At 49.0% G+C, this 144,179-nt stretch overlaps 1 long non-coding RNA gene and 1 pseudogene across 1 annotated transcript; both read right to left on the bottom strand.

The window, feature by feature from the left end:
- Positions 1-28,372: 28,372 nt before the first annotated feature.
- LOC141976835 (butyrophilin subfamily 3 member A3-like) lies at positions 28,373-102,612 on the bottom strand (annotated as a pseudogene).
- Positions 102,613-116,199: 13,587 nt separating this feature from the next.
- Positions 116,200-126,016, bottom strand: LOC141976184 (uncharacterized). The gene is made up of 5 exons (XR_012636083.1): positions 125,996-126,016; positions 120,969-121,025; positions 117,534-117,554; positions 117,364-117,390; positions 116,200-116,714 (listed from the first exon to the last, which is right to left on the bottom strand). It is a non-coding gene; the product is annotated as an uncharacterized LOC141976184 (long non-coding RNA).
- Between the last annotated feature and the right edge of the window lie 18,163 nt (positions 126,017-144,179).

Here is a 144,179-nt window from a genome sequence, read left to right as displayed (position 1 = left end):
GGTGTGGATTAATCACACCCCTGAGTGACGTAAGTGATACTGAAGTAGGCTGTAGTGTAGACCAAGCCTCTCTAAGGACAGAATTTGGACTGATTCTGATAGTGAGAGCGAAGACAAACAACATGGTACCCATGGCGTGGTGACTCTGCATTCAGAGGCAGAAACATTCCTTCCACGGCTGGGAAATGGGGGTGTTGTTGATCTTGTAAACTTGAAGACAGATGACTAGTCTGATGTGACATCCACATCAGCCAATGAAAGACATGAATGGCAAAATGTGACCATGGACCCGGAAACCATCGGTGCACAAGAGGACAGATCTCGAGAACAACCCATTGTCACATGAGGTCCTCTGACTAGAGAGGGAAGAGCCCCCCAGACACTGACCTATGAACCTACTCATCAGTGTCTAATTCCAGCTACTGGTGAATGCACCATGGCTTTATCCTTGTGTTTACATGCTGTACCTCGTACCTATTCCTGTATCTTCTCCTGCATTCTCTCCAAGGTTATTGTAAATGAAGAGACATTGGCTTCTGGTTTGGATATTGCTCTACAAAAGGGGTCGATAGCGCTACATAGTTAGTTTTATGTTTCTTGAGTAGATGTTTTTTATGTCTAATGACTTTGTGTTACATGGTTATACCACTTACCATGTGGGAGCTGGTATCTCATAAGATCTGAGGATCTCTGGGGATTTAAACTGTTCAGAACTGGCGATTTGGTTGGGCAATGGAACAAGCCTTGACACAGACATTTCCTGCTTAATGTGAATTAAACCAAAGAGAGATGCAAAAGTTTCCAGATCTGATGAAAAAGGAGCAAGACAAAAGCTCATCTGAGACCGAAAGCACGAGCTTGTGGAAGTCGTAGGTGTCTGCTAATAAGCCAAATGGCTGGACGGAATGTTTTATATTTTGTTAATGGGAATATTTGGGGGATATTATATCTCCACAGGAGGAGTGTAGCACTGATACGGGAATGTCAGGGTTCTACATACCTGCATCCTGTATCTCTAAGGCTGTGCCCTGTCCCTTTAAGGGTTTGGAGATCTGCTAGCGAGGCTAAAGAGGAACAGTGGGGATGCAAGCTGCACCCCCAGGAGGGTTTCTGTCGTTCTCCGGGGGACCCAGCGGGAGAGTTGTTTGTTTGTTTGGGGAGTTGGACATTAAGTTTAATAAAATTCCATTTTTAAAACCATCCCTGGTCTGCAGTGTAACACATGCTCTGACCACCAGACCCCTACAGTCCCAGAGCCAGCAGAGTGGGGGGTAACAGCTTGCACCCAGATTCTGGTCTGGTCAGATTGGTGGAATTAACACAGCTCATCCCCCCAGTTCCCCTGGGTGTCCCCTGTGCAGCACAGAGACGTGGGCAGCAGTTTATGGGGATGTGGTTTGTTGGGAGTGGCAGGGACCTTGGTTTGCTCTCACTGAGCACCACAGGCTAGTAGTATAAGGGCCCTACCATCAATCAAACCCTGACCCCGCCCCTTGACCCCTTAGCCCTTGACCCCCTCAGCCCCGCCCCTTGACCTCTTAGCCCCACCCACCGGAAGTCCCGCCCCATGGGTTATTACTTCCGGGGTCAAGGCTGCCACATGACCGGAAGCAAGGTGCCTTTCTAGAGGACCCGGAGACTCTGGACAGCGTTGCACCAAGCAGCGAAGATGAACCGGGCCCACCTTGTTTTTGCTCAACGCCAATACAAAATGTTGAAGAGGACTCCGAGGATGACGGCTATGAGGAGTTTAGGAGGAGGCTTGGCATGGAACTGACTGAGCCAGTGCCACGTCGTGAGCGTAACAAAGTCATGCGGACTATTGTACGCGTTGCTGTTTATTCTGTTCTTAATCACTGTCTTAGGGAAAAGCTTTTTGAAGATTGTGAGGGCTGTGTCATAGATGCACCAGGCCAGCGGCACCATGACTGTGTGACTTGGACTTCAGTGGATATAAACTGCAAGCTCCGGGGCCTGTGTGCTGAGCTGTGTTTGGAAAGCTTATTAAACACTGTGATTGCCATAGGTTATGCTATGCAATGTCTATGCCTAACCCAAGAACATTTAGCACAAGGGGTGACCTTGATAAATGCTGTGCAATTCAGTGGAGACCCTGACCATGTTTTAAAGAAAATGACCAAACCGGAAGATGCCTGCTTAGAGCGTTATATTGACCGTCTGGTCCGCACAAAAAGTTACAGAACCCTGCTTAAGAAAAAGGCTATTTGTAAGAAATCTAAAAGGATTAAGTTAGAAAATGGTGAGGTGCCAAACATGCGATATAAAACTTGGTTGCTGTAAATTTAAAAAAAAAATCTATTGAAAAGGGCTTTGTGACTATTTGTATTTCTGTTAAAAGGTCTCTGGCCCTTAAGGGAGCTTAAAGTCTTTTTTTCTTTCTTTCTTTTTTTAATGGAGCATCTTGGTTTGTTTTCAAGGAGCTGTATGTCTTTTAAATAAAAAAAAATTGTTTGTGAGAACCTAGCTCTTGTGTCTTTTGTGTAAGAGAGACCCATTTACAGCAAAAAAAAAAAAAAATGCTGAAATGTATGTTGTGGGAGGGGGGAAAATACCCTAAAAATGTGTTTACAATAAAACAAACGGGGATGGTTCAGACATGTGGTTGAGTACAATAGAGTTGACTTATTCTGTTGAACTGAACGGGTTTAACCACCCCCCCCGCCCCCCCCTCACTGAATAGCCAGGGTGACTGTGATTACTCACCCTTGTTGCCATAGGGTTAATTTTGATGGGGGTGCACCCATAGTAAGGGAGGTGGGTGGGTGAGGATGGTGAGTTCTGATTAATATGAAATGAAATAAAACCTCAGGAGTTTGCAGATGCTATTGGGCAGTTTAAATATAACCCCTGGAGTTGGTGGAACGCTATAGGCCAGTCTAAATATGGCCCAGGAGTTGGTTGAAGGCCACGGGGCACTTTTTCTAGAAATCACCCCCCGTCCCACCAAACTTTAAGCATGAAAGAACATGTTTTTAAAAACAAAAACAAGCCCCAAGACATTCATTGATATCTGCAAAGGGCCCCGCACTTGAAATGGTTACTGTAAGAAGGCCCTACAGGTTGGGGGGAACAAAAAGTATTTGAACTTAAAAAAGAAAAAAAAAAAGAAAAGCAGCCCAATTGTGCAGAAAAACTTATTCCCCACCCCCGATCACAAAAGGGAATGCTAGGGAGGGGTGATCCAATCAACCTGCTAACTATTTTGAAACAAAAGAGTTAGGATGGTGTAAAAAAAAAAACAAAACCTCAGGTAGCTTGGAGACTGTCTCTTTCAACAGAAACTCTCTTGAATTGCTGCTGGGCTGCAAGTGGAGGTATGTTCCCTGGTTTTTTTTTTTTTAACTCTGAAAATATATATATATTATATAATGCCATTTTTTGGCCATGCTATCTTAGTAAATAATGGTGCATATCTGTATTGCAGTGTGATCTGTTTAGCATGGAGCCAGTAACTTTAAGTTGCAGTTCATCACCAGGCCAAGGTAAAAACCATTTTTAACTGTAGTTGTGCTTAATAACTTCAGGTATTACATAGGTTGAATAGGAATTTGGGAGCTAATACTAACTAACATTTTGGCTTGTTTTTCTTACCCCAAAGACCCCAAGCACACATGGCTGGGGCAGGGCGGGGGCCAGAACAACCAGGGATCTTTTTAAAAGCATGTGGGTTTATTGAAAAGTATTTTGTTGCAAACAGTGTTTTAAACTCTGTGTGTGTGTGTGTGTGTGTGTGTGTGTGTAAAACATAGGCGGTTTTTAAAAAGTATATGTCTACAAACTGATGGTGATGGTGTGTTTCCAATTAACAGGGTTTTTACTTTGCAAAATCAGATGTATTTTAAAAAAAAAAAATATTTGTGGGGGTTGTTTTCAAAGTGGTAGAAATAAACTCAAAACCTGTGTTTGTTGTACAGCCTGAAATGGATTATTTTGTTTTAAAGCTATGATTTTTTTAAATAGAAAAAACACTCTAATGGATATTATTTTATTTTATTTTAAAGTTTACTAGACAGTTTCATGTGTTTTATTAGAATGTTGTTTGCTTTACAGCACGGTCAAAACCTGAGGGGGTAAAAATGCTCAAAAGAAAAAGGAAAGAGACAACTGAAAAGAAAAATTCACCAGTATCTGTGACAGATGGATGGATGAAGCTGGGTAAATATATTTTGCTTATTAGTCTGGTTAATTTATGAGGTTTTGTATTTTAAGTACATACATAGGTGTGGGTGAGAAAGCTGGCAAAGTTACATTTTTGTAAAATGCTTTTTTTCCCCCCCTCCTGCCCCAAGCAGGCATATGCAGCCCTTCTGACAAGGCTGTAGTGGGAGCTACAAGGACCCCTCCCCGAGAACCACCAAAGAACCAGGAATCTGCTTTGAGACCTTTAACAACGCAAAACAGCACAAGAGTGCAGATGAAGCATCAGCCCAGTCCAAACCTCATTTACGTCAAACCCAAGGACAAAACAAAACACTCTGGTAAAAAACATCCATGCAAAGACAACTCCAGTTCCTCAGCGGCCACCGCCACGCCAAGCCCTGAGAAAACTGTGAGCGAAAACGCCCACATTCACAAACCCGGAACAGGCGCTCTAGGGATTGTGAATAAAAAACCAAGGATTGAAAACACCTGCGATGCCAAGGTATTGCAACCATGCAAACACAACTCCAGTTCCTCAGTGGCCACCGCCGCACCAAGCCCTGAGAAAACTGTGAGCGAAAACGTCCACATTCACAAACCCGGAGTAGGCACTCTAGGGGCTCTGAATGTGTGCAGAAACACACACATTCACAAACCCAGAGCAGGCACTCTAGGGGTTGTGAATAAAAAACTAAGGACTGACAAAGATCCCCCATATTCTAGTATTTGGGAAGAGTTTGATGCTTCATTCAGAAAACTGATGGACGCTGTATCTTCGGGGAGTCTAAAACTACGGCATTCTAAAAAGATTTGGAAAAAATACGACGCTTTGTTCAGAAAACTGATGGACGCTGAATCCTCAGGGGGCCTAAAAGAAAGGGGGGCTGGAAAGGGTGGCTCTGATCAGGCATGACTAGGTGTGGAAAGGGGTACCCTCAAGGGTGCACATCAGCTCGTGTGTAAACAAAAGGGCGGACGGCGCTTGGGGGATAAACAGATGGCTGCCAAAAAATTCCAGGCCAGGGTCGCTGTAAAAATTTTAAAAAGGGCTAAAGAGGTAATGAGGGAAAAAAAACAAAAAGAGATGCCCCCTACCAGAGGCTCTCAAACTGGCATGTCTGAAAATGGGGAGGCGAAATCAGACTCTGGTTTAGAAAATTCCCCAGAGTGCTCTCTAGACGGAGTCCCATCAACTCCCAATGCCCCTCACGGAGGCGTCTCAGAGTCTGACTCTCAATTAGTATCGGATGTAGAAGATGCCACTGATGGTTCCGTAGAGGAACCCCCAAGTAACCCTGAAAATGCAGAGGTGTATATGGAGAGAGTGAGAAGTTGGCAACGTGAATTACCTAGATTTGGGGGGTCGGTGTATTGTGAGGAGTTTCGTTTTGTCCATCTTGAGCAAATAAATTCAGCTCAACAGGCTGTTGAAGCCATACACAGAGGGATACAGCTAGTTCTTGATGATGTTAATGGTAGGGTAGGCCCTGATGATTACGTACAGTTACGTTTAGAGAGCCGTCGTTTAACTAACCCTTTGTTTTCAGTCAGAAGAACTAGGGATGAGCTGTCCGCTGAGGATTTCTTGAACCAGACCTCAAAGCTGCTTCAGAGCAATAGAGAATTGCATTTCGATGGGACGTTGCGCCTTGTTGTGACAGTTGTAAAAAATAGGGGTGGGGGCGCTCGAAGAGTTTTAAATTCTATCCTTAGTAGTCAGATTATTCATAAAAAGAGACAATGTTTAGTAGACCTGACTTACACCGGTACCAATCTATGTTTTGCGGGAGGGCTCTTGGCTGTCATGGCCGGTCATAAACCTACAGATGCAGAATTGTTAGCAGAGGCGAGAAAGTTGCACGAGAAACTGGGGTGGTCAGATCAAAAAAAGGTTATGCTCACTGATGTAGCAAAGTTTGAACAGCATTTAGGAGTTAACATACAGGTGGTGCTGTATGCGGTGAAAGGTGGCTGGGATTTTTTTAAAACGGGGGGCCCCGTGTACCCTAAGACTTATTTCATCCTGTTGCACAATGAACATTACTATGGGGTTCTGGATGTGAAAAAGTTGTTCGGAGCAAAAAATTACTGTGAGTTTTGCCACACGGTGTACAGTCACGACCATTCTTGCAGGTATCGTTGCCGTCTCTGCTTGAGCGCAACATGCTCTGACAACATGGGTGTGCAGCTGAGGTGTCCTAGCTGTAAACTGTATTGTCGGTCCAAAGAGTGTTTAGGCAGACATGTCAACTGTGCGTCAAAAAACCAAGTTGAATGCCTGTCTAAAACTTTGTGCGGTAAGTGTCAGGTGTACGTGGACAAGCAGCACAGGTGTAAAGGGAGGTGCTGTAAGCAGTGTCAGGGTTTGATCGTTGGAGATGTAGACATTCACCTCTGTTTTATGGACAGCCTTAGAAAGCCCGAATCATCAGAAAAGTATATTTTTTATGATTTTGAATGCATGCAGGAGACTGGGTTGCACACTCCCAATTATATTTTTGCAATGTCCCTAAAGCCGGAAAAATCCTGGGAATTTAAGGGTGACGAATGTCTTTCTATGTTTGTTAAGACCTTTATTGGCAAAGAGTTCCGGGACTACACGTTCCTAGCACACAATTCCAAAGGTTATGATGCGTATTTCTGTGTTAGACAGTTACTGAAGGAAAAGATGTGCATAGAACTGATCACTCAGGGCAGTAAACTAATGTGTGTGGAAGTTAAGGCCCTTGGCATTCGTTTTATAGACTCTTTAAACTTCTTGCCCATGAAGCTTAGCAAGCTCCCACAGGCGATGGGGTTTGAAGGTTGCAAGGGGTATTTTCCACATTTTTTTAACACTTTAGAAAATCAAAATTATGTGGGGCCTATGCCCGGTGTGGAGCACTACGGTGTAGAAAGCATGATGCCCAGGGAAAAAGCAGAGTTTCTCGACTGGTATCAAGACCACAGCTCTGAGACTTTTGACCTGCAGAAAGAGCTTGCGTATTACTGCCAGCAGGATGTAAAAATTTTTAGACAGGCTTGTATCCTATACAGAAAAGAAATTATGAATATGACGGAGAAGGTCGATCTAGTAGAGAGAGAACCCGGTAAATTCACTGAGATAAAACTGTGTATAGATTCGTTCCGGTACATAACGCTGGCATCCGTCTGCATGGCTATGTACAGGTTTATGTTTTTGGAGCCTAACACGGTAGCTCTTCTCCCTCCAGACAACTATCACAGACAGAAAAAGAGATATTCGACCCCATCTATCCAGTGGCTGTTGTATATCTCTCAAAAAGAACATATACAAATACGGCACGCTTTACAGGGTGGGGAACTACAGGTAGGCCCCTACCTTTTAGACGGTTATGCCAATATTGACGGGGTACACACAGCCTTTGAGTTTAATGGGTGTTTTTTTCACGGCTGTGTCGCCTGTCATTGTGAAAAAGCACAAAACCCTATGATGGGTACAACTTTTGGGTTTCTTTATTACAAGACGCAGCTCAAGACCGACTATCTAAAACGGCTTGGTTTTGTAGTGAGGACTCTTTGGGAGCACGAGTGGGTGGTGATGAAAGAAACAGACAGGGAGCTTGCGAGCTTTTTAAACCGAGCCCAGTTACCCCAGCCTCTCATGCCTAGGGATGCTCTTTTTGGGGGGAGGACGAACGCCATCCGTCTATATTATAAACCTAAGCCCGGGGAAGAAATCCACTATTATGATTTTACCAACTTGTACCCTTTTGTAAACAAAACGAAAGACTACCCTATCGGGCACCCCGATACAGTTTATGACAAATTTGGACCCCTTGCAAATTATTTTGGAATTGCAAAAGTTAAAGTGTACCCCCCACGAGGCCTCTTTTTCCCATTGTTACCTGTCAGAGTGGGCGGCAAGCTTATGTTCCCGCTATGCCGAACCTGCGCGGAAACCATGCAGCGGGAGACGTGCACCCACACTGACGAGGAGAGGGCCATCCTGGGGACTTGGTGCACTGTGGAATTGAACGCAGCCATAGCGAAGGGGTACGTGGTGGCTAAAATCTATGAAATCTGGCATTTTAATGAAAAATCTGATAAACTCTTTTCGGAGTACATAAAATTACACCTCCGCCAGAAACAAGAGGCTTCAGGGTATCCCAGCTGGTGCACAGACGAAGACAAACAAAATAAGTACGTTAACGATTTCTACCAGAAAGAAGGCGTGCTTTTACGCCGACACGAGATCAGGCTAAACCCCGCTAAACGCCAAATTGCTAAACTGTTTTTAAATTCTCTGTGGGGTAAATTCGGCCAAAGAACCAACCTACCCAATACCAGCATTGTGAGAGACCCCGACGAACTCTTTCAGTACCTATTTTCCCCCAACTACGAGGTTTCATCCTGTGAGTTTATCGACGATGAAACAGCGTGCGTATCTTGGAAGCACGCAAAAGACCGTTATTCTGTCTCTGGCAATACCAATGTTTTCATAGCCTGTTTCACCACCGCTTATGCCCGCTTAGAACTATACAACCTCCTAGACGGATTGCAAGAGCGGTGCCTGTACCACGACACTGACTCTGTGATATTTGTGAAAAGGGAGGGGGCCTGGAATCCCCCTCTGGGGGATTATTTAGGGGACCTCACGAGCGAGATCCCACCAGATCAACACATCACCGAGTTTGTGTCGGCAGGCCCAAAAACATACGGGTACAAACTGTCAGGAGGAAAGGCTTGTATGAAGGTCAAAGGTATTACCCTGAACGTAGCAAACTGTGAAAAGATCAACTTTGACAGTTTGAAAGATCTAGTCCTGGACTATTGCACGGGTCTGCGAGAGAACCCCTCAAAAAAGATAAAGGTGCAGCAACCCTCTATTGTAAGAAACAAAAATCAGTGGCAAATAGAGACAAAAACCCTTAAAAAAACACAGAAAGTCGTTTACAACAAGAGGGTCCTAGGAGAAGGGTTTAAAACCCTGCCCTACGGTTTTTGAAAAATGGATACGAGGTGGAGACACCCCTTTTCTGCAATTCTCGCGGGGCCTAGCAACTGCGGGAAAAGTTACTTTATAAAAAATGTATTGGATAATGCCAAACAAACATTGTCTGTTACGCCTGAGAATATTGTGTGGTGTTACAGTTGTTGGCAACCCTTGTATAAAGAACTGCTCTGTAAATACCCCTTTATCAATTTTGTGGAGGGTCTGCCTGATGCTTTTGACGATGACCGTTTGTTTCCTACCAATAAAGTGAACATGATTATCATAGACGATCTGATGAACTCCGCTTGTGAAAGCGATGAAATCGAGAAAGCCTTTACCAAGTACGTGCATCACAGGAACCTGAGCATTATGTATATAGTTCAGAACGTATTTTGCCAGGGAAAAAAGAGTCGCACTATTAACCTAAACACAAAATACATGGTTCTGTTCAAAAACCCCAGGGACAGATTACAAATTGCTACACTCGCTCGGCAAATGTACCCCGGCAAAGCTCAGTTCTTTCTTGAAGCTTTTGAGGATGCTACCAAAAGGCCTTATGGCTACCTGGTGGTGGATTTAAATGCTTCCACACCAGAAGCTTATAGGCTAAGAACTGGTCTTTTCCCTCCAGACTGGCCGGCAGTTTATACTTTAAAAAGAACAACAGCCCGGTATAAAAAGAGATGAATTATTGGCAGGTCCCTTTTTAGCAGCCGGGGTTGCTGCCTGAAAACATGTCTAGCTGCGTGAAAAGAAACCTGGGCCTTTTAAAATTACTTAGCAAATCGTCCCCAGAGCAAAGGAGGGCTATACTGTGCTCGGCCTCTGACGATCTAGTAGCAGCCATCTCAGAAATAGCGCTCAACACCTTAAAAGGAAACATACCTTTAACACCGAAGCAAGTGCGTGTGCTGAAAAAGAAACACACGCTTATAAAAACTTTGTGTAATAAAAGGGTTTCACTTAAAAGAAAGAAGCGTCTGGTGAAGCAGTCTGGGGGGTTTATAGGACCCCTGTTAAGTTTTGCTATCCCTCTGATAACGGGGCTTTTAACTAATCGATAATGGAGTATGCAGAAAAAATGTACCTGGTGCCCAGCCGGCAGTTGGAGCAATTAAGTGCTCCCCCTCCGGCAGAGGAAAATATCAGAACGACTGCAACTCGCTTACTGGATGCTGAAATGAAATCTGTTCTTCAAAGAACTGACTTAGGTGAATATGAAAAGGCTAAACTTTACAGCACCGTGCTTCAAAGGTACCTAACGTATGTGAAGCAGAGCGATGTGGACAAAGGAAAACTAAGTCTGTTTCTACCAGAACAGGAACAGAGTGTGACTGCCAAACCCTCCGAAACACCAAAGACCTCAGACTCTGTTGCTCAGGAGGTGTTGGATAACGTGAATAAGCGTTATAAGAAAAATGCATCAGTATTGCTAAATAAGCTGGGCCAAGATAAAAACATTTCTTCATGGACCGATAAAGGGTCTTTTGTGTACAAAGGCTCTGTGGTTAATGGTTCTAACATGCTCGACTTAGTCAGGGCCGTCACCCAGACGCGCTCTGTTCCTAGCAGACATGTACCTAAAAGATGGGATGTGTTTATGAATGCCATGGCGGAACTGAACATGCCATCTTCCATCATGGGCAACGCGACCAACAGAGATCTTTTGGAACGCCTCAAGGCCTCAATCGCCGACACCGGTGTTGACCAAGAAACAGTGACCCCTTTTTTGCCATCTAAAAAACGAAAATTGGCTAAAAGAGCCGAATGGCTCAGTTTGTGATCTTTTTCACATTCTATTTTTTTTTAAAACTGGTAATGTTTTGCTTTAAATAAAACATTTCTGAATTGGGTCATTGTGTTTTGTTTTTTTTTTAAAAAAACCACGCCAAACATCGATTGTCTTTAAACTCCCCACCTGGGGTGCTTTATTGGGTAACATGACTATGAAAATCGTTGCAAGATACGCATGTCTGGGCTTGTTGAAACATGCTTTGAGCAAGGCTAGGCATGGCCAAGTATTTAAATTTATTTTTTACAAAATTCATCACCATCCGGTCGTTTTGCACTAAGTCATTAGAATACAATTTTAAAATCCGGTCAAAAGATAAACCCTTGCTACGATGGTGTAAGAAAAACACGCAGTGATAGCCGCAGGCAACGGAGCTGGGGTCTTGTAATTGTCTGTTGTGAAACACAATGTCTGTGGCATTTTTGTTTAAAAATTTCATAATGCTTTTAGGAAAGAACACACTGTTCGGGGGATGCCCGTATGAGTCAAAAAACTCTCCAAGGTTACGCTCCACCAGATACACGGCAAGCCAGTGTTCACCCGGTCGGCTGTGTGGATGTGTGTAGACCACCAAACCTAGAGGTCTCTGAGACAGCTTGCCGCCAGGGAGCCAATCGCAGGGAAACACGTCTAAGAAATTCTTTTTCGTGTAAGGGTCTGTTGATAAGACACGTGAGAGCTGCACGGTGTCCATGTTCACATGTAGTCAAACAGAACATTTCTCCTCTGATTTATCTCTATGACGTTGTCAAAAACCCCATACACGATCATATTGACGGTAATGGTTAAAGCCTTCCCAAAACGAATTTCTGCTCTCAGGTTCCCGGTTTTAATCAGGGAATAGTGATCGGCGCATTCCTGGTCGGGGGACAGGTCAAAGGCAAACATGGTGTAACCCTGTGCAAACTCCTCACGGTCGATTAACAGAGAACGATCTTTCATGTGTTTACCGGCCGTCTGTACCAGATTCATGTATTCTCTCACGCAGCGTCCTGCCTCGAAGTCTGGTTGCAGAGGCTTGGTCGGTATCTGCTCACCATCCACATACAAGGCCACAAAATTAATATCGTAATGCTTAAAATGAAAGGGATTTTTAGCGTAACTTCCGCTAAAGGCATCGTTATCCACGAACCCCAGGACAAGCATTTTGGGCAACTGTCCCAAGAACAGGTTCTTCTGGTTACTGACCCTGCTGCCCGCAGGGATGCTAAACACTTTCATTCCCACACGGTCCACGGGGTATTTGGCATTAGCGGTAAGCAGGGCCTCGGCGTGCCCGAGACGAACGCTCGGGGCCACACGTACTTTCTTCACAAAAGGGATGCTGATAGAATGCGCAGTTTAAAGCCTTCGGTTCCGCTGCCCATTAAACAGAAAGGATCTTTACTGCGCGTCAGTTTAATTTTCACATCCACTCCGTTCAACAATAGTTTTTCTTGAAAAAACAGGTCGCTGTGTAGATGACCCAGAAGCTCTACTGTTCTGCTTTGAGCGGTCAGCTTTGCACGCCTCACAAACCCTAGATTCTCGCCATCCAAGTCTATGTCTTCCTGTTGTCCGGCAGTGTCTTTGTAAAAGAGGCCAGCGGAAAATTGCGTGGCGAGGGTGTCGTTGCTGTAATTGAGCACCGATTCTATAAAGGCCCTGTAAGGGTAACAGTCGTTGCTTTGGCTTACAAGGCGGTCTCCCAGCGTGACATCCAGCTGACTAAAAATAGAGGCCACTGGGTAATTCACCAGGCCCATCTCGGCGTCCGCGGCGAATTCAGTTCCGTCTCCTTTTACAATCTTGCAACACAGGTACAGCAGTGTGTTGTTTAAATCCATATAATCTACGCCATTCCCTGCTATAAAGAAGTCAATGGGGGCAGACTCCGTAACGGCCGACAGAGGTGGCACCTCGATGTAGATGCTTTTCTCAATGCTGGTCTGCGTAGGGGCTATTTGGAACAAGTCTAGTTCGGATTTGGTGCATTCTTCAGACCCGCAGTGAACGAAAGCCATGTTGATTAAAATATATCTCTCGTATCAGCCGGCGAGTGTTTCCTCTTTCACCCAGGCTTCCTCTTGGACTTTCGCTTATGGCCGACCCTGCGGGTCAAAGCCCTTCTTTTAAAGGGTTTCGGGGGACCTGCGCGTCGCGGGTATGACGCATTTCTCTTTCTCTTCTTCCTCCTTTTAATGTACATCAGCCCCGATCCTTCCTGTGAAGCTGTGTTCCCCACCTTCTCCAGAACAGCGCGGGAGACGTGACCTACCACGTCTTTAGCTATGTTTTGAGCGGCGGTTTTTACGTGGGGTTTAATAATCTCTAGCCCCCTCCTCAAAAGCGGTACGGCTTTTCGAAAGAGGCTACGGAATATTCCACCCACGCCTGCCCCATACATCACGGGGGCCCCATGGTATCCGGGAAGGGCGTATCCCGCCTGGGCTTTGTAATAGTTTCTGTAGACGTTGGGGTCGCCGTAATTTTTTAGGATCGCCATAATACTGTTTTGCTTTTTTAGAAAACTCGCTCTCTCCGGGGGCGCAGGTGTAGCTTGATGATCACCTTGCCAAAGCGAAATGAGACGCTTTTGTTCTGATCTGTCTTTATTTCAATGGTAATTGTGTCGATGTGGTGTTTACTGATAGGGACGTAATGAGGTTTATCGTAGGTGATGGTGACAAACTCGTTGTTCCTTCCTTGGACGGGGACACAACGTAACAGGGGAACAGAAAAATCCCCCACAAACTGATGTTCTACGATATCCGTGTACAGATACAAGGAATTAAAACCCCCTGTAATGTCTGCCGAGAAAGGGAATTTTTGGACGCTGTGTTTGGGGCCCAAGCCCAGAATGTTAGCTAGCTCCCCGCTGGTAGAAAACATATAAGTAAAAGCGGCGGATTTAAGTCTAATTTTTCTACCCACAGGGTCATAGTTCATGACCATCTCAGGCGGTCCGGGGTGACGAGCTATGATACTGTTCATATGATCCAGTAATTCGGGTATGGACACGTAATAACCTCGTCGTAGGATGAAACTCCATGCCATATCTCCAAAGGTGACTTCAAAAGGGGTGTCTTCATTGATAGTGTTCCAGCTGTGCGGGTGTTGTATTTCCACTAACCCCACCTCCCAGGCACCCGGGAGATCCAAGGGCTTAATTAGCCGTATTGTAAAGTTCGAGCTGGTGTTTTGGGGAAAAACTGCAGAGCTGGCGTTGCTGGGCAAAGTAATGTAAAACCCACCGTCGCTCATCTTCTCTGACTTTGCGGGGAGGAATAACTTTTGTTTGTTTGTGACTTTGTTACGCTCACGACGTGGCACTGGCTCAGTCAGTTCCATGCCTAGCCTCCTCCTAAACTCCTCATAGCCGTCATCCTCGGAGTCCTCTTCAACATTTTGTATTGGCGTTGAGCAAAAACAAGGTGGGCCCGGTTCATCTTCGCTGCTTGGTGCAACGCTGTCCAGAGTCTCCGGGTCCTCTAGAAAGGCATCATCGAGCTGTTGAGAGATTTTTTTTTTCAAAAAAGAAACAGCGTAAGCACACCACTGCTTGGTTTGTGATTTACACAATCCCTGGTTCCTAGCCCTCCCCCCCACCCCCACCCCCATTACACACCCCCACCCCGACCGTCACTTCTTAAACATTCATTTACCTGAGCCACGTCTTTTTCATTCACCTTGTCCGCCCGTAACTCCCCCAAGCCGTGATCACCTTCCACCTCTCGGGGGGTGGACAACAAGAGGCCATCACGCTCATCGTGGTGCCTCACAAGCAGCCGGGTTTCGGGGTCGGTTTCCGGTGTGTCCATCAACGGCTGGGCCAAAGGGTCCTCCTCAGAACTCTCGCTGATGTAGCGCTTTCTCCATACAAGTCCAAAGGCCCTCGGGGCTAAAACAAAGTCCGAAGTTCTCACGGGGGTGGTGAAGGAGTCCATGTCTCCACAATTTCTAAAACACGCGCTCTTGGTAAAAGACAGCCTCTTCTGCCCGACGCTGGGCCTTATGGGGTGATGGTGCTGCGCTCTGATTGGCAGAGGGGTCATACGCCCCTCTTCTGGGTGGTTCACCCCATCCAAGAACCTGCCCTATTTTGGTCAAATCTGCTCTCGGGCCGGCCTGATTGGTAGAGGTTGGTGGGAGGAGTTGTTAGAGGGGTCACACGAATCATTTCCGGACGGGTCACCCCGCCCCCGGAACTCACCCTAATTGGTCAAATCTCCTCTTGGTCCTATCGGAACAAAACCCCTCCTGATTGGTAGCGGGGTGGGGGGAGGAGTTGTTAGAGGGGTCACAAGACCCACTTCCAGAGAGGACACCCCCACCCCGGAACTCGCCCTGATTGGTCAAAGCTCCTCTCTGGGAGGTCCTACGGGGCAAAACCCATCCTGATTGGTAGAGGGTGGGGGGGGGAGGAGTTGTTAGAGGGGTCACAAGACCCACTTCCGGAGAGGACACCCCGCTCCGGAACTCACCCTGATTGGTCAAAGCTCCTCTTGGGGGGGAAGTCCTACGGGGCGAAACCCATCCTGATTGGTAGAGGGCAGTGGGAGGAGTTGTTAGAGGGTTCACATGACATACCTTGCTTCCGGTCACGTGGCAGCCTTGACCCTGGAAGTAATACCCCATGGGGCAGGACTTCCGGGGGGGGGGGGCAGAGGTCAAGGGGTGGGGTTAAAGGGGTCAAGGGGTGGGGTGGGTGTCACATGACACACCTTGCTTCCGGTCATGTGGCAGCCTTGACCCCGGAAGTAATAACCCATGGGGCGGGACTTCCGGTGGGTGGGGCTAAGGGGTCAAGGGGCGGGGTCAGGGTTTGATTGATGATAGGGCCCTTATACTACTATCATAGAATATCAGGGTTGGAAGGGACCTCAGGAGGCCATCTAGTCCAACCCCCTGCTCAAAGCAGGGCCAATCCCCACTTTTTGCCACAGATCCCTAAATGGCTCCCTCAAGCATTGAACTCACAATCCTGGGTTTAGCAGACCAATGCTCAAACTACTGAGCTATCCCTCCCCCCCAGCTGAGTGAATGCAGCTCCCCAGAAGGGAAACAAGCCCCATCACTTCGTGTCTTTAGTGCACTCTCTGAGAGGAACCATACGTTTGAATCGGCTCAATTCAGCTGCAGTGTAGCACTCCCAAGGGAACCAGAAAAGGCTTGAAGCTCTTGTTTGTTCTGTGGATACTAAGTTTAACAAGACTCCACTATTCAAACTGCCCCTGCTCCGGGAGTGTAAGATTTGGTGAGCCCAGACAGGAGAGGCTGAATTGCAATGATCTGACCTCTCCAAGAGATGAACCCACCAAACTGCTGCAGACTGCTCCAGAGAAAGCTGCCAGGGAAGATTTCATTGGTTGCAAGCGCTATGGCTGGGAGAGAGTTAAAAGACCAGTAGTGGAGGTAGGAGGACTCTGATACCAGCTAAAGGATGAGCATTTAAGAGAAGTCTGTGACTCCCTGGGCATTTCTGGGACACATCACAGTGAAACTGCAGCCAAAAGCTCTTTGACCTTACCCAAATATATAAGAATTCATTTCAATAGTGAAGAGCCAAACCCGCTGGAAAATCAGGGATTGTCTTACATTGCTGGCATTAGGAGAGAAGATTTTACAAGCCATTGCTACAGCAAAAGAGGAGCAAAAGATCTGTCAATCCCATCCCAGGAAAGAAAACCAGTGTTAAAGAAAGACTTTAAAATAACAGGACAGTTTAGGAACTCCCTGCAAAAGGACAGGCTAAACCAAAGCAGTTTGGCTTATCAAATTGCAAATGGTGTTCCCAAGGGGACCACTGAGACAGAGATAATGGAAACTGTAATCAGGGCAATTTGCCCAGGATTGAGCTTCAGGAGCTAGCTGGAGTGAAAAACTAAGCTGAGCCTGCCAAAATTGTGTACCCCCTTTCCCAGATCATTGATGAATATGTTGAACAGCACCGGTCCCAGTACAGATCCCTGGGGACCTTGCTATTTACCTCTCTCCACTCCGAAAACTGACCATTTATTTATTTAGTAGACTAAATCTGCGATGCACAATCCTTCACAGTTAACAGAGATAATAATGTGCTAATCTACATCTCCACCACTGCCAGGCTGAACCCCATAGTCCACCGGTGGGTTGCAGAATCATCTGACTTTAACTTCATACAGTAGAAAACCTGAGTTATGAACATCAGAGTTATGACCTGACCAGCCAACCATGCACCTTATTTGGAACCTGAAGTACACAATCAGGCAGCAGCAACAGAGAGAGAAAAAACAAATACAGTACAGTAGAGTATTAAACATAAACTGCTAAAAAAAATAAAGGGAAAGCAGGATTTTTCTTCTTCATAGTAAAGTTTCAAAGCTCTATTAAGTCAATGCTCAGTTGTAAACTTTTGAAAGAACAACCATAACATTTTGTTCAGCATTACGAACATTTCAGAGTTACGAACAACCTCCTTTCCCAAGGTGTTCGTAACTCTGAGGTTCTACTGTAGTTAAATATCATCTAGGGAAATCTAATGCTTTATCAGGAATTCCCCTTGATAGTGACAGGATGCACAGAAGAGACGAACACAGGTGTTGTTAAAGCAGTCAAACTCCTTGGATATACAAACTGATGGCAAGGTGTCCAGGTTAGTAGTTATTACTACCAATCCTTTGGCAGTAGAAGTCTCCTTCATGGGCATTACATCCACCATAAAACTTATTCCAGGAGAAGACATTTTGGCAACTCAGAAGAAAGATCCAGCTATTGCTAAAATGCTTCAGTATAAGTTTTTGGGGCACAAACCAATTAACCAAGAGAACACAGGAGGATGTTGAACATCGAACATTGTGTCACTAGAGTTTGTGTGTGCACCAAGCAAAAGAAACCTCACCAGCGTACCAGATTTCATCTAACTACCATAGTTACAACAAGTACCGGGGGGTAGCCGTGTTAGTCTGTATCCACAAAAACAACAAGGAGTCTGGCGGCACCTTATTTACTTAGTTACAACAGAAGCATTTGTACTTGTAGCCATAGGCTTCTTCCATCTAGGAAGAAGCAAAGAAAGATAGGAATACATCTGAGCCTCGGTGGATCACTTTACTTGGTTTGTCAAAGTCTACCCTACCACCAAAAACTCAGGAAAGACAGTGACAGACAAGATCTTCAATTAGTTTGTTTTAAGATTTGATTTCCCCAAAAGAATCCATCATCAATAAGGAGCAGAGTTTGAAAATAGGTTTTTTTTCCAAAGCATAGAGTACTACAGTAAGATTTAAACTTCTCCCATAACCCCATACCACCCACAGGGCAATGGGCAAGTAGAAAGGCTGAATCAAATTCTGCTGGCTACATTGATAACCTTGCCAGAAGAACAAAAATCAGACTGGAAGGACTCCCTTAATAAGACCATAAGACCATCTATGCCTATAACTGTACACAAAATGATGCTACGAGTTCCCACCCTTCTATTTATTATCTTGAAGATAATCACATTTGTCTATTGTCATTGCATTTGCTCTACCTATGAACTCTGAATCTGCACCTAGGAAGCATAAAGAATATGCTGAGACACAGAAACAGCAATTGAAAGACGTTTATGAACTGGCCTCAATATGTTCTCAAAACTCTGCTATTCGTGGTACGAATCATTATGGTCAGAAAGCGTATGGTGCTGCCCTCTGGCCAGGGGACAGGAGTACTTGTCAGGAAGGGGACCAGGCAAACTAACATCCTATTGGGAAGATAAAATTCATGTTAGAAGATGAAAGGAAAGGGGAGAGTTCACAGAGTAAAGGCAGAAGGTGGAGAAGGAGGTGGTAGAGTTTGTCACCACAAGTTTTTGCTTCTCTGGGTTTTCTTGCCCTTGGAGATGACACTGTGCTGCACAGCGCCACGGCAGAAGATGCAGAGATCAAGGGAAATAAGCAAAACTGGAATCTAAGGGCGAGTCTCTGCTAGAAGCGCTACAGCGGCACAGAGGCACCGATGCAGCTGCTCCACTGTGGCGCGTCTGGTGAAGATGCTCTATGCTGATGGGAGAGCGCTCTCCTGTCAGCGTAATAAGTCCACCCCTGCGAGAGGCAGTAGCTATGTCGGCGGGAGAGCACTGTCTACACAGGGGGTTAAGGTCGGTATAACTATGTCACTCAGAGGGTGTGGATTAATCACACCCCTGGGCGACGTAAGTGATACTGAAGTAGGCTGTAGTGTAGACCAAGCCTCTCTAAGGACAGAATTTGGACTCCAGTGATTGTGATCGTGAGAGCGAAGACAAACAACATGGTACCCATGGCGTGGTGACTCTGAATTCAGAGGCAGAAACATTCCTTCCACGGCTGGGAAATGGGGATGTTGTTGATCTTGTAAACTTGAAGACAGATGACTAGTCTGATGTGACATCCACATCAGCCAATGAAAGACATGAATGGCAAAATGTGACCATGGACCCGGAAACCATCGGTGCACAAGAGGACAGATCTCGAGAACAACCCATTGTCACATGAGGTCCTCTGACTAGAGAGGGAAGAGCCCCCCAGACACTGACCTATGAACCTACTCATCAGTGTCTAATTCCAGCTACTGGTGAATGCACCATGGCTTTATCCTTGTGTTTACATGCTGTACCTCGTACCTATTCCTGTATCTTCTCCTGCATTTTCTCCAAGATTAATGTAAATGAAGAGACATTGGCTTCTGGTTTGGATATTGCTCTACAAAAGGGGTCGATAGCGCTACATAGTTAGTTTTATGTTTCTTGAGTAGATGTTTTTTATGTCTAATGACTTTGTGTTGCATGGTTATACTGCTTACCATGTGGGAGCTGGTATCTCATAAGATCTGAGGATCTCTGGGGATTTAAACTGTTTAGAACTGGCGATTTGGTTGGGCAATGGAACAAGCCTTGACACAGACATTGCCTGCTTAATGTGAATTAAACCAAAGAGAGATGCAAAAGTTTCCAGATCTGATGAAAAAGGAGCAAGACAAAAGCTCATCTGAGACCGAAAGCACGAGCTTGTGGAAGTCGTAGGTGTCTGCTAATAAGCCAAATGGCTGGACGGAATGTTTTATATTTTGTTAATGGGAATATTTGGGGGATATTATATCTCCACAGGAGGAGTGTAGCACTGATACGGGAATGTCAGGGTTCTACATACCTGCATCCTTTATCTCTAAGGCTGTGCCCTGTCCCTTTAAGGGTTTGGAGATCTGCTAGCGAGGCTAAAGAGGAACAGTGGGGATGCAAGCTGCACCCCCAGGAGGGTTTCTGTCGTTCTCCGGGGGACCCAGCGGGTTGCAGCCTGCGTTTGTTTGGGGAGTTGGACATTAAGTTTAATAAAATTCCATTTTTAAAACCATCCCTGGTCTGCAGTGTAACACATGCTCTGACCACCAGACCCCTACAGTCCCAGATCCAGCAGAGTTGGGGGTAAGAGCTTGCACCCAGATTCTGGTCTGGTCAGATTGGTGGAATTAACACAGCTCATCCCCCCAGTTCCCCTGGGTGTCCCCTGTGCAGCACAGAGATGTGGGCAGCAGTTTATGGGGATGTGGTTTGTTGGGAGTGGCAGGGACCTTGGTTTGCTCTCACTGAGCATCACAGGCTCCCTGTGCCTGCAGCCCCCTGCTCAGTTCCTCATTTGAGCTCCTGGGGCATCAGGCTCCATGGAGCTGGGGACTGGGGTATTTGGAGCAGCACTGAGGGGTCCCTCACTGTCCCATCATGTGGTGTGAGCTCACTGCCCTTTTTCTCCATGAGTGCCAGCTTGGGCGAGGGTCTGAGGCCAGCACTTGTGTCAGTGGGGCAGGATCGGAGACAAGGGTGAGTTGGCTGTTCAGGCAGCTTGAGAGGCTGGACGCTGAGTACCAAAGGGGCCAGAGGGCTGGGGGAACGTTTGTATTAATAATGGGGAGCTGAGTCAGGGAAAAGAGGAGCTGAGACCTGAACCTTCACTCCAAAATGGAAACAATATCCTGCACCCTGATCAGGTTGCCCGGGGTCAAGCCAGAGTCACCCATCGCCTGCAAAGGCAACAGGGCTAGATTCTGATCTCAGCTCCCCTCAGGTCATTCTGGAGTCCCTGACGGCTGCAGTTAGATCAGGGGCTACATTCGCATCTTTCATCCCAGAGTAAATAAAAATAAATATTGCAACCTAGTCAGGGTAATTGGATATTAGACCTTGTTTTGACCGATTAAAATGTGACTAGGGTTGCCAGGTACCCAATTTTCAACCAGAAAGTCCAGTCAAAAAGGGGACTTGGCAATGTCCAGTCAGATGTACTGACCAGACACCAATAGTCTGGTTACTGCGGGCGGGAAGGGAGAGGTGCCGGGTCATCAACCCGAGCCAGACCCCGCTCAGCTGGGGCCGCCTCCTACCTGCATCTGGGCAGGCAGGAGACTTCATGTCAGGCTGCAGCTCTGTGACAGAGGGATCCCAGTGGGAGTGGAGAAGGGAAGTGGAGAGGAGAGGAGCCAGCTACAAGGAAGGGGGAGGAGAGAGAACAGCGGGGGGGTGGGGTGGGGAGGAGAGGAGCGAACGGGGTAGGGGCTTGAGGGAAAGGATGGGGCAGGGGCGGGGTCTTGTGAAAAGCGGCGGGAAAGGGGCAGGGACTTTGGGAAAGAGGCAGGGAAGGAAGGTCCGGTTGTCTGCAAATAGAAAGTTGGCAACCCTAAATGTGACCCATGCTGGGACGTGGTTTAAGATGTATCAGATGCCCCCAAAACACAAAATTCAGCAAATTGTGAAAGTGGCTTCTTCAGCTAAACCCCCATCCTGGTTATCAGTGGAAGTGAAAGCAGAAATAACAAATGATAATATTAAACAACTAGGAAATGGGGAACTTCATCTCAATAGGTGCAACTGAGGAGTTAGGAATTGTAGACACTTGATAAGAAAAATCTAACAATATCAATGAAAAATCGATGGCATTTTAGGATAAGGACAATAAGGAGTTCTTGAAACATATGGAAAACAAAATATCCTAGCAATCAGTTTTAGTGCAGTTGGAGATGAGGATGGTACAACTGTAAATCATGATGCAGAAAAAGGAGAAGTGTTACAAATATTTCTGTTCTGTATTTGGGAAGCAGTGAAATGACGTATCCATATCCTACAGTAATAGTGAAATACTTTCTATTCCAGCTGCACCTAGCGAGGATGTTAAACATCAACTATTAGAATGCAACACTTTTGAAAGGTATAACAAGATGCATTGCCTGGAAGTTGAAGCCAAACAAATTCAGACTGAAAATAAAGCAACAATTTGTTAAGAGAGAGAGTATTTAACACTGGAACAATGGACCAAAGGACATACTGGATTCTCCATCCGAAGACAGCCGACCTGACAAACTTTGGATTGGATACCACACAGTCATTTTACAAGGATGAACATGGGGGTGTAGGATGTTCCCCCGAGGTACAGAGCATCACCCCCCCCACACACCAGCTCGTGCTGCCATGGCTCAGTAGGGTTGGGAAGAACAATTCTGCCCCCGATGGCCTGAGGGGCAGCTCCATAGGTAGGGGCAGGAGCCACCCAGGGGATATATAGGGCAGAGAATGCTCTGGAAATTCTGGGAGGATTCTGGGGGCTCTTCAGAGACTGGGGTGCTGGGAGACACTCCCTCCCACCCAGGCTGAGGAGAGGTGATGGAGGGGGGGTGGAGAAAAATCCTCCTGGTGACCCAGCAGGGGCCAGGAGAGCTGGGGAGAAGGTCCAAGGGGGCAGATGGGATCCAGGACAGTAGGGTCCATCCCTACAGAGATGGGATCAGCTACTGGGGAGGGGGTGAGAGCTGGGGGAGGGAGCCGGGTGATGTATACAGTGGGGGACCCTACTGCAGGGACTGAGGCAACAGAGAACTGAAGCTCCAGAGAGAGACCAGGACAGACACCCCGGGGTTGGGGGAGCAGTAAATGACTTTATTTCAGTGCCAGGGGCCAGACCTCATGTCTCCATGCACAGGGGGCCGGTCACTCTATCTCAGGAGCTGGGATTCTGCAGGATGGGGTGCTGGGGAGCCTTGCCCTGCTGGGAGATAACATCTCTGAGCCACCCCTTCTGGCTGGGACCCTGCTCTGCTTTGGGGGAGACAATTCCCCTGTACACAGAGGCTCCTGGCTCTTTTCTCTCCTGGGGGTTGGGGTCCTGGCTCCCAGCCCAGCCTGGCAATGTGGAGGGAGGGATTACAGGGTTCTGGGGTGCTCTGTGTGCGGGACAGGTTGTGTGCTGGAATCCCTGCACTGCAATGGCAGTGTCGGTGCCCATCCAGGAAGGGCTGTCTCCGGCTCTTCTTTGCCCCATCCCATTCCCAAGTGGGTGCTGGGTCGTGCTCACACATTGGCCGAGGTGGCTGTTTTCCCTGGAGGTGACAGATTGGCTGCATGTGCACGGAGAGCCACATGTTGGGCTGGACGGTGCCGGGCTCAGGCCAGCAGATCCCTTCTGGTATCAGATTTCAGAGTAGCAGCGTGTCAGTCGGTAGCTGCAAAAAGAAAAGGAGGACTTGTGGCACCTTAGAGACTAACCAATTTATTTGAGCATAAGCTTTCGTGAGCTACAGCTCACTTCATCGGATGCTTATGCTTAAAGAAATTGGTTAGTCTCTAAGGTGCCACAAGTACTCCTTTTCTTTTTTCTGGTATCAGAGCGATTCCTGAGTCTGGGGAGAAATGGCCCCGGCATTAACATGTCCCCGAGGTGTCTCCTGTCCCCATCTCCCTGCACCCAGATCCCCTGCCCCACGCTCCCCCCAGCAGACAGGACACTGGGCTGAACAGACCCAGTATGGCCATTCTTATGATCAGGGAATCTCGCTCTGCTCCACCCCCCTAGTCTGACATTGGCTCCGGGGCATACTCAGGGATCCGGCTCATCCCCTGAGGTCGGGAAGCAAATGCTCTGGCTAAGGAAGCACTAACGGCCTTCCCTCATCTTCTCAGGTCATATCCCCAGCAGGGAGCAGGAGGAGCAGGGAATCTGGCAGGGAAGGGGTTATTTATTGAGGGGGCCCTATACAGCGCCCAGCCCCCCACACCCCACCCTGGGCTTCCCACAGACATAGGCAGCACCTTCCCTGCACGGGGCTCTGCTACGGCCCTGCTTCCCCACCCCCCGGGGCCCTGGCAGGTGCTCCCTTAGCTGGTGACACAGGGGCTGGTGTGCTCGGTGCCGGGGGTCGAGAGTTTGCTCCCAAGGGTCCAGCTGTTGAATTGGGAGCACCATGGAATAAATGTGAGATTCCCTGAAGCAGGGATTTCCTGGGGGAAGGGAGAGTGGCTTTTCTGCCCTGTGGAGACCTCCAAGCAGATAGGGCTCTTCCCCTAAGGAGATCTTCGTCTCTGCATGGCTGGATCCAGGCTCCCCTGTAAGCACAGAGAGACGGCGGGTTAGAGGGGCCAGTGTCACCCCACAGGCCCAAGCCCCCTGACTGGGATGGGATTGAGGGGAGGGGAGGACAAGACAGCTGCCCAGGGTGGGTAGGTTTCCAGGGGTTGGAGAGGTGGGAGCTGCTGGCCAGAAAGAGACCTAGTGTCTGTGTGCACTGCCCCTCACTCCCCCCCCCCACCCGCCACCACAGACCTACCCACCTGGGGCACTCAGAGTGGGGTAGGGCCAGGCATTGGGGTGGCTCCAGTTCACAGTGGGAAGGGGCATCTCTGGACATCACACACCCTTCATAGCAGCCTCAGTGTGTGCACGGGACACCCTGGTCTGACTCCTCCCCCCACTGACAGGTGGTACAGGAGCTGGGCCAGCTGCCCAAGGGTTATGTGCAGATGAGGTACCCCCATGTTCAGAGGGGCTTGGCAGACTTGGGGGGCCTTGTCCTGGGATGGGGGAAGGGATAAGAGAGGGGGGTCATGTCACCTGGAGTCTCCTTCCAGCAGTAACCAGCCTCGGCCATGATCAGCACCAGGGCCAGCAGAACCCTGGAGACCAGACCCAGACGGAGGATGTTGCCCCAGGTGAAATCCAGGCGCCTCGTGAGGGCTGTGAAAGGACAGCACAGGTCTGTGGAGTTCTTGGAAGTATCAGGGCTGGATTCTGAACTCAGCTCCTCCAGGGTTAATCCAGAGTCACCCTCTGACAGCAATGGGTTGAGGGCCGGATTCTGATCCATTACCCCTGGATCTAGCTACCCATCTAGCTATTTAATGAAGGATAGATGGAAGAGGCCAGCTGGGCAGCCTCTGAGCCCCAACTCCTCTGTGCGCCCCCAGAACAGGTACAGACCTGAAAGACCTCTCTGCTCTGCAGCTAACCCTGGGGTCAGGGATCCTGCCTCCGCCTCCCTCAGATCTAGAGTTGCCCCTTTCATCTGTGATTCCACAGAGTCCCCATCCCATAAGAACATAAGAGTGGCCATACTATGTAAGACCAAAGGTCCATCTAGCTCAGTAACCTGTCTTCGGACAGTGGCCAATGCCAGGTGCCCCAGAGGGAATGAACAGAACAGGTAATCAACAAGTGACCCATCCCATGTCACCCATTCCCAGCTTCTGGCAAACAGAGGCTAGGGACACCATTCCTGCCCATCTTGGCTAAGAGCCATGGATGGGCCTATCCTCCATCAATTTATCTGGGCATTTTTTTGGAACCCTGTTATAGTCTTGGCCTTCACAACATCGTCTGGCAAAGAGTTCCACAGGTTGGCTGTGTGTTGTGTGAAGAAGTACCTTCCTTTCGTTTGCTTTAAACCCGCTGCCTACTAATTTCATTTGGTGACCCCTGGTTCTTGTGTTATGAGAAGGAGTAAATAACACTGCCTTATTTACTTTCTCCACACCAGTCATGATTTTACAGACCTCTACCACCACCCTCCCCCCCGTTAGTTGTCTCTTTTCCAAGCTGAAAAGTCCCTGTCTTATTAATCTTCCCTCATATGGAACTGTTCCATGCCCTCCAATCATTTTTGTTGCCCTTTTCTGTACCTTTTCCAGTTCCAGCATATCTTTTTTGATATGGGGCAACGACATCTGCACACAGTATTCAAGATGTGGGCATACCATGGATTTATAGAGGGGCAATATGATATTTTCTGTCTTATTATCTATCCCTTTCTTAATGATTCCCTAAATTCTGTTCACATTTTTGACTGCCGCTGCACACTGAGTGGATATTTTCAAAGAACTATCCACAGTGACTCTACGATCTCTTTCCTGAATGATAACAGTTAATTTAGACCCCACCATTTTATATGTATAGTTTGGATTATGTTTTCCAATGAGCATTACTTTGCATTTCTCAACATGGAATTTCATCTGCCATTTTGTTGCCCAGACACCCAGTTTTGTGAGATCCCTTTGTAACTCTTAATGGTCCGCTTGGGACTTAACTATCTTGAGTCGTTTTGTGTCATCTTCAAATTTTGCCACCTCACTGTTTACCCCTTTTCCCAAATCATTGATGAATATGTTGAATAATATTGGTCCCAGTACACATCCCTGGGAGACACCACTATTTACTCTCTCCATTCTGATAATTGACCATTTATTCCTACCCTTTGTTTCCTACCTCTTAACCAGTTACTGATCCAGGAGAGGACCTTCCCTCTTATCTCATGAGAATTTACTTTGCTTAAAAGCCTTTGGTGAGGGAACTTGTGAAAGGCTTTCTCAAAATCTAATTACACTATACCCACTGGATCACCCTTGTCCACATGCTTGTGGACCCCTTCAAAGCATTGTAGTAGATTCCTGAGGCATGATTTCCCCACTCAGGTACCTGTCCGTGTGGTCCCCGGGCTGATTGGATATGGTGATGTTTCAAGCCCAGTGAGGTTGTTTCCACCTGTAGTTTAGAATGAGAGCCTGTCAGGGCAGGGGATGAAATGGGCAATCAGGGGGAGCTAAGAGGTAGAAAAAGCGACTCAGCAATTGGGTCCCTCCCCCCTCGACTCAGCCTTTATGGTCACTCTAACCTCCAGGGGGTTAGTGGATTTTATCAGCTGGGGAAGGGACTGGTTCTGCAGCTGCTGGCCCTGACTTCTCTGGGCATACTCTGATAGGGAGCATCCCCCTGGGAAAAGCCTCACTGTTCTGCAGCTTGCCCTGGGGGCAGGGTTCCCCCTTCCTTCTGCCTTACATCAACAGCTGCTGCTGCAGCTTCCCCCGGCTGCATGAGAAATCCACTGATTTCCTGATCCCACACTGGGCATCCCCTCTGTAAGGCCCCAGGCAGATCCTGGCTGTGAGCATCTCCTTGGGGCATAGACTCTGTGAAGGCTGGGCTGGGTACAGGGCTGAGAGCGGGGACTCCAAACCAGGCCCCTCATCTCTCACCACCAGCTCCACAGGGTCACTAGGATCTGACCAGATGAAGGCTTGTGATGTGCTGCCATAACGTCAGGTGTAGCTCCTGCTGTCTTCCTGTATAACACTGCGGATGGGAAACGCAGTCATGTCTGCAGGACTTTCCATGTGATGCAGCGTGGCGTGGTCTCCTCCTTTGTACAGAACAACCCTCAGCCCTGGTACCTACACTCACGCTGGATGGTCACGGTGCACCCCATGGCCATTACCTCCCTGGGGCTCACAGAGATGGAGGGTTTGGGATAGAACTCTGCATGCACAAAGACACAGGACTTCTATGGGGGAGACATATACCCTTGCTCCTCAGTCTGTCTGTCTGTCATTTGATCTCTCTGTGCCCAGCCCTAGGGCATTCAGCTGCCTCCCCTTGTCTAATGTTCCCTGCATTATAAACCCAGCAACAGCACAGGTCTGTGGAGTTCTTGGAAGTATCTGGGCTGGATTCTGATCTCAGTTCTGCCAGTATAAATCTGGAGTTACCTCGTGACTGCAGTGGGGTCAGAGATGGGTTCTGATCCATTGCCCCATATCTATCTATCTCTCTACCTACCTACCTACCTACCTATTGATCTATTAATGAATGCAACTCTGACAAGGTAGGAGCTGGCTGGGCAGCCCCTAAGTCCTGACTCCTCTATGCATCCCCAGATCAGGAGCAGCCAAGGAAAGCATCCCCCTATGAAAGGCCTCCCTGCTCTGCGGCACTCCCAGGGGCAGGGATCCTCCCTCTCCCCCCCCAAATCTATAAGGTACCCCATTAGTCTGTGATTCCACAAAGTCCCCATTGAGGCCCCACGTTACCTGTGTGTGGGGTCCCCGGGCTGGCTGGAGTCGAGGATGTTTCAGCCCACTGGAGTAGTTTCTACCTGTGTGAGTACAATGAGAGTCTGTTGGGGTAGGAGGTGAAATGGGCACCCAGGGGGAGTGACAAGATGGAAACAATGACTCAGCAATTGGGACTCTCCCCCCCACAGCTCAGGATTTATGGTCCCTGTAATCTGCAGGGAGGGTGCCGTGCCGGTGCTGCAGTTGCTGGCCCTGACTTCTATGTGTGTCCCCAGAGAAGAAGCATCCCCCTGGGAAGCTCTGCAGCTCTCCATGGGGGCAGGGATCCCCCTTCTCTCCCCCAGATCTATAAGGTACCCCATTAATCTGTGATTCCAGAGAGTCCCCATCAAGGCCCCACTTTACCTGTGTGTGTGGTCCCCAGGCTGGCTGGAGTCGGTGATGTTTCAAGCCCACTGGAGTTGTTTCTTCCTGTGGGGTTAGAATGAGAGTCTGTTGGGGCAGGGGGTGAAATGGGCACCCAGGGGGAGTGACAAGGTGGAAACAATGACTCAGCAATTGGGACTCTCCCCCCACAGCTCAAGATTTATGGTCACTGTAATCTGCAGGGAGGGTGCAGTGCCGATGCTGTAGTCACGGGGGCCTGACTTCTGTGTGTGTCCGCAGAGAAGGAGCAACCTCCTGGGAAGCTCCGCAGCTCCCCCTGGGGGAAGGGTTCCCCCCTGCCTCTGCCAAATCAACAGCTATTGCTCCCCCTTCATTGGACAAGTCACCCATCATATTATCTCATGCCTAGCTAGGCATCCCCTTGGATCCAGGGATAAGGAAATGTTGTTAGCCTCATTGGATGTGTGATGCATTTGAACGCATTGCTCAGAGTGTTCAATCTGTTTATGTGAAATTGCAGTTATAGGTTCTTATGTAAGCAGGCTCTGAATGAGCTTTCCCAACACCTAGTGATGAGCTGGGGAGAAGACATCAGGAACTGACCATGTTTGAATAGACACACCCACTCTGCCTAGGTGAGCAACATGATGGGGCTGCTTTGCCCAAATGATCACTTTTGTCTGGCGTTGGATTGCAAATCACTTTGTTATTGAGGAGGCCAAGGTAATAAAGTGTGGTTATCCTTTTGTGAATCAAAGGGAGCAGAACTGGCCTTGGTATGCCATGAATGAGGGGGTCACTCTCAAATTAACTGCATTCAATAAGCAGGAGGTAGGGGTGCCAAAGGCCAGTGGAGATGTGAGAGGGTATTTGTGCCCATCTGGCTTTACGTGCCATTTGACTCTGCACTGTTTAATAACAGAGCTTCTTAAGGCCCAGTTGAGAGTCTCTTGGTTTGCATCACTCGAGCTGACATCACTGATAGCCCAGTCTAAATATGAAGCCTTAGGTCCGTTGTGGGACAGTGTCTCTGGTGAACGAGGTTGCCTCGCTAACTGCTGGGATCACTGAGCATTGGAATTGCTGAGAGCTGAGTTAAGTGGTGGAACTTCAAAACATCCCAGAGGTTGCAGTGGAGAGGGCCGTGGCAGGGTGACTGGTGGCAGAGCGCCGGAGAGTGGCAGAGGGAACACTGGGGGGTGGCTGGCGGTGCAGTCAATGATGGTGGAGTGGCCGGCTATGGAGTGAACAAAGGCAGACAGCGATGCAGAGTGAACAGCGGCACAGCGACGGCTGCTGAATCACTGCTCAGTGCTGCCCCCCCCCGCTCCCCCCAGGGTGGGAGGTTAACTCACGCAAACACACCTCCAAACACTGGGTTTTCACTGACCAAGGACAACTGTGAGTGGGGTGCGGTGGAGGGAGAGAGGACTGGCGTGTTAAAGGGACATTTGTTTGTCGGACTGTCACACTGCAAGGTGAGAGACTGAGGAAACGGATGCTGCCAATGTACTCTGGGGTGGGTGTTTTATTCATGGTCAGATGTTTTCAAATCATGCTTGTGGTGTTTTCCCAAGTAATGCCAGGTTCCTTTCCCCTTTTATTCAAAGTTTTCTCTTCTATACATGTACTTAGTGCTTGTGAGAGGAGAAGTACTGGCTCTTAGAGGTACCAAGTGGGGGGTGTAATTTTTTTCAGATTACTGGGTGGGGACTCGAGCTGGTTCTGTGTTGTGTTGTCAAAAGGAACCCAGCCCTGGTTGTTGGTGACTCCCCCCGGCAGAAGGGTTACACCTAAGCAGTTGCTTATGTTGAATTTGCAGTTATATAGGGGTTACGTTTTTTCTCTATGCAGTGCAGAATCAGCCACTGTGCGCACATGTCTGTGTTTCTAATCCATGACTATGCTAGGCCCTAAGGGATGCATGCTACACTAATGAACAACAGACAAGGTCCCTGTGATGCAGCAGGGAGGGGGGAGTGTTGACCTGGGAATGTGGCAGGGGAGTTTCATTGGGGATGGGATACCTGAGAGCCTGTAACCTGAGCCGGGAGGGGAGGGGGAGGGGGAGGGGGAGGGGGAGGTAACACCTCTGCCCCGGAAACTGGACAAAGGCTGCAGGAGAGAGCCTGCTGGAGGGATTTTGTTTTCAGTTTTGGGCTGGGTGTGGAATGCAGGGAACCCCAAGGCTGGGGTCTAAGCTCCCTGCCCCCCAGAAGGACTTGACTGAGGGGTCCTGGTTGTACCCACAAGCTCTGTTTTAGACTGTGTTCCTATTGTCCAATAAACCTTCTGTTTTGCTGGCTGGCTGAGAGTCACAGTGATTCCCAGGAAGAGGGGTGCAGGGCCTGGACTCCCCCACACTCCGTGACAGTCCCAGATCAGCCTTTAAACAAATTGCCCCTGGGGGCAGCACCGCCAGCTGATGTAATTGTCGGGAATGAGGGGATGGAGTGTCATACCCGAACATGTGTCATGGAGAGAGGCCTGCCCTCCTGTAGTCTGTCACCCAGCCTCAGACCTCCTATTTCTGTGCCAGACAATCCTTCTGTGGTGCTGTTTTGCAAAAGTGGGTAACTCTAGAGTTAGTGGTTTGCAGGAGCTTAGCTGGGGAAGGGTCCATGGGGCTGTATGGCCCTGGATTTACTGTCCATCCCTAGAGCCGAGGAGTCAGGTCCTGTCTCGGCTCCTAGTGGAACAATGTGAATGGTGAGGCCCATCAGAAAGTACCTCACAGAGCCCAGATAGAGCATAGTAGTTTTTGGAGACTGTTCATTCCAGGGGCAAGACTGCGGCGTTAAGGGCTGGGATAGCAGGGAAGCGGTGGGTGGGGACTGAGAGATGCCAACAGAGCTGGGGCTGGGGGAGGAAGCCTAGGGCGGGGATGGCCGGGGGCTGCAGGCAGGGGTGGCGTTGGTCCATGGGGACCTTCTACACAGCTCAGTTCCAGGGCCCCTACCAGTGACCTGGCAAGTGTGATGTGTGCAAGGTCACGCTGTGCAGAGGACACCATTCAGAGCCCTGGGTAGCACTGAGCAAAATGGAGCAGCTGACGCCTGGTGGACCAGCTGTGGCTTTCAGGGGGCCCCTCGCTGCCTCGGGGTTCCCTGGGACTGTACGGCTTGCAGGAACCTAACACCACCACTAGCTGCACACTGGGATTGAGGGTCATTGCAGAGCTGTGGGACTGGAGAGGCCAGGGCTGAGACAGTAGGGGATTGCAGGTCAAGATTGAGTGGCACCAGCAGAGCTTTGTGTATGGGAGTCCACGGCTGGATAGCAGGGGGCGGCAGGTCCAGATTGAGGGACCCTGGCAGAGTGGTGGCAGGGAGCTGTGGGTGGGCACGGGGGACCAGCAGAGCAAGTCAGAATTGAGAGAGATGCATAGAATTTCAGGGAGGAAGTTTTCCCAGCCCCTGCTTAAGTCCTGCTATTCCATGTGCACTAAATTAATGCTCTGTCATTAAGAATGATACTGAAATATGAGCTGCAAACACTGCAGTGTTAGAATATTTCCATGACAGGGGGAGATAATCATGAAGGTAATCTATGATTCTAAGGTGACTGAAGTCCGTACAGTGTGTGTGGTGATTTTCCTGTCACGTTAGAACGTGAAAGCACAGACATGTTTACTAGGGACTATCCAAGTACCTGATTCCAGTTCCTTGTTCTTCTTCTCCTTAGATGCTAAAATGGGGAAGAGAAAAGAGTTAGACACAAAAATGCTGTGTGATGCTGTGTGCCCCATAATGACTGGGGTTAGTGTCAGCCACATTCCCAGCCCCAGTGCAGGAGCCAGCAGCTTTGATAGGAGCAGGGCTGGCAGTTAGTGATACGCACCAACGTGCAGGAGGCCTGGGATCCGCAAAGCGTCTAACTATGATGGAAGACGTGGGTCTGGATCCCAATACAGCTCTGACATTCTCAACCCTTCTGTCTAAGGAGAATTCCTTTTCTGTGTTACAAGTAGTCCTCTGGAGCATCAAAGCTACGTACTCCAGGTGTAACTAGGGGATGGACGTGCAGATGATTGGGGCTCACATCTGGGATCTGGCCTTGCCAACAAAGCATGGAAACATGAGCCATGTTCTGGAAAATGGCCCAGAAGAGCCTGCACTCCAGCACTCATCTACAGAGAGTGGCTGGCCCCCTTCTCTCGCATCAGAACAATGTGATTGGCATTGGATTGTCAAAGGCCAGGTGACACCTGTCTGTCTAACCAGACATGAGAGCAGGTGACCCTGTGTCTGCAGCAGAGAGCTCACAGTGCTGCCGTGGGACTGGGGTGACTCTGATTTTGGCCCAAACTCTTCCCTGAGCCCTGCTCTGCGGTGTTGGTGCCTCTGGATCTGCTCAGCACCGTGTGTGGCTGGGAGCCTCTGCCCAGGGGCTCTCTAAAGGAAGGTGGATAAACTTACCAAGCGTCTCACGCAGCTCCTGGCGTTCTGGGGAGAGAAGAAAAGGAGACCATCGTGGGTTCAGTGTGGGTTGTTCCAAGAACAGTGACATGAGACTGATCCAAACTTTGGGTACGTCTACACTGCAGCTGGGAGTGAGCTTCCCTGCTTGGGCAGCAGACACGTGTTCGCTCTGCTTGAGAGAATGAGCTAAAAGCAGGGGGGTAGCTGGGGGTAGCATGTGCAGCCACTTGGGCCAGCTGCTCAAATACAAACTCACTTGGACCCCCAGGTACGTACTTGGACGGCCACCCTGAGCCACTGCCCCTGCGACCCCACCCACACTGCTGTTGTCAGTGCACTAGTTCAAGCAGAGCTAGCGTTTGTCGGCTACCCGAGCTGGGAAGCTCCCTGCCAGCTGCAGTGTAGACGTACCCAATGAGCCAAGGGTCTCCGAACTGACAGCACATGTCAGACAAAACTGTTGGTAATGAAGGAAAAAAAAGGTCTCAGATCAGCCCCTAAACGGAGCCCACAAATTGCCCTGGGTGGACAGCACCCCCAGCTGATGGCACAGCCGGGAATGAGGGAAGGGAGCATCACACCAGAACATGTATCAGGTGGAGAGAGGCCTGCACTGCTGCAGCCTGTCACCCGGCCTCAGACCCCCTATTTCTGTGCCAGGCAATCCCTTTGGGGTGCTGATTTGCAGAAGTGTGTAACTCTAGGGTCAGTGGTTGGCAGGCGCTTAGCTGGGGAAGGGTCCGTGGGGCTGTGTGGCTCTGGATTAATGTCCACCCCTCGAGCCGCGGGGTCAGGTCCTGTCTCGGCTCTCATGAGAACACTGTGGGTCGTGGCTCAGAATGTGCCTCACTGAGCACGTACAGAGTGTAGTAGGGCTCGGAGTCTGTGTTCATTTGAGGCCCAGGCCTAGAGTAGGAGCCGGGGGGTGCGGTGGGAGAGAACAGGACTGGACAGGACTGGGGAGTTCAGGGCTGGCATAGCAGGGAGGTAGTGGGGGGGGGGAAATGAGGGACACCAGCGATGCTGTGGGGAGCACAGGGGGACTGCGGCTGGGGAGTGAGGGGCACCAGCAGAGCTGCATGCAGGGAGCTCAGATATTTTGCAGGTCAGAACTGAGATCTATCCACAGACCTGCATGGCGGAAGTTTGCCCAGCCCCTGACTCAGGGCTTGTCTAACCAGCCCTGTAGTTCAGCGTACGGGGCTGTGATTTGCAGAATGCACCAAAGTGCTGCACTGTAACTGCCCACTAAGCGGTACCTAGTTCGGCCTGAGGGGGTGTAGCGGCCCCACGTGGATGCTGCTGGTGCACACTAAATGGTACCTAGATCACACTGACATAGTCCTCTTCACATATGACAATATAAATATAAACTAGGAAGCTTTCAGTTCCACGCACAGCATCCACACGGGCTTGTTACAGCTCAGCACTTTGGTGTGTCCTGCTATTCACACCCCTGTAATCTGAACCACTGGGCAGTGTAGACCTAGCCTGAGTCCTGCCATTCCATATGCATTAAATTCACTCTCTGTTGTTAAGGACAATAGTGAAATGTGAGCTGCAAACACTGTCATGTTTGCTTATTTCCAGGGCAGGGGGAGATGATCATGAAGGTGACTGAAGTCCGTACAAGCACGTGGGGTGATTTTTCTATCCCATTATAGTGTGAAAAGAGAGACACACGTTTACTAGGGTTTAGCCAAGTACCTGCATCCAAGGTCGTCTTCTCAATATCTGAAATGGGGAAAAGAAAAGAGTCAGACCCAGAGACACACACTGTGTGGTGCTGTACCCTCCCTTATCACTGGGGTTAGTCACAGACATCCCACAACCACACTCCCAGCCCCAGTGCAGGAGCCAGGTAGTTTGACAGGAGCAGGGCTGGTGGTTAGTGATATGCACCCAGATGCAGGACACCTGGGGAGTTTTTCACTCTTGAGCCCTTGTCTACATACACGCATGAACCAGTTTAACTAATTAAGTTACAAAACACTCCTTGAGTTAAACTGGTGCAGGGCTGTGTGTAGAGCAGGCCTTGGGCTGGTGGAGCAGGGCCAGTAGAACCATGGGGCAGGGTCAGTTACTCCACAGCGACCCCTCTGGCTAATTACAGAACAGCACTGATTGCTAGGGGAGTCCCAGCCAGCCCTCCCCAGCTGGTGGAATGGTGGCTGCAAGGGTGCATGGCAGAGGGCAAAGGAGATGAAAGAGGGGGATCCTCAGGAATCTTCTGGGTTGTGATTGATGGGAGAATAGCAGTCACCGTGCTGGCATGTCGTACCCATTCTCTGCACCTTTCATCTGTATTTCCCTGCAAGTGAGTGCAGTGCCCAGCAGAATGGGTCAGCACCACTCAGCACCATCACAATGCAAACCAATATTGTTCTTAAATATTGAAAAGTTCACAGTGGAATAAATTAGACGTGTGCAGTTACGTACCAGTACTGTTGTGTCTATTAGCACAGCTCAAGAGAGTGAATGTCACAGATTCACAGAGTTTCAGGCCAGAAGGGACCTTTAGATCATCTACTCTGACCTGCTGTGTAACACAGGCCAGAGAATCTTACCCATTTCCCCCTGCACTGAGTCCAATAAGTTGGGTTTTGATACAGCATCTTCCAGAAAGGTGCCCAGTCTGGAGCTGAAGCCATCAAGAGATGACGAATTCACGACTGCCCTGGGGAGCTTGTGCCAGTTGTTAAACACCCTCCCTGTGTTCTGTGCATTCAACAATCACAGGGATGGAATCATCTCACATAGTGTCATTGACCTTGCTTTGTTTTTTCCTTTTAGGAGAAAGAGCCACCGAGCAATTGCCCAGGATTGCAGAATCTGACCCATAATTGTCACTGCAAGCCCATCTCACTGCTGAAGCCACATGCAGGGAATCTCACAAGCACTGACCCTTGGGTTTCTGCTAGCCTGTTATCATCTGAGTGTGTGAGAACATGGGGGAGGTGAGGAATCACTAGGCAGAGACCTCCTGGCTCCATCCCTTTCATTGCACCGAGCCCACAGATAACACCAAGCATCATAGAGCTCAGACATCTCAACAGACAGAGCAAGAGATACAGCAGGAGACCTACCAAGATTTAACAGAGCCTCTTCTTTAGAGGGTTTCTTCTGAGAGGCCTTTCGCTTTGCTGTGAGACAGAGAATCAGACATTGCAGTGAGACACGGAAGGAAGGGGAAACACTGAGCAAAACGCTAATACAGGTGGGACTTGGGACCCCAGTGTGTTTGTTAGTTTGGTTTATTTCCTCAAACCAACACAAGGTAAATATCTGAACAATAAGACACTCCCATGCCCCAGCCCAGTGCCATCTAGTGCCATTTCTAAAATATGCAAATAACACATTCCCATTACCTGTGTATCCAAGATATGCACAAGCTCCAGCAGCAATGAGAACCAGAGTGAACAATACCCAGAATGCAGCCAGCCAGGGAGAAACCTGGGGGAAGATGTCACCTGGCAAACAGAGAGCACAGTGTGTGAGGAGTATGGTCCCATCCTGGAGCTGGAGAACGGGGTTAGCCACTTGGTTTGACAGCTGAGTCCTGGCCCAGGGACCCTAGAAAATCATGGGAATGAAGGGAACGTCCCCTCTATACTCAAATCACATCCACATATGAAGCCATTGAAACCAGAGAAGCCAACACAGCATCAGTTCCAAGAACCAGGACTCTGTTCTGCCCAAGTCCCTCCCGCTGCTACAAGCCAACAGCCAGAGACTCCGTGCCCAGCCCTGCCTGCACCAGCTGGCTGTTTGGATGGTCACTGTCACACAGCTGCCAGTTCTCAGTCACCACGTTCAGTCCAGATAAGTTCAGCAGAGAACAATTGTTTTCATAGCTGGCCCCTGGGTGTTATTAGTTCATGGATTCATAGATGTCAAGGCCAGAAGGGGCCACTATGACCATCTAGTCAGACCTCCTGTATAGCCTGGGCCAGAGACCCTCCCTCCGTGATTCCTGCATGCAGCCCAGAACTTCTGTTCCAGCCAGAGCGGATCTTATAGAAAGAGACGCCCAGTTTGGGTTGAGAGATACCAAGTGATGGAGAATCCATCAAGTCCCTAGGTCAGTTGTTTCAATGGTTAATTCCCCTCACTGTTAAAAACTGCACCTTATTTCTAGTCTGAATTTATCTAGCTTCAACTTCCAGCCATCAGATCTTGTTCTGCCTTTGTTTGTGTGATTAGAGACCTACCTACTGTCAGATATCTCCTCCCTGTGTAGGTACTTACAGACTGTGATCAAGTCACCTTTTATCCTTCCTTTGGATAAGCTACATAACTTGAGCTCCCTACGTTTCATAGAATCATAGAATATCAGGGTTGGAAGGGACCTCAGGAGGTCATCTAGTCCAACCCCCTGCTCAAAGCAGGACCAATCCCCAACTAAATCATCCTAGCCAGGGCTTTGTCAAGCCTGACCTTAAAAACGTCTAAGGAAGGAGATTCCACCACCTCCCTAGGTAACGCATTCCAATGCTTCACCACCCTCCTAGTGAAAAAGTTTTTCCTAATATCCAACCTAAACCTCCCCCACTGCAACTTGAGACCATTACTCCTTGTTCTGTCATCAGCTACCACTGAGAACAGTCTAGATCCATCCTCTTTGGAACCTCCTTTCAGGTAGTTGAAAGCAGCTATCAAATCCCCCCTCATTCTTCTCTTCCGCAGACTAAATAATCCCAGTTCCCTCAGCCTCTCCTCATAAGTCATGTGTTCCAGTCCCCTAATCATTTTTGTTGCCCTCTGCTGGACTCTTTCCAATTTTTCCACATCTTCTTGTAGTGTGGGGCCCAAAACTGGACACAGTACTCCAGATGAGGCCTCACCAATGTCGAATAGAGGGGAACGATCACATCCCTCGATCTGCTGGCAATGCCCCTACATATACATCCCAAAATGCCATTGGCCTTCTTGGCAACAAGGGCACACTGTTGACTCATATCCAGCTTCTCGTCCACTGTAACCCCTAGGTTTCTGACTGTAAGGCAGGTTTCCAGACCTCTAATTGTTCCTGTAGCTATTTTATGAGCACTTTCCAATATGTCAACATCCCGTTTGAATGTGTGGACACGGGAACTGGACACAGAATACTGTAGTGGTCTAACACCTTATACAGCAGAAATGTCATCTCCTTTCTGCTGCTAGATAGCCTCATTTACACATTCAAGCAGAGATGCCGACTTTCTAAGTTCCCGGTGGGTGGGGTGCTCGACCCCACTCTGCCCTAGGCCCCGCCTCCACTCCATTCCTTCCCCTAAGCCCCCACCCCTGCCCTGCCCCATCCCACCTCTTCCTGCCCCGCTCTGCCCCCTCCCCCTGCCTCTTCCTGCCACTGCTCTTCCTCCTCCACCCCAAGTGCCTCCTGCATGCCGCTGAACAGCTGATCACTGGTGGGCAGGAGGCGCTGGGGGGTAGGGGAGGGATCTGTTCCATGGGGATGCCGATGGGTGCTGAGCACCCCCTATTTTTTTCCCTGGGTGCTTCAGCCCCAGAGCACCCACAGAGTCAGCGCCTATTCATTAAAGGGTTGCATCTTATCTGCAGCATTGCTCTGGGAGCTCGTGTTCAAGTCCTTTCCAGAGTCACTGCTTTCCAGGATATAGTCTTCCATCCTGTAACTGTGACCTACACTCTTTGTTTGTAGAGGTGTGATCTTGCAGTTGGCCATGTTGAAATTCATGTGTGACAAAGTGGGAATATTTATAATATTTTTATGAAGGCTATGTGTGCCTTGGTTTTCCCTACATGCTGTATTGTTACTTACTGGGGGGAAATGTCTGCTCTCTGGGCCAGCTGAAACACAGGTGTGAATGGTGTGTAGCTGTCTGGGGCCCTAGGTCTGATATCAGTGGAGCATCTGAGAAGACAATGTCAAATCCAGTCATCAGGACTTTGATACCGAGTAATCAATGACCATGGATGACCCACATCTTGTCAGGAAGCCAAGCAGTGTTTGCCCTGCTGAGGAACAAAGGACTGGGTTGTGTGAGGTGGAAGCTAAGTGTGGGCTGCAGGAAGCAGCCGGGGCACACCTGAACTGAGACAGAGAGGTCAGAGGTCCAGCTCATTGATGAAGCTATTGAATAGCATTGGCCCAGAACAGATCCCAGTGGGACCCCACTAGAAACATCCCCACTGGAGGATGATTCCCCATTACAATTACTTTCAGAGTTATCAGTTAGCCAGTTTTTAATCCATATAGTGTGGACTACATTGATTTTGTACAGTGTTAATTTTTCATCAGAGTTTCATGCAGGAGAAAATCAAACCCTTTCAGAGTCTGAGACCCAGTCTACAATACAGAGTTAGGTTGGTTTAATTGATTCACTCAGAGCTGTGAAAAATTTCATCTCCTCTGCAATGTATTTAAGCCAACCTAACCCCAGTGTAGACACCACTAGGTCAATGGAAGTATTCTTCCATCATTCTAGCTACCGCCTCCCAGAGAGGTGAATTTACTATCTCACAGGAGAACCCCTTCTGTCCTTACAGTAAGTGTTTAAACCACAGCATTACAGCTGTAGCGTTTCTAGTGTAGACACACCCCTGAGTCTATTACGTCAGCCCAGTTACCTTCATCAACCAATTGCGTCATCTCCTCCAAGAACGAAATCAAGTTCATTTCACAAGACTCAGCCCAGCTCCTGACAGGCAATTTGTCCAGATCACAGAAACCTCCATCACTAATGGCCCCACAAATCACGTGAGAAGGATATTTCTTGTCTCAGTACCAGAAACAGGTCCTAGCTGAGTGAAACTCCCAAGTGACCCAGCTGCCCTCCGCTCCTGTGGTGACCCATTCTGCATGGGGGACTCACCTGAGAGGTGAATGGCCGATTGTCGCTCAGTCTGCAGCAGGCCATTCCGCACTATGCAGCTGATGTCTCCATTGTCTTCCCCTTCCGTGACAGTGACGTGACTCACAACACTATACAGGTTCTCCCTGTCCTGAGTCATGTTGGTCACAATCTCCATCGCCAGGTTCTGCTAGTTCTTTCCAACCCATTGGAGTTCAGGTTTGGGGAACCAGCCTGTGGATCTACAGGCCAGCCCGATCCCCTGACTCCGGGGGCCCAGCACGTCAATGAACACTGGAGCCACAGCTGCAGGGAGAGACAGAGAGTATGTGTATCAGGAAATCGTGTCTTTGGTGGCACCATTCTGGTGATTCCCCAGCTACCTCTGGATATACGGGGCTGTGACTGGAAAGCTCCATTCCCATATGTGCAACGCCTCCCTGGGATCCCTCATCCTGACAGTTGAGGAAATTAAATAATACCGTCTTGTATTTCCATAGAGCACTGTGCACTGCAGGCTCACTGAGGAATGTGCAGGGTGAAACTGCTACACAGAGATCACTGAACTTGCTGCTGAAATGCAGCCACTTCTGGGGTGAAGTCAAACATCTGTCAAGATCTTCAGCACAGAGCAGGAGGTGACAGTTGGTGACCCTGCCTACATCACTGCTCCCACACCTCCTGTGCCACCCTCCTCAATACTGTCCCCACAGGAGTCGTTCTTCCACACTGGTAACAGTGCCCCAGACCATACCACCACCCATGCTTGGATTTCTCTCTCCCAGTGCTGCACACAACCACCCTCCCCTCATTGAAATCTCTCCCTAAAAGCACATATCTCCTGCGGAGCCTTTGGACTAGGAGCTACCGAAGATGGGAGATGATTTAAAACAACCTCAATGATCTGCATTATCACAGGTGGGCCCCTCAGCTGGGGCTTGATGTTTCTGAACTGTATTGTCTGGGTCTATGTTACTCAGTGAGCTAAATGGGCAGAGACCATCCCTTCCACTGCCCTTGTGCACCACTGAATGCAGGATCAGTGCCCAGAGAATAACAAACAATATCCCAGCCCTTGGACACTGCAGGGGGAGTTTCAGGGAGGCCAAATATAATTATCACCTGAGCTGGGATTTGGGCAGAACATGGGGTTAAAGGTCCCACTCCCTCAAACAGCATGGCCATGAGCATGAGAGCTGAGGGCTGTAGCTTTACCTCTCATTGAAAAGAGGTTGTTTAATGCAGCACTGACCCTGCAAGCACCCCAGTGGGGTCAGCGCTGAGTGCAAGGGGAGAGCGCCCCCTACTGAGTCCTGCAGACCACTCTCTGCAGCACAGGACCCTATGACCGGGCTGGGCTCAGTGTCGGGGTTTCCCCAGGGGTACAGGAGGCTCTGGCTGCCCAGGCACAGCACTTCCTAGTGCTGCATCTCACCTGCGATCCTGAGCTCAGTGGTGGCTTCCTGGCTCCATTCTGGGTTCTTCACAAAGCAATGATGAGTCCCAGCATCTGCCTCTTGGAGTCGTTTCAGCTTCAGGGAGACGTTCCCGCGGCTGAACTCCTGCAGGAACAGCTCCGTCCGGTTCTGGTAACCCTCCCCTGGCAGGTCCTGGGAACCCTCATCCACATACTCATGAACTGGGATAAATCCTGTTCCAATTTTCCTCCACAGCACGTCCATGCTGGGCAGCCGGGCTGGGGGTGAGAGCTGGCAGGGTAACACCACATCCTGGCCGATTACCCCCACCACAGGGCTTGGGGAGCCAGCCAGGGAGAACTTCTCTGGAACAGACAAACCCAGGAGCAGATTCAGTGTGAGCAAAGAGGAGAGGGCATCTGTCATGGGGTATACCTGCCCCGCAATGGGCAGGAAGAGGTTAATGACATACTGCTGGGCATGCTCCAACTTGAACCACAGTATAAAAGGCAGCAGCACAGCTCAGTCTGCCATGACTGAGGAGGAGAGAGGATGTGTGTTGCAAGCTCCCACCCAGGAGCTGTTGGAGTCCCGGGGCACAGAGGCCACCGAGACCCAGGCTAACACCTGGCTGACTGTAGATGCCCATGAGAGGAAGGAGTCATTGGGAACTTCACCTGACGACTACCCCAGAGGACCCATGGATTACAGAGCAAGAAGACCAGATAGGAAGTAGCCCAAGGAAACCAGACATTGATCTGGTTGTGGAGCTAGGAACAGAGTCAGCATGTTTCGGAGAGATTCCCGCTGATTCAGTGGCGGATACACTTGGTGTTGCTAGGGCCCTGACTAGGACCTGGTGGAGTAGGGGTCCGGGTCCCCCTACTTTGGCCCCTAGGCCATGCTGCCCTGCACTTTTCACAGCACACTTAGCACCCCAAAGCCACCCTGCCTTCAGAGCTAGGCGCCTGCCATCAGCCGCCACTCTCCAGCTGCCCAGCTTGAGCCCTGACACCTCTTTCATTACAAATTAAGCACTGCCCCCATTGACCCTAGTTCCCTCTGCTTCCCCGGGCTCCCCACCAACTGCCCCATCACCCATGGGCACTGCTGCCTCCCTCTCATTGTCCTGAAGTCCCTTCTGCAGCCTCATACCCCAGGCCTGCCCTGCTCCTTGCCTCTTGATCATGGCGCTTGTCAAGGTTCCTTCCCCACTCAGAACTCTAGGGTACAGATGTGGGGACCTGCATGAAAACCTCCTAAGCTTACTTTTACCAGCTTAGGTTAAAACTTCCCCAAGGTACAAACTATTTTACCCTTTGCCCTTGGACTTCCACTGCCACCACCAAATGTTTATCTGGGTTACTGGGAAAGCGTTGTTTGGCAACGTCTTTCCCCCCCAAATCCTCCCAACCCTTGCACCCCACTTCCTGGGGAAGGTTTGGTAAAAATCCTCACCAATTTGCATAGGTGACCACAGACCCAAACCCTTGGATCTTAGAAGAATGAAAAAGCATTCAGTTCTTGAAAAGAAACATTTTAATAGAAGAAACAGTAAAAAGAAAAGGACCACCTCTGTAAGATCAGGATGGTAAATACCTTACAGGGTAATTAGATTCAAAACATAGAGAATCCCTCTAGGCAAAACCTTAGGTTACAAAAAGACACACAGACAGGAATATTCATTCTATTCAGCACAACTTATTTTCTCAGCCATTTAAAGAAATCATAATCTAACACATACCTAGCTAGATTACTTACTAAGTTCTAAGACTCCATTCCTGTTCTGTCCCCGGCAAAAACATCACACAGACAGACACAGACCCTTTGTTTTTCTCCCTCCTCCCAGCTTTTGAAAGTATCTTGTCTCCTCATTGGTCATTTTGGTCAGGTGCCAGCAAGGTTATCCTAGCTTCTTAACCCTTTACAGGTGAACGGATTTTTTCCTCTGGCCAGGAGGGATTTTAAAGGTGTTTACCCTTCCCTTTATATTTATGACAGCGCTCCTCCCACCACAGCACTGTGGGTGGTTGCCCACATCGCCCACCATAAGGCCCTGGTTAAATCCACAATATAGAAGTCAAATACTCCTATGCACCAGAGCACCCCAACAATCACTGAGATGTAAAGTTTTAATGTTGCCTTGTAAACACCATACACCATATTTCACTCTCATTCCCTTCTAAATATTACTACAGTGCAGGCAGAGCTGAATTAAGTAGATGTGGTTTCCTTTCAAATCACAAAACATATTCACACTGTGTTAACATCTCCCACTACTGTAGCTCTGTAAGCAGCTATTGGTCAATGTCATCGTTGGCAAGATCACTGTGTGGTGTTTGAGTAGGCTGAGATTGTTTGTGGCAGAAGGCAAAAGAGTTAAAGACACAAAGGGATATCAGGAAGTTTTACAAAAAATCAGTGCAAGAAAGTGCCCCTGAATGTGATACAAAGATGTTTGCAGCCAAAAAATCTGAACCCGAATTGTTGAATGGGTCAGTCACAAACTAATTGCCTTGCAAGACTGATTAGCTTCCTTTGACTCTTTCAATTTAAGCAACATCTCAAGTGTCTCATGCTGAAAATGTGCAATGATTCAAGAATGAAAACATACTTCAGTCAGTCCAGTGTTACCGTACAGGAGTTCTGGAGTAATGTGTATCTGTTTGAGGACACCTACAAGCCCCTCGCTAAAGTGGCTTTGCTTTTCTTGTCCCTGTTTTCTACTACTGTGCTGTGTGAGAGGGCACTCAGTGTACTGCATTGTCTGAAGAACAAGTACCAAAGCTGCCTCACTGATGCTAAGCTGGAAGCTTCCTTCTAATTTCACAGGAGACCCAAGATCCTGCAGACTGGGAATGAGGGGCGATCAACAGGTTATCTCAAGTGCTTATATACAAATGCACAAAGCCTTGGAAACAAGCAGGGAGAACTGGAGGTCCTGGTGATGTCAAGGAACTATGACGTGATTGGAATAACAGAGACTTGGTGGGATAACTCACATGACTGGAGTACAGTCATGGATGGTTATAAACTGTTCAGGAAGGACAGGCAGGGCAGAAAAGGTGGGGGAGTAGCACTGTATGTAAGGGAGCAGTATGACTGCTCAGAGCTCTGGTACGAAACTGTGGAAAAACCTGAGTGTCTCTGGATTAAGTTTAGAAGTGTGTGCAACAAGAGTGATGTAGTGGTGGGAGTCTGCTATAGACCACCGGACCAGGGGGATGAGGTGGATGAGGCTTTCTTCCGGCAACTCACGGAAGCTACTAGATCGCATGCCCTGATTCTCATGGGTGACTTTAATTTTCCTGATATCTGCTGGGAGAGCAATACAGCGGTGCATAGACAATCCAGGAAGTTTTTGGAAAGCGTAGGGGACAATTTCCTGGTGCAAGTGCTAGGGGAGCCAACTAGGGGGGGCGCTTTTCTTGACCTGCTGCTCACAAACCGGGTAGAATTAGTGGGGGAAGCAAAAGTGGATGGGAATCTGGGAGGCAGTGACCATGAGTTGGTTGAGTTCAGGATCCTGACGCAGGGAAGAAAGGTAAGCAGCAGGATACGGACCCTGGACTTCAGGAAAGCAGACTTCGACTCCCTCAGGGAACGGATGGGTAGGATCCCCTGGGGGACTATCATGAAGGGGAAGGGAGTCCAGGAGAGCTGGCTGTATTTCAAGGAATCCCTGTTGAGGTTACAGGGACAAACCATCCCGATGAGTCGAAAGAATAGTAAACATGGCAAGCGACCAGCTTGGCTTAATGGTGAAATCCTAGCGGATCTTAAACATAAAAAAGAAGCTTACAAGAAGTGGAAGGTTGGACATATGACCAGGGAAGAGTATAAAAATATTGCTCGGGCATGTAGGAAAGATATAAGGAGGGCCAAATCGCACCTGGAGCTGCAGCTAGCAAGAGATGTCAAGAGTAACAAGAAGGGTTTCTTCAGGTATGTTGGCAACAAGAAGAAAGCCAAGGAAAGTGTGGGCCCCTTACTGAATGAGGGAGGCAACCTAGTGACAGAGGATGTGGAAAAGATAATGTACTCAATGCTTTTTTTGCCTCTGTTTTCACTAACAAGGTCAGCTCCCAGACTGCTGCGCTGGGCATCACAGAATGGGGAAGAGATGGCCAGCCCTCTGTGGAGATAGAGGTGGTTAGGGACTATTTAGAAAAGCTGGACGTGCACAAGTCCATGGGGCCGGACGAGTTACATCCGAGAGTGCTGAAGGAATTGGCGGCTGTGATTGCAGAGCCCTTGGCCATTATCTTTGAAAACTCGTGGCGAACGGGGGAAGTCCCGGATGACTGGAAAAAGGCTAATGTAGTGCCAATCTTTAAAAAAGGGAAGAAGGAGGATCCTGGGAACTACAGGCCAGTCAGCCTCACCTCAGTCCCTGGAAAAATCATGGAGCAGGTCCTCAAAGAATCAATCCTGAAGCACTTACATGAGAGGAAAGTGATCAGGAACAGTCAGCATGGATTCACCAAGGGAAGGTCATGCCTGACTAATCTAATCGCCTTTTATGATGAGATTACTGGTTCTGTGGATGAAGGGAAAGCAGTGGATGTATTGTTTCTTGACTTTAGCAAAGCTTTTGACACGGTCTCCCACAGTATTCTTGTCAGCAAGTTAAGGAAGTATGGGCTAGATGAATGCACTATAAGGTGGGTAGAAAGTTGGCTAGATTGTCGGGCTCAACGGGTAGTGATAAATGGCTCCATGTCTAGTTGGCAGCCGGTGTCAAGTGGAGTGCCCCAGGGGTCGGTCCTGGGGCCGGTTTTGTTCAATATCTTCATAAATGATCTGGAGGATGGTGTGGATTGCACTCTCAGCAAATTTGCAGATGATACTAAACTGGGAGGAGTGGTAGATACGCTGGAGGGCAGGGATAGGATACAGAAGGACCTAGACAAATTGGAGGATTGGGCCAAAAGAAATCTGATGAGGTTCAATAAGGATAAGTGCAGGGTCCTGCACTTAGGATGGAAGAATCCAATGCACCGCTACAGACTAGGGACCGAATGGCTAGGCAGCAGTTCTGCGGAAAAGGACCTAGGGGTGACAGTGGACGAGAAGCTGGATATGAGTCAACAGTGTGCCCTTGTTGCCAAGAAGGCCAATGGCATTTTGGGATGTATAAGTAGGGGCATAGCGAGCAGATCGAGGGATGTGATCGTTCCCCTCTATTCGACACTGGTGAGGCCTCATCTGGAGTACTGTGTCCAGTTTTGGGCCCCACACTACAAGAAGGATGTGGATAAATTGGAGAGAGTCCAGCGAAGGGCAACAAAAATGATTAGGGGTCTAGAGCACATGACTTATGAAGAGAGGCTGAGGGAGCTGGGATTGTTTAGTCTGCAGAAGAGAAGAATGAGGGGGGATTTGATAGCTGCTTTCAACTACCTGAAAGGGGGTTCCAAAGAGGATGGCTCTAGACTGTTCTCAATGGTAGCAGATGACAGAACGAGGAGTAATGGTCTCAAGTTGCAATGGGGGAGGTTTAGATTGGATATTAGGAAAAACTTTTTCACTAAGAGGGTGGTGAAACACTGGAATGCGTTACCTAGGGAGGTGGTAGAATCTCCTTCCTTAGAGGTTTTTAAGGTCAGGCTTGACAAAGCCCTGGCTGGGATGATTTAACTGGGAATTGGTCCTGCTTCGAGCAGGGGGTTGGACTAGATGACCTTCTGGGGTCCCTTCCAACCCTGATATTCTACGATTCTATGATTCTATGACTTTCCATTCAAGAAGCTCCTGAACTTTTGCAAGTAGTCTGATGCACATAGTGAATGTGTTAAAACCCAGAACTTTAATTTCATTATCACACTGTATTACTAAAGTACAATATAATAGGATTATGTTTGTTATTACTATTATCATTATTACTGGATTAGACTGATTTTTCTGTCTGTTTCTGAAAGAAAAAGTTTGGACATATTTGCAGATATGTTTTTTCATTATTATTTGGACTTGTCATAAATATAAAGGGAAGGGTAAACCCCTTTAAAATCCCTCCTGGCCAGAGGAAAAATCCTCTTACCTGTAAAGGGTTAAGAAGCTAAAGGTCTCCCACAGTATTCTTGTCAGCAAGTTAAAGAAGTATGGGCTGGATGAATGTACTATAAGGTGGGTAGAAAGTTGGCTAGATTGTCGGGCTCAGCGGGTAGTGATCAATGGCTCCATGTCTAGTTGGCAGCCGGTGTCAAGTGGAGTGCCCCAGGGGTCGGTCCTGGGGCCGGTTTTGTTCAATATCTTCATAAATGATCTGGAGGATGGTGTGGATTGCACTCTCAGCAAATTTGCGGATGATACTAAACTAGGAGGAGTGGTAGATACGCTGGAGGGCAGAGATAGGATACAGAGGGACCTAGACAAATTGGAGGATTGGGCCAAAAGAAACCTGATGGAGGTTCAATAAGGATAAGTGCAGGGTCCTGCACTTAGGACGGAAGAACCCAATGCACAGCTACAGACTAGGCACCGAATGGCTAGGCAGCAGTTCTGCGGAAAAGGACCTAGGGGTTACAGTGGATGAGAAGCTGGATATGAGTCAGCAGTGTGCCCTTGTTGCCAAGAAGACCAATGGCATTTTGGGATGTATGAGTAGGGGCATAGCGAGCAGATCGAGGGACGTGATCGTTCCCCTCTATTCGACATTGGTGAGGCCTCATCTGGAGTACTGTGTTCAGTTTTGGGCCCCACACTACAAGAAGGATGTGGATAAATTGGAGAGAGTCCAACAAAGGGCAACAAAAATGATTAGGGGTCTGGAACACATGACTTATGAGGAGAGGCTGAGGGAACTGGGATTGTTTAGTCTGCAGAAGAGAAGAATGAGGGGGGATTTGATAGCTGCTTTCAACTACCTGAGAGGTGGTTCCAGAGAGGATGGTTCTAGACTATTCTCAGTGGTAGAAGAGGACAGGACAAGGAGTAATGGTCTCAAGCTGCAGTGGGGGAGGTTTAGGTTGGATATTAGGAAAAACTTTTTCACCAGGAGGGTGGTGAAACACTGGAATGCGTTACCTAGGGAGGTGGTAGAATCTCCTTCCTTAGAAGTTTTTAAGGTCAGGCTTGACAAAGCCTTGGCTGGGATGATTTGATTGGGGATTGGTCCTGCTTTGAGCAGGGGGTTGGACTAGATGACCTCCTGAGGTCCCTTCCAACCCTGATATTCTATGATTCTATGATTCTAACCTCCCTGGCACCTGACCAAAATGACCAATGAGGAGACAAGATACTTTCAAAAGCTGGGAGGAGGGAGAAAAACAAAGGGTCTGTGTTTGTCTGTCTGTGTGATGCTTTTGCCGGAGACAGAACAGGAATGGAGTCTTAGAACTTAGTAAGTAATCTAGCTAGGTATGTGTTAGATTATGATTTCTTTAAATGGCTGAGAAAATAGCTGTGCTGAATAGAATGAATATTCCTGTCTGTGTGTCTTTTTTGTAACTTAAGGTTTTGCCTAGAGGGATTCTCTATGTTTTGAATCTAATTACCCTGTAAGGTATCTACCATCCTGATTTTACAGAGGTGATTCCCTTTTACTTCTATTAAAAGTCTTCTTGTAAGAAAACTGAATGCTTTTTCATTGTTCTAAGATCCAAGGGTTTGGGTCTGTGGTCACCTATGCAAATTGGTGAGAATTTTTACCAAACCTTCCCCAGGAAGTGGGGTGGAAGGGTTGGGAGGATTTTGGGGGGAAAGACATGTCCAAACTACTTTTTTTCAGGAACCCAGATAAAGTTTGGTGGTGGCAGTGGAAGTCCAGGGGCAAAGGGTAAAATTAATTTGTACCTTGGGGAAGTTTTAACCTAAGCTGGTAAAAGTAAGCTTAGGAGGTTTTCATGCAGGTCCCCACATCTGTACCCTAGAGTTCAGAGTGGGGAAGGAACCTTGACAGGACTTCTATTATGTTAAAGCATTTTTAAATTTACTTCAGAATTGTTGTACAGACAACCACTTTTTACCGAAAAAGCAAAACAAACAACAAAAACTACAAGAACATGCAAAGGACCTTATTTGTGTAACCCTTCTGCCTGTCAGAGTTGGCAGCAACAAGGGCCGGGTTCAGTATCTAGGGGTTTCATTCCAATAACACAATGCAAAACCGGCTCGAGCCCCCACCCAGTGACCTGGGACAAATATATACCACCCCCCGCTGGGCGCCTCCAAGAGGCAATACTTCCCCTCTCGCAAATACAGAATCTGAGTGTAGCAAAAAGCCTTTTAATAAGAGAGAGAAACAATGTGGCATTATGTTGGGGAAACACCACCAACAGGATTCATAACACAACCCATGAGCAAAAAACCCACCCCAAGCAAATTGGGGCGTGTCCTTTCCCTTTGGTTCTTGAGTCCATCAACCCAAAATCACCCAAAGTCCCAAAAGTCCAACGACCCAAAAGTCTCTGTCCCTGGTCAGGGCAGCCCCAGAGTTCGAAAGTTTATCTGCAGAGTTTTACCTCCCAACCTGGGTGGAGATGGGGGGGGGGTTAAGGGGCACCTTACATGGTCCAAAACTGATGGCCCCACCTGTCCCTGGGGCTCCGCTCTGCCAGCCGCCCCCATGAGCTGCTCTAGGCATCCAACAAACTGCTCTGCTCCACAAGCTGCTCTGCTCACCATCCCACAAACTGCTCCACCATATATCTTCAGGCTCCCCCACTACTTAACACAACACTCAGTGATTTCAGCTCTTAGTAAGTTCAGCTCTTTTGTGATTTCAGCTTGTAGTAGGGGAGCCTCAGTGCTGGTATACTATTAGCCCAAAGTGAATTCAGCTCAGCAGCCTGTAACTAGACTCCTAATGGAATCAAAATTAGCTCTGATATTCCACAGTGAAGAGAGGAGGAAGTACAGTTAACATGTAAGGCCCTCACTAAGGAGCCCATGCCACCAAGTATTAATACCCATCCCCAACCTCTCTCAAGTCACAGAGTTTTGGAACCCATGTCCCTTGCCTAGCGAGTGCTACTAAGTTGATGGCGAGTCCCTCCATCATAACAAAAGGCCAAGTACAGTTCCACTGTCCCTGATTCCCATAATCAGGGTAATAACAATTTATTCTTCCTGCCCCAATAACAGAGACACTGGGGATCCCACAGCAGCCAAAGTGACCATTTGGGCAGCTATGGCCTCATTCTAGGCGGGGTGGGTGTGCCTATGCAAATGAGATCGGCCCCTGAAGTTCTTTTCCACAACTTGCCACACCTCACCACCAGATGTCAGGGTGGAGTTCATCCTGACTCTGCTTACATCTGTGTTTCTATTCTGTTAGGTCCAGTAAAGAATAGAGATAACTGTGCATTATTTTTATTACTGAGTCTGAAAAAAAAAACAAACCCAAACCCTACATAAATAAATTAAAATCGGTGGATGTATATCTGTGCACATTACTTTATTAACTTTAGGAAAAATAAATAATTTTAGGAAAAAGTGTCAGTGTGGCTACCAGCAAGAGTTGGTGGCCACACTTTGAGGCCACCAAAAATTTTTTTGTGAGAACCCCTGTCCGAGAACATTTCATCCAAATCCTCCTGGGAAGCGGGGGGAGGGGAGAGATGAGTTCAGCAACACCAGCTGGCGACACTTGCTGAGGTCCTGGAGTTGATGGAGGATTGCTTGGCTGCTGAAGGGTCAGAGCTGTGACATCATAAACTGGAAAGCTCAGGCACCTAAGAGAGATGGACCAAATGGGGCCCCTGCCAAGCTGAAGCAGGAGGCCTGCAACACCTGCCCAGATCACCGGCCTTCATCCCAAACCCCAACCAGAAGCAGCCGGCCAGCCAGTCCCCAACCTGGAGGAAAGAAGACTCACTGAGAGGACCCACCCCAACAAAAGCAGACCCACCAGCTGGAGGGGGCTGAGACCGCTGTTACGAATGTGGGCAAGAGGGACGCTTCCAATGGGTATGCCCATAAATGGATTGTAACTATGGCCAGGTTTGGGTGACAGGTTCCCTGGCCCACAAGAGGAGCCTGGAGAAACTCTGAGTCCCCGTACGGGTGAATGGAACTTCTGTGACAGCCCTAGTCGACTTGGGGTGTAGCCAGACCCATATCTGAGCAGGCCTGATCGAAACCCCCAAACCAGTGGGAACAGAGATCCACCTGGAGTGAATCCACGGGGATGTACAGCCATACCTGACTTCCTGGGTATGGCTGGAGACCTCCAGACTTGAAGAGGTCTGCCAGGTCAGCCTGGACTCCAGCCCCCAAGTTGTCATACCCCATGATCCTAGGGTGCGACTGGCTGTGGTTCTGCAAAATCTTACAGGAATGTGGCAGCCAATCCTGGGCAGGGCACCTGGGAAGGGAGAAGACCCTTCAGTGGGTGGCATGAAGATTCTTTTGGCCAGGCATACATCATGAGGTAAAGGACTACTGCACCTCCTTCTCTGAGTGTTAATGAGCTGGGCCAAAGGCGATACCAAAGGTACCGCAATCCCACTCCCCATGGTCAGGGTACCCTTTCAGCACACTGGCATGGACCTAGTGTGACCGCTGGAAAAAAGTGGCACAGGATATCATTACATCCTCGTGGTTGTTGACTACATGACTTGGTATCCTGAGGCTGTCCCCTTACGTGCAACCAGGGCACCCAACAATCCCCACAGAACTCATGAAGATCTTTGGAGGATGGGAACACCGCAGGAAATACTGACAGACGGGGGCACCAATGTGGCATCATGGTTAATGGCTGAATTATGCTGCCTATTGAACATTTGGGCCCTCAAGACTTTGATGTACCACCCCCAGATGGATGGGCTGGTGGAGAAGTTCAACGGAACCCAGAAGGTGATGCTATGCAAATTTGTGGAGGACAAGCCATGACACTGGGACACATTATCACCAGCCCTGTTGTTCACAGTGCGGGAGGTCCCCCAAGCATCCACAGGCTTCTCCAACTTTGAGCTCCCCTACAGGACGCAGCCCAGGGACATCCTCGACCTCCTGCGGGAGAACTGGGAGGAACAAGAAACCTGGGTCATGGGGTCAACCCAATGTATTACAACAGCACAAACAGCTCCAAATACTGGGGACCTTCACCCAAGAGAACCTACTACCAGCACAACATTCACAAGAGTGACAGTACAACAGAGGACGTTGAACCTGGACATTGAACTTTGAACCTGGAGACCAGATCTTACTCTTGTTACACTTTGCTGAATCCAAACCAGGCAAGGTCCCTTTGAGGTGATGTGGTAGGTAGGGCCGGTGGATTACGAGATCTGGTTACCCGGACAGCAAAAAGTAGTACACACGTACCATGTAAGTCTCCTGAAAGCCAGGGAAGACCTACTGATTGTCCCTTACACTCTGGAAATGGAACTGAGGTCTCTAGCTGAGGCCAGTGTGCAGGAAGAATAACAAATATGGCAGGCGACCAGCTTGGCTTCCCAGAGAAATCTTTAGTGAGCTTAAACACAAAAAGGAAACTTACAAGAAGTGGAAACTTGGACAGATAACTAGGGAGGAGTATAAAAATATTGCTTGAGCATGCAGGGGTGTAATCAGGAAGGCCAAAGCACAATTGGAGTTGCAGCTAGCGAGGGATGTGAAGGGCAACAGGAAGGGTTTCTACAGGTATGTTAGTGACAAGAAGAAGATCAGGGAAAGTGTAGGACCCTTTCTGAATGGGGAAGGCAACGTAGGGACAGATGATGTGGAAAAAGCTGAAGTACTCAATGCTTTTTTTGCTTCTGTCTTCACAGACAAGGTAAGTTCCCAGACTGCTGCCCTAGGCAGTACAGTATGGGGAGGAGATGAGCAACCTTCAGTGGGGAAAGAACAGGTTAAGGACTATTTAGAAAAACTGGACATGCACAAGTCCATTGGTCCAGATCTAATGCAGCCGAAGATGCTGAGGGAGTTGGCTGATGGGATTGCAGAGCCATTGGCCATTATCTTTGAAAACTCATGGTGATTGCGGGGGGTCCCAGACGATTGGAAAAAGGCTAATATAGTGCCCATCTTTTTAAAAGGGAAGGAGGAGAATCCAGGGAACTACAGACTGGTCAGCCTCACCTCAGTCCCTGGAAATATCATGGAGCAGGTCCTCAAGGAATCCATTTTGAAGCACTTGGAGGAGACGAAGGTGATCAGGAACAGTCAACATGGATTCACCAAGGGCAAGTCATTCCTGACCAACCTGATTGCCTTCTGTGATGAGTTAACTGGCTCTGTGGATATGGAGAAAGGAGTGGACGTAATATATCTTGACTTTAGCAAAGCTTTTGATACGGTCTCCCACAGTATTCTTGCCAGCAAGTTAAAAAAGTATGGATTGGATGAATGGATTATAAGGTGGATAGAAAGCTGGATAGATCATCGAGCTCAATGGGCAGCGATCAATGACTCGATATCTAGTTGGCAGCCAGTATCAAGTGGAGCGCCTCAGAGGTTGGTCCTGGAGCCGATTTTGTTCAACATCTTCATTAATGACCTGGATGATGGGAAGAATTGCACCCTCATCAAGTTTGCAGATGATAGTAAACTGCGGGGAGAGGTAGATATGCTGGAGGGTAGGGATAGGGTCCAGAGGGACCTAGACAAATTGGTGGCTTGGGCCAAAATAAATCTGATGAGGTTCAACAAGGACAAGTGCAGAATTCTGCACTTAGGAAGGAAGAATCCCATGCATTGCTACAGGCTGGGGACCAATTGGCTAAGCAGCAGTTCTGCAGAAAAGGACCTGGGGATTACAGTGGATGAGAAGCTGGATATGAGTCAACAGTGTGCCCTTGTTGCTAAGAAGGCTAATGGCATATTGGGCTGCATTAGTAGGAGCATTGCCAGCAGATTGAGGGAAGTGATTATTCCCCTCTATTCGGCACAGGAGAGGCCACATCTGGAGTATTGCGTCCAGTTTTGGGCCCCCCACTACAGAAAGGATGTGGACGAACTGGAGAGAGTCCAGCAGAAGGCAACAAAAATGATTAGGGGGCTGGGGCACATGACTTACATGGAGAGGCTGAAGTAACTGGGCTTATTTAGTCTGCAGAAGAGAAGAGTGAGGGGGATTTGATAGCAGCCTTCAACTACCTGAAAGGGGGTTCCAAAGAGGATGAAGCTAGACAGTTCCCAGTGGTGGCAGATGACAGAAAAAGGAGCAGTGGTCTCAAGTTGCAGTGGGGGAGGTCTAGGTTGGATATTAGGAAAAACTATTTTACTAGGAGGGTGGTGAAGCACTGGAATGGGTTACCTAGGGAGGTGAAGGAATTTCCTTCCTTAGAGGTTTTTAAGGCCCAGCTTGACAAAGCCCCAGCTGGGATGATTTAGTTGGGGATTGGTCCTGCTTTGAGCAGGGGGTTGGACTAGATGACCTCCTGAGGTCCCTTCCAACCCTAATATTCTATGATTCTATGACCTCTGGATACCTCTGGAGGCCTGTGACAACTGACCAAGAGCTCAGCCCCGAGCAGCAGGAACAATTGTGACATCTAGGGAAGGTCTTCCCAGAAGGCTTGTTGGCCCACCTGGGGTGGACGAATGCAATGAGCCACCACATTGCCACTATCCCAGGTCAGAAGGTATGTGACAACCACCAGCCACTCCCTAAGAAAATGTGAGGAGCTGTCCAGAAAAATCTAGAGACAATGTTGGCCCTGGGGGTCGTGGAGTAATCATGAAGTGAATGGCGGAACCTGATAGTCTTGGTCCCAATACCAGATGGGGCCATCCGATTCTGTATTGAATTTTGGAAAGTAAACGCCATCTCCCGATCTGATGCCTACTCAATACCCCAGGTAGAAGAGCTCCTGGAGCAGCAGGGGTGGCCATGTTCCTCTCCACTCTGGACCTCACCAAAGGGTATTGGCAAATACCCCTGATGCCAAACTTGCAGGCAAAGACAGCCTTCCCTACGCCATTTGACCTGTTCCAATTTGTGACAATGCTGTTTGGGCTGCACGGGGCGGTCACCACATTCCAGTGGCTGGTGAACCAGATCCTGCAGCCATACGATCAGTACACAGAAGCATACATCAATGATATTGTGATCTACCATGCCAATTTGGAAACAACCTCCAGCACCTCTGTTAGGAGTGTTAGTGACAATGTAGGATTCAGGCCTGTATTTTTGCCTGAGATAGAATGTTGTGTCTTGTTTGCCCGTTTGATTTTTGATACTCTGATATCTATATATTCCTATATCTAATTCTAATGCGTGAGGACAAAGGACAAAGACACTGTGTGTTGCTTCTGACCAGCCAGATGGGTTTGTTAGAACAATGAGAAAGAGATAAGAAACGGAGCACAGCTAAAGTGTTACTGGGTATGGTGGGAGTGTAATATATGAACATAGCAACGCCAGCATCCTGCCAGAGATCCCGCCCCAGCACCCAACCGATGGGAATACTGACCCACGAGATAGACGGCAGGCCGACCATGCAGGCTTTAAGCCTGCACCAGACGAGGTCGAGGACCATGAGGGCCAGCAGCCGGTGGTGAGGGCTGCCACTCCGTGGCAGACTGCCTGGACCGAGGAGCTACAAGTGACAGCTTCCTTTGACGACTTCAGCCTCCTCGTAGACAGGCTCACCCAAGTACTGTCTGCGGAAACCGCTCCCAGGAGAAGTTCCAACCAGGAGAATGCCCCGCCTGCCCACAGAACGCCTGCTCCAAACCTCAACACCACCACCAGGGAGCCAGAAGTAGAGACTCCAGCCGCCGATACGATCCAGCAGCGGCTTCAAGGATCCAAAAGCTGTACCGGGCAAACCTCTCCAAGGCCATGAGGGAGATCCTCGACGGGCCCTCGCCCTACTGCACGATCCCATCTGAGCGTCTCTACAGCTACTTCAAGGATGTATTCGACCGCACAGCCCAGAATGACGCGCAGTGCCCAGAGTGCCTCTGCCCCCTGCCCCGTGTCGACGAAGCAGGTGTCCTGGAAACTGACTATACGCCCAAGGAAGTGATGGCCAGACTCTCCAAAACAAAAAACACAGCGTCTGGGAAAGACGGCGTCCCCTACAGCCTCCTGAAAATGCGAGATCCCGGCTGCTTGGTCCTCGCCACGCTCTTCAACCAGTGCAAGCGATTCTGCCGGACTCCCAGCTCCTGGAAGAAGGCCATGATGGTACTGGTGTACAAGAAGAGTGAGCAGGATGACCCCAGCAACTGGAGGCCCATCTCCCTCTGCTCCACGATGTACAAGCTCTATGCCAGCTGCCTGGCATCGAGGATCACGGAGTGGTCGGTGAGCGGGGGAGCCATCAGCTCCACCCAGAAAGGCTTCATGTCCTGCGAGGGCTGCTATGAACACAACTTTGTCCTCCAAACCACCATCAAAATGGCCAGAAGGGCGTGGAGGCAGTGCACGGTAGCATGGCTTGACCTGGCTAACGCCTTTGGGTCCATGCCCCACCACCACATCTTTGCCACGCTCCAGGAGTTTGGGATGCCAGAGAACTTCCTCCGTGTGATCTGAGAGGTATACGAGGGATGCAGCACCACCATTCGCTCGGTAGAAGGGGAGACTGCCGAGATCCTGATCCGGAGCGGAGTTAAGCAAGGCTGTCCCCTCAGCCCCATCATCTTTAACCTCGCCATGGAGCCTTTGCTGCGAGCGATCTCCAATGGCACAGATGGCTTCAACCTCCATGGTGAGAGGGTGAGCGTCCTGGCTTACGCGGGTGACCTGGTCCTGACCGCGGACGACCCAGAGAACCTCCAACGTATGCTAGATGCCACCAGTCGAGCTGCCGATTGGATGGAGCTCCGCTTCAATGCAAAGAAGTGCGCATCTCTCCCCATTGACGGCAGCAAAAGGGACTCGGTGCAGACGACAGGATTCCAGATCCAGGGTGAGCCCGTCATCCCACTGGCAGAGGGGCAGGCGTACCAGCACCACGGCATGCCGACGGGTTTCCGTGTCCGGCAGACACCCGAGGACACCATCCAGAAGATCTTGCAGGATGCCGCCAAGATCAACGCCTCCCTGCTAGAACCGTGGCAGAAGATAAACGCCCTGAACACCTTCCTGATCCCCCGCATCTCGTTCGTCCTAAGGGGATCCGCAGTGGCAAAGGTACCCCTCAACAAGGCAGACAAGATCGTCCGGCAGCTGGTGAAGAAGTGGCTGTTCCTCCCCCAGAGAGCCAGCAATGAGCTGGTCTATATCGCCCACAGGCATGGCGGTGCCAATGTCCCCTGCATGGATACCTGTGTGACATCACGGTGATCACCCACGCCTTCCGCCTGCTGACGTGTCCCGATGCCATGGTAAGGAACATCGCAGCAAACGCCCTCCATGACGCAACAAAGAAGCGGATTGGCAGAGACCCCTCCAACCAAGACATTGCCAGCTTCCTGAGCGGTTCCCTGGATGGCGAATTCAGACGGGACGGGAGCGACTTCGCTTCACTGTGTTCCTGTGCTCGCAATGCCACGCGTCGCTTGGGGAAGCGCATCGGCTGCCGCTGGGAGTGGTGCGAGGAGCGCCAGGAGCTAGGAGTCCTGGTGCCGCAGATCAGGTCCGGTGACAACACCATCGTCACCCCGAGCGCCAGGAGCATGCTGGAGAGGACCCTGAAGGCTGCCATCCACTCGCTGTACATGGAAACCCTGAAGCGTAAACCAGACCAGGGTAAAGCCTTTGAACTGACCAGCAAATGGGACGCCAGCAACCACTTCCTCGCCAGGAGCGGCTTCACCCGTTTCGCTGACTGGCGGTTCATACACCGCGCCCGGCTCAACTGTGTCCCGCTCAACGCAGCCGTCCGCCACGGGAACCGAGACAAGCGTTGCAGGAAGTGCAGCTACTCCAACGAGACCCTGCCCCATGTCCTGTGCAGCTGCAAGCCCCACTCCAGAGCCTGGCAGCTGCGCCACAAAGCCATCCAGAACCGCCTAGTGAAAGCCATCGCACCGCGCCTGGGGGAGGTCGCCGTGAACTGCGCCATCCCTGGTACCGATGGCCAGTTGCGACCTGACGTGGTAGTCACCGATGAGGCCCAGAAAAAGATCATCCTCGTCGACAACACGGTCTCCTTTGAGAACAGGACCCCGGCCTTCCGAGAAGCCCGAGCTCGTAACCTGGATTAATACACCCCCCTGGCCGACACCCTGAGAGTGAAGGGCTACGAGGTGCAGATGGATGCCCTGATCGTCGGAGCCCTGGGCGCTTGGGACCCCTGCAACAAGCTTGTGCTGCGGACCTGTGGGATCGGTAGACGCTACGCACGGCTCATGCGGCGCCTCATGGTCTCGGACACCATCCGACGGTCCAGGGACATCTACATCGAACACATCACCGGCCACTGACAGTACCAGGAGGTGTGAGCTGGTACGATATCGTGAATCAACTATGGGAAAGGGACTGAGAGACTTTTTCCATTGGACCATAAGAACTGGAACTATAAACTCACTGAACATTAAATCCTGCCAAATGAGGGTAGATCCATCCTCATCACCGTATCCGCTCATTGTACTCCACACCTGAACATAGCCATTATATGGACAACATACCCCCATAGCTCAATGTCTGTACTTTCACCGGGTAAACCTCTACCCCCAATCGGGGAGATTGCAGATTATGTATTCCTTATGCCACCCACTCCTAAACCGAATTTCACACTCCTTGATAATCTGTATCTTATTCCCTGATAACCAGAAACTTCTATGCGTAAACTCTGTACTGTTTTCTTTTTAAACATTATCTTAATAAAATTATGAACATATAGTGGGAGGCTGCCTGGCTCCTCTCTCAAGCCAAGGTCAAGCAACCAGTTAGGAGGGGCAATGGGGGATGGGAGAGGAGGCACAAGAAACACTAAAAGCCAAAGAAAAGCCTGGCCTTCGCCAGGACACAACTTCACTACTTCCCCCTCTCATGGGATACAAAAGAGGTGGGACAATGAGCACAGACTCACGACCCCCCAAAATGGAACATGACCATAAATTATAAGGGGGAACAAGGGCTGTGCACTGCAGGTCTATCTGGGCCTGCTAAGAAGCAGCAGAACCAGACATTGATCCAGTTGTGGAGCTGGGAACAGAGTCAGCATCTTTTGGTGGGTTAACCACTGACTCAGTGGCAGATACATTCGTCACTGATAGGAGCCTGAGCTGGGACCTGGTCAAATAGGGGGGTCCGGGTCCCCCTACCCCAGCCTTCAATCCATGCCTGGGTGGCAGCCCATCTCCTGCCTAGCCACAAGGACACACTGCCCCACTCAGAACGGTATTCCTATTTATTTTGTCCCTTAGGCCATGCTGCCCTGCACTGGAGGCCAGCCCTTGTGATTCTGGCCACTAGGCCACGCTGACCTGTACAGGAGGGCCGCCCTATTGACGCTGTCCCATTGACTCCAGCCACTAAGCCAGATGGTCCTGAACCTAAGGATGCCCCCCCACCCCCCGCTGACCCACCATTAGGCTATACTGCCTTGAAAGGAGGAGCGGTCCATTGGATTTAATCGCAGGGCCATAACGCCACTAGTAATGTGTGACGGGGCATACCTGCCCCTCCAAAGCATCACTGAGCCAGGGCCCAGCTGGTACAGACATGCAGTGAGTGACAGGAAAGAGGAGGTGGCATCACTGAGCTAAACAAAATTTCCTCAGTCGTGCATAGCTCGTGGCAGAAGGTTCCTGAGGCTGAGTCCTGTTTAGCTCTATTGAGTTACTCTCAGTGTGGACGCAGGGCAGTGCAGCCAGACCACAGCTGGCACAAGCTAGTCCTCCAGTGCACAGTCCCATGGCACCCCGTTACAAGTTCTTTCCACTGCAAGCAATTCTTTGATAAACCAGTTTCAGATCCACATAGTGCCACAATGGCTGCTGAAAGGCCAGCTCAGAGGGCTTCTGCCTGGCCTGAGGGTATCGAGTCTTTGTCGGACCTTTGGGCCAATGCACGTCCCTTCCATGGATTCAATACCCCAAACAGAAACTGGCTCAGATGGGGATTCACTGTTCTGGTGGTTGGTGTCTGCAGGAAATTAAGCAACTGAAGGTGATTTATGTCTGCAATAGCTGTGTCTGAAGGGTCTCCAGGCTCGTCTATCCCACCATGGGGCAAGTAGAGTAATTACTGCCGAGCTGCAGCACCTGACACTCACTGTGTGGCTACAGGTGGGGAGGGAAAAGGGTCAGATTTTCAAAGTCGCGGAGGAGATTTTGATACCAATGTAGCCAGCTCTTGGGCTACTGTGTGTTATTCATAAAGCCCCAGCTCCTGGAAGCATGTGATCCTGTGAGAATGTCAGCTTCATTTAAAAAGAAAAAAGTCAGTATATAGCTCTAGTGGTTGCAGAGAAAAGCTTGAAAGTGTGACCAAAGCCTCAAAAAACAAGGGAAACAAGAACACCCTGAAAGGTGATTTTGGTTTGGTTTGATTTAAATTCTGATGATTTTTTAGCCAATCTCCTGATTTTTGAGGCCTGACTCATGGTGGTTGAAGACTTGGAGCTGGCAACACTGAAGCTCCCATTCATCCTAGTGGGAACTGGGCACCCCCATCCCTCAGGCAGCTGTGAAGATCTCAGCCTTGCAGGCCATGAGAATCCAGGTTCCCAGTGGGACAGGTCTAGCAGCCTTTGGGTCCCATGGCATGACAGGAAGGGATCAGTGTTGGGGGCTCTGGGAGCCTCTCTCAGGGGCAGCAGGAGCTGGGCGACTTGCTGTAAGATCCGACAATCCTGCAACCCAGAGCTAGGACACGCCCCAGTCACCCTAATGCCATCCCCTCCCCACAGCCTCCTGGGCCTGACCATTTTACTTTGCAGGACTGAGGATGTCTAGGGATGGGGGAAGGGTCATTGGGGTATCAGATGCCCGTACCCCAGCCCTCCAGGGGGCAGCGTACATGGGGGACAGGGAGGGAAATAACTGGGATTCAAATGCTTTTACCAGAGGGAGAACACGGTGGCAGGAGGAGGATCCCCAGGCCGCACACACAGAGCCGCCACCGCATCTCCATGAGGACACCCCGGGCAGGGACCTGTAAGGAGAGAGCAGGGATGGTTAACACTCCCCAGACTGCGTGAGGGGGGCTGGCAGGAAAGGGAACATGCCCCATCCATCGTCTGACCTGACCCACTCTGCTCCCAGGCAGAGCAGCTCCCCAGGGACAGGAGAGGATTTCATCCCATCCAGGCTGCTCTGCCTCCTGCCCAGTCCTGGCACTAGGAATTTCCACCCCCAAGCAGTGCCGTGTATCCACCCCCATTTCCTCCCCTTGTGCGTTCTCTGACCATCCATTGGTGCAGGTGTCCCCGATACCAGTGCAGGGTGAGCCTGCTGCTGAGCAGGGCCACTTCTGACGTAACCCCAGTGTTACCCACACCGCTGTCCCCCTGCAGAAGGGGCCTGGCTCTGTGCCTGCCACCACATTGGACAGCACAGCTGATGAGTGACCCAGGGCTCTCCACAGCTAATGGCATGAAGCTCTACAGCATGAGCTAAAGAGCAAGGCCGAGCAGCTGGGGCTGTAACAGACTCACGTGCTGTGTGGATCAGGCCCAGAGGGGATCTGTCTCACACCCTGGCCAATGGGTGACATCTGGGCACCTTTCTGCAGGGTCAGCTTGGCCGGAAGTCACCCACCTCTATAAAAAGAAAAGGAGTACTTGCGGCACCTTAGAGACTAACATTTATTAGTCTCTAAGGTGCCACAAGTACTCCTTTTCTTTTTGCGAATACAGACTAACATGGCTGCTACTCTGCCACCTCTATAAGTGATGCTGCCAAGTGACAGGGACGGGGCTGGCAGTGGCTGTGACAGACACCAGGGGGCGCTGTCATATACCTGCTCCCTCTCCCCTGACATCAATTGGAGACCATCGCATCGGTAGACATTACAGCAGGATACACAATGAGAGGGTCAGAGGCACCATCTCAGCTCTGCGCAGAGTCTCAGGCATCATCCTGCCCCCAATTCTCCAATCTGTATACACAGTGTCAGACTGGATGGACACAATCGGCTCTTCTGACCCTAACATCTGTGAATCTATTTCTGTTTCACTTCCAGCTCCCTCCAAAATGGTCCATCATGTGCATGGTGCATTGAAACAAATTAGAAAAATTAGAGGATTGGGCCAAAAGAAATCTGATGAGGTTCAACAAGGACAAGTGCAGAGTCCTGCACTTAGGACGGAAGAATCCCATGCATCACTACAGACTAGGGACCGAATGGCTAGGCAGCAGTTCTGCAGAAAAGGACCTAGGGGTTAGAGTGGACAAGAAGCTGGATATGAGTCAACAGTGTGCCCTTGTTGTCAAGAAGACGAATGGCATTTTGGGCTGTATAAGTAGGGACATTGCCAGCAGATCGAGGGACATGATCATTCCCCTCTATTTGGCATTGGTGAGGCCTCATCTGGAGTACTGTGTCCAGTTTTGGACCCAAACTACAAGAAGGATGTGGAAAAATTGGAAAGAGTCCAGAGGAGGGCAACAAAAATGATTAGGGGGCTGGAGCACATGACTTATGAGGAGAGGCTGAGTGAACTGGGATTGTTTAGTCTGCAGAAGAGAAGACTGAGGGGGGATTTGATAGCTGCTTTCAACTACCTGAAAGGGGATTCCAAAGAGGATGGATCTAGACTGTTCTCAGTGGTAGCAGATGACGGAACAAGGAGTAATGGTCTCAAGTTGCAGTGGGGGAGGTTTAGGTTGGATATTAGGAAAAACTTTTTCACTAGGAGGGTGGTGAAGCTTTGAAATGGGTTACCCAGGGAGGTAGTGGAATCTCCTTCCTTCGAGGTTTTTAAGGTCAGCCTTGACAAAGCCCTGGCTGGGATGATTTGATTGGGGATTGGTCCTGCTTTGAGCAGGGGGTTGGACTAGATGACCTCCTGAGGTCCCTTCCAACCCTGATATTCTATGACTCTATGAAAACTGTATTGGAATTGTAAGCTGTCACTGTAAATGAGGGTTTTCCTGGTCCTGCTGGCAGGCAGGGGACTCTGTAGGGAAGTGTGTGATCTGGGTCCAGCAGCAGGCAGTTGTACACAGAGCAGCCTACATCAAAGCGGGGTGACCTGGGCCTCTCTGCCTTAGGGAGCAGCCTGCTTTGTCTCTTTCTGTTTTGGGTCATTGTGTGTTATCGTTCTAGATTCTAAGCATTAAAGCTGTGTTAAGCAGCAATCTTCCAACCAAAGGATGTATGCTTATATCTAACTCCTCTGTGCCTGCCGGAAGCATAAGAATGGGGACCCTCCCCACAAAGAGATCTCCCTTCTGAGCAGGGGAATGACATGAACAGCTTAGACACTGTTGTCCTATACTCAGGGCAGGGTTAAAGTCTAAGTACTATAGCCCATGACCTCTGCAGGGTTAAGGCCTAGGCACTATGGGCTTGTACTCAGGGCCCCAGCAGACTCTTGTCTTGCATTTAGAAGAAAACATAAGTTTACCAGTTTTGTGTGTGAGGAGAAAAGCTCAGAATCATGCTCTGGATTTAACAGTGTGACAGTCTGTATCCCCATATGCATGGGGATGATAAATTTTGTACAAACTATGCCTTCTGAGATATTATTTAAAAACTCAAGATTTTCTGATCATTATTGTCCTAGTAAAATATTGTATCTAAAATTATAAGCTTCTACGGTATAAGACATGGTCCAAGTCTGGGGAAGCAGCCTCAAACCAGTTCTCAAGAGACAAAAGGTTAGCCAACACTTCAGCCAAGTGTCAACAAGATCAAGTGGACCACATTGTTCTAAGTCAGCCATAAAAATGTTGGCATACTGTGGGGCCAAGCAGGTACCCATAGCAGTGCCGCTGATTTGAAGGTATACATTGTCCCCAAATGCGAAATAGTTATGGGTGAGGACAAAGTCACAAAGTTCAGCCACCAGCAGCATCACTTGCCCCATAACCTCAGCCGTGCAGAACACGACGCCATCCACAGCCTCAGAAACAACTCTGACATCATAATCAAAAAGGCTGACAAAGGAGGTGCTGTCGTCATCATGAATAGGTTGGAATATGAACAAGAGGCTGCTCGGCAGCTCTCCAACACCACTTTCTAAAAGCCATTACCCTCTGATCCCACTCAGGGTTACCAAAAGAAACTACAGCATTTGCTCAAGAAACTCCCTGAAAAAGCACAAGAACAAATCCGCACAGACACACCCCTGGAACCCCGACCTGGGGTATTCTATCTGCTACCCAAGATCCATAAACATGGAAATCCTGGATGCCCCATCATCTCAGGCATTGGCACCCTAACAGCAGGATTGTCTGGCTATGTAGACTCCCTCCTCAGGCCCTATGCTACCAGCAGTCCCAGCTATCTTTGAGACACCACTCACTTCCTGAGGAAACTACAATCCATCGGTGATCTTCCTGATAACACCATCCTAGCCACTATGGATGAAGAAGCCCTCTACACCAACATTCCACACAAAGATGGACTACAAGCCGTCAGGAACAGTATCCCCGATAATGTCACGGCAAACCTGGTGGCTGAACTTTGTGACTTTGTCCTCACCCATAACTATTTCACATTTGGGGACAATGTATACCTTCAAATCAGCGGCACTGCTATGGGTACCCGCATGGCCCCACAGTATGCCAACATTTTTATGGCTGACTTTGAACAACGCTTCCTCAGCTCTCGTCCCCTAATGCCCCTACTCTACTTGCGCTACATTGATGACATCTTCATCATCTGGACCCATGGAAAAGAAGCCCTTGAGGAATTCCACCATGATTTCAACAATTTCCATCCCACCATCAACCTCAGCCTGGACCTGTCCACACAAGAGATCCACTTCCTGGACACTACGGTTCTAATAAGTGATGGTCACATAAACACCACCCTATACCGGAAACCTACTGACCACTATGCTTACCTACATGCCTCCAGCTTTCATCCAGACCAAACCATACGATCCATTGTCTACAGCCAAGCTCTACGATATAACCGCATTTGCTCCAACCCCTCAGACAGAGACAAACACCTACAAGATCTCTATCAAGCATTCTTACAACTTACAATACCCACCTGCTGAAGTGAAGAAACAGATTGACAGAGCCAGAAGAGTACCCAGAAGTTACCTACTACAGGACAGGCCCAACAAAGAAAATAACAGAACGCCACTAGTCGTCACCTTCAGCCCCCAACTAAAACCTCTCCAACGCATCATCAAGGATCTACAACCTATCCTGAAGGATGACCCATCTCACTCACAGATCTTGGGAGACAGGCCAGTCCTTGCTTACAGACAGCCCCCCAACCTGAAGCAAATACTCACCAGCAACCACACAGCACCCAACAAAAATACTAACCCAGGAACCTATCCTTGCAACAAAGCCTATTGCCAACTCTGTCCACATATCTATTCAGGGGACACCATCATTGGGCCTAACCACATCAGCCACACTATCAGAGGCTCGTTCACCTGCACATCTACCAATATGATATATGCCATCATGTGCCAGCAATGCCCCTCTGCCATGTACTGGACAGTCTCTATGTAAAAGAATAAATGGACACAAATCAGACATCAAGAATTATAACATTCAAAAACCAGTCAGAGAACACTTCAATCTCTCTGGTCACTCGATCTCAGACCTAAAAGTGGCAATTCTTCAACAAAAAAACTTCAAAAACAGACTCCAACGAGAGACTGCTGAATTGGAATTAATTTGCAAACTGGATACAATTAACTTAGGCTTGAATAAAGACTGGAAGTGGATGTGTCATTACACAAAGTAAAACTATTTCCCCATGTTTATTTCCCCCTTACTGTTCCTCAGACGTTCTTGTTAACTGCTGGAAATGGCCCACCTTGATTATCACTACAAAAGCTTCTCCCCCCCCCCCGCCCCCGGTCCCGCTCTCCTGCTGGTAATAACTCACCTTACCGGATCACTCTTGTTACAGTCTGTATGGTAACACCCATTGTTTCATGTTCTCTGTGTATATAAAATCTCCCCACTGTATTTTCCAGTGCATGCATCCAATGAAGTGAGCTGTAGCTCATGAAAGCTTAAGCTCAAATAAATTGGTTAGTCTCTAAGGTGCCACAAGTCCTCCTTTTCTTTTTGTTGTATGGTTGTCACTAAAATATGTTGTGAATTGAGGAATAGCTCAGATATTAAATCCCCAGAGACAACAGCAAGGAAAATAACCAATGCCCAGGTGGGTGTTGAACAGCCATCAACAGCCATTGTCCAGCAAGGGAGTTACAATTGTCCAGCAAGGGCTTCCCTGACTAGGGATCCTATAAAGCTAGCCAGCCAGTCAGGCAGCGGCACAGACAGCTGCAGCGGCCCAGGAGCCAGCAACCAGAGCTATAAACAGGGGAGTTTCAGTGGGAATTCGCAAGGGGAGTTTGTGCTGTGGTGCTCATTTGGGGTTTGGTTTTGCTGTGGGTGGTGGGGTTTTGGTGTGGTTTGTGTTTCCCAGATGAACAGGGTTTAGGTGGCAAGGCTATGACAGACACAGAGGCAGCAGTGGGAGTGACCCATGTCGTGGAAGACACAATGAGGATGACTGGGTGTGGAAGCAGTGGTATGTACATGATCCTGGAGGGGGCACCTGGTAAGAGTTTTGTCTGCATGAAATGCCATCTAATAGAGCTGATGGAGGAAAAGATCCGAGGTTTGGAGATGCAGGTGGAAAGTCTGGTTAAGTTAAGGAAGGGGTTTGAGCAGATTATGGAGCAAAGACATGAGGTATCTGAAGGGAAAAGCTCAGACTTGCAGATGGAAGCAGGACTGGGGAATTCTGGAGGGGAGACTGCTGGGTGAGGAAAGTGGTCAGTGGAAGCATGTGACTAAAAGAACCAGGCAGAGGAAAAGACAGGCTAGTGAAGGAGAAATAGAGCTCAGGAACAGGTTTGCAGAGTTGGAAAATGAAGAAGGGGCTCAGCAGGTAGTCACTGAAGGTGGAAGGGCAAGGAAGAAGAGAAGAGCGGCTAGTTCTATAGGAAAAGGGGAAGAGTCAATGGAGACTACACCAAATATGAGCCCCAGGAGGATACAGGATGGGTTGAAGAGGATTACAAGGGAGAACAGGAATGGAAAGAACTTGCAGCCAGAGGGAACAGGGGATAGACTGGAGAATAGCACCGTCACCAGGAAAAGGCAGGTCTATGTGATCGGGGACTCTACTGAGAAGAATAGAGAGGCCTGTAACCAGAGCTGATCCAGAGAATAGAAGGGTGTGCTGTCTTCCAGGTGCTAAGATACGGGATGTAGACCTGAGGTTGAAAAGGATCCTAAAGGGAGCAGGAAAGAATCCCTTAATTATCCTTCACGTGGGAACAAATGATACGGCTAGATTCTCGCTGGAAAGTATGAAGGGAGACTATGCTAGGCTGGGGAAGACGCTTAAGGAAATCAAGGCTCAGGTAATCTTTAGTGGGATTCTGCCTGTTCCTAGAGAAGGGCAACAAAGGTGTGATAAGATTATGACTATCAACAGATGGCTTAGGCAGTGGTGCTATAAGGAGGGCTTTGGGATGTATGGCCACTGGGAGGCATTCATGGACAGAGGACAGTTCTCTCGGGATGGACTTCATCTGAGTAGGGGAGGAAATAGACTTCTAGGATGGAGGCTGGCACAACTGATTAAGAGAGCTTTAAACTAGGAATCTGGGGGAGATGGTTGGGAGATGTCCAGGTAATCTCCACGACAGATTTAACATTGAGAGGGAAGAAAACGAAGTAAGAAAGGATACAGCCGTGAGTAGGAGAATGGATATAAGGAGGACGGGCAGTGTGGATGCCAGTCTAATAGGTTATGCTGGCTGTAGAATGACCGTGCCTAATAGGGTACAGAATGTGAGCGAGGCCAAACAGCAAAAATTAAGATGTTTGTACACCAATGCGAGGAGCCTAGGTAACAAAATGGAGGAACTAAAGCTACTGGTGCAGGAAGTGAAACCAGATATTATAGGGATAACAGAAACTTGGTGGAATAGTAGTCATGACTGGACTACAGGTATTGAAGGGTATGTGCTGTTTAGGAAAGACAGAAATAAAGGTAAAGGTGGTGGAGTAGCATTGTATATCAGTGATGAGGTAGAATGTAAAGAAATAAGAAGCGATGGAATGGATAAGACAGAGTCTATCTGGGTAAAAATTACATTGGGGAAGAAAACTATTAGAGCCTCCCCTGGGATAGTGCTTGTGGTGTGCTATAGACCGCCAGGATCTAATTTGGATATGGATAGAGCCCTTTTTAAAGTAAATACTAATGGAAAATGTGTGATCATGGGAGACTTTAACTTCCCAGATATAAACTGGAGGATGAGTGCTAATAATAATAATAGGGCTCAGATTTTCCTAGGTGCGATAGCTGATGGATTCCTTCATCAAGTAGTTGCTGAACCGACTAGAGGGGATGCCATTTTAGATTTGGTTTTGGTGAGTAGTGAGGACCTCATAGAAGAAATAGTTGTAGGGGACTGTAGGATTCATACGGGGTTCATGCACTTGGCAACATTCAGGGCACACCCTGAGTGTTGTATAGGAGCAGTGCACACACGGTTCCTCTCAAGGGCATGAACCTTGGAATCTCGCCCAGATGACATGAACCGTGGGAAGCCTCCCAGGACTGGGCTCAAGGCCCGAGAGCAAGGAATGCGGTAGATAGATATTGGTAAATAAGAATATTATACAAAGCCAGTGTATTCCTTTTATCTGTTGGAGTATGTAATGCACAGGGGGAGAGAGAGAAATAAAAGAGAGGGTGAAAAGCTGACAGGCAGACCAGCCCGTCGGCAGACCAGCCTGCTTGCTTGCTTAAAGCCTTGTTCTGTCTTGTATTTGAACTGCAACAGGGGACAATCTTGGTTCAAGTGATCATGAGCTAATTCAGTTCAAACTGAATGGAAGGATTAACAAAAAAAAAATCTGCGACTAGGGTTTTTGATTTCAAAAGGGCTGACTTTCAAAAATTAAGGAAATTAGTTAGGGAAGTGGATTAGACTGAAGAACTTATGGATCTAAAGGCAGAGGAGGCCTGGGATTACTTCAAATCAAAGCTGCAGAAGCTATCGGAAGCCTGCATCCCAAGAAAGGGGAAAAAATTCATAGGCAGGAGTTGTAGACCAAGCTGGATGAGCAAGCATCTCAGAGAGGTGATTAAGAAAAAGCAGAAAGCCTACAGGGAGTGGAAGATGGGAGGGATCAGCAAGGAAAGCTACCTTATTGAGGTCAGAACATGTAGGGATAAAGTGAGACAGGCTAAAAGCCAAGTAGAGTTGGACCTTGCAAAGGGAATTAAAACCAATAGTAAAAGGTTCTATAGCCATATAAATAAGAAGAAAACAAAGAAAGAAGAAGTGGGACCGCTAAACACTGAGGATGGAGTGGAGGTGAAGGATAATCTAGGCATGGTCCAATATCTAAACAAATACTTGGCCTCAGTCTTTAATAAGGCTAAAGAGGATCTTAGGGATAATGGTAGCATGACAAATGGGAATGAGGATATGGAGGTAGATATTACCATATCTGAGGTAGAAGCAAAACTCAAACAGCTTAATGGGACTAAATTGGGGGGCCCAGATAATCTTCATCCAAGAATATTAAAAGAACTGGCACGTGAAATTGCAAGCCCATTAGCAAAAATTTTTAATGAATCTGTAAACTCAGGGGTTGTACCGTATGATTGGAGAATTCCTAACATAGTTCCTATTTTTAAGAAAGTGAAAAAAAAGTGATCCGGGTAACTATAGGCCTGTAGTTTGACATCTGTAGTATGCAAGGTCTTGGAAAAAAATTTGAAGGAGAAGGTAGTTAAGGACATTGAAGTCAATGGTAAATGGGACAAAATACAACATGGTTTTACAAAAGGTAGATTGTGCCAAACCAACCTGATCTCCTTCTTTGAGAAAGTAACAGATTTTTTAGACAAAGAAAATGCAGTGGATCTAATTTACCTAGATTTCAGTAAGGCGTTTGATACCGTGCCACATGGGGAATTATTAGTTAAATTGGAAAAGATAGGGATGAATATGAAAATTGAAAGGTGGCTAAGGAATTGATTAAAGGGGAGACTACAACAGGTCCTACTGAAAGGTGAACTGTCAGGCTGGAGGGAGGTTACCAGTGGAGTTCCTCAAGGATCGGTTTTGGGACCAATCTTTTTATTACTAACCTCGGCACAAAAAGTGGGAGTGTGCTAATAAAGTTTGTGGATGATACAAAGCTGGGAGGTATTGCCAATTTAGAGAAGGACAGGGACATCATACAGGAGGATCTGGATGACCTTGTAAACTGGAGTAATAGTAATAGGATGAAATTTAATAGTGAGAAGTGTAAGGTTATGCATTTAGGGATTAATAACAAGAATTTTAGTTATAAGCTGGGGACGCATCAATTAGAAGTAACGGAGGAGGAGAAGGACCTTGGAGTATTGGTTGATCATAGAATGACTATGAGCCACCAATGTGATATGGCTGTGAAAAAAGCTAATGCGGTCTTGGGATGCATCAGGAGAGGTATTTCCAGTAGGGATAAGGAGGTTTTAGTCCCGTTATACAAGGCACTGGTGAGACCTCACCTGGAATACTGTGAGCAGTTCTGGTCTCCCATGTTCAAGAAGGATGAATTCAAACTGGAACAGGTACAGAGAAGGGCTACTAGGATGATCTGAGGAATGGAAAACTTGTCTTATGAAAGGAGACTCAAGGAGCTTGGCTTGTTTAGCATAAATAAAAGAAGGTTGAGGGGAGATATGATTGCTCTCTATAAATATATCAGAGGGATAAATACCGGAGAGGGAGAGGAATTATTTAAGCTCAGTACCAATGTCGACACAAGAACAAATGGATATAAACTGGCCACCAGGAACTTTAGTCTTGAAATTAGACGAAGGTTTCTAACCATCAGAGGAGTGAAGTTTTGGAATAGCCTTCCAAAGGAAGCAGTGGGGGCAAAGGATCTATCTGGCTTTAAGATTAAACTCGATAAGTTTATGGAGGAGATGGTATGATGGGATAACATGATTTTGGTAATTAAATATTCATGGTAAATAGGCCTAATGGCCTGTGATGGGATGTTAGATGGTGTGGGATCTGAGTTACCCAGGAAAGAATTTTCTGTAATAACTGGCTGGTGAATCTTGCCCATATGCTCAGAGTTTAGCTGAATGCCATATCTGAGGTTGGGAAGGAATTTTCCTCCAGGGCAGATTGGAAGAAGCCCTAGAGGTTTTTCGCCTTCCTCTGTAGCATGGGGCACGGGTCACTTGCTGGAGGATTCTCTGCTCCTTGAAGTCTTTAAACCACAATTTGAGGACTTCAATAGCTCAGAGATAGGTGAGAGGTTTTTTGCAGGAGTGGGTGGGTGAAATTCTGTGGCCTGCGTTGTGCAGGAGGTCAGACTAGATGATCATAATGGTCCCTTCTGACTTAGTATCTATGAATCTATGAATTCAAGGACTCACTTGTACAAGGCCACACCAGGGCAATTCAGCAATGCTCACTAGACATGCCTGGACTTAAATTCTCCAAGAACATAGAATGAGGATATAAAATAGAGGACAGAGGCCGCATGGTTTGGTCCTGTCTCTTTCTTCACCTACGCTGAAGGCAATGAGAATGCTGGAGCTGAGGAGACAGGTCCCCAGGCTAACAGAGGGAGCCTGCATAAGAAAGACTGTACCCAACCTGCATTATCCAGTTGGGTGAGAAAAATTGCTTATTCCAGATATTGCCTAGTCTAATAAGGTTGAGAATTTAGACTTTATCTTCATCTTTTATTTTCTTTTAGTAACTACTCTGACTTTTTACCTATCACTTATAATCACTTAAAAACTATCTTTTTGTAATCAATAAACTTATTTTAGTGTTTATCCTTACAAGTGAGTTTGACTGAAGTGCTTGGTAAATCTGCTCAGTTACAAAGGCTGGTGTATATCCACTTTCCATTGATGAAGTGGTGGAACCTATTAATAAACTTGCATTGCTCAAGAAAGGGTCTTGAGCAGTGCAAGATACATACTCCTGAAGTACAAGGCTGGGAGAAGGGAAGATTTGGTTGGTGCCTTTCTCTGTGTGATTCATGAGTGGCTCTGGCAGCATTTATGCAATCTAGCTGGGTGTGGGATTCTGTTGTCCTGAGTGGTAACAGCACCTGGAGGGGTTTCCTGCTTGTCACCAGTAAAGCATTGTGAGAGACAATCCAGATTAGTGAGTTAAGGAGACACAGCAGTCCCTCAGTCCCAGGTTGTACCCCGGGGATCCTGTCACAGAGCCTCTCTAAATTATAACCTTGCATAAACATATCTCTACATCTTTCCTCCTAAAAAAACCCATTAGCTCTTACATACACATATATAAACAGCTAACAACTATCTAATAACACATTCATTAAATTCTCCACCTGTCTAGTTCTTTTCCATAAACCCAACCTGTCAGCTACCTAGAGTTAAGTTACCAGCACATCACGCAGGAGTGAGTCTTTACCACTCACTTTCCTCAATTACCCCTTCTTCAGGCAAGTCTTTCAGGACCTTTAATCTCCCTCTCTAATCTTCTCAGTATCAGCCTTTCATTACAGTCTGAGTTGTTCTCTTCTTGCTTGCCAGTTTCTCCTCTGTCCTTTGATGATAAGCGATCACTTGGTTGGTAAATAGCAGAGTCTACATCTACTGTCAGTGTTTTGGAACATTCTGGGATTACTCTTCAATCCCTTTGATTATGCCGAAATGTGTCCACTTGGTCTCTCTGGACTATATAAGATCTTGGATGCAGCTGTTCTCTAATGGTACCTCTTTGGCCCCAAGTATGAGAGATGCGATTCCTCGGGCCCACTCCATCACCCGGGTGAAGAGACGGGAGATCACAGGGCCTTTTCTCAAAATAATATTTCTGCTTCCACTTCTCGTTTTCTTTTATCGTCCGTATGATTTCATTGTCATGAGATTTCAGCAAGTTCTCAGTGATTGGCAAATTAGATCTGATCCTTCTTCCCATTAACAGCTGAGGTGGAGAAGAGCCATTTTCCAGAGCTCTACTTTGGTAAATCAATAAAGCTTTAGGAAAATCACTCCCAGAGTCAAATATCTTTTTCCTAAGGTTCTTTACTATCTGTACAGATCTTTCCACGGGTTGATTCAATTGGGGATAATTTGGATTTGATGGTTTGTGATTAAAATTCCAGTCTGAAGAAAATTGACTAAAATATGCACCGGATAATTGCAGCTGATTATCACTAAAAACTTCATCTGGAATTCCATATCTGCAAAAGATTCTCTTCTTGCCGGCTTGACTTACTGTTAGTACTATGCAGTGCAAAAATTTTTGGACACAGAGAATAATAATCTGTGATTATTAAATAGTCTTTTGATTGCCAGGTAAATCAGTCACTGCCTACCTTCTCATAAGGCCTTTGTGGAACTAGGTGAGGTCTCAGCGGCTCTGCATGTTGGCATGGATTGTATTTAAATCATGAAAAGCAGTTTTCTACTGCATTAGTAATGTTGTGATTACACCTGGCACTGACCACTGTTGGAAGACAGGATACTGGGCTAGATGGACCCTTGATCTGACCCAGTATGGCTGTTCTAATGTTCTTATGTGATTGATCCGCAGCCATTATATCACCTCTCATGCTCGTTGTTTGCACTTCTCAATTCCTCAGTGACCCTCCTGGATCTTCTATAGCATTTCTTTCCGGAGGCACACTGGCATTACAACCTTGCTGCCCTTGAAAATTACCCTATCACAGTAAGTTCATGTCTGCAGTTCCAACAGTCTCTTATACTTGGACAGCAACTGCTTATTTCTTCAGGCCATGCTTTGATTATCACATTTTTAAGGATCCACAACAATTCATCTTTCTCCATTCCTCTCTTATTTGTTGTAGTTTCCTGTTAATTACTATGGGAATTGACTTTACAGTCAGATCTACACAGGCTTGCATCTCTATCTCTAAGGTCTACTCTGATTTCGTAGTGGGAGTCACCATTCTGGAAAGTGTATCTGCAGTGAACATGAATTTACTGGGCATGTAGGTCACAACCAAACCATACTTCTGCTACTTTATCATCATTCTTTGAATCATTAAGGTAAAGTTATTACTTTAGCTGTTTGCTAAATAACACTATCAGGGGCACGTGGTCTGTTTCAAGTTCCACAGTCTGGCCATAAATATATTGATTGAATTTCTCACAGGCAAACAATATTCCTAAAAGCTCTTTCTCTGTGTGTATCTGGTTTCTGCTTCAGTCAGTGATTTGGATGCCACTGGTTGCCAAAAATCCTCGTGTTTCTGTAGAATCACTGCACCTAACCCAGATAGTGAAACATCTGCTGAAATTTTAATATGCTTGCCTGGTGCATAGAATTGCAACACTGGCTCTTGTATCAATTGTTGTTTCAAACTGTCCCATGATTCCTCCTGTTCTGCACTCCAGTGCCATTCACTTTTATTCTCGAGCAGTTGCCTGAAAGCTGCTGCTTTTGTAGGTAGATTAGGTATGAATTGTCCAAGACAATTAACCATTTCCACGAACCCTTGGACATCTTTCTTTGACTGGCAATGTGGCATCATTTCAATAGCTGAAACCTTCCTCTCATCAGGTCTTACACCTTCCTTCAAAATAATATCTCCAACAAAAGTCAATTCTGTAACCCTAAAACACATTTCTCCCTATTTAGTGTCAAGTTTGCAGCGTTAGTTGCATCCAAGACTTCCCAAAGTCTACCCCAGATGGTGATGTCATCCCCTGATGCGCTGATACCATTAATATGTTCATAGATCATATTACGGCTTTGTGGTACACTTCTGGTGCTGAAGCTATGCCGAAGGGTAAGTGTACGAATCTGTATCTTCCAAATGAGGTATTAAATGTGATAGCTTTGAGGTTTCTTGAATAATTTTAGCTGCCAAAATACTGAGGACGCATGAAATATTATACATTCACAAGTTGAGCCATAATCTCTTCTACGGCTGGCAGTATGAAATGTTCTTTTTTTATAGCCATGCTGTGGTCTCTAGGATCTAAGCATATGCGTAGCTGGCCATTATTTTTCTCCACAATGACTAGAGAGCTCACCCATTCCATTGGTGCCTCAATTTTTTGTTTTACTTGCATTACTTCCACACTTGTGAGCTCAGCCTTCAGTTTATCACGGAGTGCAAATGGCACCTTTCTACATGAATGGATAAATGAAGGTACCTGCTTGTTTATCTGGATTGTATGTTCACCCTGTAATCAACCCAACCGTTGAAACAGATCATGATATTCCCAAATGAGTGCCTCAGAGCCACATTCAGTATGAACTTGTAGTGAGAGCACCTATTGTACCAGCTTGAGTTTTTCACAGGCAGCCAGGCCTAAAATTGGTGTCACTTCCTTTGGCACCACAGTGAATGGGAACCTTTATGTGGTGTGTCATAAACATACAGCTAAGGGTAGCATAAAATCCCTCCTTTACCTGTAAGATGTTAAGAAGCTCAAATAGCCTGGTTGGCACCTGACCAAAAGGACCAATAAGGGAAGAAGATACTTTCAAATCTGTGGGGGGAGGTTTTTGTTTGTGGTCTCTCAGGACAGAGAGAGGGACCAGGCAGAAAAAAGCCCCTCCTAAAACCCTACCTGAAATAAGCATCTAAGATTACAAAAGTTGTACGTAAAGCAAGGAAATGCGTTGGATTATCTTTTGTTTTAGCTTGTGAATTTTCTCTATGCTAAGAGGGAGGTTTATCCCTGTTTTTTTTAACTTTGAAGTTTTGCCTAGAGGGGAATCCTCTGTGTTTTAAATCTTATTACCCTGTAAAATTACCTTCCATCCTGATTTTACAGAGGTGCTTCTTTTCCTTTTTTCTTTATAATAAAGTTCTTCTTTTAAGAACCTGATTTGTTTTTAGTGTCCTAAAATTTCAAGGGTCTGGTCTCTGCTCACCTTGTCTACCTATTTGGTTGGTATATTATTCTCAAGCCACCCCAGGAAAGGGGGTGAAGTGTCTTGGGGGGATATTTTGGGGAAATAGGAACTCCAAGTGGTCCTTTTCCTGAATCTTTGTCTAACTCACTTGGTGGTGGCAGCAGTACAGTCCAAGGACAAGGAAGAATTTGTGCCTTGGTGAAGTTTTTAACCTAAGCTGGTAGAAATAAGCTTAGGGGGGTCTTTCATGTGGGTCCCCACATCTGTACCCCAGAGTTCAGAGTGGGGAGGGAACCCTGACATGGTGTTTTTATAGTTGATGCTAGCACTGCAACTCCCCTTCACTGGTATATTTGTTCCAGAAAAAACGGTTAATTTTATTTTTGTTGATCCCAGTTTTGGTCTTTTTTCGGTCTCTCATAACCTTGTTCAGTCAGTGAGCTCCTGTGTCCAGTCTGAGTGGAATAATTGTTTCATTCACTTTCATAAGCAGTATCCAGTCCCTCTCATCAAGTTTGCTTGATCCCAGCACATCTCTTCAACAAGGTTGTCTTCAACTGCAGGCACTTGACTTTTCTTCCTTTGGGATCTGCAGCATTTTGCAAAATGATTTTTTCCCCCACATATTTGTCAGAGTTTCCCAAAGTCAAACACTGTTTGGGGCCATGCTGTGACCCACACCTCGCACATAACCATCTGTACCCTATCTCCCCACTAGCAGAAGTTTTCATAGCGAGTGGTTGCACTCTTTGGTTTGACCTATTCTGGCTGTATTCATTTGTACTTAGCACACGGATAGCCCCTTCTGGTGAATTCAGCTATATCTGGCTTGTGCTTTCACAGTTTCTGCTGCCCTGCAGATCTGGAGACCTTTTTCTAAAGTTAAATCAGCTTCACGGAGCAGGCTCTCTCTTAATACATTGTCTTTAATGCCACAAATGATTCTATCTCTGACCAGAGATTCTGTCAGTGTGATGCTGTGGTTAAGAAAGGTGACCACTGTTGTTACCACTATCACACAATTTCCAAAAATCTTATACAAAGTATACAATGGAAGGTGTCAATGGAAAAGGTATGATTCGCTAACTATGATTATCCTGTTTATATTCATGTATCATCTTTGTATCTGAAGATGTGAATATTGGCCACGTATTTGTATCTCGAATCTGTTCTTGGGGTGACACCCTTCACCCTTCAGATGGATTTACATCAGGGCTAGACAGCTCTGTGTTGACGGCCCATCAAGGACTCTCCACTCTCACAATGGGCCATAGAAGAAACTCATCTTATCCAGACAGCTCTTCCTGAGGATGCCTCAGAGAGCGAGGAGCCAGTGGTCACCCCCTGTGGGTCAGCAAACCATGTAAGGACATGAGATGTGCTCATATGAGTTTGGACTCCATCCTGGGCCAGTACCTTTCCACAGACAGAGGCTCTGGGCCTTGTTTGGGACAGGAATTTTCCATGCACATGGCAGAAGATATAAAAGACACCTAAGACATTTCCATTTTGTCTCTTTCCTACCCTAATTCTCTGGACTGTGGATTTACAACTAAAAGGAGCATCTTGAACTAAGGACTGAGGACCTTCCAATCTTTTGGAAGTTACCAGAGGAACTTTACAAGCCAGCAGTCTATTCCATCATTGCTACTAGCCTGATATAAGGACTCTGCAATCATTTGTATGTGTATGATCTAGTGACCATTTATAACTCTCTTCTTGTCTTTTATTAATAAATCTTTAGTTGGTTTACTAAGGATTGGCTGACAGCGTGATACTTGGGTAAGATCTGAAATATGTATTGATATGAAATATGTTTTGACCTGAGTATATGTCTGATCCTCTGGAATTAGTCAGAACCTCACATATGGTGAACTAGGTTTTCAATAACCCCTCACCATATTAGACCTGTTTACCTAGATGGGAGCCAAGGGCTGGAATGCCTAAGGGGGACTGTGTTTGGCTTCTGGATAACCAGCGTGGTACTGCGGAAGCTATTCTGTTACTGGCTTGGTGAAGCTAATTATACAATAAACCCCAGTTTTGGGGATTGTCTCCTTACTGTCTGCCCTGAGTGTGGTATTTTCAGTGTGACTCATCCCAGCCACACAGTCACAGTCAGCTCACCAAAGTCACAGGTTTTACTGACTCTCCTTAATCATCTGACATATTGCTCTATGGTGTCATCAGTTTTTTGCATGCATATAAAAATGTTATATCTCTCAATTGTCTCATTCCTTTTTGGTATGCAATGTTCCCCAAATTTAGTCAGTATTTTACTTAACTTCATGCTTTCACCTTCTTCAAAGTTGTTATAATTATCCAATGCTTCCTCCCCAACAACATGCAAAAAGACTGATGATTTCACTTTCTCATTTTTCTCTTCTGCCTTGTAGCTGCTAAATACAATTGAAATCTCTGTTGGAATTTCTTCCAGTTCTGTTCAACATTGTGTGACAATGGCAGACTGGATGGAGCTCGCACCATATCCATGTTTGGCTTTCTCCCCTTCTTAAGCTAGTCAAGCACATAAAATACATATTAAAGCTTTTGTTTGTTCTCTGGTTGCCGCTCCGCCTGCTCCTCTTGCCTCTGCTTTCAGTTTCAAGCACAGGAATTAACCTCAAAATGACCTTGTCAGTCTCTTTCTCATTCAGCCCTTTTGATACCATGGAATGATCTCGGGGTTCATTAAACAACAACTCAGTGAGTGAGAAAGGAATCAAACTTCCATTAAAAACAAACTAGAGAGCATTTGTGGTGAACTGCCATGCACAGCTACATGGTATTAACCAACTTTGTTTCCAAGGTGCAGTTCAAAATTCCTATATTCATAATACCACCCTTTTGAAGGAGCCTGTCTAAATTATAATCTTGCACAAATGGATCTACAACTGACACCCCATTGCTGAGGGAAGCAGTTGGGACTAGGGGGCAAATCCTTGTTAATGCCCCAAACTTTCTCGGGGTGTGGGGGGGCATGTGCTGACCCTATCTCTCTATGAGGGGAAGGGGGACCCTGCCACTCCAACTAGTAGTGGGTAGGTGTATGTTGGGTCCCATTTCAGGGAGAGCATAGGGCCCTGCATTGCCTCAATCCAGCCCCACTCTCTGCAGAGCTCCCAGCTGGCCCAGGAAAGAAGGATTGGAGTCTGTCCCCCATCCAAGTGCTCTCTGTTATCAATGCATCTCTGGCCCAGCCCCAGAGCAAAGGGTGAGCCTCGGTTTCTGGGCCATTTTATTACCTGTATGCCCTTGTGCAAAGTAGTTCTCTGAGAGCCTCCCTGAGCAGTCTGGGAGGCTGGTGACAATGGTTGGTTGTGGGGTTTTTTGAGGATTTTTTTTTCATTGAAAAGTTTTCCTGAAATCTTCCAATACTCTGACAAAATGATTCAAACCAAAACAATAATGGTTTGAAATAGGTTGGAAATTCAGTTGAAATGGAATCATAATATTTTTTTTAATTTCAGTTATTAGTTTTTTCCTCCTTAAAAGACAAACATTTTTCATTTTGATTCCCTTAGACTGGAATCAAAATAAACATTTTTGTTGGAACTCATTTTATTGAAAATTTTCAAATGAAATGAAAATATTTGGTGAAAATGTTCATACACTATTGAAAGCCATTTTTAAATTACAAACATTATTGATGAAACATTCTTGACTAGCTCTAGTTTCCAGCTTTTTTACAGGGCTCTTGTTCAGCCTAATAACACAGGATAAAATATTGAAAAAGCACCTAAGTCCCATTGGATTTCAATATGAGTTAAGGGCCAGATACACAAAGGGACATAGACAGCTAAAGGTCTAACTGCTCTGACAGCAGCTACCAGTTCAGGCTCTGCTTTAAGGACATCTGGGGACAAAGAGAGAGAGAGACAGAGAGTGTGGACACGTAGCCAGAATACCTCAGAATCTTTGGCTGGAGCACCCACCTGGGGGTTAGAGAACCAGGTTTGATTTTCTCCCACCCTCCTGATTTGGGGTAGGTATTTGACCTCAGGTCTTTCCTATCCCAGGTGAGTCTCCTAGTAACAGGCTGTGGGGTGAATCTATCCCATTGGAGTTGGCTCACTTTGGATAAGTAATTAAATAGTTATTGGAGTAGGGCTTTTATAGTCTGTATCCCAATGTTCTCCATTTTTACAAACCTGTAATGGATTTTGTACAACGTATGCATTGTGAGGTATCATTTGAAGACGCATAATTTGCTGATCATTATTGTCTTGGTAAAATATGTGTGGCAACATTGTTTGTAAAGTTAAAAGATTTTACTGTATGACATTACTGAGACATGTTCCAAGTTTAGATAAGCAGGCAAAACCAGTTCCTCAAAGACACAAGGCAAACTGATGCCTCAGTCAGGGGGTCAACAAAATTAAATGGACTATCACCTGGTAAAGTGGCCAGAAAAAAAAGACTGTGAGCAAGAAATCTATATTTTGGCAAAGAAACAACTAGAGGTGCCCCCCCCCCCCCGATCTTCTATCTCCTGCTGCAGATGATTTTCAAAGAAAAAGAGAGCTATAAGAAAGGGGGAAAGATGACCCCAAAATACTCCTCCCTTTCTCTCTACCCATGTCATCAACAAAACCTGAAGGACAAGGAAATTAACATTTAACTGGAGAGGGGTCCTGGCTGAAAGGATTCCAGCCAGTAAGATGCTGAAGTATGTGATGAGAGAAACCTTTGCTTTGAATTAATTTAGCTTGTTAAGTTTCAGAGTAACAGCCGTGTTAGTCTGTATTCGCAAAAAGAAAAGGAGTACTTGTGGCACCTTAGAGACTAACCAATTTATTTGAGCATAAGCTTTCGTGAGCTAAGCTTATGCTCAAATAAATTGGTTAGTCTCTAAGGTGCCACAAGTAATCCTTTTCTTTTAGCTTGTTAAGTTAGATATTAATTGTGTTTTATCCTTTATTTTCTTTTAACCAATTCTGACTTTTATGCCTCATTACTTGAAATCACTCAAAATCTATCTTTCTGTAGTTAATAAACTTGTTTTAGTGTTTTATCTAAACCAGTGCGTGATTGGATTGAAGTGTTTGGGAAACTCCATTGGAAATAACAGAATTTGTGCATATCATTTTCTATTAATAAAATGACGGACTTTAAATGAGTTTGTATTGTCCAGGAGGGTGCTGCGCAGTACAAGATACACATTGCTGGGGGAAACTCTGGGACTGGGAGGTGGGGGTGTTGCCGTGCAGTGTAATTCACAGGTGGGTGGCCATAGCACTCATACACTACAGCTGGGAGTGATTGACATGCTGGAGGCTCTGTGAGAGATGACCAAGGGTGGTTGCTCTCACTGCAAAGCAGCGTAAAAGGCACCCCCAGGAATAGCCTCGGGAATGTCACAAGGGCTTTAGCTCTGGGTCCCTCACAACCCAGCTGGGTGCCCTGACCCCTGGGCTATTGGCTGTAATGCAGGGGGAGGGGTTTATCTCGCTGGCTCTGTACAAGGAAGGGCTGACCTGGTTTAGGTGCCTAATTCCACTTGAGGGTTTACTGTTGAGAATCCCAACTGGAGGGAGGCGTCTGGGTCTGTACATTGCCCAGAACAGTGGGGCCTAATCTCACATGGGGTCTCGGCAGCAGCTGGCCCAATGAAGACCCTGATATTAGCTGGGGCCTGCAGGTGCTACTGTAATACACATAATAATATCAACCACAGGGGTGCCTTCCATTTAGATCTCTGACCCAGATGACCCACCCCACACACACACACACTCTGGCCTGGCATCCCCTACTCCTGGGGCATCAGTGGAGCAGGGTGGGGCAGGTCTGTGAGGACCTTTTGAAGAGGCACCAAATCACCTGTAAGCCCCATCACACACTCCAGGGAAAGGCCACAAGGAACCCCAGCTGGCCACACCATGCAGTGAGGGGACAACATGCTGAGCAGTGAATGACACCCACCATTGGGATTTGCCCAGAACTTATGCGAGATAGGAATGGGCCATGGCAGGGTGCGGGTGTGCTCCCAGGGGGTAGGAGTGTGAGCAGCCCCCGAGAGCAAAGGAATGGGTATAATAATGGGGAGGAACTTACCTTAAAGATTCAGTGTGTCCCAGGAGTTGCCATGCAGCAAGCTAGAGTCCCAGCCCCACACAAAGCACCCAAGGAACTGAACTGATATGCTGGTGCTGAAGGGGAAATGGGTCCCGGAGCTGTGTGTGAACTCTGACCAGGGGAAAGTGAAAGCACCTGGGCGCCTATCACACATTAACCTGGCAGAGGTATGATCTGGCCAGGATCCAGGGCAGGTGTTCGGTTACCTGCGGAGACAAGGGGAGCAATGAGTAGTTTATATGCCAATGGGTTCCTGTTCATCTTTCCATTCCAGGGAAGGCCCACTGCAGGTCAGTTCTGAGTGCTGTTACGCCCTCCCCTGAATCCACTCCCCGTTCTCATCCTATCGTTAGGGTGGCCCAGTGCCTGGTTTTCAACAGGAAAATCCGGTCAAAAAGGGGATCTGACAGTGTCTGGTAAGATCTACTGACCGGACACCAAAAGTCCAGTTACTGTGGGCAGAGGAGGCACCAGGTCATCACCCACATCAGCCTCTACTCAGCCGGGGCCAACTCCTACCTGTGTTGGGCAGCTGCAGCTCCCAGCCACGGCTCTGTAGGCAAGTCCCTCCCGACTAGGGTGAGTGGGTGGGCAGGGGCAGGGTAGAGGGGAAGAGCAACGAGCAACAGGGGGAGGCGGGAAGACGTGTGAATGGGGGATGGGGCCTTGAGGGAAGAGGCAGGGCAGGGGCAGGGCCTCAGAGGGAAGAGGGGGGCATGGGAGGTTCCAGAACTCCTGCTAGAGTGTCCAGTTTTTAAATATCACAAAGTTGGCAAAGCTAGGGGTCGGAGGGGCACAAGGACAGGGAGGATGTTAGGCAGATGCCAGAGGGGTTAGGCTCTGGACACAGCTCCTTGGCTGTTGCCTGGTGAACTCCATGGGGCAGCGAGTGGCCTTCACTGCATGGGCTATTGGGGGAAAGCCAAGTTGGCCGTGCCCTAGACAGCCCTCTATCGCCAAGGGCCGGCCTCACTGAGGGGTCACCTCTCTTCCAGCCATACTGCCCAAGCCAGGCTGGAATCAGAGTAGACATCCAAGAGATGGCACAGACTCATAGACTCATAGACTTTAACATCAGAGGGGACCATTAAGATCGTCTAGTCTGACCTCCTGCACAACGCAGGCCACAGAATCTCACTCACCCACTCCTGTAACAAACCCCTGACCTATGTCTGAGCTACTGAAGTCCTGAACTCGTAGTTTAAAGACTTCAAGGTGCAGAGAATCCTCCGGCAAGTGACCTGTGCCCCATGCTACAGAGGAAGGTGAAAAACCTCCAGGGCCTCTTCCAATCTTCACTCCTCTGATGGTTAGAAACCTTCATCTAATTTCAAGTCTAAACTTCCCAATGAGCAGTTTATATCCATTTCCAGAAGAAGAAGGGGAAACGTCCATGTACCAGCAATGCAGATACAGGTAAGTAACCGTTTTCATGTTCTCTCCACAGGTACCATTGCGGGGAGTGGCCCAGATGATACGTCTGGGGGAAGGGAGCAGAAGGAGACTCCACCAGTTGAAAGGCTTGAGATGCACTGTCCTAAGGTTGGGGGTTCCACGACCACCACTCCCAAGAGAAGGAGGTGGGTGGTGGTGGTCGGGGACTGTCTCCTCAGGGGGACTGAGTCATCTATCTGCTGCCCTGATCGGGAAAACCGAGAAGTCTGCTGCTTGCCAGGGGCTAAGATTCATGATGTGACGGAGAGTCTGCCGAGACTCATCAAGCCCTCGGACCACTACCCCTTCCTGCTTTTCCACGTGGGCACCAATGATACTGCCAAGAATGACCTTGAGTGGATCACAGCAGACTACGTGGCTCTGGGAAGGAGGATAAAGGAGTATGAGGCGCAAGTGGTGTTCTCGTCCATCCTCCCCGTGGAAGGAAAAGGCCGGGGTAGGGATCATCGAAGCGTGGAAGTCAATGAATGGCTACGCAGGTGGTGTCGGAGAGAAGGCTTTGGATTCTTTGACCATGGGATGGTGTTCCAAGAAGGAGGAGTGCTGGGCAGAGACGGGCTCCACTTAACGAAGAGAGGGAAGAGCATCTTCGCGAGCAGGCTGGCTAACCTAGTGAGGAGGGCTTTAAACTAGGTTCACTGGGGGAAGGAGTCCAAAGCCCTGAGGTAAGTGGGGAAGCGGGATACTGGGAGGAAGCACGAGCAGGAGCGAGCGAGAGGGGAGGGCTCCTGACTCATACTGAGAACGAGGGGCGATCAGCGGGTTATCTCAAGTGCCTATATACAAATGCATGTAACCCTTCTGCCCGTCAGAGTTGGCAGCAACAAGGGCTGGCTTCAATATCTAGGGGATCCATTCCACTAACACAATGCAAACTGACTCGAGCCCCCACCCAGTGACCTGGGACAAATATATTCCACCCCCGCTGGGCGCCTCCAAGAGGCAATACTTCCCCTCTCGCAAGCACATAGTCTGAGTGTAGCAAAAAGCCTTTTAATAACAGAGAGAAACAATGTGGCATTATGTTGGGGAAACACCACCAACAGGATTCATAACACAACCCATGAGCAAAAAACCCACCAAATTGGGGCATGCCCTTTCCCTTTGGTTCTTGAGTCCAGCAACCCCAAATCACCCAAAGTCCCAAAAGTCCAATGACCCAAAAGTCTCTGTCCCTGGTCAGGGCAGCCCCAGAGTTCAAAAGTTTATCTACAGAGCTTTACCTCCCAACCTGGGTGGAGATGGGGGCGGAGGTAAGAGGCACCTTACATGATCTGAAGCTGACCGCCCCACAGCTCCATAGGCCTTTGCTCCACCAGCCACCCCACAAACTGCTTCACTCAGCTCCGCAGCCCACACACAGCTCCCGCCGATCCACAAACTGCTCCGCATCCCACCAGCAGCTCCCACCATCCTATGAACTGCTCCACCAGCCTGTCCACAAGGCACTCCAGCCATCCCGCAAACTGCTCCACAATATATCTTCAGGCTCCCCCACTACTTAACACAACGCTTAGTCAGTTCAGCTCTTTAGTGAATTCAGCTGGTAATAGGGGAGCCTCAGTGCTGGTGCACTATTAGCCCAAAGTGAGCTCAGCAACCTGTAACTAGACTCCTAATAGAATCAAAATTAGCTCTGATAGTCCACAGTGGAGAGAGAAGGAAATGCAATTAGCATGTAACGCCCTCACCAAGGGGTCCATGCCACCAAACATTAATACTTGTCCCCAGCCTCTCTCAATTCACAGAGTTTTGGAACCCATGACCCTTGCCTAGTGAGTGATACTTAGTTGATGGTGAGTCCCTCCATCATAACAAAAGGCCAAGTACAGTTCCAAGCACAGTTCCCATAATCAGGGTAATAACAATTTATTCTTCCTGCCCCAATAACAGAGACACTGGGGATCCCACAGCAGCCAAAGTGACCATTTGGGCAACTATGGCCTCATTCTAGGCGGGGTGGGTGTGCCTATGCAAATGAGATCAGCCCCTGAAGTTCTTTTCCACAACTTGCTACACCTCACCACCAGATGTCAGGGTGGAGCTCATCCTGACATTGCTTACATGCACAAAGCCTGGGAAACAAGCAGGGAGAACTGGAGGTCCTGGCAAAGTCAGGGAATTATGATGTGATTGGAATAACAGAGACTTGGTGGGATAACTCACATGACAGGAGTACTATCATGGATGGGTATAAACTGTTCAGGAAGGACAAAGCCCTGGCTGGGATGATTTAACTGGGAATTGGTCCTGCTTCGAGCAGGGGGTTGGACTAGATGACCTTCTGGGGTCCCTTCCAACCCTGATATTCTATGATTCTATGATTCTATGATTCTATGACAGGGAGGCCAGAAAAGGTGGGGGAGTTGCACTGTATGTAAGGGAGCAGTATGACTTCTCAGAGCTCAAGTATGAAACTGCAGAAAAACCTGAGAGTCTCTGGATTAAGTTTAGAAGTGAGAGCAACAAGGGTGATGTCGTGGTGGGAGTCTGCTATAGACCACTGGACCAGGGGATGAGGTGGACGAGGCTTTCTTCCGGCAACTCGCAGAAGCTACTAGATTGCATGCCCTTGTTCCCATGGGCGACTTCAATCATCCTGATATCTGCTGGGAGAGCAATACAGCGGTGCACAGACAATCCAGGAAGTTTTTGGAAAATGTAGGGGACAATTTCCTGGTGCAAGTGCTGGAGGAACCAACTAGGGGCAGAGCTCTTCTTGACCTGCTGCTCATAAACTGGGAAGAATTAGTAGGGGAAGCTAAAGTGGATGGGAACCTGGGAGGCAGTGACCATGAGATGGTCGAGTTCAGGATCCTGACACAAGGAAGAAAGGAAAGCAGCAGAATACGGACCCTGGACTTCAGAAAAGCAGACTTTGACTCCCTCAGGGAACTGATGGGCAAGATCCCCTGGGAGAATAACATGAGGGGGAAAGGAGTCCAGGAGAGCTGGCTGTATTTTAAAGAATCCTTATTGAGGTTACAGGGACAAACCATCCCGATGTGTAGAAAGAATAGTAAATATGGCAGGCGACCAGCTTGGCTTAACGGTGAAATCCTTGCTGATCTTAAACACAAAAAAGAAGCTTACAAGAAGTGGAAGATTGGACAAATGACCAGGGATGAGTATAAAAATATTGCTCGGGCATGCAGGAGTGAAATCAGGAAGGCTAAATCACACCTGGAGTTGCAGCTAGCAAGGGATGTTAAGAGTAACAAGAAGGGTTTCTTCAGGTATGTTAGCAATAAGAAGAAAGCCAAGGAAAGTGTGGGTCCCTTACTGAATGAGGGAGGCAACCTAGTGACAGAGGATGTGGAAAAAGCTAATGTACTCAATGCTTTTTTTGCCTCTGTCTTCACGAACAAGGTCAGCTCCCAGACTAGTGCACTGGGCAGCACAGCATGGGGAGGAGGTGGCCAGCCCTCTGTGAAGGAAGAAGTGGTTCGGGACTATTTAGAAAAACTGGATGTGCACAAGTCCATGGGGCCGGATGCGTTGCATCCGAGAGTGCTAAAGGAATTGGCGGATGTGATTGCAGAGCCATTGGCCATTATCTTTGAAAACTCATGGAGATCGGGGGAAGTCCCGGAAGACTGGAAAAAGGCTAATGTAGTGCCCATCTTTAAAAAAGGGAAGAAGGAGGATCCTGGGAACTACAGGCCAGTCAGCCTTACCTCAGTCCCCGGAAAAATCATGGAGCAGGTCCTCAAGGAATCAATTCTGAAGCACTTAGAGGAGAGGAAAGTGATCAGGAACAGTCAGCATGGATTCACCAAGGGAAAGTCATGCCTGACTAATCTAATTGCCTTCTATGATGAGATAACTGGTTCTGTGGATGAAGGAAAAGCAGTGGACGTGTTATTCCTCGACTTTAGCAAAGCTTTTGACATGGTCTCCTACAGTATTCTTGTCAGCAAGTTAGGGAAGTATGGGCTGGATGGATGCACTACAAGGTGGGTAGAAAGTTGGCTAGATTGTCAGGCTCAACGGGTAGTGCTCAATGGCTCCATGTCTAGTTGGCAGCCGGTATCAAGTGGAGTGCCCCAAGGGTCGGTCCTGGGGCCGGTTTTGTTCAATATCTTCATTAATGATCTGAAGGATGGTGTGGATTGCACCCTCAGCAAGTTTGCGGATGACGCTAAACTGGGAGGAGTGGTAGATATGCTGGAGGGTAGGGATAGGATACAGAGGGACCTAGACAAGTTGGAGGATTGGGCCAAAAGAAATCTGATGAGGTTCAACAAAGACAAGTGCAGAGTCCTGCACTTAGGAGGGAAGAATCCAATGCACCGCTACAGACTAGGGACCGAATGGCTAGGCAGCAGTGCTGCAGAGAAGGACCTAGGGGTGACAGTGGATGAGAAGCTGGATATGAGTCAACAGTGTGCCCTTGTTGCCAAGAAGGCCAATGGCATTTTGGGATGTATAAGTAGGGGCATAGCGAGCAGATCGAGGGACGTGATCGTTCCCCTCTATTCGACATTGGTGAGGCCTCATCTGGAGTACTGTGTCCGGTTTTGGGCCCCACACTACAAGAACGATGTGGATAAATTGGAGAGAGTCCAGCGAAGGGCAACAAAAATGATTAGGGGTCTGGAACACATGAGTTATGAGGAGAGGCTGAGGGAACTGGGATTGTTTAGTCTACAGAAGAGAAGAATGAGGGGGGATTTGATAGCTGCTTTTAACTACCTGAAAGGTGGATCCAAAGAGGATGGATCTAGACTATTCTCAGTGATAGCAGATGACAGGACAAGGAGTAATGGTCTCAAGTTGCAGTGGGGGAGATTTAGGTTGGATATTAGGAAAAACTTTTTCACTAGGAGGGTGGTGAAACACTGGAATGCGTTACCTAGGGAGGTGGTGGAATCCCCTTCCTTAGAAGTTTTTAAGGTGAGGCTTGACAAAGCCCTGTCTGGGATGATTTAGTCGGGGATTGGTCCTGCTTTGAGCAGGGGGTTGGACTAGATGAGCTCCTGAGGTCCCTTCCAACCCTGATATTCTATGATTCTATGATTCATCTTGGTATTCATGTGCTTCAGGGCAAGGGAAAGCAAGTCACAAAGTCCCTTACGTATGTGAAAGTTTCGCAGCCACTGGGAATCGTCCCAGACCTGCAACACTATGCAGTCCCACCTGTCTGTGCTTGTTTCCCGAGCCCAGAATTGGCGTTCCACCGCATGAACCTGCCCCATTAGCGCCATGATGCATGCATTGGCAGGGCCCATGCTTTCAGAGAAATCTGTGTCCATGTCCTGATCACTCACGTGACCGCGCTGACGTCGCCTCCTCGCCCGGGATCGCTCTGCCAGGTTCTGGTGCTGCATATACTGCTGGATAATGCATGTGGTGTTTAATGTGCTCCTAATTGCCAAAGTGAGCTGAGCGGCCTCCATTCTTGCCGTGGTATGGCGTCTGCACAGGTAACTCAAGAAAAAAGGCGCGAAACGATTGTCTGCTGCTGCTTTCACGGAGGGAGGGAGGGAGGGAACGGGGGCCTGATGACATGTACCCAGAACCACCGGTGACAATGTTTTAGACCCATCAGCCATTGGGATCTCAACCCAGAATTCCAATTGGCAGCGGAGCCTGCGGGAACTGTGGGATAGCTACCCGCAGTGCAACACTCTGGAAGTCGACCCTTGCCTCGGTACTGTGGAAGCACTCCGCCGAGTTAATACACTTAACGCATTTTCTGTGGGGACACACACATTCAAATATATAAAAACGATTTCTAAAAAACTGACTTCTATAAATTCGACCTAATTTCATAGTGTAGACATACCCTGAGGGTCTGTGTGTCGTGTCCCCTCTGCCCCCACCCGCTTTATTGGCAGAGTTGATTCACTGGGAACCCAGGCTAGGCCGGACACTGGCAAAGCCCGGAAACTGCTTCTAGTCTCCCCATGCACCTTTCCCTCTCTGTGTGCAGCTGGTCACCCCATGGATTCCCTGGTATCTCACCTGGTTCCCTCTTCCCCACCCCCAGCCCAGGGCTGGTTGCTCCCCCCGTCATGTCCGTCTGGGCTGGGGCCACTAGGATTTGCTGGAGTCCCTCTTGGGGCAATGTGCTGCTGATGAATCTGCTCCGAGCTCCGGGGCTGTGAGGCCGGCATGGGCCAGGCAGGACTTAGAACGAGCATATGGGCCCTGTGGCCCGCAAAAGGGCTGCAGCAGACCTGGTGGGCTGCAGAAGGTGACTGGGAAGTCAGAGGGAGAGGGGAGCAGGAGTTGGGGGGAGCCCTGAGTGGCAGGAGCTGGCTGCAGAGCAATGGGGAGTGACCCTTAGACACCTTCTGTGGGGCCCCTGGAGGGTCTCTGTGTGTGGTGGGTGGGGGGTCCCTCAGAGCCCCTGACATGGTGGTGGGCAGACAGTGAGCAGCAGCACTTAGCAACTTCTCTGGTACTGGGGGCAGCCTGGGGTCCAACGAGCTGGTCCCCCTGGGCCGTGCTGCAGAGGCAACCAGCTCAGAGCCCCCTCTGCACAGCATGTTGTTAACATGTACAGCACACTCTGAATCCCCATGGGCGTCATTGATACCCAGCTCTCCCCAGCAGAGAAATCATGGCTGCTGTGGGGGAACCCTCTGTGTGTGTTTCAGGGTGAGTCCATGTTTGGACGCGCCGAGCCAGGCACTAAACCAGCTGCAGCCGATGGAACTAACATTGGGTGTTACCCACTGCAGTTGGAGGGACTGGAGACCCTTGGTTCCCAGCCAGGCTTGGCCATTCCCAGCCCCGCCCCAGAAGAACAGACCTGGTTCTAGGGAACTGACTGGGTCGGTCGGTGTCGCTTTGTGGCCAACCAGCCCCAACATCCCCTGAGTATAAAACAGGGTCACTTTAATTCTTTCACACACGTAGGGACCCTTTTCAAACACACTCACTCTGCTGCTGGTGAATTCGATGGGAACATGCTCCTTTCACAGCCCCCTTCTTTAAAGCATCTTCTTGTAACCCCCAGATCCCATCCCGACCAGAAAGTTTATCCTTCCCTGGCCTTTTCAAAAATTCCTCCAGAACAAGCAGACTGACACCGCCCCCCTCCGCCACCCCCACACCCACACCCCTGCTGAGCTCCACTTAGAAGCTGGAATGGCTGCCAGCCTTTCCATGAGGCAGAGAGAAGGGAACCAGAATGGAAATGAGATGGGAGAGGGAATAATCTCTTCCTACCTTTGATCCCTTGGTAGAGACGCAACTGGAAGGCAGTGAGACAATGTGATCGTAGACTCTATTCATTGTGGACAGAAAGAGAGAAAGAGAGAGAGAGAAACTGAGCGACTTGGCCCCAGTTCATCATGGTATTGAAGCAGAGCCCCATCCCCATGGCCTGGCCCAGCCCAGTGCTCTCCTCCACCAGAACTTTAGTTCCAGTCTCACGGCATTTGATATTCTACGTAAAGCCCCAGGTCTGAGAGTCAGGGAATTCAGTGAGAATCTCGGCTTTCATTAAAAAAACAAATAAATGTATAACCCTCGTGTTTGGGGAGAAAAGCCCAAAGGCCCCCAAAGATCAAATCCCTCAGGTAAATAAAAAGAACCCACACTGGTGACTGGTTGGAAATCCTATGAGTTTTAAACCAATCTCAAGATTGTTGGGGTGACTCGAGTGCTTTGAAAGCTTGGGGCTGGGGACGCTGTGTGAGGAAAGGTTGACAGGGCACAGCTGTGTCCAGAGCTCTATTTCAGAGTTGTTAGGTCCTGATTCAGGAAAGCACTTACATGTGGGCACATGCGTAAGGGCCCCTCCTGACTAGGGGATGCCTTCCTGAACTGCAGCCTTAGGTACGTGCGAGTCGATATTCCATCCAGCCACACACCCCTGACTGAGTCCTAGCTTGTGAGCATCTTTGGAGCAGGGGCTGTCCCCTTCGTTACTGATCTGTGCAGCACCTTGAGTAGTGGGGTCATGACCCCTGATTGGGGCTCCAAGGCACTGCAGTAACATACCTAATAAATAATGTCCTGCGCCTAGCACAATGGGGCTGTGATCCCTGACTGGGGCTCCAAGGTGCTACCATAGTATAAATAATTAATCACAGTGATAATCCATTTCATCATCTCTTTGGTCTTTCTTCCCAGCCAGACTCCCAAAAATGAATGATTGATTTCATTGTGTCTCTGATCATCTCTCTCCCTATTCCCAGGCACACTGGGTACAGGGGATTTAAGGGGTTGTCTCTGCCACGTCTGTCTGTACATCTGATAACAGGACTTGGCCTCACTGTCATACCCACCTTTCTTTCCCAGCAGATAAAGCACCACAGCCAGAACCAGGACAGCAGGGATTGTAATTCCCAACAGGAGATTCAGATCTGGCCCTAGGAAAGAATGTGAATCTCTGTGAATGGCCTCTCCAAGCAGCCACCGGCAAGTCCCCATTGGCTGGAGCTGGCTGAGTCCCGTGGTAAGTGGTGACTCCTAATATCCTCATGAACCTACTGGGGAACTCACCCCGGAGTTATCTTCAGGGCAACATTAGTGACTGTTCTTTCTTAACAGAGTTGGTTGAAATTTTTCCACAATTTTTTTTGACCCAACATTATTTTAATCTAAACACAGTTTAACTGAAATCAAAAAATGTCCCCAGACAATTCACACACACAGACCTTTCTAGTCTTTCCACAAAAATAATTATGAAATTAAAACCAATGTTTTTAGTTTTGAATTGACTTTTTTTTTTCCATTTTGGTTTTCAAAAGCCAGAAATGGAAGGAAAATGTTCCTTTGAAAGGAAACAAAGCAAAACTCTCTGTGTTTCTAACTGACACTTTTGTCTCGTTTTAGTTCTGAAAATCCAAAACAAAGGAAAATGTCTAGTTGAAATGAGGCCAAATGAATTTTTTTTCTTGAATTTCATGAACATTGGAATTTTCTGTAAGAAGTTTTGAATGAAATTCCTGGCAGGAGTCACTAGATGGCGCTGTTACACAAAACCTGACACCATCTTTTCCTTGCAATGGGAGGGGTGCTCACAGCCTTTTCAAACATACTCTGTAGGGGTTGGTTTGTTGATGCAGATGCTTTGGGGGGAGTTGGGGCAAACAGCCAGGTGTGGACTCTGCTAAAATCAGTTCCTGGGGCTCTATTGCTCCCTGGGAACTGGGCACTGGTGCTGGGCTGAGATTCCTGAAAGAGGGTTTTGCCCACATGCAGTTTGTAACACCTCTGTTTAGGACTCAAGCACGGAACGTAAATAACTAATTACATGGAGAGGAAGAACGTGTCAGCCCAGGTGTGATGATGTGTCTAGTGTCTCCTGCCAGAGCAACAACAAATACAGTGAATGCAGAGAGAGGAAATAATTCACTAACTGCCGGTTTAGCAGAGGCGGTCCGTGAACTCCAGATGAAACTCTTGCCCATCAGAAGGATTTGGGATTCCCCCTTTGAAAGAAACATTTTCCTGCCCTGCAAAGATGTTGCCCAGCTCAGCAATGCTGGTTAAAGTCTGGGAGAGATAGTGCCGCATTGGCGAGCATGTCACCTTCTGGGTGTTTCCTCTACATCCATCATCACAGCGATCGCACTCAGACTGGGGGTTGCCCACCCCAGGACTCATCTTTCCCCAAATAGAATCCACTGGATAAAGAAACGATTCAGAATCATTTACCTTAGGGGAGGGGGGACCCCCGATACCACTGCTGGAGTCACTACCTAGGCAATAAATACGTAAAAGACCAGAGCCAGACCACAGCCCCACTCCAGGCCCATAAAGAGGACAGGGATCATTGGTTCTCCGTGTCCACTAAAGGTAGGACAAGAAGTAATGGGCTTCATCTGCAGCAAGGGAAATTTAGGTTCGATATTGGGAAAAACTTTCTAACGATACGGGTAGTTAATCACTGGAACAGCTTCCAAGGGAGGGTGTGGAATCGCCGTCTTCAGAGGTTATTAAGAACAGGTCGGACAAACCCCCTGTCAAGGATGGTCTAGGTTTATTTGGTCCTGTCTCAGTGCAGGGGTTGGACTTGCTGACATCTTGAGGTCCCTTCCAGCCTGATGTTTCTATGATGTCTTTGTCCCCAACCTATCTGGGCTGGGCCATCTGAGCTGAGAAGGTGAAAAATAGGGAGGGGTTCCCTGTGACAAATTTTGAACAAAGACGCTTTGTTAGAAACTTTTCATTTCAGATTTTGAAAATGGATGAATTTCAGCTTTAAGATTTTCAGGTGTTTGTTATTTAATTCAGAGTAGTAGCCGTGTTAGTCTGTATCAGCAAAAAGAACAAGGAGTCCTTGTGGCACCTTAGAGATGAACATATTTATTTGTGCATAAGCTTTCGTGCCCAAATAAATTTGTTCATCTCTAAGGTGCCACAAGGACTCCTCGTTATTTTTATTATTTAATTGTTGTCTGTTCACCACCCCTCACCCCATGCTGAGTTGCTGGGCAGGGCTGAGGTGGGATACGGGCACATGCACACACACACTGGCCTTACCAGTGATGCTGAGGTGTTTGGCAGGGCTGAGCTGGGATCTGGTCAGCCGGTTGTCGCTTTCCGTGATCTCGTACCCACAGGAGTATTTCCTGGAGCTGTCTCTGGATACCACATGGTTTAGCTATAGGAGACCTTCTCCTCCGAACCCGTCTGGGATGAAACCTCCTCCCCATCCTTATAGGAGATGACTCGGGTGGCTGGGGCCAGGGAGAACATGGAGCACTGGAGCTGCACAGAGACCCCTGGCCAGGCAGACATCTGGCTCAGGTAGAGGGTGGGGGCAAGAAGAGCACCTGGAAGGAGAATGGAGCCATTGGTGGCACCCAGCATTGTTAGTGGCACCAGAAGTCAATGGTGGGTGGGGATGTGCCACGTCTGAGATGGAGGTTCTGATTCCAGCCCAGCGGGGTAGACGGGGGGACGAGCTCTCTCTGATGCCCAGGATGTTTATTACCTGGGATCTTTTGGGTTGTGTAAGAGCCTACAGGCTTGTCCAGGCAGGGCTCCCATTGTCTGGCATTGCATGCTGTCCTAGAACCAGGGGCCCTGGCGCAAGCACCCTGCTGACCCAGCTGGGCAGTATGGCCTGAGAGAGGCAGCCCCTCAGAGAGGGCAGCCACTGGCCATTGGGGCCTGTCTAGGGCCTGGCCAACACCTCGGTCTGCCCCCATAGCCCATGCAGTGCAGGCCAGTTATTGCCTCATGGAGCTTGCCAGCCAACAGCCAAGGAGCTGTGTCCAGTCCCTAACCCCTCTGACATCTGCTCTAACATCCTCCCTGTCCTTGTGCCCCTCCCGCCCCCCAGGCCCCAGCTGGCACAGGGGGCACCGAGGGCAATTCCAGGCCCAGGCTAAGGGAAGGTCCTGGAGTATCTGCAGGGAGTGGATCCCCCTTTCCCGGGAATCACCGGGGCGACGGGACCCAGCTCTGAACTCACAGGGGAATTGCTGCTGCTGCTGCTGAGTAGGTCAATATCTGCCTGCCACCGTTCCCGACCCCCTGCTACTGCCTTGGCCGGCAGCATCCCCTACCCCTGCTGCCCAGGCAGCCAGCAAAGACACGCAGCCATGACTGAAAAGCTACCTCCTGGCTTGGCCAGGCCCTGCAGGGCTGGACACAGGGTCACTGGGCGCGGCTCCCTGGCCTGGGTCATACAGGAGCTCAGCCTGGGTGAGCTAATTTTCCCTTCTGACCGTACCCTTTCGAAAGCCCTCGACCTTGCTCTGCCATTGACCCCCCACTCACCTTCCTGGGATGCTGATATGATCACACACACACACGCCTTACCAGTGATGCTGAAGTGCTTGGCAGGGCTGAGCTGGGATTTGGTCATCCGGCTGTCGCTGTCCTTGATCTTGTACCCACAGGAGTAATTTCCAGAGCTGTGCCTGGACACCACATGGTCATAGTCGTAGGTGAGTTTCCCCACTAAGCCTGTCTGGGATGAAACTTCCTCCCCGTCCTTACAGAAGACGATGCAGGTGGCCAGGGTCCGGGAGAACACAGAGCACGTGAGCCGCATGGAGTCCCCTGTCTGGGCAGACGTCGGGCTCAGGTAGGGGGTGGGGGCAGGAAGAGCACCTGGGAAGGGGAATGGGTCAGAGCTGTCACTGGGGTTGTCGGTGGTGCCCAGCGCTGTGGATGGGGCAGGAGGTAAATGGCTTGTGAGTTTGGGCCACGTCTTGGATAGTGTCTCTGATTCCAGCCCAGCTGGGCAGACAGGGGGACGAGCTCTTTCTGAGGCCTGGAAGTTTCATTCCCCAGGATCATTTAGGTTGTGTAAGAGGCTAAGGACTCAGCCGGGCCGGGCTCCCATTGTCTGGTGCTGTGCACTGTCCTAGAACAAGAAGCCCTGGCACGGGCACCCCCCTGACCCATCTGGGGCAGTACGGCTGGGAGAGAGGTGACCCCTCAGCGAGGCCAGTCCCTGGCTGTTGGGGCCTGTCGAGGGCATGGCCAACACCTTGGCCTACCCCCATAACCCATGCGGTGAAGGCCAGGCGCTGCTCCATGGAGCTCGCCAGCGAATAGCCAAGGAGCTGTGTCCAGTCCCTAACCCCTCTGACGTCTGTTCTAACATCCTCCCTGTCCTTGTGCCCCTCCTGCCCCCCAGGCCCCAGCTGGCACAGGGGGCAATTCCAGGCCCAGGCTAAGGGAAGGTCCTGGAGAAGCAGCAGGGAGCAGATCCCCCTTTCCTGGGACTTGCCAGGGCGATGGGACCCAGCTCTGAACTCGCAGGGGAATTCCTGATGCCGCTGGGCAGGTCAATATCTGCCCACCACCTTCCCCACCCCCGCGGTGCCCCCTGCTGCTGCCTTGGCCGGCAGCATCCCCTCCCCCTGCTGCCCAGGCACCCAGCACAGAAGCGCGTCCACGTCCAAAAAAACACTGGGAGCATCTCCCTGGCCTGGGTCACACGGGAGCTCAGCCTGGGTCCCTTCTGGCCATGCCCAGTCGAATGCTTCCTGCCTGCCCAGGGCTGACTGTTAATGGTGCTGCTGATATTTAAGGACAAGTTTCAGGCTGCATCCGTGTGTGTGTGTGTGTGCGCGCGTGTGTGTGCACGTGTGTGTGCAGGGATTTCCCTACACACGCCCTGAATTTCCCAAAACCACCCCTCCTCCCCAGTTTTGTGAACTAGTTACATGCAGTGTTGCCAATTTAGTGATTGTTTGGACATTTGAATTGAAATTGAAACATTAATACACACTTTAAAAGCATATAAAGTGTATCATAAAATACATGTATCTAAAAAAGTATAATAGATTTGAAAAGTATGAACAGAGACTAGCTTCCTTATACAGCTGTTGTTTTTTATGACAATGTCAGTGCATTCATTTCGGTGATGTTGGCCAACCTAATAATTTCAAAGTATGATTTGTAAGCAAAGTCTAAATGAGCTCTCCGTGACAGCTAGTGATGAGCTGGCGGCTGGAGGGAAAGGTTTCAATACCAGATTGTATTTACATTCACACCTAATCTACCTAGGTGTCCAGCAAACAGAGCTGTGTTGCCCACGTGATAGATTTTGGCTGGGGTTGGGTTACAAATCACTTGAATGTGGGGGTAGGGTAATGACATGTTGTTGTTCTTATTGTCTGAGTAAAGGGCAGTAGAACTGTACTTAGCCTGTGCTGATTGAGGGCATCAAGAGAGAGGGTGGGGACAGGTGTTTTGCTTGGTGGTCTGCCTGACTCACAAGTGACCTGCCCCTCTCCACTGTTTCAAGACAGATCTGAGTAGGCTCCACAGAGAGTCTTTTGTTTTGTTAAGTGACCACTACAGCTGAAATTACTGATAATCAGGTCTAAGTGCTCAGACCTGCTGTGGGACAGTGTTTCTGTGGAAGAGACGGCCCAGTCTGCACTAGCAGCGAGGTTCCCCCACTGAGAGCTCAGCTGAAATCACTGAGAGCTGGGTGGAACCTCAAGAGACCAACTCGCAGAGGTCACGGTGGCAGGCAGCAGCAGAAGGTGATGGCGCAGGGCCATTGGCCACAGAGCGATGGAGTGAACGGTGGCACAATGAACAACAGTGGCCAGAGTGAACAGTGAGCAGCTGGAGGAACGAGCAAGGTGCCTTCTTGCCCCCCACCTGGGAGGTGAACTCATGTGAAAGCACCTCTGAACTCTGAGTCTCCACTGACCAAGGACAACACTGGTGAGTGTTGATGAGGCTGTTAAGAATGCTGGAGACACAACACAGTTCATGCAAACAAACATGGCCGTGGCATCATACTTTCTATTTAAGCAAGAGATATCACACACTACAAACTGGAGGCCAATGTTAAGTGCATTGTCACTTGTTCATCCTGAAGTTGAACACTGGTTCCAAACAAGACCGGCAAATGCTCACTATCTTTCTGCAAGAAACTCAACTGACTGGCTAGAAGCATGCGGTGCAACAGTGAAAGACTCAACAGTTGAAAAAGTGAAGAACTCTCTCACCACATTCAAAAAATTTGCATACATGGTTGATGAAATGGGCAAGTATTAAGTCATTGTGTATGTTATCTTGATGTCAGAGGTAGGCATAAGCTTTCGTGAGCGACAGCTCACTTCATCGAATGTATCTGATGAAGTGAGCTGTAGCTCACGAAAGCTTATGCTCAAATAAATTTGTTAGTCTCTAAGGTGCCACAAGTCCTCCTTTTCTTTTTACCAAGATGGGATGGATCTAAGTAGTGGGGCTGGTGGATTACTTTTGCTACTACGTTCAGAGAAGACTATTGCCATTCTCTCTCTTGTAAGTCTACTGTTGAAACCACTTGGGTCATTAAACAATGCCATCCAGGCATCTGCTACAACGGTAGTAGATCTTTGTCCAGCAATAGAAGCTACACTTGGATCAATCAGAGAGCTATCCATTGAAAAAGTACTGGAAGAAGCAAAGAATTCAGTCCAGAAGTTGACTAATGAAGGCCTTTATATTGAATCCTTAAGTGAAGAGGACAAGAAGTGTGTGTTAAGACAACTGAAAAAGTACACAGACTTGATTCTTAAAAATCTACAACAGCAAATTCTAGATTCTACTCAACCTCTACGTAGCTTTTACAGATCCCTGTCCTATAAAACACTGACAGTTGAGTGGAGTGAGGCATTACCAGCAAGGGGGCTACCCTGTGCTCAGGACAGAATAGAAAATTTGAACACAGAGTGGAATATTGTACGACGAATGAATGAAGATTTGACTTCAACTTCTTTTTTATCATCACTAGTGGCTCGACCCGATCTTTGTGCTACGTTTCCTGAGATGAAAGAAGTAGGAATTCATCTCTTGCTACTCCCTGTCACAACAGCTACAGTTGAGTGTTTTTTTTCATCATTGAATAGCATTTTGTGTTCTGAAAGAAGTCGCCTTCTGCCTGATCATGTGAATGAACTAATGAGCATACCAATTGAAGGAATGGAAGTACCAGACACATGAGAAGCCACAAAGATGAACACATTGCATTCAAGAAGTTAATTAACAGAGTTGTGCAAAATTATAACAAGAAACCAAGAAGGATGTAGATGTAGTGCTTCATAGAAGGCTTGAGTAGCCAACTTTAATTTGTGTGATGATTTTAAAAATTGAGTTAAATCTAATAAAATGGTCATGAAACATTTTTCAGTTTTTACTATGGTGCCATACAGCCCACCTTCACCCTCATGGTCTCACCCCTCATCGGCCCTGACACGCCCTGCCGTAAATTCGAACACCCCCCCTAATTTCAATTCCTGGGGAAAACACTGTGTGTGCATGTGAGCTCCAGAGACAGCCCTGCAGCTGCGACGGGCTGGGAGCTGGTGCCATGGGAAGGTAAATCCCTGGGGGTCTGAGACATGGCGTTCTCTGCTTCCCAGGACCAGTGCCCCAGGGGTGAGATAGGCCGTGGATGTGACTCTCTCTCTCTTCATTTCACACTGGCCCCGGGTCACAGGAAAGAGGCAGCGGGGCAGGGAGGGGTTGGCTGGGAGTCCTGCGAACCCCGCTTAGATCTCACACAGCCCTGTCTGCCTTCCCGTGCTATTGTCACTGGCACCGCACTGAGCAGGGCATGGCCCAAGGGGTTGTGGCTGAATGCCCTGGAGGGGGAGGGGTAAATACCCTGGGTAGATTGGGGACAGACAGACAAATGAACTCACTGGGAGCTGAGCAGATCTCCTGGCTAATGGGACTCAGCGCTGGGAACAGAAAGGTGCCATGTGTTCAGTGCCGGGCTAGAATCTCCCCTGCTGTGAGACGCCCTGAATTGCTGATGGGATCTCTGTTCCCCGCATGGTCCCTGCTCCCGAGGTAACAGCGCCCCCTGCAGAGATGGGTGGGCTCTGGGTCTGAAACACACCCCATTGCCCTCCCCAGCCCCGTGCATGGAACGGGATTCACATGCAGGCACCTGGGAGCCAGGGGCCCCCCTCTCTCTTCAGCACAGAGGAGCATGGGGCCCGGTTCCAGCTGCAGCCATCACACCATGGGCATCCCCACCTGCTCCATGAGGCTGTGCCAGGCACTGTGCAAAGCCCTGACCCCCAGATCCCCTCTGGGCCAGTGACTCCCATGGGGAGAGGCCTGGAGGATTCCCATGTCCTCAGGGGATCAGCACTGTACGTGTCTGCACGGGGCTCTGCTAACAGCCTGACTGTGCCTACGTTCATCCCCAGCCCTGTTAATCGAGCTCAGCCCCTGTGACGAAGTGGGACTGTTCTTAATGTTTCCTCTGAATAGTGTGGGGGTGCCTCAGTTTCCCCTATGCAGTTCTTAAGTATCTAGGTGGTGGGGTAAGGGTGTATGATCCTTGCAGAGCCCTAGAGGGCAGGTGTGTGCAGGGGTCTGGACACAGAGATTGGCCGACACCCTGTTTCCTGGCAACTGATGGCCTGGGCTCTTCTCCCCTGCAAGGTGAGAGCTAAAGGGTTGGAGAACAAAGGAATCAGGTGACCTCCTGGCCTGGGAAAGGGACCAAGCCCAGAGGAGGAGGGGCTGGAGAGAGTTTCAGTTTGGGGCTGGCTGGAGACATGGAGTGAAGTACAGACGTGGTTGTCTGGCTCACTGCCCCCCAAAATGGACCCAGCTGAGGGGTCCGGTTCTCTGCATCTACAAGCTCTGTGTTAGACCATGTTCCTTTCGTCTAATAAACCTTCTGTTTTACTGGCTGGCTGAGAGTCACGTCTGACTGCGGAGTTGGGGTGCAGGATCCTCTGGCTTCCCCAGGAGCCCCGCCTGGACGGACTCGCTGTGGGAAGCTCACGGAGGGGCAGAGGATGCTGAATGCTCCAAGGTCAGACCCAGGAAGGTGGAAGTTTTGTGAGCTGTGTGTCCTGCAGACAGTCTGCTCACAGAATGGAGACTTCCCCAGAGTCCTGACTGCCTTCGTAGGGAGCAGTTCCAGAGCATTGCCCAGGGACTCCGTGACAGCCCCTCACTTCCCCAGCAGAGCCTGCAGCAGGGAACATGCTTTGGACAGACAGAGGCCGAGACCTGGTATGGATGTTAAAGACACAGGCCCAAAGCACAGCCCCTGATCCCAACCCCTCCTGAAAACACAGATCTGGGGTTGGATCCAAGCTGTGTGACTTGTGCCTGGTCCTATAACGAGTCAGACCCAAGCCCCAGACCCAGAACCCCTGAATTCTGGGGGAATCCAGAACGTGTGTAGCTGGTCAGACAGCTGGGCTGATCATGGTGTCTAACAGGCTCTTCAGTGCAGCAGAGACAGGCAGAACCAGATCCAAGGACTGGACGCTGTGTGTGGGCAAATTCCAGTGAGAAAGGAGGCAGCAGTTTCTCCCCGTGCTGGGGATTAAACCCCGGCGCCAGCTCCCCAGGGAAGTGGGGGAGTCACAGCCAGGCCGGAGGCCTTTCTGGGAGATGCTTTAATCAAACACAAGTGACTGGGCTCAGTGCAGGGGAGCTGGGGGAAGTTCTCTGCTCTGGGCTGTCAGGGGGTCAGACTGGATGGGCGAATGGTCCCTCCTGGTCTTAAACTCTGTGAAGCTGTGACTGTAACCCCAGCCTGGGCCGACTGCTCACCCCGACCCATCCCTAGCCCTGAGCGCTGGCCCTGTGCTGGTTTGGGACAGTCCCACTCCCTCAAACATCGCAACAGCGCAACCCTCTCTGCCACTGAAGAGGATTTGCCGACTCTTTGGGCCAGGGGCTGCTCTCAGTTCTGTTTCCTCCCAACCTGCTATGAATTAGCACAGGATGGCCACATACTCACCAGGCAGCAAGAGGCACAGAGACAGGATCATCGGGGCGTTGGGTGAACCGAGATAGACGGAAATGGCCCAGCAATGACTGCTCCTGATGGAGTCAAGTGGGGACAATCTGCAGTCACTCCCTGCTCCAACCTGCCCCCTCTGCCCCTGCCCCCCCACCTCCAGAGCTCAGGGTGGAAGGACCCTTTCCCTGTTCGGCATCTCTGCCAGCCCCTCAAGGCTAAATTGTGAACCCAGATGCTGTCGCTACTCTGAGTCCCTGTCAGGGCTGTATGACTGAGGCAGCAGGGACACCACAGCCCCTCTCTGCTCTGCCCCGTCCTTTCCTCATGTTTGAGCGTCACCACTCCCTGTTTCCTGTCCACCCCGGCCACTGTCTTTATTTAACTTTGGAAACCTGAGAATCAAAGACACGTCAAATACACCAGTAAAAACCCTCCACTGATTTAGTGAGACAGGGGAGCACAGGTCTGGCCTGGCTGGAGGGTTTAACTGTAACCACACCTCGCCCATCCATAGAGCTCAAAGTGCTTTACTCAGGAGGGAAACAGGTGGAGAAACTGAGGCACAAGAAGGTGGGGACATGAATGGCCTGAGATCACCCAGGAGGGCAGAGCCAGGAACAGAAGCAAGGACTCCTGATTTCCAGGCCAGTGCTCTGTCCACTAGGCCATGCTGCCTATCTTTACCCCAGGGACCCGCGTGTCAAAGGTATTTACGCACCTAGTGCTGCAGCCAGGCACATAGTGGGATTCACTAGAGACCCTAATGCAGGCCAGGAGCCTGACTCTTGTTGGCAGCCAATGAGAGTTAGGCACCTCACTCCCTTGGGCCCTCTGTCGGTTGCACGAGGCGCCCGTCTGCATCCCTGAGCTCCTGAATCTGGTGCCAGGTGCTGAAGGACCCGGAGCAGTTGAGAAAGGGTAGCTCCTTCTCCGTGCAGAGTGGGACCAGGCAGCCCCCAAGCAGTCTGCCCTCGTGTGTGAGCCGTGTCCTTCACAAGCACTGAGAGGTCACTGCTGGGATGGCAGTTGTGGCCATGTGTCACCTGAGGAGCTCTCAGCCATCACCTTGGGGGCCACATGCTGCTGACTCCAGGGAGGCGGCGCCATCCAGTCCCCAGGCACCAGGGGAGCTGGGTTCCATTCCTCCCCTGCACCACTCCCTTGCAGGGGCGCTTGGGGCAGACAGTCCCCTGTGTCCAGCCCCCCTTGGCGACGGGCTCTGAGCTATAGGGCTGACAATGCTACGTCAGGGCTGAGCTCACAGCCCAGGGCTCCAGTGACTTGGGGCTATTCACCCAAAGCTTCCACCTCCCACAAACCCTCCCTATCACGTCTCTCTCCCCCAACACTGGGAACAGGCTGAGCCTTGGGGAACCTAGTCCCAGGTGACATCAGACAAGTCCCAGTGAGAACCGAGGAGCCAATTTCTGTCCAGGCAGGTGATTAACCCCTGGGACAAACCACCCAGGGCAGGAGGGATTCTCCATCCCCTGACAGTGTCAGAGCCAGGCTGGAGATCTTCCTGGGAGAGGCTTTGGTCCCACATGAGCTATTGGCTCAATGCAGGGGGCTGGGGGAGTCTCTGGTCTGTCCAGGTCAGACTGACTGAGCGAACGTCCCTTCTGGCCCTGGAAGCCAACGCACAAGGTCTGTTTGTGTCCCAGTGCCACAGCGGCTTTTGGGCGGCAGCTGCTCTGCTCTTCTGGGCGTGGCGGCAATTCGGCGGCGACTGCTTGGGGCGGCAAAATTGGTAGAGCACCCCTGGTCCTGAGGTTGTCTCATCAGGGGAGGAGGAAGAGGAGGCCAACACCGGCCACGGATGCTCTTCCTCCATTTCTGCACTAGCAGAATCCTCTTGAGCCAGCTCCAGTAATTCGGTACCGGGCTCAGTACTAGAGTCCGGACCAGGTGCCACCTGATGGGACGTTGCCACCCTTCTTTCCTAGGCCACCAAATAGGAGCACCTGGAAACTGGGGGAAAACCCCAGGGATTCTAAAGGGGCCACTGGACAGTGTGGGTCCCCAGTGACCTCCTGGCCAACCACTCGATGTTACCGCTGTGCCCGGGTCCATGGAAGGGTGGAAATGCCAGGACCAGCAGCGAAAGCAGCTCCTCGGATGGGAGGAATAGGACCTGATCTCTGACTTGGAAGAGGACGCATCTCTGTCCGGTGACTGCCGGGGTGCCATTCCCGCCAGTGCTGGAGATCGGTGTGAAGGCTCATGTTTAGTCCATCCACCTGGAAACAGTCAGGGCACACCCTGACCGTTGTGTAGGAGCAACACATTGCTCCGTCCAAGGACGAGGACCAGATATGAACCCTGGGAAGTTAATTAAAGGACAGTAATCGTGGGAAGCTTCCTTGGCCTGGCCTCAAGGCCTGAGAATTAGGATTGTAGTAGATAGAGGCTGAAAAATAAGAATATTAATCAAAGTCATGCATTCCGTTGTTGTGTCTCTTTGCGGTGGAAGTAGGTAATGCGCAGGGGGGAGAAATATAATAAAAGGGAAGGTGGAAAGCTGACAGGCAGCAGCCCATTTCAGCTGACCAGCTTGCTTGCTTGAATAAATCTGTGTTCTGTCTCATCATTGAACCGCCACAACTGGCGCCCAAACGTGGGGCCCTCAGCACTCACCTCGCCCGGCAAGGGTTTCAGACGCGTCACTCATCCGCTTCGTGGATCCCGGTGAGTATTTTTCATTGTGGTAAGTATGGGAAGCTCCCTCTCTGCTTTGCAAGTGCAACATCGCAATGAGCTACAGTATTTGCTGCGTAAGGCTCAGCATGACTGCCCCACTCGAGAACTCACTCTCCTGCTACAGGAGGTGAGTGCCCAGTGCCCGTGGTACCCTGAAGCCGGAACCCTTAAGCTAGCGGACTGGGAGCGGTTGGGCCAGACATTGCATGAAGAGCCTCGGGCGCCCGTGCAGGCTTTACATGCCTGGCACCTCTGCCGCGATGCGATACAGCGTGTCTCCTCGGACAGGCCCTCCCTCGCGAGGCTGGTGATCTCGCCACGCCCGTCGGCTCCTGCAGCCACCCCCCCTCCTACCGATGCAACACAGTGTGTCGCCTCGGAAGAACCTTCTCCCGCGCCAATAGAGGGGCTGCCAATTCCGCCACCGCCGTCGGCTCCTGCAGCCATCCCTCTCCCTGCTTCGCCCCCAGTGCCTTTATTACCACCGCCTCCCTTACCTTCCCCGCCGGAGCCGGTGTGTGATTACCATCCCCCCCTAGGACCCCATGCTTCGGGGCCCCCCAGGGGGTCGTCTGCATCTGCTCAGAGGCTTTCGCTGGTGCAACAAATGGTTCACGCAGCGAAGACTCGCTCAGATCTTACAGCAGAGGAGCTGGCTGAGCTGGTCTCAGTTTGTCCGGTGACCTGGCAGAATGACGAGCAGGGCAACACGGTTGGAACCTGGGTTACTTTGCCTTACTCGGTGATTAGAGAGATAAAGAAAGCGATTCGCGAGTTCGGTCTGACTAGCACGTTTGTGCGTGGTCTCGTTGAAGGGCTAGGTAGTGGGTACTCCTTGATCCCTGAAGACTGGAAGGCGCTGTTGCGCATGATGCTGTCACCCAGTCAGTATGTTATTTGGCTTAGTGAGTATCGGCAGGAGGCGGAACGCCAGGCCCAGATTCATAGAGCAGAAGGTGTTATTTATGAGCACTTGGCAGGGGAGGGACAGTTTGTTACCGTTGAGATGCAGACTCAACTCCCTCAGGCCCTCTTCCCCCTCATTTCCACCTGCGCCCAGCATGCTTTCCGGAAGGTCCCGGATTCAGGCAAGCCTACAAAAAGCTTTGTCAGTATCCGTCAGGGTGCATCAGAGTCCTTTCTGGATTTTACCAACAGATTGCAGGAGGCTATCCTCCAACAGGTGGATAATGCTGCGGCAGCTCAGGAGATCCTGTTAAATATGGCGGTTGAGAATGCGAACGAGGATTGCCGCCGTGCTCTCCAGACGGCGCAAGCCTCTGGCATTTTAGAGCTCTCAGACATGCTACGGGCGTGCCAGAACATCGGCACACAAGCCCATAAGGCTGGAGTTCTGGCTGCCGCCCTGAGAAAAACCGGGAGGGAGGGGAAGCGTTGTTACCGCTGTGGTAAGGAGGGTCACTTTCAGCGGGAGTGCCGCTCATCAAAGGCACCCGCTCGACCCTCAAAGAAGTGCCCCAAGTGTCAGAAGGGCTATCACTGGGCTAATCAGTGTTGTAGCGGGTCGGGAAACCGCGCGACGGGTTCCCCCCGAACCCAGGGCCAAACGGGGGTGTTTCCCACTCAGACAACCGTTCCTCTGCCTTAAAATCCATAGACTCTATGAGGGCGGCGACTGCTGGAAGTGCAGGGCTTGATTTGATCATGCAGGAGGACACTGATTTTCGGCTGCCAGGGGAGGTCTGCGCCATACCTACCCAGGTGACGGGACCTCTCCCTGCCGGCTTTGTGGGTCTCGTTCTCCCTCGCTCTCATGCTGGGAAACAGGGCTTTTTTGTCATCCCCGGGGTCATTGATGCCGATTACACCGGCATTATTAAGGTTCAGGTGTGGACTCATCTTCCACAGTCGCTCCCGCGTGGACGATCAATTGCACAATTGATTTTAGTCCCCTATCAGGTGCCAGCTGCCGAGGATCGAACTCGGGGCGGAGGCGGCTTTGGATCAACGTTGTCTCACTCGCCGTCTCACAGCACGTCCTCTCCACTTGTTGCTCTGACAATGTCAGTCCGCCCCTTGAAACCTCAGTTAACACTTCTCTTAAATGATGTTCCCTTCACAGGGCTGGTGGACACTGGAGCTGACGTTACGGTGATTCGTGATCCGGAGTGGCCGGTTAGTTGGCCTACGGTTCCTTCTAAAGAGTTGTGGGGGATCGGGGGTAGTAAACCCGGGCGACAGAGTTTGTCTTGGGTCACAGTCTCTAAACCGGGAGGCCGTACCCTTGCTACTATCCGCCCTTTTGTGCTCCCTGTCCACCTCAATATTTGGGGCCGTGATTTACTTACAAAGCTGGACACCACCCTCGATATTAATATCTGATGGCTCAAAACCCTCCCTCACCCACATTGCCCTCCGCATTACCCTTGGTATGGCAATCCTTAGAGCCTGTCTGGATTGACCAGTGGCCCCTCCCTCTAGAAAAGCTGAAAGCACTTCATTCGCTTGTGCAGCAGCATTTGCAGGCACAGCGCTTGGAGAGCTCTACTAGTCCCTGGAACACCCCGGTGTTCGTTATTAAGAAAAAATCTGGTGCTTGGCGGCTGTTACATGATTTAAGGGAAATAAATAAACGCATCCAACCTATGGGCCCCTTGCAGTTTGGCTTACCAAATCCAAATTTAATTCCTCAAACCGATCAGCTCTGTGTGTTAGATTTAAAAGATTGTTTTTTCACCATCCCCCTTTGCCCACAAGATCGCGAAAAATTCGCGTTTACGGTGCCACAATATAATAATCAGCAACCCTCTCAAAGGTATCAGTGGAAGGTCTTACCCCAGGGAATGCAAAATAGTCCAACCTTGTGTCAGCTTTTTGTGGATCGGGCCCTCACCCCTTTTCGTGCCCGGTACCCTATGCTAAAGGTCTACCATTATATGGATGACATTTTGCTTAGTGGTCCCCAGGTCACGGAACAACAGATTGACTCTTTGTCTCAAATTCTCTGCCAAAATGGCCTGTTGGTGGCACCAGAAAAAATCCAACGCTCTTATCCCTACCACTACCTCGGCCATAAGGTTTTACAAACCTATGCTGCTCCGGTTCGTCCGGCACTAACTCTACCTCAACCCCTAACCCTTGTTAAATTACAACAGATTTTGGGTCATTTAAATTGGATTCGGCCCTATTTTCGTCTCCCCACCTCAATGCTGCAGCCGTTGTTCGAGCTCCTACGTGGAGCCCGAGCACCGGGTGCAGTTATTGCCATCACTGAAGAGCACATTGCCTGCATTCGACAAATTAATGCAGCATTGAGTCAGCAGTTTGTGGACAGACCCCCTGAGGTCCGTCCCCTACGGTTGATTCTTCTTGCCACCCCTCATACGCCCACTGCGGCTCTGTTTGTACCCCGTACGAATACAGCCGTCTCTATCATAGAGTGGCTGTACCTCTCCTCCACTCCTCCTCGGAATATTTACCCATATCTAGATGCCCTGTCTGATCTTGTTCGTAAAGCCCGCCACCGTGCAGTGCAACTCACTGGCACTGATTTAGTTGATATTGTGTTCCCCTTGTCCCGTAGTGAATTTGATTCCTTGTGCCACACCTCTTTGGCTTGGCAGGTTGCTCTTTGTGATTATGTGGGAGAAATTTCTTATAATCCCCCAAAAGATCCTCGGTTGGTAATTACCCAAAAGGTGCCTCTAATTGTTCATCGTCTTAGCCACTCTCAACCCATTGTTTCTGCTGTTACTCTTTTTACTGATGGCTCTCCACATCGAGGTGTTGTCACCTATCAATCCGGTGACCCCCCTCGCTGGCATTCTCGTTTTACACTGCCTCAGCGTTCCGCGCAGCGCTCGGAACTGGCTGCTGTTATTTTGGCCTTTCAACTTTTTGCTGATTGTCCCTTTAATTTAATTGTGGACACCCATTATGTTTATCAAGTGATTGATCATTTACCCCTTGCCCTCATTACCCCTCAGGTCGATGCGGACCTCCTTCGCCTATTTTTGTCTTTGCAATATCTTATCTCCACTCGTAATTTTCCTTATTTTGTTGCTCACATTCGCAGTCACACCCCTTTGCCTGGGTCACTCACTGAGGGCAATGCGCGCGCCGATCGCACGCTACGTGGTCAGGTAAATTCCCTTTTTTCTGACCCCATTGAAAGCCATGCCTTTTTTCATCAGTCTGCCTCTGTTTTGGCCCGGCAGTTTCACATTCCTACTGATCATGCACGTTCCATTGTTCGTTCCTGCCCCCACTGTGCCGCTGCTGCTCCTACTTTCTCTTATGCCGTTAACCCCAGAGGTACCGCAGCGAATCAGCTGTGGCAAATGGATGTCACTCAAGTGCCGCAATTCCGCCCCTATTCCTGTTTACATGTTTCTGTTGATACTTATTCGGGATTTCTCTGGGCAACCCCACAGCGTGGGGAAGCCACTGCCAAAGTGATTCACCATTTGCTAGCCTGTTTTTCTGTTATGGGTCGCCCAAGCCAGATTAAAACAGATAACGCCCCAGCCTACTGCTCCACAGCCCTCTCCACCTTTTGTGCCCGATGGGACGTCCGTCTTAAACACGGGATCCCTTATAATTCCACGGGCCAAGCCATTGTTGAACGTGCCAATCGCACGCTCAAAACCTTGCTTGATAAACAATTAAAACAAGGGGAGCTGCGTCTCCGAACCTTAGGAGACATTCAACAACAAATGCATATCCTTTTGTTTACTTTAAATAATTTAACGCTGAACGCAGATCAGCAGACCCCCGCGGATCGGCATTTTCACAAATCTGAGGTACTGGAAAGACCGCGTGTCTTTTACCGTCAGCTGCCTGATCCGCAGTGGCTGGGCCCAGTACCTCTAATCACTTGGGGTCGGGGATATGCTGCGGTGTCTCTCCCTGCAGGACCGTTGTGGGTTCCAGCCCGGTGTGTGCGACCGGCACTGAAACAGCATGGCATGGCGCCAGGGGCTGCCGAACCCCATACCGGAGTTTCAGCTGACCTTGGAGGAGAACGCGGTGCCTCCCGGGTCAACAACGGCAGGACGGAAACGGAAGAGGCGTAGCGCCCCAAGCCAGCCCGTGACATGGGGAGCAGTAAAAGCATTGGTCGCGGCGGCTCAACGAAGACTGGCAGCAAACCAACAGCCAGAGACTCCTGAGACTTTGTTTGTGGCGATTCTCGCCCAAATCACTGCTAACTCTGTACTGATTGTATGCTTTTTGTGCCTGCTATTTCCTGTAGGGGTTGGCTCGGAAGCGCTTCCCCCGTTACGGGCCCGAATGACATATAACATATGGGAAAGATTGGCTTCAATAGCAAATGTTACCCACTTTTGTTTGTCTGATTCTGTAGCAGCCGGAGAATTGTTAGGTACATGCCTTATTCCAGTATGTCATCACCCTGAGGAGATAGGGAATGAGACGATGCTCGCTGCTTACGCGAATCTCTCTTCCCAGTATTCTGGCATGGCTAATTGGGGCCCGGCCAACTATACCTTGCCTCACACGGCTATATCCCTCCACACACCGTACCCGGCCGGGGCCAACGATGTCACCTGTGCGCGTGTGGTTAACTGCACTAGTACAAGCCATCTCTAGGCTGGCTGCGACAACTTTTTGGTTATGCTGTGTTTATAATCATTGGGCTTATTTTTTGCTGCTGCTGTGTACAATGTATTCCCTCTTTGCTAAGGCTTTGTAGAGATTCGCCCTGGCAAGCTCCCCGAGTTATGTCCTTGTCTGTTTGGGAGTTAAATTGCTTGCAAAAGCAAATTGACGGCTACCATGAGATGGCCGAGTATAATTAAACAAAAAACGGGGAGATGAAGGCTCATGTTTAGTCCATCCACCTGGAAACAGTCAGGGCACACCCTGACCGTTGTGTAGGAGCAACACATTGCTCTGTCCAAGGACGAGGACCAGATATGAACCCTGGGAAGTTAATTAAAGGACAGTAATCGTGGGAAGCTTCCTTGGCCTGGCCTCAAGGCCTGAGAATTAGGATTGTAGTAGATAGAGGCTGAAAAATAAGAATATTAATCAAAGTCATGCATTCCGTTGTTGTGTCTCTTTGCGGTGGAAGTAGGTAATGCGCAGGGGGGAGAAATATAATAAAAGGGAAGGTGGAAAGCTGACAGGCAGCAGCCCATTTCAGCTGACCAGCTTGCTTGCTTGAATAAATCTGTGTTCTGTCTCATCATTGAACTGCCACACCGGTGCAGTGGTGGAGAGGTTCACACAGTGGCAAGCATAGCTGGTTCCCCTTTTGACAGTACCGAAGGGCGCGGTACTGAACGTTGAAATGACCCAGCGGGTTCAGCTCTGTCCACCGGCACTGATAATGCCGACTCCTGAACTGCCAGCAATACTGGTACCAACAGCCAGAGAAGGTCCCTGGCAGTGGCAGAAGCCTCCAGTGTGGTCGGTACTGAGATAGTAGAAGTACTGCACAGGGCTGCAGCTATAGAAGGCTCTTCTGGTGCCAGAGTTGATGGTGGTTGTCTAGATGCCAAAGTCAAAGGCTCCTGACTTCTGCAGTACCGAGGCAGAGGAGTGCTTTGGCTCAGAACACACTCTACTCTGAACCCCATGCCTGGCTGTCTTCAGTGCCGGGGATCACCCCCATTCGGCCGGCTGTTTCTTATGCCTGTTTCTAGGCACTGGGGATGGTGATTGGTGCCGGGACTCCGGTACGGTAGCAGCACTCCTTACAGAGGCCGAGGCACTTGGTGCCGAGTCTGACCAGCCTGGCTCAGATGCAGGTCTCAGTGCCGCCTCCATGAGCAGGAACTTGAGCCGGGACTCCCAATCCTTCTTTGTGCGAGGCTTAAAGTCCTTGCAGATCTGTCAATGGTCCCCAATATGAGCTTCTCCCAGGCACCTCAAGCAGCTGGAGTGCAGGTTGCTCAGGGGCACAGCCTTGTTGCAGGAGGTGTGGGGCTGAAAGCTAAATCACTATAACTAATTTACTAAACATCACTAAAATTAACTCACACTCGCTAAAACAAACTATGACTCACTATGTACAACAAAAAGAAAAGGAGGACTTGTGGCACCTTAGAGACTAACCAATTTATTTGAGCATAAGCTTTCGTGAGCTACAGCTCACTGCGTCGGATGCATCCTGTGGAAAATACAGAAGATCTTTTTATACACACAAACCATGAAAAAATGGGTGTTTATCACTACAAAAGGTTTTCTCTCCCCCCACCCACTCTCCTGCTGGTAATAGCTTATGTAAAGTGGTCACTCTCCTTACAATGTGTATGATAATCAAGGTGGGCCATTTCCAGCACAAATCCAGGGTTTAACAAGAAAGTCTGAGGAAAGGGGGGGGGAGGGATAAGAAAAAACAAGGGGAAATAGGTTACCTTGCATAATGACTTAGCCACTCCCAGTCTCTATTCAAGCCTAAGTTAATTGTATCTAATTTGCAAATGAATTCTAATTCAGCAGTCTCTCGCTGGAGTCTGGTTTTGAAGTTTTTCTGTTGTAATATCGCAACTTTCATGTCTGTAATCGCGTGACCACAGAGATTGAAGTGTTCTCCGACTGGTTTATGAATGTTATAATTCTTGACATCTGATTTGTATCCATTTATTCTTTTATGTAACAAGAAGGTCCACTGAGAGAACTAGCAGATGCAAGGAGAGTGGTTCCAGCAACCATCTCAGACAGTCAGAAGGAGCTGAGGGGCGTGGGGTCGGCTGGGTGCTTTATGCCGGTGCTAACAGCGCGCTGCAGCAGAGGGTGCTCGAGCTGCCCTGACAGGTGCCACTGAGGGAAAATTTTCCGGTCACCATGCGCGGAGTTTGCACATCCCTAGAGTGGAATGCGTATGGGCCATCACTTGGAGATGAATCCCTCTTTCCCGGCAGCTGGGCTAATGCACAAATATCGTGTCAGTTACAGGGCTGGCTGCTCCTCTGTTCCCTCGCTGGGTGCCTCTTCAGACCTTCCCCTCTCAGACTGGCCCTGGGCTGCAGCCCCCCGTGGACTGGCTGGGCTGACCCCCAGCAGGTCTGGACTTGGTTCCTGCAGTTCCACCCACTGGAGTGGTGACCAGCCATGATGGCAGTGACTCAAACAGCTTCTTACAAAATCTTGTTTGATCTCAACGGCAGGAGCCAGGCACAGCCAGAGAACAGGGTTTAACACAGTAACAGGGTCCTTGCAGGTCTATCTCATCCCTAGACGTAGGCAGCCTGTCCTACCCCAGGCCCTCACCTCTGGGGCTGCCATCTGCTCCCCACAATCTCTGCCTCCCCCTCCCCATCCTTCCGGGTGTCTGTCAGTGCAGTGCAAGGTCCCTGTTCCCTCCTGGGTCCTGAGCCTGGTTCACCGCGGGTGGCTCAGCAGGAGGCCAAAGGGGATGTCACAGCAGATGGCTCTGCAGTGTCTCTTATCCCGTGCAGTGTTTGCCAGGAAGTGGGGGCAGCCAACCCCAGCTCTAATTAACCCCTTAACCCCTTGTGTTCATGCAGTGACCCCCACACAACAATCAGACAAACAGAGCAGACAATGTTCAGAGGTTATTACAGGGCAGCTCCAAATCCGTCACACCCAGTGATTCTCATTTGTTCCCCTAACTCCCAGTGCCAGGGTGGAAATGGCTGGTTTGGGTGCTGGCTACACCAGGAAAAAGGTGTTCTCACACCATAACACCTCCCTGGGGTTCATCTCCACCAGCTACAGGGAGTTAAAATGCCCATGGCACAGGCGGCCTTGTCTCCACTGGGATCTGATGCTGAGAGCACTGTCTGGGTCCAGCCAGCTCATCGCACACACACTTTTTACCTAGTGTGGACCCAGCATTTGTGGGTGGCGCTGCCCAGGACTCCCTGCCCCGCATTCGCTGCTGGGTCCCATCACGACCTGCACTAAACCGACAGCCAGGCCCTAGGGTTTAAATGCAGCACACCCAGCAGTAAAGCCAGACATGGTGCACAGGGGCATTGGGGTCACACTTTACAACTCCACACACAGCCACAGGCTAGAAACTTATTTTTTATTTGTTTTAAACCAAAGCTGAGATTCTCCGACAATCCCAGGACTCCAGGAGCTGGGGCTTTAAAGGAAGCAACAGATACCGTGTGTCATGGATCCACAGGTCTGGTGCTCTGGAACAGTCCCTGGGAGGTTCCCTGCAGCGTGTCAGCCCATATAGGGTCACACTCTCCGTAGGGTGAGCCACTTGGCTTCACCGTCTCCTGGGACCGAACCTCAGAGCTTTCAACCCCCCAGCTTCATGCTGTGAGCTCCCCTTAGTGAGTCCGCCTGAGCTGGACACCTGGGGGAGACTTGCACACCCAAAGGGAGCAGTGCACCCCCGACTCTGACTCTGGAGTGACTCTCAGCCAGCACTGTAACAGCAGAGGGGTTTATTAGGTGTTTAGAACACAGTGTAGGAAGTTGTTAGTTAACACAGAGAATCGAAAGTTCCAGCATAATCCATCTGGGTCAGTCCAGAGACCTCAGACTCCTCTTTAGTCCCAGTCCAGGAGCTTCTCTCTGCCTCCAGCAGCCCATATTTAACAACCCCACCTGGCCCCTCCCCAGTCCTTTGTCCTCCAGCTGGTCACACCCAGCTGGCTTCCCAAGGTGGGTGGGGCCATCCGTGGTCATTTCTTGCTAGGTGCCAAATATCCAGGCAGTTGCAGCGGCCATCGTCTTCTGAGAGTCTCCAGAGGCTCCAGGCCCCAGGCAGCTAGGCACTGGTCACACCTGTATCTCTGGGCCTCTGCAAAGAGCAAACACCCTTCCCCCTCCCCACTAGTTAACCACGCACCACGTAGAGGAAACTGAGGCACACACCATATTCATCCAAAATATTATGAAAAATTTCCATTCCATGACACCATGAGACTTGGCAACGCTGCAGCTGGCAGCCTGTTCCCCTCTTGCACCCCAGCCCCCTCGCTACAATTTCCAACAGCATCTGGACTTCCCCACGTCCTTGTTCCATGAAAAGCTTCTGCAGCATCGTCCATCATCCCTGCTCCCAGTGAGCCCAGCCAGCCCTGCTAGAGCCCAGGAGAGGGCTCCGGTTGTTGGGGGCAGGTTCAGCCCTCGGGGTGCTGCTCAGTGTGAGACTATCACAACCCAGTCTGATTCACAGAGGGCCCGATCCTGTCACCCACTGGCACAGCCTGAGGCTGGCAGGAGCAGCATGTGTGTGTGTCTGCAATGGGAGTGAGTCAGTGCCACTGCGAGACCCTTCCCCGCTGCATCCCCCGACTGGTGTGTATTGAATTTCCTACATTTAACAGTCGCGTTAACGCAGTTCTCTCCAATCAGCTCATTCCGATGTAACTGGGGGTCCGGTCAAAGCGTTATGACAAATTGCTGCAGTTTTCCTTTGAGTTCAGGGGGAGGAAACATCTAACGTGTCGCCATTTCTCCACGTTCCCTGTGGGGCGAGGTTCTTTCCCAGGTGTCGACGTTTAGGTCTGATTCGCCCGTTGTATTTCCAGGCCCTGGTATCCTGGGAACAAGAGTCAGCTCCAGAGCCCCTTCTGGAGTCAAGTTCTGAGCGTTTCTCTCTGTGTGATTCCCTTTGCCCCATGGGAGGGGTCCAGACCTCAGGATTTTGATGTTTTTTTCCCCCCGTCTCTTTGGGGGCTGTTTGCAGTTGTGGATGCTCCTGCTCTGTTTTATTCCCCATCCTCAACTTGGGAAGCAGGTTAGTGGGTAGATGCTTTTGGATTTATTGTAACCCACATGAGCTATTTTCTTTCACTTCCTTGTCTCCAGGGCTGAGTGCTGTCCAGGCGCTGGGGCTGTTTCTCGGGTTGCAGGCGGCCCTGTGTTTTTTCCTGCCCCTCCCAGTCCCTGAGGGCAGGGGGTTGTGCGGGGCTGTGGAATGTCCCTGAATAACAGACCCACTAAATCCTAATTTATGTGGAAATCCCAGTCGCTGAGAGAGCAGATGCTGGGGGGTTTCCCCTGGTCCCTCCCCGCAGAGTGACCAGGGCTGAGGAACGGGAACAATCTCTCAGAACCTTCCACAAGAATCTCCAGGATAAGGGCCATTGAACTGACACTATAAAATGAGAGACTCCCCCCTTCTAGATCCAGATACACCCTGTCAAGGTTCCTTCCCCACTCTGAACTCTAGGGTACAGATGTGGGGACCTGCATGAAAACCCCCTAAGCTTATTTTTACCAGCTTAGGTTAAAACTTCCCCAAGGTACAAACTATTTTACCTTTTGCCCTTGTACTTTATTGCTGCCACAACCAAGCGTCTAACAGATATGTAACCGGGAAAGAGCCCGCTTGGAAACGTCTTTCCCCCCAAAATCCTCCCTAAACCCCACACCCCCTTTCCTGGGGAAGGCTTGATAAAAATCCTCACCAATTTACAGAGGTGAACTCAAACCCAAACCCTTGGATCTTAAGAACAATGAAAAAACAATCAGGTTCTTAAAAGAAGAATTTTAATAGAAGAAAAAGTAAAAAAGAATCACCTCTGTAAAATCAGGATGGTAGATACCTTACAGGGTAATCCGATTCAAAACACAGAGAATCCCTCAAGGCAAAACCTTAAGTTACAAAAAGACACAAAAACAGGAATATCCATTCCATTCAGCACAGCTTATTTTCTCAGCCATTTAAACAAACAGAATCTAACACATATCTAGCTAGATTACTTCCTAAGTTCTAAGACTCCATTCCTGTTCGGTTCCCGGCAAAAGCATCACACTGACAGAGAGCCTTTGTTTCCCCCCCCCCCCCGCTCCAGCTTTTGAAAGTATCTTGTCTCCTCATTGGTCATTTTGGTCAGGTGCCAGCGAGGTTATCCTAGCTTCTTAACCCCTTACAGGTGAGAGGATTTTTCCTCTGGCCAGGAGGGATTTTAAAGGTGTTTACCCTTCCCTTTACATTTATGACACACCCCAACCACTGTCAGCGTCTCACCCCAGTTCTGGATCACAGTGTCGGCCTCGCTGGGGTGATACCGTCCCCCAGATCTCCCTAGAGCCCAGCACCCCCCTCAGGGAGTCTCTCCCGTCTCTCCTGTCTCACTCTGCCCCTCACAGTCTTGCTCAGCATCCCCAGCTCCTAGTCCGGGCTGTCTCCCACCTCCCAGTACCCCCTGCAAACTCCATCTTTAAAGGGATGTCTTCACTAGCAATGTTAAAGTTCTGCTGAGGCAGCGCTTTAACATGGCTGTGTAGTCACGGCTCCAGCACTGGAAGAGAGCTCTCCTAGCGCTGTGAAAAACCCACCCCAGGAGGGGCGCAGCTCCCAGCGCTGGTGCACTGTCTACACTGGCGCTTTACAGAACGGAAACTTGCAATGCTCAGGGGATGTTTTTTCACACCCCTGAGCAAGAAAGTTGCAGCAGTGTAAAGTGGCAGTGTAGACAAGGCCTAAAGCATAATGATTCCTGGACACAAACCCCTCCTTCCCCAGAGCTATCAGGGCTCCAGATAGGCAGCCGGCCATGGAGATTGTGGGTCATGTCGGACTCTTCTGCCACCCCCAGAGACGGTGATTTCAGGATGTTGTCAAACTGACTCCAGGATGATGCAGACTGGGGAGAGAAACCAGAATAACTCCATTAGCCACGGGTCCATCAGGGACTCCACGATTCCACAGGAGAGATTCCAGACAGCACAGCTGGAGCGAAGGACAGAGTATTAAGGTTGGGATGACTAGTGAGACTGGCCCCGCCAGCCTGGATCTGGCCGGGAGCTCCAGGGATGTGGCTGGTCCTGGTCCCTGAGCTGGTGGGGAGGTGGGACAAGGGGCAGTGAGGGTTGGGCTCCTTGCTTCCTCTCACTCCCCCCTGCACAGGATCTGTCCCTGGGAGGCGTTAGGGCTCTGGCAGTCCATGGAAGGGTGAAGACTCTGAAGGCTGTAGGGGGAGGGCTGAGTGGGTCTGTAGGGGGAGCTAGGGTAGGGATGGATCATTGCTGAAGGACCAGTGGGAGATGTGGGGGGGGGGGTGTCAGGACTAGCTGAGGGGGGGATTGTGAGGGAGCTGCCTGGGGCTGAGACTTACAGGTCAGGGCAGTGTGTTCAGGACCATTCGTGGCATCCAGCCCCATGGCTCTGCAGCCAGCGCACGTCCTGCCCTGCCCACCCCATGGGGACCCCACACCTCTGACAGCTCATCTGTGTATCGCCAATACCACTAACCCCAGGGCAGCGTCTGCTCAGCCCCTCACAGCCCCACTCACCCATGTAGCTCTGAGCCCTCCTGAAATCTGCAAGGGAAGAGAAACAAACATGGTCAGGGGCAACGTGGGGAACTCGTTCCCCCAGGAGACGCCGTTCTGGGAGAGGGGTCATTGGCAAATAGAAAGGAACCAAGTGATGTGAAATGCGACATGAAAACGCGTCCTCTTACCTAGCTCTGTGACCGCCCTGTCTGAAATGGAAAGAGATGGAGTTATTCCCTGTCATTTAGGCAGAGGGCTCAGTTCTGGGTGTTGCTCTGTGACCATGTGATCGCTTTACACATAGTTCGTGGGCCCTCGCTGCTGAAGGAGAAATGTCCCAGCTGTGTGAAGTGAGAGACAGGTAGGGTGACCAGACAGCAAATGTGAAAAATCAGGACAGCGGTGGGAGATAATAGGAGCCTATATAAGAAAAAGACCCAAAAATTGGGACATCTGGTCACCCTAGAGACAGGCCCTTTCATCCAGAGACCAGAGATCTCTGCAAATAGCAACGACTGGCTCTCAATTGTCTCAGTATTGGGGACTGGAGCAAATGTTGCTCTCAGAGACGTTGCTGTAAATCCACAATAACTCCATGTGCGTCACAGGAGTGACTCTGGATTTAAATTGGTGTCACCCAGAGCAGAATCCAGGCCTGTAAGAAGGTGCTGTTTAGCTGTGGTTGCCCCCAGCAGATTGGGAATTTTAAAGGGACACTGGTAGGATAAAAATCCTGGGTGGGATTTGCAAAGCATCTAGCCTTGGTGGAAGACTTAAGTCTGCATCCGCATACAGCTCTGACGTCTTCAATCCTTTCATCTAAGGGGAATTCCCTTTTTGCGTTGCTAATAACCCTTTGGAGCATCAAAGCTACGCACTGCAGCAGTGGGGGCTGCCTGACCAATGGGGGCTTGACCAATGGGGGCTGCCTGATCCCCTCGTCACAGCAAGATCTTTCCAGCAAGCTGGAAGAAATTATAAAAGAGGGGAAGTGACATCATCACTTGACCTCTCTCCACTCCCAACTCAACACCTGGAAGAACATCTGGAGGACAAAGACTCTGAACTGGGGAAGGGTGGGCCCAGGCTGGAAGGCAGTCCCAGCCTGTGTATTGAGGAACTGTAACTGCTTGGACCATCTGTCAGGCTGAGATGCTGCCTGATTCAAACCCTGTTTAGTCTGTAGAACTCAGACTGCAAATTTATTTTTATTTATTAAGTAACCAACTTTGATCTCTACGCCTGCTACTTGTAATCACTTAAAATCTACCTTTCTGGAGTTAATAAATCTGTTTTATATTTTACCTTAAACAGTGTGTTTTGGTTGAAGTGCTTAAGAAATCTCAGCTCAGTTTGCAAAGGCTGGTGTGTGTCTGTGGACTGGGTCATGAACTTACACTGGCCAGGCTTCTGACCAGTGCAGGACGGTACAGTTCTGGGGTGCAAGACTGGGGCACTGGGGGGAATTGGCTGGACCCTCCCTATTGCTGGTTCATGAGTTGCTGGGAGATCTTCACATAACTCGGTTGGGTGTGTCCCTGCCTGTGGATGGCTGTGCAAGTGCAGTGCCTGTCAGAGGTTTGTAGCTTGAAATCAGCACCACACTGTGAGAGGCAGCCCACGTTGGTGCATATGGGGGGGGGGGAGTCAGTGGTCCCACAGTCCAGGTTGCATCCCAGAGACCACGTTACACCCACCCACACTGCTATTGTTAGTGCATTAGCTCAAGCAGAGCTAATATGTGTCTGGCTACCCGTGCCGGGAAGCTCGCTCCCACCTGCACTGTAGATGTACCCAATGAGCCAAGGGTCTCAGAACTGACAGGACGTGTCAGACAAAACTGTTGTTAATGAACGACAGACAAGGTCCCTGATCAGCCCCTAAACAGAGCCCACAATTTGCCCCAGGGGGCAGCACCCCCAGCTGATGGCACAGCCGGGAATGAGGGGAGAGACCGTCACGCAAGAACATGTATCAGGTGCAGAGAGGCCTGCACTGCTGCAGCCTGTCACCAGGCCTCAGACCTCCTATTTCTGTGCTGGGCAATCCTTTTGTGGTGCTGATCTGCAAAAGTTTGTAACGTTAGTAGTTAGTGGTTGGCAGGAGCTTAGCTGGGCAATGGCTTCATGGGGCACTGGAGTTACTGTCCACACCTAGAGCCATTGGGTCAGGTCCTGTCTCGACTCCTAGTGGAACAAGGTGGGGCCCATCAGCGTGCACCTCACAAAGCCCTTATGGACCATAGTAGGGTTTGGAGGCTCTGTTTATTTGAGGCCCAGGCCTAAACGAGGTGGAGAGGAAACATGACAGCACTGAAGAGCTGAGGGCTGGGATAGCAGGGAGGCTCTGGGTGAGGACTGAGGGATGCCAACAGAGCTGGGGCTGTGGGAGGAAGCCCAGGGCTGGGATAGCCGGGAGCTGCAGGCAGTGGAGGTGTTTGTCCCATGGGGACCCCCTGCACAGCTCAGTTCTGGGGCCTCTACCAGTGACCTGGCATGTGTGCTGTGTGTGAGTTCACGCTGTGCAGAGGACACCATTCAGAGCCCCGGGCAGCACTGAGCAAGATAGAGTAGCTGACGTGTGGCCGGTGAGATTGCAGGTGCCTAATGCCACCATTAGGTGCAGGACAGGATTGAGGGGCTCTGACAGAGCTGTGGGCCTGGGAAGTCCTGGGCGGGGATAGCAGGGGGCTGCAGGTGGGGATTGAGAGTCACAGGCAGAACTCAAGGCTAGGATTTTGGGGGGCTACAGGTGGGCACAAAGGGATCCAGCAGAGCTGGCTGCAGGCAGGGAGCCCAGCATTGGGGATCAGGGATTTTGCAAGTCTGACCTGAGATGTCTCCACAGAACTGCATGGAGGAAGTTTGCGGGCACCTAACTAAGGGCCAGTCTACACTAGAAGCGCTACCTTGGCGCTGCTGCACCACTGTGGTGTGTCTGGTGAAGATGCTTTATGCCGATGGGCAAGAGCTCCCCTGTCAGTAAAGCTAATCCAGCTCCCTGACCGGCTGTGGCTCTGTTGGTGGAAGAGCGTCTGCCCCTGACATAGCGCGGGCCACACCTGCGCTTAGGTTGGTGCTTTTTGACTCCCCTGAGCAACGTCAGTAATATCATCATAAACCGTAGTGTAGACCTGCCCCATGTCCCGCCATTCCCTGTGCACTAGAGTCACTTTCTGTCATTAAGGATGATACTGAAACCTGAGCTGCAAACACTGCAGGGTTTGTTTATTTCCCAGGCAGGGGAGATGATCATGAAGGTGACTGAAATTCATACAGCACATGTGGTCACTTTCCCATCACATGACAGTGTGAAAGCCCAGACACACGTTTACTAGGGATTATCCAAGTACCTGATTGCAAGAAATGGTCACTCACCCTGTGCAGGAACTGTGGTCCTTCGAGATGTGTCCCTAGGGGTGCTCCACGACCCACCCTCCATCCCCTCAGCTTCAGAGTTCTCTGCTGGGAGCTTTGCGGCAGAGAAGGAACTGAGGGTGGTTTGTCCACCCAGCGCTATAGAACAACGGCAGGGGGTATGAGGCTGACTAGCACACACACATGGGCTGAACGGACACTGCCAGTAGAAATCTCCAGTGAAAGGCACAGGGGGCACTAGCTCACCTAGAGTGGAGCTCCTGCAGAGACATTAGCCGAACCAACCCTTCTTCTTCTCAGCCTCTGAAATGGGGAAGAGAAAAGAGTTAGCTGTGTGATGCTGTGTGCCCCATAATGACTGGGGTTAATTACAGACACCCCACAGCCACACTCCCAGCCCCAGTACAGGAATCAGCAGCTTCGATAGGAGCGGAACTGGCGGTTAGTGATTCTCACCAACATGCAGCAGACCTGGGATTTGCAAAGCATCTCACCTTGATTGAAGACGTGGGTCTGGATCCCGATACAGTTCTGACATTTTCAACCCTTCTGTCTCAGGGGAATTCCTTCTCTGTGTTACTAACAGCCCTTTGGAGCATCAAAGCTACACGCTCCAGGTGTAACTAGGGGATGGACATGCAGATGATTGAGGCTCACATCTGGGATCTGGCTTTGGCAACAAAGCTTGGAAACGTAAGCCACATTCTGGGAAATGGCCCAGAAGAGCCTGGACAGCAGCAGTCATCTTTAGAGAGCAGCTGGCTTAGTGCTGCCTCCCCTGTGCTAGCTGCTCCTGCTGCCTGACTCTGATCTCCTGGTAACATGACCTGCTACCTTCTCCTGACTCTCCGGCTGCCCTTCTGCACCGTCTCGATCTCTGATCTTCTGGTATCCTGCCTTGGCCTGGCTCCTGGCTTCTGATCCCTGTTCTGACCACTAGGCCTGACTGCCCACATCCTGGTTCTGACAGTCTGCATGGACAACATAGGCTACTGTGTTCCCCTAGACTAAGCAGCAGTTGTATTCCTGCAACTGTGCCATGATTTTTCTCTAGTGGAACACTTGGGGAAGTGTCAGGCCCAATGGTTCAGATCCCATTCCTTTTGGTGGCCCTGGATGCACCCCATAATACAGTCATTCATTGCCTCCTGTAATGTTTGTGCCTATGCCAAGATGACACACACACCTATGATCTTCTCCATCCCTTGGCCATCCTGTCTCAACTCTGGGTGGCTATCACTGTAGACTTTATTGTAGAAATTCATAGCAATACTGACAGTAGTGGACACTTTACCAAAATGGCTGTTTTCGTCCCCAACACAGGCATATGCTATGCTGCAGTGATGGCCTAACTATGTATAAACCATGCAGTTCATCTCCATGGCCTTCCAGAACGTATCACCTCTGATCAGCGGCCTCAGTTCATGGCCCGGTTCTGGTGTGAGGCCCTTTGCCTGATGGGGATCCACATGTGTCTTTTCTCCATTTACCCTCCCAAGTCCAGTGTGCAAAAGGAAAAGACCAACCAGATCCTCGAACAGTAGCTACAATGTTACGTCAGCCACCACCAGGGTGACTGGTCCTCGCTTCTCCCTTCTGCAGAGTTTCCATATAACAACATAGACCATACATCTGTGGATCAAAGACCGTTTTCCACTAACTAAAGGTACCACTCCTGATTCCACCTGCAATTACCTATGTCCTCTCCCAACCCAGCCACCTCAGACCTAGTATAGCGGATTCCTCATGTCCGCAAGGCCCCACGTACTCAGTGGGGGGAAAAGTATGGCTCTCCACAAAGCATCTCTGAACAGACAGACCCTCTCGCAAGCTGGACTTTCAGTTCCTTGGCCCCTTTAGGACACAGCAACAGGTTAACTCAGGCACTTCTGAACATCAACTATCACACTCCCAGGAGTTTCACCCAGTGTTTCATGTCTCACTTTTGAAACCCTACATGGGAAACCCTTTTGACAGACTTTAGTACCTTATCTGGGAGGGATACGGTCCTGAGAACACCTGAGAGACGGTGGAAAATATACACACTCCTGTGCTAGTATGAGCATTCCATAAGAATCACCCCAAAAGCCTGGTCCAGTGTTACCCAGGGGGCCTCACGTGGCAAGGGACTGATGCCAGGGAGATGTCTTGAAGCCTGGTCCACAGGGCTCTTCTCAGCCAGTAAGTTCCAACCCACCTCCCACTGACCTGCTAACACTTACCAGACCTACAACCTCAACTGTAACAGAGGACTCCATTTCGGGTATCTGATTAGTGGAATGCTGTGGCTCCTGATTGGTTCTCTGCTTCTATTTAAATGAAGCACGGGACCAGGAATTTCTCCATGCAACTGGGGCATTCCCTGCCCAAGACTGGTTCCTTTGTCCTACCTGCTCCTTCTCCCTGACTGTGATCTCCTGGGAAGCTGACCCTGCTGCATGTTCACACCTGACTCCTGCTCCTGCTCTGACAACTAGGCTGACCATGCATGACACTCGAGCAGAGCTAGCATGAGTCAGCTACCTGAGCTGGGATGCTCATTCCCAGCTGCAGTGTAGATGTACCCGATGAACCAAGGGTTTCAGAACCGACAGGATATGTCAGACAAAATTGTTGTTAATGAACAACAGACAAGGTCCCAGATCAGCCTTTAAACAAATTGCCCCTGGGGGCAGCACCCCCAGCTGATGGCCCTGCCAGGAATGAGGGGACGGAGTGTCATACCCGAACATGTATCACATAGAGAGAGGCCTGTACTCCTGTAGTCTGTTACCCAGCCTTAGACATCCTATTTCTGTGCCGGGCAATCCCTTTGTGGTGTTGATTTGTGTAACTCTAGGGTTAATGGTTGGCAGGAGCTTAGCTGGGGAAGAGTCCGTGGGACTATGTGGCTCTGGAGTTACAGTTCACCCCTAGAGATGTGGGCCAGGTCCTGTCTCGGCTCCTAGTGGAACAAGGTGGATGGTGGGGCCCATCAGAGTGCCCCTCACGGAGCCCATATAAAGCATAGTAGGTTTTGGAGACACTGTTCATTCGAGCCCTAGACTAGGATGGGGGGAAACAGGACAGGACTCCAGAGCTGAGGGCTGGGATAGCAGGGAAGCTGTGGCTGGGGACTGAGAGATGCCAACAGAGATGGGGCTGGGGGAGGAAGCCCAGGGCTGGGATAGCTGGGGGCTGCAGGCAGTGGTGGTGTTTGTCCCATGGGAAACCCCTGCACAGCTCAGTTCTTGGGCCCCTACCAGTGACCTGGCATGTGTGGTGTGTGAGGTCACACTGTGTGCAGAGGACACCATTCAGAACGCTGGGCAACACTGAGCACAATGGAGCAGCTGACGCCTGGTGGACCAGCTCTGGCTTTCAGGGGGCCCCTCGCTGCCTCAGGGTTCCCTGGAATTGTACGGCTTGCAGGAACCTAATGCCACCACTAACTGCACACTGGGATTGAGGGTCACCACAGAGCTTTGGGACTGGAGAGTCCAGGGCTGTGATAGTTGGGGATTGCAGGTCAAGACTGAGTGGTACCAGAAGAGCTTTGTGCAAGGGAGCCCAGGGCTGGTTAGCAGGGGGCTGCTGGTCAGGATTGAGGGACACTGGCAGAGTGGTGGCAGGGAGCCCAGGGCAAAGATAGCAGGGAGTTGTGGGTGGGCACTGGGGGACCAGCAGAGCAAGTCAGAATTGAGATATATGCATAGAATTTCAGGGAGGAAGTTTGCCCAGTCCCTGGTTAAATCCTGCTAGTCCATAGGCACTAAATTCACTCTCTGTCATTAAGGATGATATTGAAATGTGAGCTGCAAACACTGCAGTGTTTGAATATTTCCATGGGAGGGGGAGATAATCATGAAGGTGACTGAAGTACATACATTGTGTGTGGTGATTTTCATGTACTCGCAAGGAGATTACCTCGATTCCTGGGGCCCTGTGTGCTGGCAGCTCAGGGAAAGGCACATTGTCTCTGGTAGGGAGGGGGAGCCAAGGCAGACTCAGAGTTTGCCCGGCAAGCAATACGGAGTGAGAAGCCCTCCCAGGGGGAAGCCATTTTGGAGTCAGTCTGGAGCCAGACAGGGCAAGGGCAGGACTGGCCATGCTGGGAGCTGGTGAATCCCAGGCCTGCATGCAGGGTTCCCCCTGAGAACAGGCCTCTAGGGACCTGACAGCAGATCCCTCAGCTGGGTTTTTCCTTCCCCACTGATGATTCCCAATTTGTAGAGTTTGCTGGGAAACTTGCCCAGCCAGGCTGAGTTCGCCCCCCAGCTCCCTCGGTGAGACCAGTCAGCACGTGGGCAGCTCTGCTCTGGCTGCTCGTCCAGGGAAGCTGCCTGCTGAGTGTGTTACTGGAGGCTGGGGTAGGAGGCTACAGTTGGGATGTTAGTGTAGTTGTGTAACCTACCCCTTGAGCCCTGCACCCCTTTGTGGTAAGGGAAAATCCTGGGACCGACGCAGCCTGATTGCTGCCTGAGGAGGATCCCTGCCAGCAGAGAGCAGCCCCTGAGCCGTGACAGAGGAGTCCAGAGTCATCTTCGAACCTGAGGATCATTCATGGAGTTTGTGAGTGCACCATCGTTTAGTTAGTCAGGGAATTTGTTTTGGGGACCCCTCTACTCTGTGAACTGTGTCCTCAAGCCAGGGAGTAAGGGTTTGAGGATTTTATAACCTGCTGCATATTACATCTGTGGAGGGATTTACCACCTTCTCCCACTTGTGAGTCCTTTGGGCTGCACTGAACCCAGTCAGCCACACTGCTAAACCACTGCAGAGAAGAATTTTGGGGTTATAGGTCATCAAGGGCCCCAGCAAAGTACGCGTACCAACAGGACACTAATTTTACATTTGCTACATCAAGTCACGGGTATCTTCAGTGTGGGCACCGGTGACCCTAAAAATAGTGTTTTACCCTGTTATGTTGTATTTCTCTTCTGTTTAATATAATTATTGTACTGAATATATTGTATGTGTTTGTGTTATTTCTTGGAAGTCTCCAACTATCTGGCAAGTAAGTGGGGGTTACCCTGTGGTTAGAATTTTCCGCCCAAGCTGCCCTGGTGACCCTGCCAGGAAAGAGCGAGGGGGGTGGAGGCACTGCCAAATAATTTCATAGGAAAAAAGAAAGAAGATACACCCTGCTGAGTGGGTGGCGGGATCCAAAAGAACCTAAACCTGTAAGCGGATTGGCATTAAAGGAGGTAATCAGGTGGAGAGTGGGTGCTACATTCATATCATGTTAGAACGTGAAAGCAGAGACACATGTTTACTAGGGATTATCCAAGTACCTGATTCTAGTTCCTTGATCTTCTTTTCCTTAGATGCTAAAATGGGGAAGAGAAAAGAGTTAGACACAGAGACAGGTGCTGTGTGATGCTGTGTCCCATAACAACTGGGGTTAGTTACAGACACCCCACAGACACACTCCCAGCCCCAGGAGCCAGCAGCTTTGATAGGAGCGGGGCTGGCGGTTCGTGATACGCACCAAGGCACAGGAGCCCTGGGATTTGAAAAGCATCTAACCTTGATGGAAGACGTGGGTCTGGATCCCGATTCAGCTCTTCCATCTCAACCCTTCTGTCTAAGGGGAATTCCTTTTCTGTGTTACTAAGAGCCCTTTGGAGCATTAAAGCTACAGGTGCAACTAGGGGATGGACGTGCAGTTGATAGGAGCTCACATCTGGGATCTGGCCTTGGCAACGAAGCATGGAAATGTGAGACACATTCTGGGGAGTGGCCCGGAAGAGCCTGCACTCCAGCAGACATCTATAGAAAATGACTGGGCCCCTCCTGCTGCATCACAACAACGTGATTGGCATTGGATTGTCACAGGCCAGGTGACACCAGTAGTATAAGGGCCCTACCATCAATCAAACCCTGACTCCGCCCCTTGACCCCTTAGCCCCGCCCCCTTGACCCCTCAGCCCCGCCCCTTGACCTCTTAGCCCCACCCACCGGAAGTCCCGCCCCATGGGTTATTACTTCCGGGGTCAAGGCTGCCACATGACCGGAAGCAAGGTGTGTCATGTGACACCCACCCCACCCCTTGACCCCTTTAACCCCACCCCTTGACCTCTGCCCCCCCCACCGGAAGTCCTGTCCCATGGGGTATTACTTCCAGGGTCAAGGCTGCCACGTGACCGGAAGCAAGGTATGTCATGTGAACCCTCTAACAACTCCTCCCACTGCCCTCTACCAATCAGGATGGGTTTCGCCCCGTAGGACTTCCCCCCCAAGAGGAGCTTTGACCAATCAGGGCGAGTTCCGGAGCGGGGTGTCCTCTCCGGAAGTGGGTCTTGTGACCCCTCTAACAACTCCTCCCCCCCCACCACCAATCAGGATGGGTTTTGCCCCGTAGGACCTCCCAGAGAGGAGCTTTGACCAATCAGGGCGAGTTCCGGGGTGGGGGTGTCCTCTCTGGAAGTGGGTCTTGTGACCCCTCTAACAACTCCTCCCCCCATCCCGCTACCAATCAGGAGGGGTTTTGTTCCGATAGGACCAAGAGGAGATTTGACCAATTAGGATGAGTTCCGGGGGCGGGGTGACCCGTCCAGAAATGATTCGTGTGACCCCTCTAACAACTCCTCCCACCAACCTCTACCAATCAGGCCGGCCCGAGAGCAGATTTGACCAAAATAGGGCAGGTTCTGGGATGGGGTGAACCACCCAGAAGAGGGGCGTATGACCCCTCTGCCAATCAGAGCGCAGCACCATCACCCCATAAGGCCCAGCGTCGGGCAGAAGAGGCTGTCTTTTACCAAGAGCGCATGTTTTAGAAATCGTGGAAACATGGACTCCTTCACCACCCCCGTGAGAACTTCGGACTTTGTTTTAGCCCCGAGGGCCTTCAACAAACCGCGGAGAAAGCGCTACATCAGCGACAGTTCCGAGGAGGAGGAGGGGGCAATTCAGGGGAGCCCTTTGGCCCAGCCATTGATGGATACCCCGGACCCTGAAACCCAGCCGCTTGTGGGGCCCCACGATGAGCGTGATGGCCTCTTGTTGGCCACCCCCCGGGAGGAGGAAGGTGATCGCAGCTCGGGGAAGTCACTAGTGGACAAGATGAACGCTCAGGTAAATGAATGCTTAAGAAGTGACGGTCGGGATGGGGTTGTAACGGGGCTAGGACCAGGGATTGTGTAAATCAAAAACCGAGCAGTGGGGTGCTTACGCTGTTTCTTTTTTGAAAAAAATCTCTCAACAGCTCGATGATGCCTTTCTAGAGGACCCGGAGACTCTAAACAGCGTTGCACCAAGCAGCGAAGATGAACCGGGCCCACCTTGTTTTTGCTCAACGCCAATACAAAATGTTGAAGAGGACTCCGAGGATGACGGCTATGAGGAGTTTAGGAGGAGGCTTGGCATGGAACTGACTGAGCCAGTGCCACGTCGTGAGCGTAACAAAGTCATGCAGACTATTGTACGCGTTGCTGTTTATTCTGTTCTTAATCACTGTCTTAGGGAAAAGCTTTTTGAAGATTGTGAGGGCTGTGTCATAGATGCACCAGGCCAGCGGCACCATGACTGTGTGACTTGGACTTCAGTGGATATAAACTGCAAGCTCCGGGGCCTGTGTGCTGAGCTGTGTTTGGAAAGCTTATTAAACACTGTGATTGCCATAGGTTATGCTATGCAATGTCTATGCCTAACCCAAGAACATTTAGCACAAGGGGTGACCTTGATAAATGCTGTGCAATTCAGTGGAGACCCTGACCATGTTTTAAAGAAAATGACCAAACCGGAAGATGCCTGCTTAGAGCGTTATATTGACCGTCTGGTCCGCACAAAAAGTTACAGAACCCTGCTTAAGAAAAAGGCTATTTGTAAGAAATCTAAAAGGATTAAGTTAGAAAATGGTGAGGTGCCAAACATGCGATATAAAACTTGGTAGCTGTAAATTTTAAAAAAAAATCTATTGAAAAGGGCTTTGTGACTATTTGTATTTCTGTTAAAAGGTCTCTGGCCCTTAAGGGAGCTTAAAGTCTTTTTTTCTTTCTTTCTTTTTTTAATGGAGCATCTTGGTTTGTTTTGAAGGAGCTGTATGTCTTTTAAATAAAAAAAATTGTTTGTGAGAACCTAGCTCTTGTGTCTTTTGTGTAAGAGAGACCCATTTACAGCAAAAAAAAAAAAAAAGCTGAAATGTATGTTGTGGGAGGGGGAAAAATACCCTAAAAATGTGTTTACAATAAAACAAACGGGGATGGTTCAGACATGTGGTTGAGTACAATAGAGTTGACTTATTCTGTTGAACTGAACGGGTTTAACCACCCCCCCCCCCTCACTGAATAGCCAGGGTGACTGTGATTACTCACCCTTGTTGCCATAGGGTTAATTTTGATGGGGGTGCACCCATAGTAAGGGAGGTGGGTGGGTGAGGATGGTGAGTTCTGATTAATATGAAATGAAATAAAACCTCAGGAGTTTGCAGATGCTATTGGGCAGTTTAAATATAACCCCTGGAGTTGGTGGAACGCTATAGGCCAGTTTAAATATGGCCCAGGAGTTGGTTGAAGGCCACGGGGCACTTTTTCTAGAAATCACCCCCCGTCCCACCAAACTTTAAGCATGAAAGAACATGTTTTTAAAAACAAAAACAAGCCCCAAGACATTCATTGATATCTGCAAAGGGCCCCGCACTTGAAATGGTTACTGTAAGAAGGCCCTACAGGTTGGGGGGAACAAAAAGTATTTGAACTTAAAAAAGAAAAAAAAAAAGAAAAGCAGCCCAATTGTGCAGAAAAACTTATTCCCCACCCCCGATCACAAAAGGGAATGCTAGGGAGGGGTGATCCAATCAACCTGCTAACTATTTTGAAACAAAAGAGTTAGGATGGTGTAAAAAAAAAAACAAAACCTCAGGTAGCTTGGAGACTGTCTCTTTCAACAGAAACTCTCTTGAATTGCTGCTGGGCTGCAAGTGGAGGTATGTTCCCTGGTTTTTTTTTTTTTAACTCTGAAAATATATATATATTATATAATGCCATTTTTTGGCCATGCTATCTTAGTAAATAATGGTGCATATCTGTATTGCAGTGTGATCTGTTTAGCATGGAGCCAGTAACTTTAAGTTGCAGTTCATCACCAGGCCAAGGTAAAAACCATTTTTAACTGTAGTTGTGCTTAATAACTTCAGGTATTACATAGGTTGAATAGGGATTTGGGAGCTAATACTAACTAACATTTTGGCTTGTTTTTCTTACCCCAAAGACCCCAAGCACACATGGCTGGGGCAGGGCGGGGGCCAGAACAACCAGGGATCTTTTTAAAAGCATGTGGGTTTATTGAAAAGTATTTTGTTGCAAACAGTGTTTTAAACTCTGTGTGTGTGTGTGTGTGTGTGTGTAAAACATAGGCGGTTTTTAAAAAGTATATGTCTACAAACTGATGGTGATGGTGTGTTTCCAATTAACAGGGTTTTTACTTTGCAAAATCAGATGTATTTTTAAAAAAAAAAATATTTGTGGGGGTTGTTTTCAAAGTGGTAGAAATAAACTCAAAACCTGTGTTTGTTGTACAGCCTGAAATGGATTATTTTGTTTTAAAGCTATGATTTTTTTAAATAGAAAAAACACTCTAATGGATATTATTTTATTTTATTTTAAAGTTTACTAGACAGTTTCATGTGTTTTATTAGAATGTTGTTTGCTTTACAGCACGGTCAAAACCTGAGGGGGTAAAAATGCTCAAAAGAAAAAGGAAAGAGACAACTGAAAAGAAAAATTCACCAGTATCTGTGACAGATGGATGGATGAAGCTGGGTAAATATATTTTGCTTATTAGTCTGGTTAATTTATGAGGTTTTGTATTTTAAGTACATACATAGGTGTGGGTGAGAAAGCTGGCAAAGTTACATTTTTGTAAAATGCTTTTTTTCCCCCCCTCCTGCCCCAAGCAGGCATATGCAGCCCTTCTGACAAGGCTGTAGTGGGAGCTACAAGGACCCCTCCCCGAGAACCACCAAAGAACCAGGAATCTGCTTTGAGACCTTTAACAACGCAAAACAGCACAAGAGTGCAGATGAAGCATCAGCCCAGTCCAAACCTCATTTACGTCAAACCCAAGGACAAAACAAAACACTCTGGTAAAAAACATCCATGCAAAGACAACTCCAGTTCCTCAGCGGCCACCGCCACGCCAAGCCCTGAGAAAACTGTGAGCGAAAACGCCCACATTCACAAACCCGGAACAGGCGCTCTAGGGATTGTGAATAAAAAACCAAGGATTGAAAACACCTGCGATGCCAAGGTATTGCAACCATGCAAACACAACTCCAGTTCCTCAGTGGCCACCGCCGCACCAAGCCCTGAGAAAACTGTGAGCGAAAACGTCCACATTCACAAACCCGGAGTAGGCACTCTAGGGGCTCTGAATGTGTGCAGAAACACACACATTCACAAACCCAGAGCAGGCACTCTAGGGGTTGTGAATAAAAAACTAAGGACTGACAAAGATCCCCCATATTCTAGTATTTGGGAAGAGTTTGATGCTTCATTCAGAAAACTGATGGACGCTGTATCTTCGGGGAGTCTAAAACTACGGCATTCTAAAAAGATTTGGAAAAAATACGACGCTTTGTTCAGAAAACTGATGGACGCTGAATCCTCAGGGGGCCTAAAAGAAAGGGGGGCTGGAAAGGGTGGCTCTGATCAGGCATGACTAGGTGTGGAAAGGGGTACCCTCAAGGGTGCACATCAGCTCGTGTGTAAACAAAAGGGCGGACGGCGCTTGGGGGATAAACAGATGGCTGCCAAAAAATTCCAGGCCAGGGTCGCTGTAAAAATTTTAAAAAGGGCTAAAGAGGTAATGAGGGAAAAAAAACAAAAAGAGATGCCCCCTACCAGAGGCTCTCAAACTGGCATGTCTGAAAATGGGGAGGCGAAATCAGACTCTGGTTTAGAAAATTCCCCAGAGTGCTCTCTAGACGGAGTCCCATCAACTCCCAATGCCCCTCACGGAGGCGTCTCAGAGTCTGACTCTCAATTAGTATCGGATGTAGAAGATGCCACTGATGGTTCCGTAGAGGAACCCCCAAGTAACCCTGAAAATGCAGAGGTGTATATGGAGAGAGTGAGAAGTTGGCAACGTGAATTACCTAGATTTGGGGGGTCGGTGTATTGTGAGGAGTTTCGTTTTGTCCATCTTGAGCAAATAAATTCAGCTCAACAGGCTGTTGAAGCCATACACAGAGGGATACAGCTAGTGCTTGATGATGTTAATGGTAGGGTAGGCCCTGATGATTACGTACAGTTACGTTTAGAGAGCCGTCGTTTAACTAACCCTTTGTTTTCAGTCAGAAGAACTAGGGATGAGCTGTCCGCTGAGGATTTCTTGAACCAGACCTCAAAGCTGCTTCAGAGCAATAGAGAATTGCATTTCGATGGGACGTTGCGCCTTGTTGTGACAGTTGTAAAAAATAGGGGTGGGGGCGCTCGAAGAGTTTTAAATTCTATCCTTAGTAGTCAGATTATTCATAAAAAGAGACAATGTTTAGTAGACCTGACTTACACCGGTACCAATCTATGTTTTGTGGGAGGGCTCTTGGCTGTCATGGCCGGTCATAAACCTACAGATGCAGAATTGTTAGCAGAGGCGAGAAAGTTGCACGAGAAACTGGGGTGGTCAGATCAAAAAAAGGTTATGCTCACTGATGTAGCAAAGTTTGAACAGCATTTAGGAGTTAACATACAGGTGGTGCTGTATGCGGTGAAAGGTGGCTGGGGTTTTTTTAAAACGGGGGGCCCCGTGTACCCTAAGACTTATTTCATCCTGTTGCACAATGAACATTACTATGGGGTTCTGGATGTGAAAAAGTTGTTCGGAGCAAAAAATTACTGTGAGTTTTGCCACACGGTGTACAGTCACGACCATTCTTGCAGGTATCGTTGCCGTCTCTGCTTGAGCGCAACATGCTCTGACAACATGGGTGTGCAGCTGAGGTGTCCTAGCTGTAAACTGTATTGTCGGTCCAAAGAGTGTTTGGACAGACATGTCAACTGTGCGTCAAAAAACCAAGTTGAATGCCTGTCTAAAACTTTGTGCGGTAAGTGTCAGGTGTACGTGGACAAGCAGCACAGGTGTAAAGGGAGGTGCTGTAAGCAGTGTCAGGGTTTGATCGTTGGAGATGTAGACATTCACCTCTGTTTTATGGACAGCCTTAGAAAGCCCGAATCATCAGAAAAGTATATTTTTTATGATTTTGAATGCATGCAGGAGACTGGGTTGCACACTCCCAATTATATTTTTGCAATGTCCCTAAAGCCGGAAAAATCCTGGGAATTTAAGGGTGACGAATGTCTTTCTATGTTTGTTAAGACCTTTATTGGCAAAGAGTTCCGGGACTACACGTTCCTAGCACACAATTCCAAAGGTTATGATGCGTATTTCTGTGTTAGACAGTTACTGAAGGAAAAGATGTGCATAGAACTGATCACTCAGGGCAGTAAACTAATGTGTGTGGAAGTTAAGGCCCTTGGCATTCGTTTTATAGACTCTTTAAACTTCTTGCCCATGAAGCTTAGCAAGCTCCCACAGGCGATGGGGTTTGAAGGTTGCAAGGGGTATTTTCCACATTTTTTTAACACTTTAGAAAATCAAAATTATGTGGGGCCTATGCCCGGTGTGGAGCACTACGGTGTAGAAAGCATGATGCCCAGGGAAAAAGCAGAGTTTCTCGACTGGTATCAAGACCACAGCTCTGAGACTTTTGGCCTGCAGAAAGAGCTTGCGTATTACTGCCAGCAGGATGTAAAAATTTTGAGACAGGCTTGTATCCTATACAGAAAAGAAATTATGAATATGACGGAGAAGGTCGATCTAGTAGAGAGAGAACCCGGTAAATTCACTGAGATAAAACTGTGTATAGATCCGTTCCGGTACATAACGCTGGCATCCGTCTGCATGGCTATGTACAGGTTTATGTTTTTGGAGCCTAACACGGTAGCTCTTCTCCCTCCAGACAACTATCACAGACAGAAAAAGAGATATTCGACCCCATCTATCCAGTGGCTGTTGTATATCTCTCAAAAAGAACATATACAAATACGGCACGCTTTACAGGGTGGGGAACTACAGGTAGGCCCCTACTTTTTAGACAGTTATGCCAATATTGACGGGGTACACACAGCCTTTGAGTTTAATGGGTGTTTTTTTCACGGCTGTGTCGCCTGTCATTGTGAAAAAGCACAAAACCCTATGATGGGTACAACTTTTGGGTTTCTTTATTACAAGACGCAGCTCAAGACCGACTATCTAAAACGGCTTGGTTTTGTAGTGAGGACTCTTTGGGAGCACGAGTGGGTGGTGATGAAAGAAACAGACAGGGAGCTTGCGAGCTTTTTAAACCGAGCCCAGTACCCCAGCCTCTCATGCCTAGGGATGCTCTTTTTGGGGGGAGGACGAACGCCATCCGTCTATATTATAAACCTAAGCCCGGGGAAGAAATCCACTATTATGATTTTACCAGCTTGTACCCTTTTGTAAACAAAACGAAAGACTACCCTATCGGGCACCCCGATACAGTTTATGACAAATTTGGACCCCTTGCAAATTATTTTGGAATTGCAAAAGTTAAAGTGTACCCCCCACGAGGCCTCTTTTTCCCATTGTTACCTGTCAGAGTGGGCGGCAAGCTTATGTTCCCGCTATGCCGAACCTGCGCGGAAACCGTGCAGCGGGAGACGTGCACCCACACTGACGAGGAGAGGGCCATCCTGGGGACTTGGTGCACTGTGGAATTGAACGCAGCCATAGCGAAGGGGTACGTGGTGGCTAAAATCTATGAAATCTGGCATTTTAATGAAAAATCTGATAAACTCTTTTCGGAGTACATAAAATTACACCTCCGCCAGAAACAAGAGGCTTCAGGGTATCCCAGCTGGTGCACAGACGAAGACAAACAAAATAAGTACGTTAACGATTTCTACCAGAAAGAAGGCGTGCTTTTACGCCGACACGAGATCAGGCTAAACCCCGCTAAACGCCAAATTGCTAAACTGTTTTTAAATTCTCTGTGGGGTAAATTCGGCCAAAGAACCAACCTACCCAATACCAGCATCGTGAGAGACCCCGACGAACTCTTTCAGTACCTATTTTCCCCCAACTACGAGGTTTCATCCTGTGAGTTTATCGACGATGAAACAGCGTGCGTATCTTGGAAGCACGCAAAAGACCGTTATTCTGTCTCTGGCAATACCAATGTTTTCATAGCCTGTTTCACCACCGCTTATGCCCGCTTAGAACTATACAACCTCCTAGACGGATTGCAAGAGCGGTGCCTGTACCACGACACTGACTCTGTGATATTTGTGAAAAGGGAGGGGGCCTGGAATCCCCCTCTGGGGGATTATTTAGGGGACCTCACGAGCGAGATCCCACCAGATCAACACATCACCGAGTTTGTGTCGGCAGGCCCAAAAACATACGGGTACAAACTGTCAGGAGGAAAGGCTTGTATGAAGGTCAAAGGTATTACCCTGAACGTAGCAAACTGTGAAAAGATCAACTTTGACAGTTTGAAAGATCTAGTCCTGGACTATTGCACGGGTCTGCGAGAGAACCCCTCAAAAAAGATAAAGGTGCAGCAACCCTCTATTGTAAGAAACAAAAATCAGTGGCAAATAGAGACAAAAACCCTTAAAAAAACACAGAAAGTCGTTTACAACAAGAGGGTCCTAGGAGAAGGGTTTAAAACCCTGCCCTACGGTTTTTGAAAAATGGATACGAGGTGGAGACACCCCTTTTCTGCAATTCTCGCGGGGCCTAGCAACTGCGGGAAAAGTTACTTTATAAAAAATGTATTGGATAATGCCAAACAAACATTGTCTGTTACGCCTGAGAATATTGTGTGGTGTTACAGTTGTTGGCAACCCTTGTATAAAGAACTGCTCTGTAAATACCCCTTTATCAATTTTGTGGAGGGTCTGCCTGATGCTTTTGACGATGACCGTTTGTTTCCTACCAATAAAGTGAACATGATTATCATAGACGATCTGATGAACTCCGCTTGTGAAAGCGATGAAATCGAGAAAGCCTTTACCAAGTACGTGCATCACAGGAACCTGAGCATTATGTATATAGTTCAGAACGTATTTTGCCAGGGAAAAAAGAGTCGCACTATTAACCTAAACACAAAATACATGGTTCTGTTCAAAAACCCCAGGGACAGATTACAAATTGCTACACTCGCTCGGCAAATGTACCCCGGCAAAGCTCAGTTCTTTCTTGAAGCTTTTGAGGATGCTACCAAAAGGCCTTATGGCTACCTGGTGGTGGATTTAAATGCTTCCACACCAGAAGCTTATAGGCTAAGAACTGGTCTTTTCCCTCCAGACTGGCCGGCAGTTTATACTTTAAAAAGAACAACAGCCCGGTATAAAAAGAGATGAATTATTGGCAGGTCCCTTTTTAGCAGCCGGGGTTGCTGCCTGAAAACATGTCTAGCTGCGTGAAAAGAAACCTGGGCCTTTTAAAATTACTTAGCAAATCGTCCCCACAGCAAAGGAGGGCTATACTGTGCTCGGCCTCTGACGATCTAGTAGCAGCCATCTCAGAAATAGCGCTCAACACCTTAAAAGGAAACATACCTTTAACACCGAAGCAAGTGCGTGTGCTGAAAAAGAAACACACGCTTATAAAAACTTTGTGTAATAAAAGGGTTTCACTTAAAAGAAAGAAGCGTCTGGTGAAGCAGTCTGGGGGGTTTATAGGACCCCTGTTAAGTTTTGCTATCCCTCTGATAACGGGGCTTTTAACTAATCGATAATGGAGTATGCAGAAAAAATGTACCTGGTGCCCAGCCGGCAGTTGGAGCAATTAAGTGCTCCCCCTCCGGCAGAGGAAAATATCAGAACGACTGCAACTCGCTTACTGGATGCTGAAATGAAATCTGTTCTTCAAAGAACTGACTTAGGTGAATATGAAAAGGCTAAACTTTACAGCACCGTGCTTCAAAGGTACCTAACGTATGTGAAGCAGAGCGATGTGGACAAAGGAAAACTAAGTCTGTTTCTACCAGAACAGGAACAGAGTGTGACTGCCAAACCCTCCGAAACACCAAAGACCTCAGACTCTGTTGCTCAGGAGGTGTTGGATAACGTGAATAAGCGTTATAAGAAAAATGCATCAGTATTGCTAAATAAGCTGGGCCAAGATAAAAACATTTCTTCATGGACCGATAAAGGGTCTTTTGTGTACAAAGGCTCTGTGGTTAATGGTTCTAACATGCTCGACTTAGTCAGGGCCGTCACCCAGACGCGCTCTGTTCCTAGCAGACATGTACCTAAAAGATGGGATGTGTTTATGAATGCCATGGCGGAACTGAACATGCCATCTTCCATCATGGGCAACGCGACCAACAGAGATCTTTTGGAACGCCTCAAGGCCTCAATCGCCGACACCGGTGTTGACCAAGAAACAGTGACCCCTTTTTTGCCATCTAAAAAACGAAAATTGGCTAAAAGAGCCGAATGGCTCAGTTTGTGATCTTTTTCACATTCTATTTTTTTTTAAAACTGGTAATGTTTTGCTTTAAATAAAACATTTCTGAATTGGGTCATTGTGTTTTGTTTTTTTTTTAAAAAAACCATGCCAAACATCGATTGTCTTTAAACTCCCCACCTGGGGTGCTTTATTGGGTAACATGACTATGAAAATCGTTGCAAGATACGCATGTCTGGGCTTGTTGAAACATGCTTTGAGCAAGGCTAGGCATGGCCAAGTATTTAAATTTATTTTTTACAAAATTCATCACCATCCGGTCGTTTTGCACTAAGTCATTAGAATACAATTTTAAAATCCGGTCAAAAGATAAACCCTTGCTACGATGGTGTAAGAAAAACACGCAGTGATAGCCGCAGGCAACGGAGCTGGGGTCTTGTAATTGTCTGTTGTGAAACACAATGTCTGTGGCATTTTTGTTTAAAAATTTCATAATGCTTTTAGGAAAGAACACACTGTTCGGGGGATGCCCGTATGAGTCAAAAAACTCTCCAAGGTTACGCTCCACCAGATACACGGCAAGCCAGTGTTCACCCGGTCGGCTGTGTGGATGTGTGTAGACCACCAAACCTAGAGGTCTCTGAGACAGCTTGCCGCCAGGGAGCCAATCGCAGGGAAACACGTCTAAGAAATTCTTTTTCGTGTAAGGGTCTGTTGATAAGACACGTGAGAGCTGCACGGTGTCCATGTTCACATGTAGTCAAACAGAACAGTTCTCCTCTGATTTATCTCTATGACGTTGTCAAAAACCCCATACACGATCATATTGACGGTAATGGTTAAAGCCTTCCCAAAACGAATTTCTGCTCTCAGGTTCCCGGTTTTAATCAGGGAATAGTGATCGGCGCATTCCTGGTCGGGGGACAGGTCAAAGGCAAACATGGTGTAACCCTGTGCAAACTCCTCACGGTCGATTAACAGAGAACGATCTTTCATGTGTTTACCGGCCGTCTGTACCAGATTCATGTATTCTCTCACGCAGCGTCCTGCCTCGAAGTCTGGTTGCAGAGGCTTGGTCGGTATCTGCTCACCATCCACATACAAGGCCACAAAATTAATATCGTAATGCTTAAAATGAAAGGGATTTTTAGCGTAACTTCCGCTAAAGGCATCGTTATCCACGAACCCCAGGACAAGCATTTTGGGCAACTGTCCCAAGAACAGGTTCTTCTGGTTACTGACCCTGCTGCCCGCAGGGATGCTAAACACTTTCATTCCCACACGGTCCACGGGGTATTTGGCATTAGCGGTAAGCAGGGCCTCGGCGTGCCCGAGACGAACGCTCGGGGCCACACGTACTTTCTTCACAAAAGGGATGCTGATAGAATGCGCAGTTTAAAGCCTTCGGTTCCGCTGCCCATTAAACAGAAAGGATCTTTACTGCGCGTCAGTTTAATTTTCACATCCACTCCGTTCAACAATAGTTTTTCTTGAAAAAACAGGTCGCTGTGTAGATGACCCAGAAGCTCTACTGTTCTGCTTTGAGCGGTCAGCTTTGCACGCCTCACAAACCCTAGATTCTCGCCATCCAAGTCTATGTCTTCCTGTTGTCCGGCAGTGTCTTTGTAAAAGAGGCCAGCGGAAAATTGCGTGGCGAGGGTGTCGTTGCTGTAATTGAGCACCGATTCTATAAAGGCCCTGTAAGGGTAACAGTCGTTGCTTTGGCTTACAAGGCGGTCTCCCAGCGTGACATCCAGCTGACTAAAAATAGAGGCCACTGGGTAATTCACCAGGCCCATCTCGGCGTCCGCGGCGAATTCAGTTCCGTCTCCTTTTACAATCTTGCAACACAGGTACAGCAGTGTGTTGTTTAAATCCATATAATCTACGCCATTCCCTGCTATAAAGAAGTCAATGGGGGCAGACTCCGTAACGGCCGACAGAGGTGGCACCTCGATGTAGATGCTTTTCTCAATGCTGGTCTGCATAGGGGCTATTTGGAACAAGTCTAGTTCGGATTTGGTGCATTCTTCAGACCCGCAGTGAACGAAAGCCATGTTGATTAAAATATATCTCTCGTATCAGCCGGCGAGTGTTTCCTCTTTCACCCAGGCTTCCTCTTGGACTTTCGCTTATGGCCGACCCTGCGGGTCAAAGCCCTTCTTTTAAAGGGTTTCGGGGGACCTGCGCGTCGCGGGTATGACACATTTCTCTTTCTCTTCTTCCTCCTTTTAATGTACATCAGCCCCGATCCTTCCTGTGAAGCTGTGTTCCCCACCTTCTCCAGAACAGCGCGGGAGACGTGACCTACCACGTCTTTAGCTATGTTTTGAGTGGCGGTTTTTACGTGGGGTTTAATAATCTCTAGCCCCCTCCTCAAAAGCGGTACGGCTTTTCGAAAGAGGCTACGGAATATTCCACCCACGCCTGCCCCATACATCACGGGGGCCCCATGGTATCCGGGAAGGGCGTATCCCGCCTGGGCTTTGTAATAGTTTCTGTAGACGTTGGGGTCGCCGTAATTTTTTAGGATCGCCATAATACTGTTTTGCTTTTTTAGAAAACTCGCTCTCTCCGGGGGCGCAGGTGTAGCTTGATGATCACCTTGCCAAAGCGAAATGAGACGCTTTTGTTCTGATCTGTCTTTATTTCAATGGTAATTGTGTCGATGTGGTGTTTACTGATAGGGACGTAATGAGGTTTATCGTAGGTGATGGTGACAAACTCGTTGTTCCTTCCTTGGACGGGGACACAACGTAACAGGGGAACAGAAAAATCCCCCACAAACTGATGTTCTACGATATCCGTGTACAGATACAAGGAATTAAAAACCCCTGTAATGTCTGCCGAGAAAGGGAATTTTTGGACGCTGTGTTTGGGGCCCAAGCCCAGAATGTTAGCTAGCTCCCCGCTGGTAGAAAACATATAAGTAAAAGCGGCGGATTTAAGTCTAATTTTTCTACCCACAGGGTCATAGTTCATGACCATCTCAGGCGGTCCGGGGTGACGAGCTATGATACTGTTCATATGATCCAGTAATTCGGGTATGGACGCGTAATAACCTCGTCGTAGGATGAAACTCCATGCCATATCTCCAAAGGTGACTTCAAAAGGGGTGTCTTCGTTGATAGTGTTCCAGCTGTGCGGGTATTGTATTTCCACTAACCCCACCTCCCAGGCACCCCGGAGATCCAAGGGCTTAATTAGCCGTATTGTAAAGTTCGAGCTGGTGTTTTGGGGAAAAACTGCAGAGCTGGCGTTGCTGGGCAAAGTAATGTAAAACCCACCGTCGCTCATCTTCTCTGACTTTGCGGGGAGGAATAACTTTTGTTTGTTTGTGACTTTGTTACGCTCACGACGTGGCACTGGCTCAGTCAGTTCCATGCCTAGCCTCCTCCTAAACTCCTCATAGCCGTCATCCTCGGAGTCCTCTTCAACATTTTGTATTGGCGTTGAGCAAAAACAAGGTGGGCCCGGTTCATCTTCGCTGCTTGGTGCAACGCTGTCCAGAGTCTCCGGGTCCTCTAGAAAGGCATCATCGAGCTGTTGAGAGATTTTTTTTTTCAAAAAAGAAACAGCGTAAGCACACCACTGCTTGGTTTTTGATTTACACAATCCCTGGTTCCTAGCCCTCCCCCCCCACCCCCACCCCCATTACACACCCCCACCCCGACCGTCACTTCTTAAACATTCATTTACCTGAGCCACGTCTTTTTCATTCACCTTGTCCGCCCGTAACTCCCCCAAGCCGTGATCACCTTCCACCTCTCGGGGGGTGGACAACAAGAGGCCATCACGCTCATCGTGGTGCCTCACAAGCAGCCGGGTTTCGGGGTCGGTTTCCGGTGTGTCCATCAACGGCTGGGCCAAAGGGTCCTCCTCAGAACTCTCGCTGATGTAGCGCTTTCTCCATACAAGTCCAAAGGCCCTCGGGGCTAAAACAAAGTCCGAAGTTCTCACGGGGGTGGTGAAGGAGTCCATGTCTCCACAATTTCTAAAACACGCGCTCTTGGTAAAAGACAGCCTCTTCTGCCCGACGCTGGGCCTTATGGGGTGATGGTGCTGCGCTCTGATTGGCAGAGGGGTCATACGCCCCTCTTCTGGGTGGTTCACCCCATCCCAGAACCTGCCCTATTTTGGTCAAATCTGCTCTCGGGCCGGCCTGATTGGTAGAGGTTGGTGGGAGGAGATGTTAGAGGGGTCACACGAATCATTTCCGGACGGGTCACCCCGCCCCCGGAACTCACCCTAATTGGTCAAATCTCCTCTTGGTCCTATCGGAACAAAACCCCTCCTGATTGGTAGCGGGGTGGGGGGAGGAGTTGTTAGAGGGGTCACAAGACCCACTTCCAGAGAGGACACCCCCACCCCGGAACTCGCCCTGATTGGTCAAAGCTCCTCTTGGGGGGGAAGTCCTACGGGGCGAAACCCATCCTGATTGGTAGAGGGCAGTGGGAGGAGTTGTGTCACTCAGGGGTGTGATTAATCCACACCCTCTCAGTGACATAGTTATACCGACCGTAACCCCCTGTGTAGACAGTGCTCTCCCGCCGACATAGCTACTGCCTCTCGCAGGGGTGGACTTATTACGCTGACAGGAGAGCGCTCTCCCATCAGCATAGAGCATCTTCACCAGACGCGCCACAGTGGAGCAGCTGCATCGGTGCCTCTGTGCCGCTGTAGCGCTTCTAGCAGAGACTCGCCCTTCGATTCCAGTTTTGCTTATTTCCCTTGATCTCTGCATCTTCTGCCGTGGCGCTGTGCAGCACAGTGTCATCTCCAAGGGCAAGAAAACCCAGAGAAGCAAAAACTTGTGGTGACAAACTCTACCACCTCCTTCTCCACCTTCTGCCTTTACTCTGTGAACTCTCCCCTTTCCTTTCATCTTCTAACATGAATTTTATCTTCCCAATAGGATGTTAGTTTGCCTGGTCCCCTTCCTGACAAGTACTCCTGTCCCCCGGCCAGAGGGCAGCACCGTACGCTTTCTGACCATAATGATTCGTACTACGAATAGCAGAGTTTTGAGAACATATTGAGGCCAGTTCATAAACGTCTTTCAATTGCTGTTTCTGTGTCTCAGCATATTCTTTATGCTTCCTAGGTGCAGATTCAGAGTTCATAGGTAGAGCAAATGCAATGACAATAGACAAATGTGATTATCTTCAAGATAATAAATAGAAGGGTGGGAACTCGTAGCATCATTTTGTGTACAGTTATAGGCATAGATGGTCTTATGGTCTTATTAAGGGAGTCCTTCCAGTCTGATTTTTGTTCTTCTGGCAAGGTTATCAATGTAGCCAGCAGAATTTGATTCAGCCTTTCTACTTGCCCATTGCCCTGTGGGTGGTATGGGGTTATGGGAGAAGTTTAAATCTTACTGTAGTACTCTACCCTTTGGAAAAAAAAAAACTATTTTCAAACTCTGCTCCTTATTGATGATGGATTCTTTTGGGGAAATCAAATCTTAAAACAAACTAATTGAAGATCTTGTCTGTCACTGTCTTTCCTGACTTTTTGGTGGTAGGGTAGACTTTGACAAACCAAGTAAAGTGATCCACCGAGGCTCAGATGTATTCCTATCTTTCTTTGCTTCTTCCTAGATGGAAGAAGCCTATGGTACAAGTACAAATGCTTCTGTTGTAACTAAGTAAATAAGGTGCCGCCAGACTCCTTGTTGTTTTTGTGGATACAGACTAACACGGCTACCCCCCGGTACTTGTTGTAACTATGGTAGTTAGATGAAATCTGGTACGCTGGTGAGGTTTCTTTTGCTTGGTGCACACACAAACTCTAGTGACACAATGTTCGATGTTCAACATCCTCCTGTGTTCTCTTGGTTAATTGGTTTGTGCCCCAAAAACTTATACTGAAGCATTTTAGCAATAGCTGGATCTTTCTTCTGAGTTGCCAAAATGTCTTCTCCTGGAATAAGTTTTATGGTGGATGTAATGCCCATGAAGGAGACTTCTACTGTCAAAGGATTGGTAGTAATAACTACTAACCTGGACACCTTGCCATCAGTTTGTATATCCAAGGAGTTTGACTGCTTTAACAACACCTGTGTTCGTCTCTTCTGTGCATCCTGTGACTATCAAGGGGAATTCCTGATAAAGCATTAGATTTCCCTAGATGATATTTAACTACAGTAGAACCTCAGAGTTACGAACACCTTGGGAAAGGAGGTTGTTCGTAACTCTGAAATGTTCGTAATGCTGAACAAAATGTTATGGTTGTTCTTTCAAAAGTTTACAACTGAGCATTGACTTAATAGAGCTTTGAAACTTTACTATGCAGAAGAAAAATCCTGCTTTCCCTTTATTTTTTTAGCAGTTTATGTTTAATACACTACTGTACTGTATTTGTTTTTTCTCTCTCTGTTGCTGCTGCCTGATTGTGTACTTCAGGTTCCAAATAAGGTGCATGGTTGGCTGGTCAGGTCATAACTCTGATGTTCATAACTCAGGTTTTCTACTGTATGAAGTTAAAGTCAGATGATTCTGCAACCCACCGGTGGACTATGGGGTTCAGCCTGGCAGTGGTGGAGATGTAGGTTAGCACATTATTATCTCTGTTAACTGTGAAGGATTGTGCATCGCAGATTTAGTCTACTAAATAAATAAATGGTCAGTTTTCGGAGTGGAGAGAGGTAAATAGCAAGGTCCCCAGGGATCTGTACTGGGACCGGTGCTGTTCAACATATTCATCAATGATCTGGGAAAGGGGGTACACAATTTTGGCAGGCTCAGCTTAGTTTTTCACTCCAGCTAGCTCCTGAAGCTCAATCCTGGGCAAATTGCCCTGATTACAGTTTCCATTATCTCTGTCTCAGTGGTCCCCTTGGGAACACCATTTGCAATTTGATAAGCCAAACTGCTTTGGTTTAGCCTGTCCTTTTGCAGGGAGTTCCTAAACTGTCCTGTTATTTTAAAGTCTTTCTTTAACACTGGTTTTCTTTTCTGGGATGGGATTGACAGATCTTTTGCTCCTCTTTTGCTGTAGCAATGGCTTGTAAAATCTTCTCTCCTAATGCCAGCA

Source organism: Natator depressus, chromosome 23 (assembly GCF_965152275.1).
Source record: "Natator depressus isolate rNatDep1 chromosome 23, rNatDep2.hap1, whole genome shotgun sequence".
In the NCBI taxonomy this organism is placed as follows: domain Eukaryota; kingdom Metazoa; phylum Chordata; order Testudines; family Cheloniidae; genus Natator; species Natator depressus.
Note: the sequence above shows the minus strand (reverse complement) of the source record. Positions and strands in the feature narration are given on the sequence as shown.